Genomic DNA, 144,179 nt, shown 5'->3' with positions numbered 1-144,179 from the left:
CAATCCACCCCACTCCAATCTAACCCACTCCACACCAATCTATCTCATTCTACCTCAACCTTCTCACTCTAATCTACCCTACCCACTTCACCACACCCATCCAATCTACCCTACTTCAATCAACCCCATCCCAAACTACTCCACTCCACTCCAATCCACTCCACTCCAATCTACCCCAATCTACCCCCTCCGCTCTATTGCAATCTACCCCCATGTATCCCACTCCACTCCAATCCATTCCACTCCAGTCTACCCCACTCTCCTCCACTTCAATCTACGGCACCATACTCCACTCCAATCTAACCCACTCCACTCAGTCTAGTCCACTGTACCCACTCTTCTCCAATCAACTCTACCGGTATCTACCCCACTCCACTCCAATCTACCCACTCCACTCCAATCTACCCAGTCTACTCCAAACCACTTAAATCCACCCCAATCTACCCCACTCCATCTGAACCTAAACCATTCCACTCCACTGTATTCCACTCCACTCCACTTTACCCCAACCTACCTGACTTCACCTCAGTCTACCCCACCCCACTCTAATCTACCCCACTGCAATTCACCCAGATTACTCCACTTTATCCCTAAACTATCCCACTCCACTCTACCCCAATCTATACCATTCCATTTTGATCTATCCCACTCTAATAAACATAAACGTGCCAACTCCACTCCAATCTACCCCACTCTAATCTAACCAACTCCACTTTAATCTACCCCAAATCAAACCGAACATCCCACTCCACTCTATCCCAATCTACTTTACTTCACTCCAATCTAACCCACTCCAATCTCACTCCAATCCAATCCATTCCACTTTAATCTGCCCCATTCCAATCTGCCTTACTCCACTCCGATCTATCCCACTCTAATCCCACTCAACTCCAATCCATTCCACTTTAATCTGCCCCATTCCAATCTACCCCACTCCAATCTACCCCACTCCATTCCACACCAATCTACTCCACGCCACTCTGATCTATTCCAATACAGTCTACCTCACTCCATTCCAATTAACCCCACTTCACTCTACCACAATTCATCCCACTCCAGTCTACCTACTACACTCCAATCTACCCCAGTCTACTGCAATCCACTCACATCCACCCCAATCTACCCCACTCCAATATACCCCACTACACAGCAGCATAACCCACTTCAATCCAATGTACCCCACTCCACTCTACCCCAATCTACCCAACTCCATTACACTCTGTGAAACTCTGCTCCAGTCTACCCCACTCCACCTCAGTCTACCCCACTACACTGCAATCAACCTCACTGCAATCCACCCAATCTACTCCACTCTACCTCAATCTACACCACTCCACTCGCTCCCAAAGTACAGCACTCCATTCTCCCGAAACCTATAACACTCCAATCTGCCCCACTCCAATCTAACTCAAGCTACCCCACTACACTCTAATCTACCCCACTCCAATCTAACCCACTCCACCCAATATACCCAAATACACCACAACCTCCTCACTCCAATCTACCCTTTCCCAATCCACCCACCCAATCTACCGCACTCCAGTCAGCCCGAACCCCACTCCACTCATTCAACCTCAATCTACCCCACTCTACCCTAATCTACCCTACTCCAATCTACCCATTCCACTCCACTACACTCTAACCCCAATCTGCTCCACACCAATCTACACCACTCCAATGTACACCACTCCACTTCACACCATTCTACCCTGTTCAACTCCAATCTATCCCAGTGTACCCTACTCCAATATATTTCACTCCAGTCTACCCCCTCCACTCAAATCTACCCCACTCCAATCCTTTCCAATCTACCCCTCTTCACTCAATCAAACCCACTGTATGCACTCCACTCCAATCTATCCCACTCCAATCCAGTCTACCCACTCTGCTCCAGTCTGCCCCAATCTACTCCAATGCACTCCAATCTGCCCCACTCCACCATACTTCTCCCTAATCTACCCTACATTACTCCAATGTACTGCTCTCAACTTTAGTCCAATCTATCCGACTCCACTGGTCTGCCTGACTTTACTCCAATCTAGCTTACTCCACCACAGTCTATCCCATTCATGCCAATCTACCCCACTCCATTCTAGACCACCCTACTGTGTTCCAATCAAGTCCATTCCAATCTACCCCACTCCACTCCAAGCTACCCTACTCCAAGCTACTGCAATCTATCTCATCCCAGTCTGCCACAATCTACCCCACTTCACTCAATTCCACTCCAGTCTACCCCACCCCACTCTAATCTACCCACTCTGCTCCATTCTACCCCAGTCTACTCCAATCCACTCCAATGTACCCCAATCTACCCCACTCCAATCTACCCCTCTCCACCCCAATCTCACCCACTCCACTCCAATGTACCTCTCTTCACTCTACTCCAATCTATAATCTACCTGACTTCACTCCTATCTAGCCCACTCCACATAAGTCTATCCCACTCCATCCCAATCTACCCCACTCCAATCTACCCCACACCACTCAAATCTACCCCACTCTACTCCATTACGACATGCCTTAATCTTCCTCGCTCTACTCCACTCCACCCCATGCCACTAACTTTTAGCCATGCTAAAGAGCAGGCACAGTGGTGTAAAACAAGGCTAAAATACATTGCCAAAGCCAATAGCTCTCCCATAGGTGTGACCTATTGACTTTGCCAATGCTTGTTCAATATATCACTTAGGGGGTCATTCTGACCCTGGCGGTAAATACCGCCAGGGCCGGGGTCGGCGGTAGCACCGCCAACAGGCTGGCGGTGCACCGCCGGGCATTCTGACCGCGGCGGTACAGCCGTGGCCAGAAGCGGAAAGCCGGCGGTGTACCGCCGACTTTCCGCTGCCCATGGGAATCCGCCATGGGGATTCTGGCACCCCATACCGCCATCCAGTTCCTGGCGGTTCACCCCTCGCACCTTCCCACTCCGCCGGCTCCATTCTGAGCCGGCTTCCTCGTGGGAAACCCAGAATGACCGCCGCGGTCTTTTGACCGCGGTACGGTCTTCTGGCGGTTCCCGCTTGGCGGGCGGCTCCCGCCGCCCGCCAAGCTTAGAATCAGGGCATTAATGTTGTAATTTATTGTCTTTGCTAGTGCTTGTTCTATATAGCTCCCAATGCTGTAATTATTCTGTTCATAAGCACTCCACAATTCTCATTGGGAGATCGAGGAAGATTAAGGTAGTCATTACAACCCTGGCAGTCGGTGCTAAAGCGGCGGTAAAACCGCCAACAGGCCGGCGGGAAAAAAAATGGAATCACGACCGTGGCGGAAACCGCCAACAAAGATAGCCACTTTAACACTCCGACCGCCACGGCGGTACAAACAAACAGCATGGCGGTCACCGCCAACAGACAGGCGGGAGTCAAACTACCGCCCACAGTATCACAACAGTCCAATCCGCCACCTTTTCCAGGTCGGATTCACCGCTGATAAAAACACTGCGGAAACAGGCATTTCGAAGGGAAAACGCTCACCTCTACACACCCCACGAGGAACGAGGACACCATGGACCCGGAACTCCAAATCCTCCCAGCCATAGTCTTCCTGCTCCTCTACCAGGAGCACGTACTCCGGCGCAGAAGACAACGGTGAGTACTGCACCTACGACACAGGGAAGGGGGGAGAGGAAAAACAGTGACACACACACGCAAAACACCCCCACCCCCACCCTCACCCACTACAACACACACACTAATTCATATCTATACATCACAGTTACACCCCCCAGACCCCCTGGAAGAATGCAAAGACAAAAGGAAATGACTGTAACCATTGAAATATATTGAAATACAGCAATCAAAAATATATACACACTAAAAACTATTATATACACCAAATTTACAAGTCCAGGCATTGTACCAGGCATTGTCCGTGGACCACTGGGCCCAAAAAACATGGGCAAAGCCCACACCGGATACCTGACCTAAACGGAGAGAACACTGCAGGGGCATCAGATAGCAAAACTACAGGCACCTCAGGGTGAAGGGAAGGGGGGGCACCTCAGCCGGATGAGTGCACGACGCCAGATCCACGAGGGGGCTCCATGCCCACTGTTCCATCCTGGGGAGTGCAAAGCCACAGTCTCTCAAGTCTCTACAGTGGGTGGGTTTCCCACTGTTCCATCCTGGGGAGTGCAAAGCCACAGTCTCATAAGTCTCTACAGTGGGTGGGTTTCCCACTGTTCCATCCTGAGGAGTGCAAAGCCACAGTCTCTCAAGTCTCTACAGTGGGTGGGTTTCCCACTGTTCCATCCTGGGGAGTGCAAAGCCACAGTCTCTCAAGTCTCTACAGTGGGTGGGTTTCCCACTGTTCCATCCTGGGGAGTGCAAAGCCACAGTCTCTCAAGTGGATAACAGTCTCCACTGGTTCTGGAGGGTGCCTGTTGGCCAGAGTGCTTCTTCCTGTGCAGGAATGAGGTAGTGGATGCATGTCTCCACTGGTTCTGGAGGGGGCCTGGTGCCCAGAATGCATTGTGCAGCCCTGTCCGACACAGATGCGGCACTGCCCCTGCCAATCATGGGCCAGCGGTGCGTGAGATGGCGGTCCCCTGTTCAGCGGTGCTTGAGATGGCGGTCCCCTGTTCAGCGGTGCTTGAGATAGCCGTGCCCTGTTCAGCGGTGCTTGAGATGGCGGTCCCCTGTTCAGCGGTGCTTGGAATAGCCGTGCCCTGTTCAGCGGTGCTTCAGATGGCGGTCCCCTGTTCAGCGGTGCTTGAGATGGCGGTCCCCTGTTCAGCGGTGCTTGAGATGGCGGTCCCCGGTTCAGCGGTGCTTGAGATAGCCGTGCCCTGTTCAGCGGTGCTTGAGATGGCGGTCCCCTGTTCAGCGGTGCTTGGAATAGCCGTGCCCTGTTCAGCGGTGCTTCAGATGGCGGTCCCCTGTTCAGCGGTGCTTGAGATGGCGGTCCCCTGTTCAGCGGTGCTTGAGATGGCGGTCCCCTGTTCAGCGGTGCTTGAGATAGCCGTGCCCTGTTCAGCGGTGCTTGAGATGGCAGTCCCCTGTTCAGCGGTGCTTGGGATGGTGGTCCCCTGTTCAGCGGTGCTTGAGATGGTGGTCCTCTGTTCAGCGGTGCTTGGGATGGTGGTCCCCTGTTCAGCAGTGCTTGGGATGGCAGTCCCCTGTTCAGCGGTGCTTGAGATGGCGGTCCCCTGTTCAGCGGTGCTTGAGATGGCGGTCCCCTGTTCAGCGGTGCTTGAGATAGCCGTGCCCTGTTCAGCGGTGCTTGAGATGGCGTCCCCTGTTCAGCGGTGCTTGAGATGGCGGTCTCCTGTTCAGCGGTGCTTGGGATGGCAGTCCCCTGTTCAGCGGTGCTTGAGATGGCGGTCCCCTGTTCAGCGGTGCTTGGGATAGCCGTGCCCTGTTCAGCGGTGCTTCAGATGGCGGTCCCCTGTTCAGCAGTGCTTGAGATAGCTGTGCCCTGTTCAGCGGTGCTTGAGATGGCGCTCCCCTGTTCAGCGGTGCTTGGGATAGCCGTGCCCTGTTTAGCGGTGCTTGGGATGGCGGTCCCCTGTTCAGCGGTGCTTGGGATAGCTGTGACCTGTTCAGCGGTGCTTCAGATGGCGGTCCCCTGTTCAGCGGTGCTTGAGATAGCCGTGCCCTGTTCAGCGGTGCTTCAGATGGCGGTCCCCTGTTCAGCGGTGCTTGAGATAGCCGTGCCCTGTTCACCGGTGCTTGAGATGGCGGTCCCCTGTTCAGCGGTGCTTGGGATAGCCGTGCCCTGTTCAGCGGTGCTTCAGATGGCGGTCCCCTGTTCAGCGGTGCTGGCCATGCCGGGGTGCTCATGTGCAATCTGGTCTGGGCCTGGCGGGGCCCTCCTGCCCACCTGTCCTGTGGGTGCTGAGGCCCTCCTGGGCAGCTGTGCTGGGGCTTTTGGTGGCCTCCTGGCCAGCTGTGCTGGGGCTTTTGGTGGCCTCCTGGCCAGCTGGGATGGGGCTTGCGGGGCCCTCCTGGCCAGCTGGGCTGATGGCGGTGTTGTCGGGCGTGCTGCCCTTCCCTGCCTTTCCTGCTCTCCTGTGGCCCTTCCCCACCTTGGCCGGTGTCCCAGCTGCCTCGACACTCCCGACGGGAACCCTGGTAGGGGTTTTTGTCCCTTGTGTCTTGACCCTCTGCCGCCGTGCACTGGCAATTTTTGGATGTTTCTGAGGGGGGGGGGGGCTGGCTGTGCTGTGGCTCCGTACCAGACTGGCTGCCCTGGTGGGCGGTGCACTCCAGTGACCATGTACGACATGCACCACCGGGCCCGGTGATGTAGTGGCTGAGGTGCTAGCTCTGGGCCTATGACATGGACGGGGTGGGGGAGTTAAGGGAAAGAGCTTAAGTTTGGACAGGAAAAAAAAATTGGGAGCAGTGGGACGGGTAGGTGTAGTGGGTATGGGAGTGGAGGAAGAGGTTGTGGTTGTAGGAGGTGTAAGTGGGGTGGCTTTGGGTGCAGGTGCCTGGGCTGTAGGCTGTCGTGAGGTGGATGGCTGTTGGGTGGGTGGCTGCCTGCGTTTGTGTATCTTGGGAGGGGGCGGCACAGACACACTGGGAGAGGCAGTGGGGGTGGTGAGTGCACGTGTGCGGGGTGTTCTGGTGTGTGTGCTGCTGAGGGACGTAGTGGCTGAAGATGCTGTGCATGCAGGTGTGAGTGGAGACAAGACTGGCAGGGAGGAGGGAGACATGGAGGAGGGGGACACAGTGGAGGCAGTGGATGTTGGTATGTCTGTATGTGGATGTTGCTTGTGTGACTGCCTGTGGGATGTGTGGTGCTTATGTCTGTGTGAGCTGCCCTTGGGTGTTGAGGTGTGTGCAGGCTGGTCTGATGGTGTGCTTGGGATAGGCAGAGGAACAGGGGATTGGGTCTGGGTGTAGGAAGTTGGAGGGGGGAGGCTAGACACAGGGACAATGGCTGCCATCAGTGCTGAGGCCAGAGTCTGAAAGGCTCGCTGAAGGGCCGTCTGACCAGAATGAATGCCCTCCAGGTATGCATTACTTTGGTGCACTTCCCTTTCTACACCCTGGATGGCATTCAAAATGGTAGACTGCCCAACAGTGAGCGACCTGAGGAGGTCAATGACCTCCTCACTGAGGGCAGCAGGGGTGACTGGGGCAGGGCCTGAGGTGCCTGGGGCGAAGGAGATGCCCACCTTCCTGGGTGAGCGGGCACGCGGCAAATGCTGAGGGGCTGCTGGGAGGGCGGTGCTGGTGCGGGGGTTGGCGGCTGTACCTGTTGTTGCGGGGGGCAGAGATGTTGCCGCCACCACAAGGGAGCTTCCATCAGAGGACGAGTCCGATCCACTAATGTCCGCTCGTGTCCCCGCCGTGGAGCTCCCCTCGCCTTCCGTCCCACTGGCAATTTCAGAGTCAGTATTGTGGCCCTCCATGGCCTTGTGGGATGCAGCTCCCTCGTGCTCCGGTGCCACTGCTCCTCCGCCTGATGATGCTAATGCACACATGAACAGGAATACCACAAAAAGGGGAGGGGGGGACAGAAGAAAGACATGTTGAGTGCATGCATTCCCGCTACCGTTGGCGGACAGCACAGACACAGAAGCCCCCTGCACTACGCCGCGCACTTGGGGTCCACTTTGCAATCCCTGGGACATGGCCTACAAGGCTATGGACGACATCAGCACACATAGGTGACACAGGGCCATGAATAGCTGTACTTGGCACCCTACAGAGGTGGGGAGCGGGGGCACAGGGCCGTGCCTTACGGAGGGGCCTAGCCTAGGGATACCCACAGCCCTCCTCCCCCACCCAGACACCTCCACAGCGCGCAAAGTTAGCAGAATGTGAGTGTACTCACCCCCTTGTGTCTGCTGTGATGCCCTCACGTGCCCATCCAACTCAGGGTAGGCCACCGCCAGGATCCGGAACATCAGGGGGGTCAAGGTCCGACGGGCACCCCTCCCACGTTGGGAGGCCATCCCCAGCTGAGCCTCCGCCGTCTTCCTGCTCCAGCGGCGAATGTCCTCCCATCTCTTCCGGCAGTGGGTGCCACGTCTGTGGTGGACCCCCAGGGTCCGGACGTCCTTGGCGATGGCACGCCATATATCCATCTTCTGGTGGGCGCTGACCTATATGAAATGTACAGGGGGAGAAGAAAAGTAATTACCTTCTGCACCATCAATGTGAGTGGCCCCCCATCCCTACCCTTGCCATGTGGCACATGCACTCACCGTCGTTTCAAGCATGCCTCAATCTCTCCCCCCCCCATCTTTCATCCACCCCACTCAACACAGGCATAGCCCATACAGCATGCTCCCAGTGTATTTACCTGTTTGTCTGGAGGACCGTAGAGTAGCGCGTACTGGGGGAGGACCCCATCCACAAGCTTCTCCAACTCCTCCATTGTGAAGGCAGGGGCCCTTTCCCCAGTCGCATGAGCCATTGTCCCTTCCAGACCGAGGTCACAGCAGCACTTGCAGTGTAGGTCCTCTCCTGTCGAAGATCAGGTATCGAGTGAATTAACAGAGAGAAAATGGCGGTCACGTCCGCAGCGGTGCGTACCGCGACCGCCGGCGCACATCGTCATTGGCTCCTGAGACCCATAGGGTCCAATGTTAACCAATGCAGCATTGCTCCGCGGTCTTCGACCGCCTACCGACACGGTGTGCAACGCCAGCGCAGTTACCTCACATCCCATTGTCACACTTTACAGGTCAGGCAGCAGCCATTTCAGGGGCCCACATGCCTTACTTTTTGTACTGCGTCACACGTACCTAGGCCTTGCATCCACACTCATACAAGCCATTCGATGGGTTAAGATCCGTGTTTTTTTAAAGCTGGGGTTACGTACCTCTGGGATGTTTGACTCTGTGCTCGCTGTTGTCCTTCATAGGCACCGTCCGCTGGGACATGTGAGGAGATGGCGGCATCCTCCGGTGTACAGACCGCTGGTGGACCTGTCGACAATGGAGGAGAGACATCTCATCCTGACATACAGGCTTGACCGTGCCACTATTCTGGAACTGTGTGCCCAGCTGGAGCCAGACCTGATGTCACCTATCCGCCATCCCACAGGAATCCCCCCTCAAGTGCAGGTGCTGTCAGTACTCCATTTCCTAGCAAGTGGGTCATTTCAAACAACAGTGGCCATAGCATCAGGGATGTCCCAGCCTATGTTTTCCAACGTGTTGTCCAGAGTGTTGTCTGCCCTGCTGAAACACATGCGGAGCTACATCGTTTTCCCTGAGATGGAGGATTTGGCTACAGTGAAAGGTGACTTCTATGCCCTTGGACATATCCCCAACATCATAGGTGCCATTGATGGGACCCATGTGGCTTTGATCCCCCCCCCACAGGAGTGAACAGGTGTACAGAAACCGGAACAATTATCATTCCATGAATGTCCAGATGGTATGTTTGGCAGACCAGTACATCTGCCATGTGAATGCCACGTTCCCTGGCTCAGTGCATGACGCCTACATCCTGCGGAATAGCATTATCCCTTATGTGATGGGTCAGCTCCAGAGGCACCGTGTGTGGCTAATTGGTGACTCTGGTTACCCCAACCTGTCATGGCTACTGACCCCAGTGAGGAATCCCAGGACTAAGGCAGAGGAATGCTACAATGAGGCCCATGGGCGAACTAGGAGGGTGATCGAGCGGACCTTCGGCCTCCTGAAGGCCAGGTTCAGGTGCCTCCATATGACAGGTGGATCCCTATTCTACTCACCAAAGAAGGTGTGCCAGATCATCGTGGCCTGCTGTATGCTTCACAACCTGGCTTTGCATCGCCTGGTGCCTTTTCTGCAGGAGGATGGTCCAGATGGTGGTGTTATTGCAGCTGTGGAGCCTGTGGAGAGTGAAGAGGAGGAAGACGAAGAAGACGACATAGACAACAGGAACACGGTGATACTGCAATATTTCCAATGAACAGAGGTAAGAATACAAACCGGCCTACTACATGTACTTAAACACTACTACCTCTGTACTGTCTGTCCTTTTCACCCAGTGTATGGTAACTGAGTTGTCACTTTCCCTTACGATTTCAGAGATCTGGGTCCCACAGTGTGACATCTGCTTTGTTTCCCCATGGATTACAGCTGTGTGACATTGGTATGTTGGCATCACAATGTAAATAAGCATTTTGGCACTGTAATTACAGATAAATATATTCACATTCACAGACAGACTCCTGATTGTTTTGTGCAATAACGGTGTTTATTAAGGTGCTAATTATTGGAGGGGGGGTTGTAAATTGGTGAGGGGTGATGGTGGAGGAATGTCCATGGCAGAGTCCAGTCTATTAGTCTCACAGGTGCATTGTCCAAATGGGTCTGGGAAGTGGAGCTGGGGCAGTTTAAGGATGGACAGGGTGACAAAGTGGGACAGTGGGATGACTATCAGGGTGGTATCCTTTCTTGGCGGGGTCTAGGCATCTTACTCTGTACTCTTCCTGGATCTCTGGGACCGCTTGCGGGGTGGTTCTCCTTCTGCAGGGGGTGAGGTGCTGGTGGCCTGTTGGTCCTGTTGCGGTGCCTCCTGTCCACTAGCGCCGGCGGAGGTGGTGTGCAGTTCTTGGTCCATGCTAGTGTCAGGGGCCCTTTGTGGTGCCACAGTGTCCCTCAAAGTGGTCACTTCCAGATTCAGCACCCCTACGATGGTGCCCAGGGCGGAGCTGATGGTTCTGAGTTCCTCCCTGAAGCCCAAATACTGTTCCTCCTGCATGCGCTGGGTCTCCTGAAACTTGGCCAGTACCGTAGCCATCGTCTCCTGGGAGTGGTGGTATGCCTCCATGATAGAGGAGAGGGCCTCGTGGAGAGTGGGTTCCCTGGGCCTGTCCCCACCCTGTCGCACAGCAGCCCTCCCAGTTCCCCTGTTTCCCTGGGCCACTGTCCCCTGGACCGTGTGCCCACTGCCACTGCCACTGCCCCCAGGTCCCTGTTGTTGTTGGGGTGGTGGGTTAACCTGGGTGCCCTGTAGTGGTGAACACACTGCTGCTTGACGTGTCCTGGAGACAGAGGTGTGGGCCCGCTGGGTGGATGCTGTGCTGGTGTTTCCAGAGGGGGGTAGGTCTTCAGTGGCCTGTGGCTGTGTGAGGGGAACCGACTGTCCCGAGGTCCCTGATGGGCCGGGCTGGTCATCTAGATCCAGGTCGACAGAGCTGCAGTCATCACTGTGGGCCTCTTCTGGGGGGGGGGGTGTGGACATTTGTGGACCCTCCTGTGCGGTGACATTGCGTAGGGGTCCTGCAGGGGTATAAAAGCATGATTATTGCATCTGTGTGTGGGATGGTGTGCAATGGGTGGGTGCCCGTGCCCCCCAGTGCTTGCATTCCTGTGTGGGGGCTTTTGTGTTGGTGGTTTGGGGGGGGTATGGGTATGTGAAGTGGGCATGCTTTGGAGATGGGTGTCCATGCTTTGTGGTAGCATGCAGGGCTTGGTGTTGGGATGGGTGGGTTGTGATGGTGGGACATTTGCAAGGAGTAGGAGTGATGGGGGTGAGGCTGAGGGTGGGGGTGTGTGTTGGCAGGTGGGGTGGGGGGGATGAAGTAGTGAAGATGTGACTTACCAGAGTCCATTCCTCCAGATTCTCTGCCGAGGCCCTCAGGATGCAGGATTGCCAAGACCTGCTCCTCCCATGTCATAAATTCTGGGGGAGGAGGTGGGGGTCCGCCGCCAGTCTTCTGCACTGCAATCCGGTGTCTGGATACCACGGAACGCACCTTCCCCCGTTGGTCGTTCCACCTCTTCCTGATGTCATCCCGATTTCTTGGGTGCTGTCCCACTGCGTTGACCCTGTCGACTATTCTGCTCCATAGCTCCATCTTCCTTGCAATGGATGTCTGCTGCACCTGTGCTCCGAATAGCTGTGGCTCTACCCGGATGATTTCCTCCACCATGACCCTGAGTTCCTCCTCCGAAAACCTGGGGTGTCTTTGCGGTGCCATGGGGTGGTGTAGGTGATGTGTGGGGTGGAATGTGTGGTGATAAGTGTGGTGATGTGTATTGGTGTGTTGTGTGAAGTGCGTGGTATTTGTGTAGGTGATGGTAATATGTGCGTCTGGGTGCTCGATTCTTCTATGTGGTCTCTCTCTCTGTGCGTCGTCCCGATTTATTTGTGGTGGGGGTTTGTGGGTGATGTGGGTGTGTGTTTTATATTGTATTGGGTGTGTGGGAGTGGTGTTTGTATGTGTATCAGGTGTGTGTATTTGGATTTGTCCAATGTGGCTGTGTTTTGAAGGAGTGTGTGTATTTTGAGTGCGGTGGTGTGTACCGCCAATGGGATACCACGGTTGAAAGACCGCCGCGTGGATTCGTGTGTCGTGATAGTGTGGGCGTATTTCTGTTGGCGTGACGGTGTCGGTTTGGTTATCGCCAGTTTATCACTGGCCTTTGGTGTGGCGGACTTCTGTGGGTGTCTATATTTTGGTGGTTTCCACCACCCCAACAAAATCAGGGACCTGGGGGCAGTTGCAGTGGGCACACGGTTCAGGGGACAGAGGAACAGGAAAACAGGGGAACTGGGAGGACTGCTGTGCGACAGGGGGAGGACAGGCCCAGGGAACCCACTCTCCACGAGGCCCTCTCCAACATCATGGGATCGAACCATCATTCCCAGGAGACGATGGCAACGGTACTGGCCAACTTTCAGGAGACCCAGTGGCTGCAGGAGGAACACTATCTGGGGATCAGGGAGGAACTGAAGTCCTTTAACACCACCCTGGTCACTATTGTAGGGGTGCTACAGGACCTTGTCAACACCAGGAGGGACACTGTGGCACAACAAGGGGCCCCTGACACTAGCCTGGATGATGAACAGCCCACCACCTCCGCCGGCGCTAGTGGACAGGAGGCACCACCACAGGACCACGACACCAGCGCCCCACCCCTTGCAGATGGAGAGCACCCCGCAAGTGGTCCCTGACATCCAGGAACAAGACAGAGAACATTGCCAAGACCCCCGCCAGGAAATGAGACCCCCCCTGAATCTCACCCTTCTCTCCCACTTTGTCACCCTGTCCATCCTTCAACTGCCCTTGCTGCACTTCCTATGCCCCTTTGGACAATGCACCTGAGAAACAAATAGACTGGACTCTGCCATGGACATTCTTCCACCATCACCATTGCCCATTTTACAACCCCCTCCACTTATTTGCACAGATATAAACACACATCAATCACAAAACAATCTGGAGTCAGTCTGTGCTTTCAGAAATGTGTAATTGCAATAACTATGGAATATAACAATGTCAATTTAATTGTCCACATACCGATGAAACACAGCTGTAGCAGAGGTCACAAAGTGGGACCCACATCTGTTAAATGGAAAGGCAAAGTGACAAATCAGGATCCATACACTGAGTGAAAATGACAGACTTATGATAGCTCAAACAATAGTATGAGATGTGTGAGACAGTGACATCTTCTTACCTGCGTCTCACTAGAAGTATTGCTGGATAACGTTGTTTCTGTTGTCAATATCCTCTTCTTCTGCCTCCTCTTCTTCATTGTCCACAGGCTCCACAGCTGCCACACGGCCTCCAGCTGGACCATCCTCCTGCAGAAAAGGCACCTGTCGTTGCAAAGCCAGGTTGTGCAGCATACAGCAGGCCACGATGATCTGGCACACCTTCTTTGGTGAGTAGTAGAGAGAACCACCTGTCATATGGAGGCACCGGAACTTGGCCTTCAGGAGGCCGAATGTCCGTTCGTTCACCCTCCTAGTTTGCCCATGTGCCTCATTGTAGCCTTCCTCTGCCCTTGTCCTGGGATTTCTCACTGGGGTCAGTAGCCATGACAGGTTGGGGTACTCAGAGTCACCTGCAAATTTCGAGGGACAACTGTTAGACACACACTAACCCGTAGGGACAACCCCATACCCAGGCAACTATTCACACTGTATAGGGTCCTTGGCCTCACCTATTAACCACACATGGTGCCTCTGGAGTACCCCATCACATAAGGGATGCTGCTATTCCTCAGAATGTAAGCGTCATGCACTGAGCCAGGAAATTTGGCATTCACATGGGAGATGTACTGGTCGGCCAAACACACCATCTGCACATTCATCGAATGGTGGCTCTTCCGGTTTCTGTACACTTGTTCACTCCTGCGTGGTGGTACCAAGGCCACATGTGTCCCATCAATGGCACCTATGATGTTGGGGATATGTCCCAGGGCATAGAAGTCATCTTTCACTGTAGGCAAATCCTCCACCTGAGGGAAAACGATGTAGCTGCGCATGTGTTTCAGCAGGGCAGACAACACTCTGGACAGCACGTTAGAGAACATTGGCTGGGACATCCTTGATGCAATGGCCACTGTTGTTTGAAAAGACCCACTTGCCAGGAAATGGAGTACTGACAGGACCTGCACTAGGGGGGTATCCCTGTGGGATGGCGGATAGCTGACATCAGGTCTGGCTCCAACTGGTCACACAGTTCATGGATTGTTGCACGATCAAGTCTGTAGGTGACTATTACGTGTCTCTCTTCCATTGTCGACAGGTCCACCAGCGGTCTGTACACCGGAGGATGCTGCCATCTCATCACCTGCCCCAGCGGACGTGCCCTATGGAGGAGAACAGCGAGCAGACAGTCAGCCAACACTGAGGTATCACAAAATGTCATTTGCACACATTTATTAATCAGCAATGTGCCTGTTATTGTGTGTATGCAAGGCCTAGATAGGTGTGACGCAGTTATTATTAATGCCATGTGGCCCCCTGAAATGGCGGCTGCCTGACCTGTAAGGTGGGACAAGGGGATGTGAGGTAACTGTGCTGGCGTTCTACACCGTCACGGTAGGCGGTCGAAGACTGCACGCAATCCTGCATTGTTAACATTGAACGCTATAGGTCTAGGAGCCAATGACGAAGTACGCCGGTGGTGATAGTATGCACCGCCGCAGACGTGACCGCCATTTTCTGTCTGTTCACTCACTTGATACCTGACCTTCAGGAGAGAACCTACACTGCAAGTGCTGCTGTGACCTCAGTCTGGAAGCGACGATGGCTCATGTGTCTCGGGAAAGGGCCCCTGCCTTCACTTCGGAGGAGTTGGAGAAACTAGTGGATGGGGTCCTCCCCCAGTACACACAACTGTACGGTCCTCCAGACAAACAGGTGAGTACACTGTGAGCATGCTGCATAGGCAATGCCTGTTTGGTGTGGATGGAAGATACATGGGGGGGGACTGAGGCCTGCATGAGCGGACGGTGAGTGTATGTGCGTCAGGGCAAGGGTGGGAACGTCAGCCAATGAGAATGACGGTCCGGATGGATAAAGAATTTCCTTTTCCCCTGTACTATTCCCCTAAGTCAGTGCCCACCAGAAGAAGGATATTTGGCGTGCAATCGCCAAGGACGTCCGGACCCTCGGGGTCCACCACAGACGGAGCACCCACTGCCGGAAAGGATGGGAGGACCTTCGCCGCTGGAGCAAGAAGACGGCGGAGGCCCAGCTGGGGATGGCCTCCCAACGTGGGAGGGGTGCCCGTCGCACCATGACCCCCCTGATGTTACGGATCCTGGCGGTGGCGTATCTGGAGTTGGATGGGCGCTTGAGGGCATCACAGCAGGCACAAGGGGGTGAGTACAGTCACATTCATCTGACTCTGCGTGCATTACGAGGTGTCTGGGTGGGGGAGGTGGGCAGTGGGTTCCCCTAGGCCAGGGCGAGCTTGGTAGGCAAGGTCCCTTGGGAGGCAGGTTCAGTGGAACCCCAACCTCACTAGTGGTTAGTGCCATCTACACCTAGTCAGGCTCCTGTGACTTCCATGTGTGCAGCAATCAGGCTTTGGCCATGTACCCCATGGGCATGTGAATAATCTAGGAACTATAAGTGCATGGCATAGTGCAGAGAGCTGCTGTGTCTGTAGTGTCCGCCAACGGTATTGGTGTAGCATGAACATGTCTTTCTTCTGTCTCCCCCCCCCCTTTTTGTGGTCTCCCTGTTCTTGTGTGCAATAGCATCATCAGGCAGAGGAGCAGTGGCACCAGAGCAGGAGGGAGCTGCATCCCACTTGGCCCTGGAGGGCAAAACAACGGAGTCTGAAGCCACCAGTGGGACAGAGGGTGAGGGGAGCTCCTGTAGGAGGCTGGACTGGCTTGTAGTGAGTACCAAGGGGTACTTGCACCTTGCACCAGGCCCAGTTATCCCTTATTAGTGTATAGGGTGTCTAGCAGCTTAGGCTGATAGATAATGGTAGCTTAGCAGAGCAGCTTAGGCTGAACTAGGAGACGTGTGAAGCTACTACAGTACCACTTAGTGTCATATGCACAATATCATAAGAAAACACAATACACAGTTATACTAAAAATAAAGGTACTTTATTTTTATGACAATATGCCAAAGTATCTCAGAGTGTACCCTCAGTGAGAGGATAGGAAATATACACAAGATATATATACACAATAGCAAAAATATGCAGTATAGTCTTAGAAAACAGTGCAAACAATGTATAGTTACAATAGGATGCAATGGGGAAACATAGGGATAGGGGCAACACAAACCATATACTCCAAAAGTGGAATGCAAACCACGAATGGACCCCAAACCTATGTGACCTTGTAGAGGGTCGCTGGGACTATTAGAAAATAGTGAGAGTTAGAAAAATAACCCTCCCCAAGACCCTGAAAAGTGAGTGCAAAGTGCACTAAAGTTCCCCTAAGGACAAAGAAGTCGTGTTAGAGGAATAATGCCGGAAAGACACAAACCAGCAATGCAACAACTGTGGATTTCACATCTAGGGTACCTGTGGAACAAGGGGACCAAGTCCAAAAGTCACAAGCAAGTCGGAGATGGGCAGATGCCCAGGAAATGCCAGCTGCGGGTGCAAAGAAGCTTCTACTGGACAGAAGAAGCTGAGGTTTCTGCAGGAACGAAAAGGGCTAGAGACTTCCCCTTTGGTGGACGGATCCCTCTCGCCGTGTAGAGTCGTGCAGAAGTGATTTCCTGCCGAAAGAATGCCAACAAGCCTTGCTAGCTGCAAATCGTGCAGTTAACGTTTTTGGACGCTGCTGAGGCCCAAGAGGGACCAGGAGGTCGCAAATTGGACCAGCAGAGAGAGGGGACGTCGAGCAAGAAAAAAAGCCCTCTCTGAAGCCAGTAGAACCCAGAGAAGTGCCAGAAACAGGCATGACAAGGATGCGTGAAATGGTGCTCGCCGAAGTTGCGCAAAGGAGTCCCACGTCGCCGGAGACCAACTTAGAAAGTCGTGCAATGCAGGTTAGAGTGCCGTGGACCCAGGCTTGGCTGTGCACAAAGGATTTCCGCCGGAAGTGCACAGGGGCCGGAGTAGCTGCAAAAGTCGCGTTTCCCAGCAATGCAGCCCAGCGAGGTGAGGCAAGGACTTACCTCCACCAAACTTGGACTGAAGAGTCACTGGACTGTGGGGGTCACTTGGACAGAGTTGCTGGATTCGAGGGACCTCGCTCGTTGTGCTGAGAGGAGACCCAAGGGACCGGTAATGCAGCTTTTTGGTGCCTGCGGTTGCAGGGGGAAGATTCCGTCGACCCACGGGAGATTTCTTCGGAGCTTCTGGTGCAGAGAGGAGGCAGACTACCCCCACAGCATGCACAAGCAAGAAAACAGTCGAGAAGGCGGCAGGATCAGCGTTACGGAGTTGCAGTAGTCGTCTTTGCTACTATGTTGCAGGTTTGCAGGCTTCCAGCGCGGTCAGCAGTCGATTCCTTGGCAGAAGGTGAAGAGAGAGATGCAGAGGAACTCGGATGAGCTCTTGCATTCGTTATCTAAAGTTTCCCCAGAGACAGAGACCCTAAATAGCCAGAAAAGAGGGTTTGGCTACCTAGGAGAGAGGATAGGCTAGCAACACCTGAAGGAGCCTATCACAAGGAGTCTCTGACGTCACCTGGTGGCACTGGCCACTCAGAGCAGTCCAGTGTGCCAGCAGCACCTCTGTTTCCAAGATGGCAGAGGTCTGGAGCACACTGGAGGAGCTCTGGACACCTCCCAGGGGAGGTGCAGGTCAGGGGAGTGGTCACTCCCCTTTCTTTTGTCCAGTTTCGCGCCAGAGCAGGGCTAAGGGGTCCCCTGAACCGGTGTAGACTGGCTTATGCAGAATTGGGCACATCTGTGCCCAACAAAGCATTTCCAGAGGCTGGGGGAGGCTACTCCTCCCCTGCCTTCACACCATTTTCCAAAGGGAGAGTGTGTCACACCCTCTCTCAGAGGAAGTTCTTTGTTCTGCCATCCTGGGCCAGGCCTGGCTGGACCCCAGGAGGGCAGATGCCTGTCTGAGGGGTTGGCAGCAGCAGCAGCTGCAGTGAAACCCCAGGAAGGGCAGTTTGGCAGTACCAGGGTCTGTGCTACAGACCACTGGGATCATGGGATTGTGCCAACTATGCCAGGATGGCATAGAGGGGGCAATTCCATGATCATAGACATGTTACATGGCCATATTCGGAGTTACCATTGTGAAGCTACATATAGGTAGTGACCTATATGTAGTGCACGCGTGTAATGGTGTCCCCGCACTCACAAAGTTCAGGGAATTGGCTCTGAACAATGTGGGGGCACCTTGGCTAGTGCCAGGGTGCCCTCACACTAAGTAACTTTGCACCTAACCTTTACCAGGTAAAGGTTAGACATATAGGTGACTTATAAGTTACTTAAGTGCAGTGTAAAATGGCTGTGAAATAACGTGGACGTTATTTCACTCAGGCTGCAGTGGCAGGCCTGTGTAAGAATTGTCAGAGCTCCCTATGGGTGGCAAAAGAAATGCTGCAGCCCATAGGGATCTCCTGGAACCCCAATACCCTGGGTACCTCAGTACCATATACTAGGGAATTATAAGGGTGTTCCAGTAAGCCAATGTAAATTGGTAAAAATGGTCACTAGCCTGTTAGTGACAATTTGGAAAGAAATGAGAGAGCATAACCACTGAGGTTCTGATTAGCAGAGCCTCAGTGAGACAGTTAGTCACTACACAGGTAACACATTCAGGCACACTTATGAGCACTGGGGCCCTGGGTTACCAGGGTCCCAGTGATACATACAACTAAAACAACATATATACAGTGAAAAATGGGGGTAACATGCCAGGCAAGATGGTACTTTCCTACACAACCCCCCCCCAAACGAAGGACAATAAGACTAGCCATGACCTGATGAGTCTTCATTGTCTAAGTGGAAATATCTGGAGAGTCCATCTGCATTGGACTGGCTACTCCCAGGTCTATGTTCCACTGTATAGTCCATTCCCTGTAGGGATATGGACCACCTCAACAATTTAGGATTTTCACCTTTCATTTGTTTTAGCCAAAGTAGAGGTTTGTGGTCTGTCTGAACAATGAAGTGAGTGCCAAACAGGTATGGCCTCAACTTCTTCAGAGCCCAGACCACAGCAAAGGCCTCCCTCTCAATGGCAGACCAACGCTTTTCTCTAGGGGTCAACCTCCTACTAATAAAAGCAACAGGTTGATCCTGGCCCTCAGAATTAAGTTGTGATAGGACTGCCCCTACTCCTAATTCAGATGCATCAGTTTGGACATAGAATTTTTTAGAGTAACAAGGGCTTTTCAGGACAGGTGCAGAGCACATGGCCTGCTTCAGCTCCTCAAAAGCTTTCTGACAGTTTGCTGTCCATAATACCTTTTTAGGCATTTTCTTGGATGTGAGGTCATTAAGAGGGGCTGCAATGGAGCCATAGTTCTTAATGAACCTCCTGTAATACCCAGTGAGGCCTAGGAAGGCTCTCACCTGAGTCTGAGTGGTAGGGGGAACCCAATCAATAATAGTTTGGATTTTCCCCTGAAGTGGTGCAATCTGTTCCCCACCAACAAGGTGTCCCAGATAAACCACCTTACCCTGCCCTATCTGGCACTTTGAAGCCTTGATAGTGAGGCCTGCCTTTTGCAGGGCCTCCAAAACTTTCCATAGGTGGACCAGGTGATCATCCCAGCTGGAGCTAAAGACAGCTATATCGTCCAAATATGCTGCACTGAAAGCTTCCAGCCCTTGCAGGACTGTGTTCACCAACCTCTGAAAAGTGGCAGGTGCATTTTTCAAACCAAAAGGCATTACAGTAAACTGGTAATGTCCTCCAATGGTAGAAAATGCAGTCTTAGGTTTAGCATCTTCTGACAATTTGATCTGCCAATACCCTGCAGTCAAATCAAAAGTGCTTAGATACTTGGCAGATGCCAGTGTATCTATGAGCTCATCTGCCCTGGGTATAGGGAGAGCATCAGTTTTGGTTACCAAGTTGAGACCTCTATAGTCTACACAAAACCGCATTTCCTTCTTTCCATCTTTGGAATGGGGATTTGGTACCAGTACCACAGGAGAAGCCCATGGACTGTCAGAGTGCTCAACCACTCCTAGTTCTAACATTTTCTGGACCTCTTGCTTTATGCAGTCCCTGACATGGTCAGGCTGCCTATAGATCTTACTTTTGACAGGTAAACTGTCTCCAGTATCTATAGTGTGCTCACACCAAGAAGTGGTACCTGGCACAGTAGAGAAGAGTTCAGAGAATTGATCTAGGAGATTTATGCAATTATCTTTCTGCTCAGCAGTAAGACAATCAGCCAAAACTACACCTTCCACAAGAGCATCTTGTTCTGTGGAAGAGAAGAGATCAGGTAGAGGATCACTGTCTTCTTCCTGTCCCTCATCAGTTGCCATGAGCAGGGTGAGATCAGCCCTGTCATAGTAGGGTTTCAGGCGGTTGACATGGAGCACCCTAAGGGGACTCCTGGCAGTGCCTAAGTCAACTAAATAGGTGACTTCTCCCTTCTTTTCAACAATTGTGTGGGGACCACTCCATTTATCTTAGAGTGCTCTTGGGGCCACAGGCTCCAAGACCCACACTTTCTGCCCTGGTTGGTACTGAACCAAAACAGCCTTCTGATCATGCCATTGCTTCTGGAGCTCTTGGCTGGCCTGAAGGTTTTTACTGGCCTTTTTCATGTACTCAGCCATCCTTGATCTGAGGCCAAGTACATAATCCACAATATCCTGCTTAGGAGCTTTTAAAGGTTGTTCCCAACCCTCCTTTACAAGTGTGAGTGGACCCCTAACAGGGTGTCCAAAAAGAAGTTCAAAGGGGCTGAAGCCCACTCCTTTCTGGGGTACCTCCCTGTAGGCAAAAAGGAGGCATGGTAGAAGGATATCCCATCTCCTGCGGAGTTTTTCAGGGAGACCCATAATCATGCCTTTGCGAGTTTTATTAAATCTCTCCACCAGTCCATTTGTTTGTGGATGATAGGGTGTTGTGAACTTGTACGTAACACCACACTCCTTCCACATGGCTTTTAAGTATGCAGACATGAAATTGCTTCCTCTGTCTGATACCACTTCCTTTGGGAAGCCCACCCTGGAAAATATTCCCAGGAGGGCCTTTGCCACTGCAGGAGCTGTAGTGGTCCTTAAAGGAATAGCTTCAGGATATCTTGTGGCATGGTCCACTACCACTAAGATGAATCTATTGCCTGAAGCAGTTGGAGGGTCAAGGGGGCCAACTATGTCAACCCCTACCCTTTCAAAGGGAACCCCAACCACAGGCAGTGGAATAAGGGGTGCCTTTGGTGTGCCACCTGTCTTGCCACTGGCTTGACAGGTTTCACAGGACTTACAAAATTCCTTTGTGTCCTCAGACATTCTAGGCCAATGAAACAGGGAAAAAGCCTGTCCCAAGTTTTCATTTGTCCTAGATGCCCAGCTAAGGGAATGTCATGTGCCAGTGTTAGGAGGAACTTTCTGTACTCCTGAGGAATCACTAATCTCCTGGCAGCTCCAGGTTTAGGATCCCTATGCTCAGTGTACAAGAGGTTGTCCTCCCAGTAAACTCTGTGAGAGTCACTGACATCACCATTAGCCTGTTTGACAGCTTGCTGTCTGAGACCCTCTAATGTGGGACAGGTTTGCTGTGCCACACTCAGCTCCTCTCTGGCAGGCCCCCCTTCACCCAAAAGCTCAGCAGTGTCTGCTTCCAGCTCCTCTGGTGTAGGTTCTGCACAGGGAGGGAATTCTTCTTCCTCAGAAGTAGAATCCACTGTAGAGGGAGGGATAGTAGGAAGTGGTTTGCTTCTACTAGCCCTAGCTTTAGGGAGCACTTGGTCCATTGTTCCAGGATCCAAGCTTGCCTGTCCTTTTTGCTTTTTGGCCTGAGCCCTTGTCAAAGCAAAAATATGCCCTGGGATGCCCAGCATTGCTGCATGGGCCTCCAACTCCACATCTGACCAAGCTGATGTCTCCAAATCATTCCCTAATAGACAGTCTACAGGTAAATCTGAAGCTACCACAACTTTCTTTGGACCAGTAACCCCCCCCCCCCAGTTGAGATTTACAACAGCCATGGGGTGGCTAAGTGTGTTGTTGTGAGCATCGGTTACTTGGTACTGGTGACCAAGTAGATGTTGTTCAGGGTGGACCAGTTTCTCTATGACCATAGTCACACTGGCACCAGTGTCCCTGTAGGCCTGAACCTCAACACCATTTATTAGGGGTAGCTGCTTGTACTTATCCATATTAAGGGGACAAGCAACTAAGGTGGCTAAATCAATAGCCCCCTCAGAGACTAACACAGCCTCTGTGGCCTCCCTAACAAGGCCAACCCCAACTAAGTTACCAATAGTGAGCCCAGCTACTCCCTTGGATTGGCTATTAGTAGGTTTGCTCCCACCACCACTGCTATTAGTAGGGACACTAGGTGTAGCAGTAGGGGTTGTAGTGGTAGGAGGCTTGGTGCCTTTCTTTGGACAACTGGGATCTGTTGTCCAATGGCCTTTTATTTTACATAAATAGCACCATGGTTTATTTTCCTTGTTCTGATTAAAAGAGGATTTGGGCCCACCACCCCCACCAGAGTGTTTTTGTGGGCCCGATGAAGACTCATTTTTAGATTTGTCCCCACCCTTGTCAGAAGACTTACCATCCTTCTTTTTGTTGCCATCTTTGTCACCCCCTGTATGAACTTTTCTGTTCACCCTTGTTCTGACCCATTTGTCTGCCTTCTTTCCCAATTCTTGGGGAGAGGTCAGATCAGAGTCCACCAAGTACTGGTGCAACAAATCAGACACACAATTATTAAGAATATGCTCTCTCAGGATCAAGTTATACAGGCTGTCATAATCAGTAACTTTACTGCCATGTAACCACCCCTCCAAGGCCTTCACTGAATGGTCAATGAAATCAACCCAGTCTTGTGAAGACTCCTTTTTGGTCTCTCTGAACTTTATTCTGTATTGTTCAGTGGTTAAGCCATAACCATCCAGGAGTGCATTCTTAAGAACTTGGAAATTATTAGCATCATTTTCTTTCACAGTAAGGAGCCTATCCCTACCTTTTCCACTAAATGATAGCCATAGGATAGCAGCCCACTGCCTTTGAGGGACATCCTGTACAACACAGGCCCTCTCAAGTGCAGCAAACCACTTGTTAATGTCATCCCCCTCCTTGTAAGGGGGAACTATCTTGTGCAGATTCCTGGAATCATGCTCTTTTGCAGGATGACTATGGGGAATACTGCTGCTGCCACCATGGGTTTCTAAACCCAGTTTCTGTCTCTCCTTCTCTACTTCTAAAGTCTGTCTATCCAAATCCAGCTGTTGCTTCTTGAGCTTCAGTCTGGTTTGTTCCACTCTCAATCTATTGAGCTCCCTTTCTAACAATCTGTCATCAGGGTGGGTGGGAGGGACATGCCTTGAAACAGAAGTATGGTGAGAATGGACAGAAGGAGACCTGTCCCTTACAGAAGCCACCCTAACAGGTTGGCTAACAGAAACATCACTACCAGTATGGTGAGAATAAATGCTTTTGCTATGATGTGAGACAACACTATTTATATGGTGTGGCTCATCATCATTACCAACTATGCTAGACTGTCTAGTAATGGGCAGGCTAGGAAGTTTCTTTCCTGAATCTTTTCCTGGGGGAGTCCCTGGATCTGATTGAGAACCATTAGCTACTTTTTCAACAGATTGGGTACTTATGGCCTTATCCTGTACTCTGAGCATGTTAATTAACAGTTCTAAGGAAGGATTCTTCCCTACACTCAAACCTCTCTCTATGCAGAGATTCCTTGCTCCTTTCCAGCTAAGGTGATCATATGCAAGTTTGGACAGATCAACATTTTGGCCTGTGCCAGACATTTTTAGAGAGAGTTAAAGTGATAGTAAAAGATAAAAAGTTTGTCAGAGCTTTTAGAAAGACAGAGAAAAAAACTTTTAAAACTTTTTAGAACTTTTTAGAAAGTTAGAAGTACTTTTCAGCACTTAGAAAAGAGTGAAAAGAGGAAATGCAAAACTTTTTGGCTATGTGTATATACACTGACCTTGTTTTGTATATTTTTCTCTTATGAAAAGTACAATGACAAGAGTGGTAAGTAGTCTCAAAGCACTTATCCCACCGCTGCACAACCAATGTAGGAGGCTGGACTGGCTTGTAGTTAGTACCAAGGGGTACTTGCACCTTGCACCAGGCCCAGTTATCCCTTATTAGTGTGTAGGGTGTCTAGCAGCTTAGGCTGATAGATAATGGTAGCTTAGCAGAGCAGCTTAGGCTGAACTAGGAGACGTGTGAAGCTACTACAGTACCACTTAGTGTCATATGCACAATATCATAAGAAAACACAATACACAGTTATACTAAAAATAAAGGTACTTTATTTTTATGACAATATGCCAACGTATCTCAGAGTGTACCCTCAGTGAGAGGATAGGAAATATACACAAGATATATATACACAATAGCAAAAATATGCAGTATAGTCTTAGAAAACAGTGCAAACAATGTATAGTTACAATAGGATGCAATGGGGAAACATAGGGATAGGGGCAACACAAACCATATACTCCAAAAGTGGAATGCGAACCACAAATGGACCCCAAACCTATGTGACCTTGTAGAGGGTCGCTGGGACTATTAGAAAATAGTGAGAGTTAGAAAAATAACCCTCCCCAAGACCCTGAAAAGTGAGTGCAAAGTGCACTAAAGTTCCCCTAAGGACAAAGAAGTCGTGTTAGAGGAATAATGCCGGAAAGACACAAACCAGCAATGCAACAACTGTGGATTTCCAATCTAGGGTACCTGTGGAACAAGGGGACCAAGTCCAAAAGTCACAAGCAAGTCGGAGATGGGCAGATGCCCAGGAAATGCCAGCTGCGGGTGCAAAGAAGCTTCTACTGGACAGAAGAAGCTGAGGTTTCTGCAGGAACGAAAAGGGCTAGAGACTTCCCCTTTGGTGGACGGATCCCACTCGCCATGGAGAGTCGTGCAGAAGTGTTTTCCCGCCAAAAGAACGCCAACAAGCCTTGCTAGCTGCAAATCGTGCGGTTAGCGTTTTTGGACGCTGCTGAGGCCCAGGAGGGACCAGGAGGTCGCAAATTGGACCATCAGAGAGAAGGGACGTTCAGCAAGACAAGAAGCCCTCTCTGAAGCCAGTAGCACCCGGAAAAGTGCCAGAAACAGGCACGACAAGGATGCGTGAAACGGTGCTCGCCGAAGTTGCGCAAAGGAGTCCCACGTCGCCGGAGACCAACTTAGAAAGTTGTGCAATTCAGGTTAGAGTGCCGTGGACCCAGGCTTGGCTGTGCACAAAGGATTTCCACCGGAAGTGCACAGGGGCCGGAGTAGCTGCAAAAGTCGCGTTTCCCAGCAATGCAGCCCAGCGAGGTGAGGCAAGGACTTACCTCCACCAAACTTGGACGGAAGAGTCACTGGACTGTGGGGGTCACTTGGACAGAGTCGCTGGATTCGAGGGACCTCACTCGTCATGCTGAGAGGAGACCCAAGGGACCGGTAATGCAGCTTTTTGGTGCCTGCGGTTGCAGGGGGAAGATTCCGTCGACCCACAGGAGATTTCTTCGGAGCTTCTGGTGCAGAGAGGAGGCAGACTACCCCCACAGCATGCACAAGCAGGAAAACAGTCGAGAAGGCGGCAGGATCAGCGTTACGGAGTTGCAGTAGTCGTCTTTGCTACTATGTTGCAGGTTTGCAGGCTTCCAGCGCGGTCAGCAGTCGATTCCTTGGCAGAAGGTGAAGAGAGAGATGCAGAGGAACTCGGATGAGCTCTTGCATTCGTTATCTAAAGTTTCCCCAGAGACAGAGACCCTAAATAGCCAGAAAAGAGGGTTTGGCTACCTAGGAGAGAGGATAGGCTAGCAACACCTGAAGGAGCCTATCACAAGGAGTCTCTGACGTCACCTGGTGGCACTGGCCACTCAGAGCAGTCCAGTGTGCCAGCAGCACCTCTGTTTCCAAGATTACAGAGGTCTGGAGCACACTGGAGGAGCTCTGGACACCTCCCAGGGGAGGTGCAGGTCAGGGGAGTGGTCACTCCCCTTTCCTTTGTCCAGTTTCACGCCAGAGCAGGGCTAAGGGGTCCCCTGAACCGGTGTAGACTGGCTTATGCAGAATTGGGCACATCTGTGCCCAACAAAGCATTTCCAGAGGCTGGGGGAGGCTACTCCTCCCCTGCCTTCACACCATTTTCCAAAGGGAGAGGGTGTCACACCCTCTCTCAGAGGAAGTTCTTTGTTCTGCCATCCTGGGCCAGGCCTGGCTGGACCCCAGGAGGGCAGATGCCTGTCTGAGGGGTTGGCAGCAGCAGCAGCAGCAGCTGCAGTGAAACCCCAGGAAGGGCAGTTTGGCAGTACCAGGGTCTGTGCTACAGACCACTGGGATCATGGGATTGTGCCAACTATGCCAGGATGGCATAGAGGGGGCAATTCCATGATCATAGACATGTTACATGGCCATATTCGGAGTTACCATTGTGAAGCTACATATAGGTAGTGACCTATATGTAGTGCACGCGTGTAATGGTGTCCCCGCACTCACAAAGTTCAGGGAATTGGCTCTGAACAATGTGGGGGCACCTTGGCTAGTGCCAGGGTGCCCTCACACTAAGTAACTTTGCACCTAACATTTACCAGGTAAAGGTTAGACATATAGGTGACTTATAAGTTACTTAAGTGAAGTGTAAAATGGCTGTGAAATAACGTGGACGTTATTTCACTCAGGCTGCAGTGGCAGGCCTGTGTAAGAATTTTCAGAGCTCCCTATGGGTGGCAAAAGAAATGCTGCAGCCCATAGGGATCTCCTGGAACCCCAATACCCTGGGTACCTCAGTACCATATACTAGGGAATTATAAGGGTGTTCCAGTAAGCCAATGTAAATTGGTAAAAATGGTCACTAGCCTGTTAGTGACAATTTGGAAAGAAATGAGAGAGCATAACCACTGAGGTTCTGATTAGCAGAGCCTCAGTGAGACAGTTAGTCACTACACAGGTAACACATTCAGGCACACTTATGAGCACTGGGACCCTGGGTTACCAGGGTCCCAGTGACACATACAACTAAAACAACATATATACAGTGAAAAATGGGGGTAACATGCCAGGCAAGATGGTACTTTCCTACAGCTCCACGGCGGGGACAGGAGGTGACAGCAGTGACAGCGACTCCTCCTCTGATGGGTGCTCCCTTGCGGTGGCGGGCCCCTCTGTTCCCCCCGCATCAACAGGTACAGCCGCCACCCCCCCTACCAACACCACCCTTCCAGCAGCCCCTCACCGTGTGTCCTGTGCCCGCTCACCCAGGAGGGTGGGCATCTCCGTCGCCCCAGGCACCTCAGACCCTGCCCCAGTCAGCCCTGCTGCCCTCAGTGAGGAGGCTATTGACCTCCTGAGATCCCTCACTGTTGGGCAGTCTACCATTCTGAATGCCATCCAGGGTCTTGAGAGGCATTTGCAACAAACAAATGCATACCTGGAGGGTATTCATTCTGGCCAGGCAGCCCAACAGAGAGCATTTCAGGCTCTGGCCTCAGCACTGATGGCAGCCATTGTCCCTGTGTCCAGCCTCTCCCCTCCAACTTCCTCCACCCAGACCCAATCCCCTGTACCTCAGCCTATCCCAAGCACATCATCAGACCAGCATGCACACACCTCAACACACAAAAGTGTCTCAGGCAAACATAAGCACCTCACATCCCACAGGCACTCACACAAGCATCATACCCATGAAGACATACCAACATCCACTGCCTCCACTGTGTCCCCCTCCTCCACATCTCCCTCCTCCCTCCCAGTCTCGTCTCCACTCACACCTGCATGCACTACATCTTCAGCCCCTACCTCCATCACCAGCACGCCCATCACCACACACCGCTCTCGTGCACTCACCACCCCCACTACCATTCACACATCCCCTGTGTCCTCTCCCAGTGTGTCAGTGAGCCCTCCTCCCAAAGTACACAAACGTAGGCACACACCCACCCAACAGCCATCCACCTCACAACAGCCTCCGGCCCATGCACCTTCACCCAAATTCAGCAGACGTACACCTCCTACAACCACTACCTCTTCCTCCACTCCCAAACCCCCTCCATCTACCCGTCCCAGTGTGTCTAAAAAACTTTTCCTGGCTAATATTGACCTCTTCCCTACACCTCCCCTCCCCCTGTCCATTCCCTAGGGCCAGGCTTTCCAGGTCCCAACCCGGCACCTCAGCCACCACATCCCCAGCCACTGTGGTGCCAGCAACTGCGGGCTATTGGAGTGTGCCAACCACCAGGGCTGCCAGTGTGCCACAGAGCGAGGGCAAGGACATTCCACCACCTACCAAGCTAAAAAAGTTGCTGAAAACTGGTTGGAAACCTAGCAAGGATAGGAGAAGTGACCATCCTCAACCTGCACCACCCTTGAGGTGTGACAAGGGAGGTGCCACTCCATGTGATTTTCCTCTATCTTCGATGGCAAGAAAATAGCCAGTCAGGGTTAAGGATGTGACCCCTTGCCACAGACAGTGGTCACTTAGTGAGTGTAGCCACCCTAAGGAAGGTCCACTACCAGTACCCCCTAACACCCCCTAAATGCAATATTTAGAGGGCATCCCTAGACTAAGGAATCGGATACAATGGACACAAGAAGACTAGGAACAAAGAAGACCCAAGGCACGAGAACTGAAGCCCAGCATCAAAAAGAAAAAGGCGCCAAACCCTGCCTGCTGCTCCAAGGACTCTACAATCACTGCTATGGTTTCGGCTGGAAACCTGAAGGACTCTCCAAAACCCTGGAGCACCTCCAGCCTTCTAAAAGTTGCCAAAATCCTCCCTCTAAATCAACATCACTCCGTGCACCCTGCAGGCAAGGAGCCCACAAAGTCCAGTAAAGTGACCAGTTGCTAACCAATGACCCAGACCATGCAACCCAGCCAAATTCCATAAAACAGCCCTTAAGGACAAGACCTGCCACTGTGCCAAGTTTGGTGGAACTGTGATTCTCCAGAGCTGTAGCATACTACTACCCAGCATACCGGACCCCCAACTTGGAACACCCAGAAACAATGTTGACTCTCAAAATCCCAAAAGCCCAGAAGCTAACCAGTTGAGGGACTTCAGGATACCCAGGAACCACTCACAAGGTGGGCCTGCTGACCTGCAATCTATTCTCAAAGTTGCCTGCCCCTGACTCCAAAGACTCTAAGACGCATGACTCCTGGCTGACCTTTCTGTGCTGCACCTGGCTTCCTTGGCTCCTGCATTGACAAACCAGCTGTGTTCTAGGTGACCCTAATCCCCTGCAACCTCCACCCTAGAAGGAGACCCACCGGACTTACCTTTAAGTCCAACTTTGCAGTGTGTTTCAAAGTGGATCCCTTCTCCTTTTGGCACCAGCTCCAAGACGACTTCCTCCTGCTGCAGTTACATTCCAAAGCTTGGTTGGGGGGCATCAGACTTCCATTGCTGTAGTTCCTTTGAGATGACTTGTGGGGGGTCATCTGGCTATTGCAGACATATGCGCATTTTTAATCTGCAATTCCTATGCTCCCCTGACAATAAGATAGTTTACCTTGTAAATATACCTTATAGGAGACAATATACTCTGCTGCTCCCATGTTGCTTTTTCAGCCAAGGAGTCCCGAGAGGTTTTTAGGCAAGTGCACAATTGCCCAGGGCTCCCACCCTCCAAGGGGACCCCTGGGAAAGTGAACTTTCTATATGACCTTTGTCTATTTTATTTCATTACCTGAACATACTTGCCTACTTTTAATTCTGACTCTGTCTCTCTACCTCGTGCCACTGTAAGGATTTTTGGCATCCCACGCAAGACATAGGGGGTCATTCCGACCCTGGCGGTCCATGACCGCCAGGGCCGGGGACCACGGAAGCAACGCCAACAGGCTGGCGGTGCTTCCAGGGCCATTCTGACCGCGGCAGTAAAGCTGCGGTCAGAAAAGGGGAACTGGCGGTTTCCCGCCGGTTTTCCCCTGGCCCAGGGTATCCTCCATGGCGGCGCTGCTTGCAGCGCCGCCATGGGGATTCCGACCCCCTTCCCGCCAGCCTGTTTCTGGCGGTTTACACCGCCAGAAACAGGATGGCGGGAACGGGTGTCGTGGGGCCCCTGGGGGCCCCTGCACTGCCCATGCCACTGGCATGGGCAGTGCAGGGGCCCCCTAACAGGGCCCCATGAAGATTTTCACTGTCTGCTTTGCAGACAGTGAAAATCGCGACGGGTGCTACTGCACCCGTCGCACCCCTGCAACAGCGCCGGCTCCATTCGGAGCCGGCTTCTATGTTGCAGGGGCTTTTCCGCTGGGCCGGCGGGCGCCCTTTTGGCAGTCGCCCGCCGGCCCAGCGGGAAAGCCAGAATGGCATCCGCGGTCTTCTGTCCGCGGAGCGGCCATTTGGCGGTTTCCGTTTGGCTGGCGGCGCCCGCCGCCAGCCAACGTTGGAATGAGGCCCATAGTTCAGTAAAGTTTACCACATAATTTAATATTGTTGGCATTGTGGGCTTCAATTAGCAAGAAATTGGTAATAAAATTCAAAGTTATTTCTGAAGAGCGTGCCCACAGTATGTCATGCCCGAGGCCCCCACAATCCTTAAGATGATATTGAAATGGTAACCGGGAATTCATGTTCCTGAGCCATAAAACTGCTTGAAGTCTGCAGGACTCAGGTTCCTATGTAAGCTACATCAGTGAGTTAGCTTGAGGCAAACTTGTAGATCACAACCTCATCACTGCAGGTCCAGCTAGGACGCTGCATCATTCTTTGATGGATAAAATAAATTAATATATATCTAATACAGTAATTATTACCAATGTTTATCAAACTGGGCGGTAAAGGATTCCGTGGACCTTTGGTTACTTTGACAAACCACCAGTTCTCCCTCCTCTTCAAATTTCAAAAAGCAGACAATGGAGGGGCCTGCGGAGAGAGAGACTCGCTCTAGTCTCTCCGCGGGCTCGTTCGGGGGACAAAGTGGCGCAGGGCAGCCTGATTGGCCAAAGGTAAGTGGGGGTGGGTTCAAGCTTAGGGGTTACAATGGGGGAGGGAGGGGTGATCAGCCTCTTTCCGTGCCTACCGTTAGGAGGAGCGGAATTTGGCTGATCAAGGGAGTAGAGAGCAGGCGAGTCGGGGTGTGGGAACTGTGTGTAATTAGGGCCGCGAGTCTTTGCGGCCGTTGCTCGGGCGGTGGTGGGTCTTTAGCGTATTTAGAAGGGCTGTTAGGTCTTGAGGGGGGTGTCGGAATTTGTGTTTATTTCTGGGCCGCAAGGCCTTGTGTTTTTGTTCTGGGGCGGTGGGTGGTCTTCGGTGTAGTTAGCAGGCCAGTCAGGTTGTGTGGCCTTTCTTGGTCATTTTTGCCATACACGCGGCCTCGCCGCTGGCACCGATCAGCGCCATGGCAACCAGCCATGACGCTGAAGCGGTAAAGGCCGCGCTTCGCGTACTGGGCGAAGCCGGCCGTTCTGACTTGCTCGGGCCTAGCATTTTGGATAAGGCCTGGGTCGGAATGACACGGCCGACGCGGGCCGCGTCGAGCCGGGTAGCGGCTGCTATTGCCGCGTGTGATTCTTTAGAGTCTGATGGAGAGAGGGAGGGCAGGGGGCCCCAGGTACCCTGAAAATATTATGGGGGAGGGAGCGTGAAGCGCTCCAAGCCCCCAGCATGCAAGTGAGGGGGATCCTGGCCTACGCCTGGAGGCAGAAGGGGCCAAAGGGGAGGCAGACACAGGCCTTCTACAGGTGGGGCCCCCAGGGGACCAGCAGGTTTCAGTGGGGGGGCGAGGGCCCTGTATTGCATATGGAGACAGGGGGGCAGCCCATGCCCGGGCCTAGTGGTGGGTGGGCCCCTTTGGATTTGTCCTGCCACAGGGGGGTCCCCCCATGGGGGGCCCTGGGGCCCCAGGGCCCCAGCCAAGAAACGCAGTAAGTATACCGGAAAGACCAGAGGGGGGGCGTCAAAAGCTAAGGCAGCACCCAGACAGGGCAGAATGTCCAAGACCAGGGCAGGTAAGGTGTCTGGGGGCTCGGCGTTCCCCAGCCCCCTGATACAGGGAGGCTGGGACCAGGCGGAGGCTTGGGACCTGGAAGCCAGGATCAGGGAGCAACGCAGGGTCGTTGCGGAGACTGAGGTCAGATGGGCACAGTTGTGCAAGGACTGGGAGGAGTTAGGCGCCCGGGACGAGTCGACTAAGAAAGCACCAGAGGTGCCTGCCATTAGGGGGCCGCAGCCTTCCAATTCGGGTGCGGGGAGTTGGGTCTGGGTGCCACAGACTGAGGGGGGGAGGGGCCAGGAGGCTTGTGCGGCAGGAGAGCCTGTCGGCGCGGGAAGCTCCAGTGGCACACACGGCCACGTGGGGAGAAGCAGGTCAATGCCAGCAGCTGAGGTTGGGAGTAGAAAGGCGATGCCAACGGGGCGCAATACGGCCCTGACACATTGGTCTGAAGCAATAGAGGGGTCTGCGGCGGCCTTCTCTACACCGCAGTATCGTGGGCACTACACAGATGGTTTGCGCCATGTGGGACAGGAAACACCAGCTGAGATGTCAGTGAAGCCAAAGGGCTATGGAGCGAACAGGTGCGAGTGGGAAGGCAATGATGAAGTGGAGCTTGATTATGACAATGAAGGGGATGATTGGGAAGAAGGAGAGATTCGGGATAAGGAGGTGAGCGAGGTCATGGGGGGGCGAGGGTGCAAGTGCGGCACAACCTCTTCCTCTGTTTTTGCTTTACAGGACACAGGGTCAGCGGAAGGGCCATCTGGAGTGCGTCAAATGACGATTGCGGGGTCGATCGTTGAGGAAAGCGTCGCGGACTTCAGGAGCGATGGACAGAGGTAAGGGGGATGGTGGTCAGTTTGGGGTGATGGGGGGGTCTCCAAGGGTTCATGCACACGCAAGTCTATTGGTGTGGGGGACGGGTCAGTGTTGGAGACAACCGTGGTTGGATCAGGACAAGAGGGTGACGCGAATAAGGTTAAGGAGGGCCCTTCAACATCAGTTGCAGCAACGGTCAGTCAGACGACAGGGGAAGTGGGGATGGAAGATAAGGAAGGGGGAAGTCATAGGAAACAGCTCCCTTACATGGGTCTGGCCATGCCACTGGGATCGCATGTGGCAAACAAAACAAAAGCGAGAATTTGGAGGCATGAATATGTAGACGTTTTTAAGCTCTTGCATAGGGATATACAGACCAAGGAGGGATCCAAGGAAGAAGAGTGGGAATTAGCACGCAGGCCCAGAGTTCCTATCACGATGGACAATTGGACGTCTGCCTTTTTGATTTTTGCCAGTATTTATTGTGAAAAGTATCCAGACGGAGCCATAGCGCTCTTTAAATACATGGACATCATACGAAAGGCGCAGATGCATTTTGGGAGCTTTGCATGACTCAGCTATGATGAAGAGTTCAGGGATAGGGTGAGCGTCAATCCGGAGAAACCATGGGGGGATGTAGACCCAGAATTATGGATGCAATGGATGGCCTCGGCTCAATCATCGGCGTCCACACATACGGCAAGTGGGTTGCCGGTAATCTAGAAGCCTTTTCAGTCACGTCCCGCCCTAGGAGGGGCGGGCGCAGCTAACAAGACCCCGGTGCCCACCACGGGTGCTTGTTGGAATTTCAACAAAGGTTTCTGCTCACGGCAGAAGTGTCAGTTCAAACATGACTGCTCCAAGTGCGGGGCCGTCATCCGGTTACCCAATGTTTTTCCCTCTCCAGTCCAGCGGAGCAATGGAGGGCGTCCAGAGGACGAGGCACGCAGGGCACTACTGCGCCAAAGGGGTCCTACGCCAGTTAGGCTGGAGACTCTGCTGCCTTGGTTACGCATTTAACCAGATTCTGATAAGGCTCGGAAGTTGGAGTGAGGTTTTCGTGAAGGTTTCCGGGTGGGCTACCAGGGTCCCCGAGGTAGGAGGTGGGCAGACAATTTGCGGTCTGCCAAAGAACAGCCACAGGTGGTGCGGGACAAATTGGCAAAGGAGGTAGCGTTGGGGAGAATTGCAGGGCCATTTTGTGACTGGCCAAGCGAACAATTGATGATATCCCCCTTGGGAGTCGTGCCCAAAAAGGCACCGGGTGAGTTCCGACTGATTCACCATTCGTCATGGCCTAAGGGAACGTCTGTCAATGATTTTATTGCACAAGAGGTCACTAAAGTGGTCTACGCCTCGGTGGATGATGCAGTCAGGTTGGTCTTAAGGTGTGGGAGAAGAGCGGAGATGGCCAAATGTGACATACAGTCGGCTTTCAGGTTATTACCCATACATCCAGCGGATTTTGACCTCCTGGGTATGCACCTGGATGGCGCCATTTATGTTGACAGTGTATTACCCATGGGCTGTGCGATTTCCTGCACACTCTTTGAAACTTTCAGTACCTTCTTACAGTGGATTTCTGTCAGGCTAAGTGGCCACCGGACGGTGACTCACTATCTGGCCGATTTTCTATTTGTAGGGACAGCCACATCGGGGGCCTGTGGGCGGGCGTTGACAGCGTTTCAAGGACTGGCTCAACGGACAGGGGTGCCTTGAGCTCCAGAAAAGACGGAAGGGCCATTATCAGTTTTAACCTTTTTAGGCATTGAATTGGACGCAAACGCGCTGGTGGCCAGATTGCCAGCGTCAAAAGTAACAGAGATACTGGAGTTTCTGGCCATGGCACGTGTGCTCCGCAAGATGGATCTGTGAACGGCTCAAAAGCTGTTGGGATACCTTAATTTTGCGTTCAAGGACATGAGGGGAGGAAGGACTTTCTGTAGGCGATTGGGGTTATCCATATCAGGGGCAGTGCTACCTCACCACAGGATACAATTCTCGTTGGCTCTGAGAGAGGACATTAAGGTGTTGGAAACCTTCCTGACAGACTTCAACGGGGTATCCATGTCTTTCTGTGATACTGACACGGTGTGGCAAGTGCAAATTTTTTCCGATGCAGCAGGAGCCTCTGGCTTCGGGCTTTATTGGGACGGGAGGTGGTGTGCGGAAACATGGCCCCCGCAATGGCTACAGCAGGGGAGGAGTATTGCTTTCCTCAAGTTCTTTCCACTCCTAGTGGCTCTGGCAGTTTGGGGGCAGGAATTAGCTAACAGGACTGTGGGTTTTCAAGTGGACAACATGACAGTCATTGAGTTAGTCAACAGACAGCGAGCGAGGGACCTCAGAGTGTTGCGCTTATTGCGCCAGTTTATGCTTCGTTGTTTATCCTTAAATGTCATTTTCAAAGCTGCACACATAACCGGGGTTTACAACAAGATTCCAGATTCCCTGTCTCGTTCACAGTGGCAACGTTTTTGCGAATTGGCACCAGGAGCGGAATGGAGCAAGACTGCGGTCCCAGCAGACATTTGGGAGTGGGGGGCGTGATGATCACAGGGCTGGTGGAGATGTCTTTAGCTGTATCCACCCGGCGGAGTTACAGGCTTGCATGGTTGGAGTTTCAATCTTTTGAGCTGTTTGTGGGCAACTTTTGGTCTTGAGGACCGCAGGATCTTGAGGCACGCGCTTTATGTTTCGTGCTTTTTCTGATCAAGAAGGGATTATCACCGGCGACAATTGGAGGGAAATTGGCTGGGGTTTCCTTTTATGGGAAGCTTTTCTTTGGTTTGGATCCAGCGAGTAATGACTTGTTGGGTAAGATGTTGAAAGGTTGGGGTAGGGTCAGGGCCAGTTCGGGTAAATCTGCCAGAGAGCCCATCACGTTTGAACTACTCCTTGAGCTATTACAAGTGTTGCCAGTATGCTGCACGGATGAGTACGAAGTGGGTTTATTTCGCCTGTGCATGGTTTGGATGTTTTTTGGTGCATTCCGAGTGTCTGAATTGCTGGGGGTAGGGAAAGCGTTTGGGGTAAAGGTCAAGGAGGTTTGTATGCATGGGGACCTTTTGGGTATTTGGCTCAAGCGTTCAAAGACGGACCAGTTGGGGAAAGGGAAATGGGTATGGCTTGACAGGGGATGGGATGTGTTGGCGTGCCCGGTGGGGGAATGGTTGGCATTTAGGCAAAGGCTAAACATAACAGGTGAAAATGGAGTGTTTGTGCATGAGACAGGGGCTAGGCTTACTAGCTACCAGCTGCTGCAAGTTTTGAGGATGGCCCTGAGAAGGGCAGGTCGGCGGCCGATGTATTTTGGCACGCATTCATTTAGGATTGGCGCAGCTACAGCGGTGGCACATCTGGGTTGGGACTGGACAAAAATTAAGGCCATAGGCAGATGGAAATCTAGATGCTGCAAGCGTTATGTGAGGCCGTGAGGCGGTGCTAGGGACGAGGGTGGTTTTGTAGTTGATGCATGGGGGTGGGGGGTTTAGGTTGCGTGGTGACAGCCTTTACAGTGTTTTTTCCTTACAGGATGTGTGGCTGGCCCACCGAAAGACAAGATGGTGACATGGCTGGTCGGCCATTCCTTCATTCACTGGGCGGCGAAGTTTGCTGAGAAACAAATTTACGGCAGGGCGATGGGACTCCCTAGCAGACATCATGAAGTTTTCTGGTGGGGCAAAAGTGGCATGAGGTGGGGAAGTGTGCTTCCGTTTATTAGTGCTAGCTTGCCGGAACGGGGATGTCCTGACTTACTGCTGATTCACCTAGGGGGAAATGACCTTGTGAAACTATCGGGGTTAACATTGATACAGCACATGCAGAGAGATCTGGAACTCCTGAAACAGAAATTACATGGTACATGTTTGGTTTGGACAGAATTTGTGCCCAGACGAGTTTGGAGAGGGGCAGTTAAACACGGAGCCATGGAGCTGGCTCGCAAGAAACTGAACAGGGCCCTGAGGGTATTTTGTTGGGCACAAGGGATTAAGGTTTTGAGGCATGCAGACATCAAAGAGCAGGATGAGGCACTGTTCAGAGCAGACGAGGTGCACTTGTCACAGTTGGGGAATGCTTACTATTTGACAGAATTGAGGTTATTGGTAGGAGAGTTGTGGGGTGAGAAGTTGTGGTTCAGGGAACAAGCATAAATGTTTGAGATATAGGTTTTCCCAAAAAAAAAAAAAAAAAATGGGTGTTTTTCCTGGGGTGGGGCAGCAAAACGCCAAGATGGTTTTGCTGGTTGGCAGAAGATGGGGGAGGGTGGAGAGCCAGATGCGGGCTTGACCACTCTTCCAAGCTTAAAAACAAGAAGGTCAATGATCAGAGTGGGTAGGGGAGGCACAAAGCAAGTAGGGCATGAAAGGAATAGGGGAGTGTCTAGGGGAGGAGAAGCGAAGAGAGGGTTTGGAAGAGAGAAAAATTATCAAGGAAATCTTGAAGAGTTGGGGTTCCATAATGTTGGGGGATACATTGAAAGTTTAAATGATGTTTTCTGTTTAAATCCTGTCCTAAATAAATTACCTTTTACACTAATGACTGGTGTTACTGTAAGTGTGTCCCGATGGAGGGGCCCGCGGAGAGAGAGTCTCGCTCTAGTCTCTCCGCGGGCGCGTTCGGGGGACAGGAAGTGGCACAGGGCAGCCTGATTGGCCAAAGGTAAGTGGGGGTGGGTTCAAGTTTAGGGGTTAAAAGGGGGGAGGGAGGGGTAATCCTCCTCTTTCTGTGCTGATTGTTAGGAGGAGCGGAATTTGACCACCCTCCCACCCGGCATTTTGGAGGATTTAGGAGAAGGGATGGCGACACTGGGGGACTTCGAAAGGGGGCTAGATGAGGGGGGTTGAGCGTCAGTTAGGGCAGGTGACATCATAGGATAAGGCAGAAGATGGGGGAGGGTGGAGAGCCAGATGCGGGCTTGACCACCCTTCCAAGGGGAAAAACAAGGAGGTGAATGATCAGAGTGGGGGTAGGCATGAAGCAAATAGGGCATGAAAGGAATAGGGGAGTGTCTAGGGGAGGAGAAGCGAAGAGAGGGTTTGGAAGAGAGAAAAATTATCAAGGAAATCTTGAAGAGTTGGGGTTCCTTAATGTTGGGGGATACATTGAAAGTTCAAATGATGTTTTCTGTTTAAATCCTGTCCTAAATAAATGACCTTTTACACTAATGACTGGTGTCACTGTAAGTGTGTCCCGATTGCGTCTTCCAAAATTAGCCTAAAACGGTTTAGAACAAGTAAAATAACTACAGATTTGCTAAATAGAGGACTAAAAGTCATGGTTGTCTTTGCAATAGAGGCAGTGGGAAAGTATGAGCACAGATTGTTAATTTAGTTGAGCACCTTCCCTATTTTCTTCTGCAGGTCGGGAAAAATGCAAATTGTTTATCATAATGAGCAGATTCCTTGTCAGCATTATTTTGATTTTTTCATTTCAATAACTGATTAACTCTATTTAGTCAAAGGGTTCACCTCATTAGTACCAGTTCAGTACTAAAATACAGAAAATCATTAACAGAAATGTGTCCAGTTAACCTTTCCAAAGAGTCTGCCACTGAGAGGCACAGCAACTTTTGATCTCTTTGATCTAGACGTCATTTTTGTTGAAATCTGCATATTATGGAGCAGATTGCAGATTATGCAGAACATCTGGTAATTCTATAATTATGCAGAAAACACTGCGGGTCTAGTTTTGCATAAGCATCGCAGCCCTGCTATAAATACGTGGAAATACACAGACGGCTGTCGTTTGTATTTTTTCTTTACTTACTCCCTAAATCACCGACAGAAAACAATGGCAAAGCCAATACGTCTTGCCTTTCAAAATGTTAGCCAAACTTTTGCCTTTGCCTATTGCCAATGCCGATACCGAAGAGCGTCAGGAAAATAAAACTAAATGCAGCCACAATTTAATGACGTGTGTGCGCATACATCACCACACATTAATGTATATATTATGTTGCAGCAAACATGCAACTTTTAGCCACAGTTTGATGCCGAATAAGGTCACATACATCGGCCATGCTGGCTTTCTTTCTTAAGTTTACCATTGTAAGATGACAGGTACCTATCTTGAAGGGTAAATGAATGAAGAATTTAAGGTCCTGGAAAGCACACTGAGAGAAAGGAGAAGCCTGGTATCAAACCGCGGATGCTGAGCTAATCTAAAAAGAATAATAAAACATACTTAAAAAACAGGATTGGGGTGTGTGGAGTGCAATAACCAGTGCGGTGTGTGCGAGAGAAGCAGACGGCTCAGGTGCGTGCTGAAAGCAAAAGCAACTGAAAAAGTGGTTCCCTTAATGTAGGCAGTAGAAGTGTACATGTCACCAAGTCAAACGATGAGAAATAAGTTACATTCAACAAGAAAGACCAAAACAAGACGAGGAAAGGAACGCCATCAAATAAGGATGAAAGAAATGACATTGACAAGAAAGCCAACCAAAGATATACAACGGCTGACCTAAAGCCTGATCGAAGCATTTGTATTGAACACAACAGATATTTTAGGGTACGCCCCCCTTAAAACAGTCTCAGCAGAGTTGGAGGAACCCTGGTATCATCGTCTTTTTTCTACCTATCACAACAAAGATATTTCGACATCAATTTAAATGTTTCTGTGCAGTTGTGTTTTACTTAACCATCGGCAAGGGGCCAAAGGTGTGAAATGGAACACTTCAAGGGCGCTTGGAGTGCCGCTGACCCAAAGTGACCCCTCCTAAATCTTCCAACACAGAGCCCCTTATCGGAAAACGCACGTCAGGATGAGAGGAGGAGGGCAAGGAATCACATCACCCCCTCCCATAAAGATAATCCCCTGGCCCAGAACTATAACCGTCTACGTCGGCCCCCTGGCTGCTCAGACCTTAAGTTAAGGACCCACCTTTCGGCGGTAATTACACGAGGTACCTTTTCCCCACTTGCAGATTACCCATTGCAAGGCACCAGAAGGAATGCGGAAAGGGAAACTTGGGTCATGGAGGGTTAATGGAACACAGCCTTGTGAAAAAAGACAGAACAAAATAAACGTGCAAAATGAGAGAGAGAGAGAAATGCTTTCTTGTCGGCTTTTAATGAACACCAGATGGGGAGGTTACTTTCATTGACTGGGCCAGAAAGCATCCATTCCACTCCGCAATTTTGATCTTAGGCTTCTACATCACTCACACCCACAGCGCTCCCACCCAGTCTCCCATCCAGCAGCAGACCTAGCTCATGTTTCTTCGGCTCTCACTACGGGTGGTTTTTCCCCAAATCCTCAGCCATATCCGATACCATTCGATCCCTCGCACTCACCGCCTTAGCACCTAGAACCCCCCACCAAGGAGCATAACCACATAGAGGTTTGACAACATCAATCTTCTACTTTCACATCGAAGGTATCACAAGAATACGGTTCAGTTTGTTAAACGCTCATCACTGATTTCGGTTGTGGCCCAGAGGTGACAAAACAACAGTAGCACACACTATTGTAGGTATACTGCCTTTGGTTTTCTCATCGTCCTTTAGGACCGCCCCAAGGCACATTCAATTTAGAAAGGAGTTGAAGACGCACTTCTTTAAATAACAATACACTACAATGCACTAATAGTCCAATAACCAGGTAACTCTCCTATAATCAGTGCCACTGGAATTATGTGATTGTGCGGCTGTGACGAATTTCACATAATTATAGATTTGCCACATTTGCCACACAATCCATCATCTGCTGCATAATATGCAGATTTTAATCAATCAGTCAGGAATTTGTATGGCACCCATCACTCGTGAGGGTATCTCGGTGCAGTATCTACTGTGTAGGACTCAGATGGATCTCAGTTGAAGAGCCAGGTCTTGGGCTGCTTTCTGAAGTCCTGAATTGAGGTCCTTAGGAGGATGGGGAGACTGCTCCAGGAGCTTGCTGCCAGGTAGGAGAAGGCACGTCCTCCATAGTTGTTCCTGGGAATGTGGGGTGTGAGTGCGAGGTAGAGGGAGGCAGAAAGCAGGTGTCTGGAGGAGTGGTCGAAGTTCTGTGGTAGCTGAGGCATGGTTGCCTTGGTTATATGGGGCTTTGTAGGTGAGCAACTTGAATTGGCAACATTTGTGTACAAGGGGCCAGTGAAGATTCCTGTGGTGTGAAGGTATGGGGGTCTGCCTTGGAAGGTCGAGGATGAACCTGGCTGCTGTGTTCTGGATGATTTGAAGTCTCTTTATGAGGTGTGTGGTGAGTATGGCATAAAAAGATTTTCCGTAGTCAAAGTGGCTGATAATGAGGGCCTGTGTGACGGTGTGCCTGGTGTCGGTAGGGAGCCAATTGAAGATCTTATGTAGCAATCGGAGGGTGTGATAGCAGGAGGAGGATACTGCGTTAACTTGGTTCTTCATGTTTCATTTATTGTTGACAATGACTCCAAGGTTACTCCCATGTTCTGTTGGTGAGGAGGTGGGCTAGGTTCAAGGGTCACCAAGAGTTGTCCCACCATGATGTGGTGTTTCCAAACAGCAGGATTTTGATTTTATTGGTGTTCAGTTTAAGTCAGTTCTCCCTCGTCCAGTCTATGATGTTGTTCATGCAGAGATGGAAGTTTGCCTTTGCTTTGGCACAGTCTTTGGATAGCGAGACGATCAGCTGTGTGTTGTCTGTGTAGCAGATGATGTTTAGTTTGTGGTCTCATTCAATGTTGGCCAGGGGGTCATGTAGGTGTTGAAGAGGGTGGGTCTGATGGAGGATCCTTCAGGGACTCCAAGTATGATGGGATTGGGTTACAAGGTGAATAGCGAGAGAAGTGCTCTCTGGGTTCGTCTGGGAAGAAACAATGCTATCCATTTCAGGGCGCACCCATGGATGCCGATATGATGGAGTCTCTTGAGCAGAGTGTGGTGGAAGACTGTGTTGAAGGCCACTGAAAGATGGAGGAGGACGAGGGCAACCAAATCTCCTTGGTCTAGGTGGGTTCTGATGTCATTCGTTGCTGCGATCAGGGCGGTCTCAGTGCTGAGTTTGGAGTGGAATCCAGCATGAGATGGGTCCAGGAGGTTGTGTCTTCTAGGTGCGTTGTGAGTTTCTGGTTGATGGCTTTCTCAATTAGTTTTGCTGGGAAGGGGCGCACAGAGATTGGATAGTAGTTTTTGAGGTTGTTGCGGTTGGTGGAGGGTTTCTTCAGGGAGGGTTCGACTCTCACATGTTTCCATTCATCTGGGTAGGTGGCTGTCTTGATGGATGTGTTGAGAATGTCTGTGAGTCTGCTGCCGATGATGTTGATTCCAAGGTTGAACATGTGATGCGGGCAGGGGTCTGTGGGTGATCTTGAGTGGATGGTCTTCATGATGTCTGTGGTGTTTTGGGTAGTGAGCTGATTCAATTTGTACAGTCTGTTCTTGGAGGCAGAATCAGAGAAGTTGATGAGGTTAATTGTGTCTGCTGCAGTAGGCTCGGGAGCGAAGTTTCTATAGATAGTAGTGATTTTGCCATGGATGTAAGTGTCAAGGGAGTCGCACAGTTCCTGGGTGTAGGGTATGTTGTTTGCTTGTGCTGCTGGGTTGGCTAACTCCTTGATGATGTTGAAGAGTTCTTTGCTGCATTGCCTCTGCCTTGGGTATGAGTGGCTAGGGCCTGTTTCCTGGTGCTTTTTCTGAATTTGTGGTCCTGATTGAGTGAGCTCTTGAAGGCAGTTCAGTTGTTGAGGAGTTTGGAGCTGCGCCATTTCCTCTCAAGTTGTTTGCAATTGCATTTTGCGGTGCGCAGATCCTGCATGTACCAGCTGGCTTACTTGAAGGTTCTGTTCGGTTTGGAAGTTTTGATGGGGGCAACAAGGTCAGCGCAGTTGGCTATCCAGGTGGTGCAGTTTTTGACATTTCTGTTGATGTGCAGGGTGAGGCTATGTGTCTGGTTTGTGGAGTCCAGGTAGTGGGTGTTGAGAGCATTGAATCATTGGTCCTCGGATAACTTGCTCCAACTACGGTGTGCGGTGGGGGGTGGTCTTGGTGCTCTGTCTGATGTGAAGAGGTAGTTGAAATGGACTATGAAGAGGTCAGTCCTGGTGAGCTCGGTGGTGTGGCTGTATTTGATTCTGCTGCTCAAGGTGAAAATGAGGTCTAGTATGTGTCAGCAATGTGGATGGTGTCTGTAACTAGCACTCTGAGGCCAATGATTTCCATGCTAAGTGGTTAGCTGTGTTGGCTTCCTTTGGGTCATCTATGTGAAAATTCAGGTGTCCGAGGGAGATGTAGTGTTCGGTGTTGATGACTTGGGGGAGGGGGATGATTCTGGAATGGCATGGCAGAAGCTGGGGTGGAGTCCAGGGGGGTCTGTAAGCAAGAGTTTCTTTGATGGTGGTGTTGCTGTCGATGCTGAGTTGAAAGTTGAGGTGCTGTCTGCAGAGGTTGTGCAGTGTATCAACTTCTTATGAATTATGCAATGCCTCCTCAGGGTTTGTTGGTACGGTCACAGTGGGTGATCTTGTTTCCAGCTGGAGTGGCCACGGCGATGTCATGTGCGGAGGTGTCATTTACCCAGGTCTATGTGAGGAAGACGAGGTCGGGTGTGAGGGTGGTGATGGTGTCCCATATCTTGATGCATGTTTGCCTAAAGAACAGAAGTTGAGCAGTATACAGTTAAGTTGGTGAGTGGTCTTGGTGTCGGGGTGGCAGTTTGGTTGGGTGCAATGGAGAGTCGGTGAGGCAGGTCAGCCAGTATTTCCAGTAGAGGAAAGCGCCTGCTGTGGCCTGCAGAGCAACGAAGAAGCAGTTCTTACTGGGAGGAAGGCTGTGAGTTTTGCTCTGGTGTAGGGGGTGGGTGGTGGGAGAGACAGGTTTCCTGGCACTGTACTTGGTGCAGGTGCAGACTGGTGCAGACAGGCTTACCTCTGGCATGTCATTGCCACAGCCGCGCAGTGACATTCATAAGTAGGATGAAGAGGAACTTCTGCCAAGGAGAGAGCTTGATGCTTGAGGAGGATCTGCCACTCTGCCTGTTGATTTGCTTTGCTGACCTGCTGCTTCTGCCTTAAGAGGGAAATGACTGGACTTTGCTTTCTGAACTCCTGCTTGTGAAGTTTCTCCAAGGCTTGGACTGAGCTTGCCCCTTGTTGTGAAGTCTCAGGGACATCAAAGACTTTATCTGCCAGTGCCTGGGCTCCTCTGCTGGGAGTCCTGACTTGCTAAGTGGTGCCAAATTCTGTCCCTGGGCCCTTAGAAGTGGAAGCTGGAAACATGTGGGGTAAAATCCATGCACCTCTGTTTGAGTGGCAGAGAAATTGATGCAGCGCCGTCACCTCGGCTTAAAAATAAATTTATAACCGGTAAAATCGATGCATTGCCAGCTTATCGCACATTCCTCGCTGATGTGCCTCTGGATTTTCCATGATACGTCCCTGGGCGTCAAAATCTTCAACATCACCGCACAGACCAGAGGCTGCTTGTCCAGAAATCGACGTATCCTTCCCTGCAAGGAAAGAATTGATGCATCGCTTGCCCGGCGGAGAAAGCATTGATGCACCGCCTCACTTGCAAGTAAGGAATGGAAGCATCGCTTGCTTTTCCAACACATTCTCACCCGTACCGCTTTAATTTTGAAGCATACCAGGTACTTTGTGCTAAAACAACCCATCCATTTCTTTGTATGGTTAAGACTCTTTACTTTAAAAATTCATATCTTTCCTTGAGTATGTTGGATTTTTGTCCTTTTGGTCTTGTTTACTTTTGATAAATAATGGCAATTTTTCTAAACTGGTGTGGAGTCCTTTTGCAGTGTCTTCACTGTGTTACTCTGTGTGTTTGTACATATACTTTGCATATTGTCTCTGAGATAAGCCTGACTGCTAGTTCCAAGCTACCAAGGGGGTGAGCAGGGGTTGTCTGAGCTGTGTATCTCCTTTATCCTGACTAGAGTGAGGGTGCCTGCTTGAACAGAGTGCAAACTGACTGCCAACTAGTGACCCCATTTCTAACACAGAGTAGAGTGCAATGATGTAGAGTGCAGTGAAATAAAGTGCTGTTGTATAGAGTGCATTGGCATAGAGTGCAGGGGTTAAGAGTATAGTGGCATAGAGTAGATTGTTTCAGAGTAGAGTGAAGTGGTGTAGTGGTGCAGAATAGAGTGCAGATGTGTAGAGTGACATAAAGTATAATGCCGTAGAGTAAAGTGGTGTAGAGTGCAGTGGCATAGAATGCAGTGGTGCTTAATAGATGAGAGGGGCATACAGTAGATTGGCATATAGTGCAGAGGCACAGAGTTGAGTGTTACCAAATAAAGTGCATTGGCAGAGAGTGCAGTGGCATAAAATGCAGTGTTGCAGAGTGGCATAGAGTACAGTGGCGTAGAGTGGAGGTGTGGCCTAGACTGGAGTGGTATAGAGTGCAGTGGCGAAGAGTGCAGTGGTGTATGGAGTGGAGCAGAGTAGAGTGATTTGGTGTAGAGTGGACTATTCATGGTGTGGTAACACACTGCCATTACAGACAACACATTTTCAATTGAAATGACCATACCACTTGTGCAGACATACAGTTTTACTAATAAAACTATACAGTGTACAGACAAAAATTGTGTGGAATTGCATCACCCATTATAATTGTTTGTTTTAATCACATTAAAGTTTTTGTTTCCAACACAACTTAAGAATTAACAAAAAATTTGCTTGATTTGTGCGTTCATAAATCTAATACATTCTGAAATACTTACACAGTTCATTTAAAAATTGCTGTGTGCTAGAAGCAAACTATTTCCTACCCCCAATATCCAGCAAGATTGTCACATAAATCCTGTTACTTCGAAGCCAGAGAAAGAAAAAGAAAGAAGCACCATTTGAAGACAGGGCCTGACATTTGACCTTGGCCCTAAAATGCAAATGTGATGAGAGAAGAACAAGACTTAAAGGTCTGTTAACAGAAAGTGAGTTTGTGGAAGGATACAGAAAACATGGTTTAGGCAAGGGGAGCGATGATCTTAAACTGGAGATGTAAAAGCAAATAAAGCCAGCAAAAGGAAAGCCAGAAAGTGTGAGCTACAAACCATAAAGCCAGTGGCAATCAACAAGCGGAATTCATTCCTAGGTCAACTTTCTGAAAGTCCGAAAGATGTCTTTAGCAAACCAGATAGCTGCACTGTCTGGTAGGCTGCAAACTAAAAGTGACAAAATAATTACATAAGATTAGCACAGAATGTGCTACATAATGCTGAATAAGTTGTCTTTTCTTGTGGCACAATTTACTCAACCCTGCCACATAATTTGATCCTCCCCCTGCTTCATAATTCCTATGGCCCTGCCTAGAATTTGTTGTCTTTATGCTTGTCTGTGACCTTGTACAGAACTTCTCTGCCTTTTGACTAGGTTTGTGCTGTAGAAATAGTACATACATACATACATATGATGGCACTGCAACAGTTAATGGAAAGTAAGATGTTTTAAGTGAGAGCAAAAAAATGTTTACTGCCAGTTTCTGTCAAGGTTTGTGTAGGAAGCTGGATCTTTATATGATATACGACTAAGTTGTTATATCGTGCAAAGAGTTCAGAGAATCCCCGGAAGTGTACAAGGCTCAATGTAAACTCAAAGTGCCCTATTTGTGGTAGTGTGGTCGAGCAGCCTTAGGCCTAACACAGAGGAGTGTAAGATAGTTGTTATTCACACAGTGACTAATAATTGACACACGACTCAAAAAGGACATCCACACCAATTTTATAAAAATAAGCTTCTCTCAAGATTTAAGACACAGAAATTGGCAAAAAGGTAAGTACTGTTTTTTCAGGAAAATGCTCTTCAGTTTCAGAAATCAATAGAGTGCAATTTTCAGTTCAGCAATGTTAACCTATGGGAGAAAAACAAGAATGCAGTTTTGCAAGTGAGCACTGGACTAACAGTCTTGGGGCCATATTTATACTTTTTGACGCAAAACTGCGCTAACGCAGTTTTGCGTCAAAAAAATTAGCGCCGGCTAACGCCATTCTGAAGCGCCATGCGGGCGCCGGAATTAATCAATGACTTTAGCCGGCGTTAGCCGCCGGCGCTGCCTGGTGTGCGTGAAAAAAAACGACGTACACCAGGCAGCGCCGGCGTAGGGGGATATGGAGCTTGGACGCCAAAAAATGGGGCAAGTCGGGCTGAGGCAAATTTTTCGCCTCAACCCGATTTGCGCCATTTTTTCCGACTCCCAACCCCCATAGAAATGACTCCTGTCTTAGCAAAGACAGGAGTCATGCCCCCTTGCCCTTATGGGGGCATGGCCCCTGGGCATGGTCATTGGGCATAGTGGCATGTAGGGGGGCACAAATCAGGCCCCCCTATTGCCACAAAAAAAATAAAAAAAAATACTTACCGGAACTTACCTTAATGTGCCTGGGATGGGTCCCTCCAGCCTTGGGTGTCCTCCTGGGGTGGGCAAGGGTGACAGGGGGGGTCCCTGGGGGCATGGGAGGGCACCTCTGGGCTCCTTCCGAGCCCACAGGTCCGTTAACGCCTGCCTTGTCCAGGCGCTAAAAAACAGCGCAAAAGCGGCCGTATGTCATTTTTTTTGACCCGCCCACTCCCGGGCGTGAATTTTGCCCGGGAGTGTAAATACGGCGCACATGCCTCGGAGTCAATTTTTTAGACGGGAACGCCTACCTTGCATATCATTAACGCAAAGTAGGTGTCCACACTAAAAAATGACTCAAACTCCATGGACTTTGGCGCTAGACGCGTCTAACGCCAAAGTATAAATATGGAGTTAGTTTTGCGTAGGAATTGCGTCAAAAAAAACGACGCAATTCCGGCGCAAACAGAGTATAAATATGCCCCTTGGTTTTCTGGATGAAGAATCAGCATCAGGCAAAGTTCAGGTAAGTAGTAATTCTGCATTTACAGTGGCACAGGGGTGGCCTGGTGCATGGTTCATATTCAGAAATTGGTGCCAATGTTATCCAATTGAGATGTTGCTCACAGCTGAGTAAAGTGGTTTGGTGTCCCAGTCTCAGGGGGTTAAGGTAAGCACAGGGGTGGTGGGGGAGGCACAAGGCAGCACCAATCTTACACCCTGATTGGCACAGGGGCGGCCAGGTGCAGAGTGCCAGCACAGTGTTGGGCACCTAATGAAATCCAATGGGAGAAGATCAGTTTCAGAAACAGGCTGCAGACTCTGGTCAGGAGAACGGGCAACAACAATACACAGCTGCCCAGGTAAGTAGAGATGCTGGGGGATGTAGGGGTACCATTGGTCATGCTCCCCAAGGCCCAGGGGCTTTGGGTGCATGGGTGTCCTTAGGTGTCGGAAAAGTCTTAACGTGCAGGTCGCAGCCGGGTGAGTCTTCAGGTTGAGATTGCATGTGTCGTGGAGTCCGGTAGGGATCATCTCATGGTGGGCTCTTGGTCAGAAGCACTGGGGAACCTTCACAGGACCCGTGGGCCACTTGGTCTTGGGCCAAGGGTGTCGGGTGTAGAGGTGGGTCCGCCTGTGGCTTTGCAGTTCCTCAGAGCAGAGTTCTTTGTTCTTTAAAGTAGTTTTTTGTGAACAAGTCCGCATTCCACAGGAGATCTTAGTCTTTGTCAAAGGCAGGCAGTCCTCCCAGAGCTTTAGAGGTTGCTGGGCTGCAGGACGGGTTGTCTTTTAATGCAGAATCATTGAGGGCTGAAGACAGGCTGATAGGGCCAAATCAATTGGTATCTGCAGTCTTCTCTGCTGGTGCGATGCTGTAGTGTACGGCTCTTCTTAGGTCATCAGGAATCTAGTTCCAGGGTCTGAGGAGCTTCCTAAATACTAGATTTAGGGGTGTTACAGGTGATCATTGGGTACCTTACCTGAGGTGTCTACACCCACTAGAAGGCCACCCTCCTGTGGGATAAGGACATAGTCCTAGCCCTGATTGGTTAAGACCTACCATCTTCAAGAAGATGGGCACTGAAAAATGTGCTTCACTTTGCCTCCAGCACCTGAGGGATGGAGTTGGTGAAGGTGGGTACACCTCCTATTCTCACTTAGTTTTCCTGGCAGTTCTTCCACCAGAAGTGGGGGTTTGAACTAGGGGTGGCCATCTGCTGCTAGCAGGAGAGGCTGAGCTTGCATTATAAAGGTGGCAGGCCTTTGAAGCTTCCACTTCGATCACTGTGCCTTTCTGGGGGAGGGGAGAGGGGGTGTTTGAAGTTGGAAAGCTTTGTTTCTGGCTACAGAGAGAAAGGGCTGTCCTCCCATGGGTCCAGAAACATGCATGGCTGTGGCAGACTGGCTACAACTAGTCAGGCTCCACACCAGGATTGGTAGGTTTACAGGGGGGACCTCTACGGTGCTATCTGAGGGCACTGCCATCAGTTTGGGTTTATTGAGAGGAGTTGGTTGGTACCAAACACTCCTTGTTTCAGTGAAGCACTCATGGTGCTGGGGAACTCGATTTGTCGACTCTCCAGCCAATGTACTCTTTATGGTTTTCGCTGGCAGTTGCAATATTAGGAATAGACTTAGATGTTGTAGCGGCATATCTGCTTATGCGGATATGCTCACACTTTAAGTATATTGCAACCTTCCTTAGGGCTTGTAAGGCATGCTTAAGGGGTGCTTTACCTATACCTTAGGCAGTGCTGCTGGACATGTCGACTTGGTTGTTTGCCCCTGCACCAAAGCTTTGCCAGCTGCAGTGGCATGGCCCTGGGGAGGGGTCCTAAGGGGACCTTCTTCAGTTTCCATGCCCTAGGTACGAAAGATGCCTTATACTAGGGACTTATAGGAGGGTCTAAAGTTGTACTAATAGTTGTACAGTTTTAGGAAAGAAAACCTGGCACACAAGACCTGGCTGGCAGTGAATCTGTGCACTACAATCAAAGCCACATCATTTTTCAGACAAAAAGTGGGGGGCTAACCAATGTCAAAAGATGCACTTTCTCAGTTTGGATCAACTGAACCTCACAAAACATAAGCACAAAAGCCTCTGGTTGGGTTGAGCAAACTAAAAACCATAGAGTACACTGTTCCAGGATAGAGAAGCAGGGTAACCTAACTCTTTAGGAGCAGAGCCCTCACACATCCCAATGGGTGTCATGCTTCATCATTGGGAATGCTCCTCATCAGACTGGCTCTGCAATGTCTGACGGGCTCCCCAGAAAGGGGCTCTTTGCCAGAGTTCTTTAATAGTGACTGCCGTAATCGACTATGTTGTGGACAATGCCTAACTGCAGACACTAAATAATCAGGAGAGGAAATAATTAAAATTGACTCTAAACCTCAAGTAACATCACCAGTTTATTCAGCTAGTATGAGGAGTAGGCCAAGATTAAAAACAAATTGAAAGTGAAGTATGAGTGGTCATGCTCAGTTACTTTCAGAAAAAATGAATGAGAGGCCTGAAAATATCATAGAACCTCTAATCAAGTGTCAACATGTCTTGCGTCTGGTGGTCCAACCGGATCCATTGACGCTTCATCAGGACCAAAATGCAACTTCTCCTAGAACCAAAAATGTAGATAATAATACAACACCCTAATCTATGAACTAAGGAACAGTCACTTACGTTAAGCCAACTGTATGTCCGGTCAAGATAAAAAGTGCAGGTCGCCCTGTAAAACAAGAAATTATTTAATATAGGTAAATCCGAATACTGTTAATTACCCAATATGTGACAAACAGTGTGAACATGTGGAGTAGGTGCTCAGTGGTAGTGGGACATGTAATAAAGGCTTACCATCCCCAATTGTGAAATGTGGCTCCTTGGGAAAGCACACGCCTATGACTGATGCTGTTGCCATCTAGAACAGTGATAATAATCCAAATAACACATCAACACAATATTCACAAAACAATTTATAAGCGGGAACCAAAGTCCTCTGCAACTGTATAACGTTTGTGCATGAGTCAAGCGAATGCAGAAGTTGCACGGTAATTGCCACCTTCAATGAAACAGGTTTAAAAATTAGTAAAGAGGAATGTATCATCGTGTATACGATTGTGTGGTTAGCTAATGCAAGATCGTCGAAATAGCCATACTGATGGCAAAGATCCTTATCGGCTAAAACATAATATCAGGTGTCATCTAGTCCAAACCCACTGCTGTAGCATGCAAGGAGGAGGGCTATAAATACCGTCTAGTTAAAGAGGAAGGAAAAGGTCTATGTAAAATAGCCGGTCACGGGGGAAATAATGCGGCCGGGGTACATGTCAACAGGAATACTCACAGTACAGCGAACGGTCCGTGCTGTCGGACCTACCCTCCGGCAGTGCTCCCGAATCTTGAAAGTGGAGCGCTGTCGGAGCAACTTAAACGCGGCGAGAGGTGGAAGTGGAAGTGTCTTCCGGCTCGCGCGCGTAAAAGTGTCAGGAAAATAGAAGACGGAGGGGAACCCTCTCAGTCGGGGTATAAACACAAAAAGAGGACTAAAGGTGCCAATATGCACAGGAAGGCGCAGGAATAGCCCGCGCCTTGTTAGAGTATGGCATATTCAAGTAAAGTGTATTGTTAAAACAGGGAGGCAACAATACACACATAATAGAAATTATTGAAAGCGGTCAAAAACAAATTACATCAACAATACTCAACAAGAGGATATCAGTCAAATTACTGTGAATAATGATGTTAGACCAAATGAAAATAAAATGGTTCACACAAAATTGTGTACGACGTTCAAACATGAATTACTTATTTCAAAACTCCCTCACTATGGCAGTGGAGGAGTGGTTGATGGAATTTAAGTAAAAAGGGCACATATGATGGATGAGTGTCCAAACCTAAAGGACTGTGATGAGAGACGCATCCATGGTATCTCATTGTTCAACCCATGCATACTAGTCCCCAATTAAAAGACCCACCGCTGTTCAATCCTGAATAGTGAACGTGATTCGTCAGATCGGATTCCAAGTGCTTCCAAAACCACCCACCATAACTCATCAGGGTTGTGTGGGGTTTCTAAAAAATGTGCACAAAGTTTGGTAGTGACGCACCCACACCTAATGTTACTCCGATGTTCACTGATTCGTACTTTGACTGGTCTAGTGGTCATACCAATATAACGTAGACCACAGGGGCAAGTGATCATATAAATACAGTTGTGAGTGTTAAGATTAATATGTTTCTTGAGATGCCATCTTCCAATAGGATCTAAATCAAGTGTCTCCAGACGTTTGGTCAGTGGTCAAACGTCACACTGGCCACATGGATGATGTCCCACTACTGGAGGGAGGTTCTCCAGGGTCATTTGTATGTAATTATCACGATTAACTAATGGACGTGTATAAACTACCATATCTTTGATGTGGGCGGTTCGCTTGAATGCAAATAATAGTTTGGGGATGCAGGTGCCACCGCTCGCTAGGATAGACTATCTTTTATTGATAAATTTTTTGATGTTATTTGATAATGGGGTAAATGTTGACACACAAGTCAAGTGGGTGTGTGGATCCCTTTTAGTCATTGTCAGAAGAGCATCCCAATTGTTATTTCTAGCCCTTTTGCGGGCTAAATTGACAATTTTAGGTGGATAATGTCCCTTATGAGGTTTGCATTGGAGGTCACTAGCTTGCGTCTCAAAGACCCATGGTGAACTGCAGCTGCGTCTCAAATGTAGAAATTGGCCAAAGGGTAAATTGTCACGCAAAGATTTAGGGTGGTGACTGTCATAAAGGAGCAAACTGTTACCATCTCTTGGTTTGTGATAAGGGCGTGTAGACAGTTTACCATTGTTAATGCTGATCATGAGATCTAGAGAAGGTAATTGTGTAGACAAAATTGCAGAAGTAAATTTCATATAAGGGTCGAGAGTGTTGATCCATTCAGTAAATGGATTTACATCAGTTAAAGGTCCTTGCCACACAATCAAGATATCGTCAATATATCACCGCCGCAACTTAATGTAATTCTGAAAAGGGTTTGTGGATGGCAGAATGTGCTGTTTTTCAAAATTGTACATGTAGAGACAAGCTAGACTAGGCACGAATGTACTGCCCATGGAAGTACCACGGATCTGGTGGAAAAATTGATCCTCAAACTGATTTTTTTTTTCAGTCAGAGCTAATGTTGCGCATTGCATGATAAAAGAAATTGGAGTAGCTAAAGGGGTAGGACCTTCAAAAAGAGCAGTTTCCACTACTTGCAGAGTGGCCACCTGGGGTATATTGGTATATAATGCCTCAACATCAAGGGTAATTATACCCTCTACGCCCCCAGTGCAATTGATAGACTCTATCAGATTTAAGACATCCTTAGTGTCCTGTAAGTATGTTGAGGATCCCCTCACTAATGGCTGGAGGAAATGGTCGCAGAATATAGATAAGGGCTCTAGAATGGAACCAATCCCCAATACTATTGGGCGTCCAGGTGGGGGCAGTCTACCCTTATGGATCTTCACTAAACAGTAAAAGTAAGGGGTCCGTGGGTGGGCAGTGTCAAGGAATTCTGCCTCCTTATGGGAAATCCACGTGTTGTTCCGGGCTTCCTCAATGAAGCTTCTTATCTGGGATTGGAGTCTAGGTGTAGGATCTCTGGCTATTTTGACATAATAAGTTGAGTCACTCAGGAGGCGCATGCATTAATATCTGTAGTTATCTGAATTCATAATAGCTATGGCCCCACCCTTATCAGCCTGTTTTTTCACTATGTTAGAGTCAGTAGCTAAAGTCTGCAAAGCCCTCTTCTCTTTGGTGGGAATATTAATGTAAGAATGCTTGGGTCGTAGTTTATTCAAATCAGACAGCACTGCCTTCTCGAAGGTAAGGATTTCACAGGGCATGGCTATAGAAGGTGGAACAAAGGACGATGGCCTTTTTAAAACAGAGTCTTCAGGCTGATTCCTAACCGGTTAGTCCTTGAAAAAGAAATGCAATCAGATCTTTCGTAAGAACTGGGAAAGTTCACAGTGAAGTCAGAAAAAATCTTTCTCGGGAGTGGGCACAAAGCCAAGGCCTCTATTGAGGACGTTACTTTCATCCTCCGTGAGATGTCTAGTGTATAAATTAACCACTAGGTTCTCTGTGGGGGATTTTTGCCCTGGCTTCTGGTTACCATCTGTAGTTCCTCTCTGGACCATTGTACGTGTCTGCCTCTTCCTCTCCTTCTGCCTCTTCCTCTGCCCCGGCTGCGGCCTAAAAAAGGCACATTAAGCATCATAGGGTGAGGTTGAAAGAATGGGTATGGTGATTGCCAAGTCATCGGATGATTGACAGGATAAGGGGGATAATTAATGTAAGGTTGCAGTGGATTTTCATCAGTACTCCATCCATCAGAGGAGGAGCTATTGCTATAGTTAAGCGGCTTCTTAAAGGACGAAGTTGACTCATCAGATGAACGTGACTGAGTATCCACTTCGTAGTCCTCTTTGATGTCAGGGTAGACTTTCTCTTTACTAAACTTAGTGATATCCTTCTGAAGTTGTAATCTTTGGTTGAGTTAGAAACTCCTTAGTTTCATTAAGTTCTGAATTGATTTCAGCAAGGCGGCTCTTAAATGTCTGTCAACGAACGAACTACACATAGGCAACGAGTCCCATGACTGATCTGTGAGGCATCATTTGTCATCTGTGCAGCATGTCTTTTGCCTTGGGATCTCATCTCTTTTTATAATTGTAAAATGAGTGGCTTAGCTGGCGTTCCCAGGTCATGCGCAGTACACTGCCCTAGAATTTGTAGTGTATTAGAGGTTACCTCTGGCTAGAAGCAGTACAGCATTTCTTGTTGTTCTAATTTGTCTGTCTTCTTGCTCCCACCTAGGCTGCCTTGCTTGAGGCTGACATGTGACCCGGTGGTTGGGTTGAACACAACAGTCTACTGTTTTCTAGGGCTTATGCCAGTGTAGAGAGTGTCAGTGAGGGGCTGTAAAGCCTGGGGGTGGATATGTTGCCGAACAACAGGCCACTGGGCCACACAGACGAAACACAGAGAATGTAAGAAAGTTAACTGACTGCTTTTCTTGGAAAACGATAGTCACCACCGACCATATGTTATTGTCACCTGAATCTGCAACATGCCAGTGGTCTAGTCAGAGTGTTAGTGGATATGTGATGCTGTCACTTTAAGAGGCTTACTTTGCCTACTCATTACAATTACAACATCAACAAGAAGATATTTTTTACATATGGCTCTCAGAGAGAGCCTATAATTGATTATTTCAGTTTCTAAATCTGATAACCTACAGCCATGACATAGCAACAGTTGATAACAAAACTCTTTACCCACTGTTATGATGTAACGAAGACCTTCCAGGCCAGGCTGACAGAGCTCTCAGAGAACCTGCCATAAGAGTGCTGCTTATCTGCTTTGAATGAAAGCAGAAAGCACAACTGCAGAAGGGGGAAGAAAGACAGGGAAGTTGCTAGGGGTTGGACAAGGATGGCAGGTAAGATGTTTTTTATTTTTACGTCAATCTCGCAAGCCCTTTGACCTGGTGTAACTATTGTGGGCTTTTAACCATGCCCGTGCCACACCCATCACTTTCATGCACTCGTTTGTGGGCTTGCCTTTCAAAAATCACTTGACGTAATTAGTAAATGCTTAACGTTTGTCCCGCCTTGAGGCTGTTTTTGTTACACCATACACACTGTCTGTTACATGGATTATTGCATGATTGCAGCTATACTTTAGCGTGGGCGAACTATTTATTTTGTCTCTCCACTTCATGCTGCATGGCAGCCATGTCACTCACAGCGTCCACAGGCACAACAGCGTGAACTCGATCAATGGTTTTGGAGCACTGGTCACAGGATCTAACTATATTGTTTCATGACTATTGGCCCTCATTACGATCCTGGCGGTCGGTGATAAAGTGGTGGTAATACCGCCAACAGGCTGGCGGTAACTACCGCCAAATTATGACCATGGCAGAAAGATCTGAGAAAGACAGCCAATGTACCACACCAACTGCCAGGGCGGAAACAACAGCCACCACGGCGGTAGCCGCCTACAGTCAGGCGAAAGTCAATGTTCCACCCACCATATTAAGACCTTGCAAACCGCCACCTTTTCCGGGGTACCAACGACATCAAAAGCTTGGTGTAAACTGAGCTCAGAAGTCAAGGGACTCACCATTGGAGACACAGGGAAGAACCACAGCACCATAGAACCAGAACAGCATGTTTTCCCGATGATATTCTATGTTCTGCTCCACTACGAACACCAACACTGGTGAAGGCGACGACGGTGAGTACAGCCGCCTAGCACACAAAGGAGGGGGGAGGAAAAAGAGAGTGACACACACATGCACACAACCCCCTTCCCCCCCACACACACACACTATACACACAACCATAAGCATTACAAAATCAATTTTATCCCGTAACTCAGCTGACTAATGCAAGGAAAAAATTATTTAGCCAAAGTGTTTGTAATAAGATCCTCACAGTAGAAATAATCATTTAGGCAAGATAATAGATATATACATATTTACAGAAAAAGGGGCACAGCCCAGTCCTCAATTTGCGTGGGCCACATGGCACAGGCCAAAGTCTAAGGCATATACAACATATGTAATCCGACAATACTTCCAATGACACACAGGAAGGACAGTGTTACTTCACATTGCAATGACATTTGTTTTAATTTGTGTGGCAATGGCATGCTGATATTTTCCACTTCTATGCCCACTTACTGTTCCCTCTGGCCATTCATTTTGCAGATGTTGGTGACCTGACATATACTCCTGGTGTGATTGTTTTTTTTCAAAGGGTGTTTATTGAAGTGCTAATATATAGAGGGGAAAGTGCAATGGGATGGGAGGATGATGGAGGAAAGTCCAGGGTATTGTTCCAGTTTGTTTGTAGCACAGGTGCATTGTCCATGGGGACATAGGAATGGGAGCAATGGCAGTTTAAGGTATACAGGGTGACAGAGTGGGACACAAGGGTGACAATCAGGAGAGTCTAATTTCCTGGCGGGGGTCTTGGCACGTGTCTCTGGCTTCTGTCTGGATCGCAGGGAACACTTGTGGGGTGGTTCACCTTCTGCAGGGGTAGGGGCGCTGGTGGCCTGTGAGTCCTGTTGCGGGGCCTCCTGGCCACTAGCGGCAGCAGAAGGGGAAGGCTGTTCAGATGTCTGGCTAGTGGCAGGGGCTCGCTGGTGTGACACTGCCTCCCTCATAATGTTGGCCATGTCTGCCAGCACCCCTACAATGGAGATCAGGGTGTTGTTGATGGCCTGCAAGTCCTCCCTGATCCCCTGGTACTGTCCCTCCTGCAGCCGCCTGTTCTCCTGCACATTGGTCAGTACCTGGCCCATTGTGTCCTAGGAATGTTGATAAGCTCCCAGGATCTCTGCAAGAGCCTCGTACAGAGTCGGTTCCCGCGGCCAGTCCTCCCCCTGTCATCCCTAGTTCTTGGGTGCTGTCCTACGGTGTTGACCCTGTCCATGATTCTCTGCCATAGCTCCATCTTCCTAGCTAAAGATATCAGATGCACCTGTGCTCCAAACAGCTGTGGCTCTACCCTGACAATTTCCTCCACCATGACCCTTAGCTCCTCCTCTTAGTAGTGTGGGTGTGTGGGTGTGGTGTGTATATGGGTGTCAGATATGTGTTGTTTGAATTGTCCAATGTGGTGTTGTTATGTATGTGGGTGTCCATTGTGAGCGCAGCGGTATGTACCGCCAATGGTTTACTGCCGTTAAATGTCCGCTGTTGTGATTCGTGGGTCATAATGTGGTGGGCGTAGTTCTGTTGGCGTAACGGTGTGGGTTTGGATACCGCCAGTTTATCACTGACCTTTGGTGTGGCAGATTTGTGTATGTGGCTGAATAGTAATGGATTGGTGTGTGTGTGTCATAATATGGTAAATAGATAGCCAACGCGTCGGCGATAAATTGGCAGCCATCAGCGTGGCGGTAAGTGGAATTTACCGCCAATGTCATAATGAGGGCCTATGTTTCTTACAAATGCTTTTGTAATTGAGGTGTTCTCTAGGGGCTGTTCTGAGCATTATAGTCATATCAACATATTTAATTATTTGTGGCAGCAGCAGCAGTAGCAGCAACTAGGGGGACTTTCGTCCTCTAATCGAAGATAATCTCCCAGGGAAACTTGTAATTTAGAAACTGCAAGTTCAGCCACCCGGACTATAGTGGGCGGCCTATTTGATTTCAAACTTTGAGAATCCTGCCCGGACTCTGGAAATGTGCCATTATAAGTGTCACTATGACAAGCGCTACATTCAAAGCACGAACTGAGTACGTACTAAGTGTGAATTAAACACTAACTAGTGCAGGATACGAAGGAGACGCTAGACCTGGGAGACTTGGGGAGCGCTAAAGTAGAGTGAAAGTCGAATCAGGGGAGGTAAGCTTAGAGCTGCAGTTCCCAGAAGTGGTGCGGAGTCATTGTTTACCCTCCCCCCCCCAGAACTCATCCCTGTCTACATCAATCTTTCCCTACAATTAGTTGATTACTATATTCATCGAAAGATATTGTCCTACTGGGTCCTCCTCTGGTCTACGGAGGTACTGGGCCCGTACAGGGATGCATTGATTGGAGTTTCAATGTTAAGAAATTGATATGTCAGAGAGATGGAAATCAACTGGTGATATAAAGAAAAGTATACTTCCTAAATTAAAACAGACACTTTGGAATTTTAAGATGCAACAAAACTGGAAAGAATAAAAAGGGGGCAGCCTTAGTGAGAAATATACAACACTCAAATGGTACTATACCTTGGAATCTTATTTGGATAGGATTAGTCCATCTAATAAGAACATTATATATGAAGTTTGGATTTGGCATCCTGCCCTCGGCCTCTTTTGCAAGCAAGTGGGGTAAGCAAGGTTGTGCATCGCCAAATCTCCCCTTTTGTCTGTCTACTGTAGAATCGGCAGACCACTTTTAGTTTTTGTGTCCATCTTATGTTACCCCCAGGAGGAAGTGAGTTGTCCCTGTGTGCAAGTTATTAGGCATAAGGCACCAGGGTCTTCAAATATGATACTACAGAACATATTGTTTTTGCCGTTTCCAGATAATTTGTCTGTGCCTGGAAAATCCGTACAGAAATGGGAACAGGTGGAGAGGTAAGAGTGATAATTTTATCATTTGTTTTAATATTGTTTTAAAATATTGCTATTGCTTGAAGGAGGTTGCTAATTCTAGTCATACCAATTGTGTCTTTTATGGAATTGTGTTTTAACGTATTAATATTATTGTCTGTAAATTCCATGCACTATTTTCCCTATTGAAATGTTTTATGTGATCATTTATGTATCGCTGTTATGGCTTTGAAAAACGAAATAAAGTATTTCTACTAATATTTATTTGTTTGTGTGTTTTTTTGTTTATTTGTTTTACAAACTAAGCACTGCCCAGCACCTTTTAACAAGGAGTCCGGATTCAGAAACCACTTTGGTACCATGCTAATGGTAGTAAGTGCTGTAATAATAGAGAAAACAATAAAAAAACAATAGGTTTCACCCTTGTTTCCTGTGCTCACACTTTGCATAAAATACAGAAAACAAAACAAATATGTAAGGATCAGTCAGAGCTCCTTGGTCGATGGTGTAAGACGATATTCTTCTCAAGCCACTCATTGTTTATACAATTTCCTCGCAGGTCCTGGTTTTCCTTCTATGAATGAAGCTAACGCTAAAATATATCAAAATGTCCAAGGAATAGCTCCCTAGAACCAATTCTATGCCCCAGTACCCAGATCACCTACGAAGGAAGCTCTGTTCTTTCCCTAGATTAACGAGAAAAGAGAGAGGTGCAGTCCAGAGATGAAGTGTGGCACTGGTCATTGGGGATGTTGTCATATAGGAATCCTCCCCACCTTATGAGGCAACTGTCCTGTTTCCTAGAGAAATGCGTGGTGTGGTCACTCTCCTCTCTGTTCCTTGGCTTCCATATTGACTCCTTGATCTGTGAACCGTCTGTACCATAGGACCCATTTTGTCCTCTTTAGGCCTGCAGGCTAGGCTTACTCTATTTCTCCAGTCCTATAAGCAACCCTTCACTTCTACTTCTTTTAAGATACTTAGGCAAATATTTATACTCCCTTTGCGCCAGATTTGCGTCATTTTTTTAACACAAATTCAGCGCAAAGCTAACACCATATTTATACTTTGACGCTAGACCCATCTAACGTCAAAATATCCCAGTGTGCGTCATTTTCTGGATGCGTGAAACCGCCTTGCGTCACTAAGATGCAAGGTAGGCGTTCCCGTCTAAAAAATGACTTAAACACACGTGCGCCATATTTATCCAACCACGCAAAAATGTTGCACGGCTGTGAGGCGGAGCCGGAAAATGGTGCAAATCCCAATTTGCGTCAACATTTAACGCCTGGGTCAGGGCAGGCATTACAATGGGGCAAACACACCATTACTTAAGAAAAACTCACAGAAGCAACATCAGAGCTCAAAAAGGAAGACATGGAGGTGGTATTCATCCAGCATGCACGAAGACGTAGAGCACAGGAGCAACAGCAGCAGCTTCCACCACACCAACATGGACCCCAAAGGCAACACAGAAGGCAGGAGAGGATATTCAGGACAACCATTTAGGACCGCAGGGAACATGACATCATCCAGTGGTACAGACTAAACTGGCAAGCCATACAGCAGCTGCTGCGCCACATTGAGCCACAGTTGGCTCCCAGCTTGCAGACACCCCACATCATTCCACCAGAGACCAAGATGCTAGCTGTCCGGCACATGTTGGCAAGTGGCTCTTTTCAAACCACTTGTGCCCTGATTGCCGGGATCTCACAGCCCTCATTCTCCGCCTTCCTTCCCAAGGTACTAGATGCCATCATCTCCCTCACACCCCGCCACATCAGCTTCCCCAACACACAGAAGAAGCAGTAGGAGACCAAACAGGGGTTCTATCAAATCAATAGTTGCCCGCACATGCTTGGTGCCATTGACTGCACACATGTATGGATTGTGCCACCTGCTGCAACGGAGCATCTATACCGCAACAGGAAGCACACACACTTCATCAATGTGCAGGCCATTGTGGATCACCGTGGACTGATCACCAACATCGTGGCAAAGTTTCCTGGGAGTGTACATGATTGATTTATCTCCCGCCACTGCACCATCAATCAGCACTTCCAGGATGGACAATATGGCAATGGCCTACTTGTTGGTAAGTACAGAAACCTAGTTATATACACAAAGCACAGCAACCCTGTAGGACACACAACACATACACCACTACATTGACACATGGCATGGAAGACCCTGAGGTTGTGACACTGGTAGTCATGTTTGATATCCTGACCCAATGGGATACACATCTATGGACAACTGACAGATGCCAATGACAACAGATGCCACTCCAGAGCCACAAGGGACCAATTTAAAACCACACAGTGACAATGACAAGGCCTTAACTGGCAGTACAACTTGGAAGATGAATCTTTCAATATCACATCACTAACACTCAATCACACACCCTTCCAAGCAATACGTACTGTGTAAGGGGTGTGTAATGGGTTTTGCTGCAGGTCAAACACATGAGACACATAGCAGGTTGACGCTGACTCTAATGAAGGTGACAACGAATCATGGAGGTAGTACCAACATCTCACATCGCTCCTGGAGTGACATTGCCCGCAAGCAATAAGGAAGTGGACTGTGCTTTGAAAACATGTGGATGTGACACAAATGCAAAGTGAACACTGCTACACATACGGATTGAGACAATTTCCCAATTACATAACAGATGTACAGGCACATGGACCTTCTGACACTAACACCTCCACCCCCACAACCAAGTTAGCCAGCTTACCTGGAGCTAATTCAGTAGTGTAGGTGCATGTTTGCACATGAGGCACATCGGTGAGGGCATAAAAATAGGTTTGCATAGAACTTGTCACACATGGGATGATTGTACATTGTCAATTGTGAACACTTCAGTGCTGCTAACGTATGGGGATGTGTAGTACATTGTCACCTAGCCAAATCATAGGGCCTCACTGTTGCATTGACCATGCAATTACATATGTCGAATTTGATGGGATGTTCAGCCCATAACGTGCAACCGTTTAACCACCACAGTGGAATGGATTGTGTGTGTGGAAGTATCATGTCACCTCCAGTGAAGGCACATGGACACTTCTTTCACATGATATAATGCATGGGAGATACACACTGAACTGCAGGTTTAGAAATATACCGCTGATATCAGGTCAATCAGCCAAACACCAGTGTTAATAGTTAAACAACCCAATGCAGAAAGAACATCTTAGGAGCCTAGGATCCCACACAATATGACAAACACAGAGGAGTCACAGACGACACAAGATAATAACTGCCATGCAAAGTGATAATGAAGGTGCAACCAACAACCAAATATGGTTACGGGATCCAGCCATGGATCATGACTCCATTTGCCAATATGCACAGCAGCAGAGCGTGCCTATAATGAGGCACATCGTAGGACACGCACCATAGTTGAGAGGACTTTTGGCATCCTGAAGTCCAGATTCAGGTGCCTGGACATCACCGGAGGCAGCCTCCTATATTCGCCTGAAATGGTCTGCAAGATCATTTTGACCTGTGCCATCCCGCACAACATTTGTGTAAGGAGGAACATTCCCCTCTATGAACCAGACCCACAAATGCCTGAAGAGGAGGAAGAAGAGGATGCTGTCTGTGAAAATGAGGGGGAACATCCAAACACTGCTGCAGGATTGCGTCGCAGAGAACAAATTGTACAAAACGTCTTCTAACTATAGTCACCATCACCACTTTGTTATCACATGTCATTAAACACCTACCTTCATCACTCAATTATGCTCTGGGTAATTTTTTATGCATCACATGATCCCTAGGAATCATAATCCGAGATTAGCCTAATGGAGCATTGCAGAAATACAGATTAGGATACTGAAAAAGCCACATCACGTTTAATGGGTATGAATGTACAGCCAACATCACACACAGTGTAAATGACATATGTCCTGTCTATTCCACATGTAAAAGGCAATATCAGAGGACCACAGCTAATAGGCACATCCATGTTGCCAACATGGACCATTGCAGCACATGACACACAACTAAGACACCATCAATCATAAGGAAAAAAAGAGTCTCATACATGAGGCAGTGTATGTGCTATTGCATTGTTAACAGGAATGTATGACCAGACCCTTGACAGCAGTAAGTGTGACATCAGCTATCTCTGAAAGCAGTATGTGGGACAAGAAGTCCATCAAAGCTGAAAATGGATAGCACGAGTGCCCCAGATATGCCAAGCATTGGTCCATCCCAGGTAATACTTCCTGCCACTACCATGTTTTCAGTCTCTCCCCACCCTTCTCTTGGGGGCCCTGTTAATTGACTATCTGTACCCATGAGATTCTTCAGCTACACACACCCAGACTCCCATTCTGACTCATGTGTGCTTCCCGCTTCAGGATGGCATGCCATAGTCATAGTTCATCATGCTGCATGGACTTCAGGTCAAATAATGCACTGCCTGGTAGTCGGTAAGAACTTTAATCAGCTTTCCATTGCTTCCCATGTGAAAGGACCACTTGGCCATTTGAACTTGATTCTCAACTCCAGGACTTGTGAGACACTGAAGCTGCACACATCTGTGAGCACTACCATGCAGACCAGCCATTTGTACCTGCCCTTCCCTTGCTGCTGCCTGGAACTGCTTAGAAGCTGCCATTTTCTGAATCTCCTTGTTGTGCATTGGCGTACAAATCACTTCTGTACCAGAGCCCTTGGGGGATTTTGAAATGTTGCAGACCACAGCACAAACTGTTTTTAGTTCCCACAGTGTTGTTCCTGCTTGTCCCAGTCAGAGTCTGCTCACTGTGTATTTGCCTTGTTCATGTTTGTTCCTGACAGAGCCTGCATCCTGTTAGCCACACTGGTTCCAGTCTTTGCGTTAAACATAGAGGTTCCCTGAGGCTACATGTGTCTCATAGTTGCTTTCCATGTCCTCTCTTGCCTCATGGTGGTAGGTCTACAATGAATCATCAAATAGATAGTATATTTTAATGATGTTACTCATCGTAATCAGTTTAGGGACATGTATTCAAATGTCCTAATCCAGCCCCCATCTCTTGTCTGGTATTGCCTGTAATTATTTTTTGCCAAACAGTGACAGTGTGCTATGGCTGTATGCATGTATTCGGTACGGTGCCTCCAGCATGACAAACAAGGCTTGCCAATGTGTATGTGAGGACAAACATGTTTGTGCCCTGAAGGTCCACACACAGAATCACATCTGCCGCCACCTTTTGATGGGGCTTGCACAGTGACTAGCTGTGAGACTAATTAGCACAGAGGCACTGATGTTCCCTGTTGCAGTGGGAATTTTCAAGACCACCCTGTGTACACATGTTGTGATGAAAGCTGCCTGTTACTTATTACTCATCCATTAATTATTTGAGCACACCAAGGTTGCCCTGTCGTCAGCCTTATGAAAGTTCTGCAGTGCCATGGCTGGACTATCACCATGTGTGTAGTTAGTTGATCTTTGGCTTTAGGCCAAATCTGCTTTGAAGGATACTCTGTTAATTGAGGGAATGGCTCCATAGACTCATGACTAGACTTGCACGTAACTATGACAACATGGAGGCCAATACTGACATAGGGTACACATGGCCACACAGTTGAACTGGACACCTTTGTGCAATGAACCACTGGAAAATATGTGAACACATGCAGCATGGTCTGCTGGTCCTCCACAGCCACAGGAGAAACATGGGTCATTTACATTAGTCAAACTGTGGTGTACCAAAACATTTTTGGATAGTATTTGAGACTCTGTGTCACAAACACTGTACCTACCTGGCATGTTCAAATGGCTGACTCATGGGTAGTATACACAAAGTGGTATCCAACATTTCATTACATGTGATGTCTTACATTTCTGACATTGCCATTATCAATCATCCTCTATCTATCCTGTGTATAGTTTGTCATGGGAGATGTTTTGGCCCCAAAGTCAGGGAAGTTCAAACAGCATAAGATGCAACAGATATAACAAATACATATCATGAGTGATGTACCTCAATGAACGGCAGCTGATGGTTATCCACAATTACAACACATTCATACAAGCACATTATGCAAAACACTTCTTGTGACGTTCACACAGAGGCCCAACAGCAATTGGAATAGCCAATTCCCAGACATAAACACACAGGCCATGAGTGCTTTTTTTAAGTTGCGTAGCCTTGCTATCCTCTATTGATGCAACACCTGCTCAAACTAGGAAATACCAATTTCATTCCAAAAGTTTGTGTTTCTGTTGCGTCAGTTAAGAGAGCTAATCCAGCACAACAACATGAGCATTATGGTCCGCAGTTGTGTGGTCTGCCACGTCTGCCCAAACACTAGAACACACACAGCAGGTCATAACATCCTTTCTTTGTATAGTTATAGCCTACATGTATGTTAAAAAATAGAAAAATGATACAAACACATTTATAGATAGTTTTTTGATGCAAATGCGTCAAAATTGATGCATAAGCATTAAAAAATTACGGTCACACAGATAATACATCGATTGGTCCCTAGCGTTAATTCCAACACTGCACCCCATGAAATCGGTTATCCAGGAAAAATATTATTGATCCTTGAATGCGGGGGAATTTTTAAGCATATGCGTAAAAAAATATTGACGCAAAGGCCGTAAGCATCATAAGATTTCACACATTATAATAAAAACGCACCGCATTTGAGACAGAAAGTGATGTAATAGGATATCCTGTTTACAGAAATGGTATAGTGGGTGTACTTTCACTTTCATGTTGCAGTCTGTGATTCTTCTAGACTGTGTGGCTTTGTATAGACTTGTGTCTGTCAATATTGTGCTTTTGTCTCCTGTGTGCTATTTACATTGTCATCTGTTGTTTTTGTAAGTGTCTGATTAAATCAGTGTTAGTGTGTTTTAGTCATTTTGTGAGATTAGATTTGTCTTTGTACTGTTGGGAGTGTGTTAGTGAGTATTGTTAGTTGGGGTATTGTTGGGTTGTTTGCTGGGTTCTTTTACTTTCCTTTTCATACCTCATTTTCCTGTATTTCCCTCTTCACCCTTTCCTATCCTTATTATTTTTGATATCTTGGGAAGGCCACGTCTAGGGAGAATGGGTGAGGAGGAGCAGGAGGCTTTTATATGGCTGGTGTGTCACTTCCTCCCCCTGATGTTGGAGGCTGGTGGCAGGGTGATACAGGGGTATCACACCGAGGCTAGGAGGATCAGGTGGGCAAAGGTGCTGTCCACCAAAAAAAGCTGTTCAACAGCCAGCGCAACGACCACCAACTGAAACATTGCTGGGCTGACCTAGTGGCCTGAGAGCAGGACCTGCTGGACTACCTGGGTGTGGTGATTGGTGGCCCTGTTGGTGAGTACAATTTAGACTAATGTGTACAGTTAAATGCTCTGTAGTGACATTAGCAGATTTTGTGACATGCTGCATGCCATGTTTGTGGATATGTGGAATGCAAGTTGAACAAACTGTGGCCCTGATGTATATTATTTTTGCTACGCATTACCGTCATTTGTTGACGCAAAAGCTGCACAAACTCACAAAAGACAACTTTATCTTGTTAATTAGTGCTGCTTTGACGTCAGTAGATATATAAGTAATGCAGCACAAACAAAGGTATTATTCCGGGCCTGTGAGTGTACCAGGAATGCAATGTATTTCACATGCTAATGCAAGTAACCAAAGTAGTCCCCAAATTGTTTGATACATTTCTGCACAGTATTCATTGCCATATGTACAAAGAACTTCCTAACCTCTGGTAATATCTTAGGGTGATATTTCAACTTGGTTTGTGCAGAATTTAAATTAATTATGGATGCCAATGTAATGCACATTTGATAATATCTAAATTTTTGGTGCTTCTTTCCATAGCTGTAGCGTAAACAAATGAAGCAAATGTTACACATATAAAAAAATAACATCTGGCCCTAAGTTAATTGTTTCTGTGTGTTTACGTCTGGACAGATGATCTTTCACATGGCCAAGCTTAATTGTGCCCTGATTCTACCAGACTGCAGTAGCAGTACACAGGTTCTTCTTGTTGCTTTTCGGAGTAGGCGTAGAAATCCTATCATTGAGTAGCATGGCTCAACAACATTTTAGCCTTTGGCACAATTGCTGGTACAGAGCTGGTACATTTGCAATCTGTGTCACTTTATAGCCAAACAATTTTCTAAAGTTAATGGGTCATCATGGGATCCCTGAGCTTTGTGAATGCATGGTCCGAGATTAATCATTTGCATGATGTTGTGCAAGGAACGACTGACTGCTTCCATCATCCATTTAAAGTGATGAAATAGTTTGCTAGTTTACGTTTGGTAAGCCCCTGCTGATCTAGTGCAGCATATGTACAATTGTTAACTTCTCAGTATGAAAGCTATCACAGAGATGGTGGTATGCTAAGATCAGCAGGCCAGCATTCCTGTGAGTGCCACCATTCCCAAGGTGGTTACAAATAGAGACCTACCTCATGAAGATTGCAGAAGTAGGACATTTGCTAAACCATGTTTCAATTAGCGGAGAGTGTCAGTTCGGTTGTATAATCACAGGTCACCCAACTTGGCAAATGTAAGCTAATGAATGTGGCAAACTGTGGTCTACAATACCTGATATAGGCACACAGGGCCCAGAGGAACACATTTCAGGTGCAATGACTATACCTGTGCCCATGCATTCTGTCACGGATGATCAAATTAGACACTGTCAGCATATATTTTTTGGTTATTTTGATTTAGATAAATGGCCAATCCATGTTTAGCGTAACATTGTCATAACACACAGGATCCCTGCCAACATGGCATGGGGGAATATACATCTCTGGGTACACTGCCAATGTGGCATATGTAACCTACATAGAACACAGGCACACATATAATAGACCATTGAAAGCACATTATTTCCTGAACAAAACTCAACCCACATGAGCATCACACAGTAACTCATTGTCCCTTGATGCACAGGCCACAATACCTGAGTCACTGGTATTGCAGTGCACCAGGAATGTGGCTTTGCATGTCACTCATATTAACAAATGGTGAAATGGAGTACCCTCTAGGAATCATTCAGCACAAAATTGAGTAATCATGTTTGGCACTACATGATTGTTAGGGCCAGTGCATGTGTGCATATGTGTGTCTATCATTCAATGGAGTGACAGTGTCAATGCATGTTTGCAGTAGTATGTTTGGTGGGGTGTCTACATGCCTGTTGTGCTGCTCTGTCATATAAAATGTCACACACAGTAATTTGTTGATCAAAATTTTGTACAGGGAGCAGGCATTGAGCACATTTCACCCTTCCATGTTTTACAGGTGGACCCGCCCCATATACAATTGGTGAAGTGGCTCGATTTTCAGACCCAAAATTATCCAGTAAGTGTTGATATGTTTGTCCTGTGTTGTGTTTACAGCTGTTGTGTGACTGACTCCTGTGTGTTGGACTCATTGCAAGGTATGATGTGCAGGCACATGATCTGATATGTGACTTGACTGGAGGTTCACATTTTGTTCCATGTTTGAGTTGGACATTCTGTGGCAGAGAGTCATATATTGGGAGTTGAGTGCTGCACTATAGGCATGGGCAGGTGAACAGGGTGCTTTCTTGCTACATGTATGCCAATGATTAATTTGCAGGTGGCCAGTTTCATGATTTAGTCAGCAAGTCATACCCTGACTCACACAGACCAGTGATGCCGAAGTCTAACCCACAGACTTGAGCATCCCTGTTAACTAATGAACATGTAGGACTGTATGTTTGATTTCCTAGCACCATCTAGCTCCACATGTTGTGCTCCGTTTATGTTGCACTTGAGTGAAATGTCATAGGTGTGCATGCAGGTCAAGGCCAGATGGGTGTTTGCATCAATGTGCTTGTTTTTGGAAAGGTATCAATGATATCTAATGATGTTGACAATTGTCCACAATTAGAAACAGAAATGTGGATGTGATTGTCCAATGTTTGAGTCAATCCTAGTTGGCAGCCCTCCTTGCCTGTGGTGGACTGACTAAACCCATGGACAGCTGTCCAAAGCTTCCTGGCTGTCCTTGATGTTTGAAAGTATGTGTTGCATGTCCATCCCCCCCTGAGGCCAGGGTTAGGATTAGGAAATATGTGTACCTAGGTGTGAGGAGCCCAGTGTAGACCACAGACATGTAATTCAAACATTCATTTGTTCCAACCTACGATGCCCCCTCATGATTAGCAACTACATACTGTCCAGGCAATTTCATTCACAAATCACAGGTCTTGTGGGCCTTGATTGTCACCCAGAAGATAGTCATCAGTTGGCCTGACACATGTGGAGTACTTGCAGCATTTGTTATGTGACTAATAGCAGTACAATGATGCACAGATCATTTAATTAGGTACACACCTTGTTGTGCATTGCTGTGCTGTTAGATAGTAGATGTGTAGGCTGCGATGGAATCTCATTCCTCAGGGACATTCTACGATCTGCACTGTGATTTGAACTGTATGTGCTATATTTGAGGAAGTGTTAGAATATCATCTGTAGATGTATCACACAATGATGTCACTAATGTTTGGCTTTCTCTATTTTTACAGCTGCTAATTTGAATGCCCATGAGATCAGGGAATACCAAAGGTGGGCAATGCATTACTGCCACACACTAGATGTGGAGTCTGGGTTCCGCAATATGGCACGCCGTTATCCCCATGAGAGAGCCCCAGGGGTCTGGAGGGCATTTGCCCCAGGGGGGCCAGCCTTGCAAACAACAGCTGCCACCACCACTACAGTCCAGACCACAGTCACCCAAGGGATGACAATCACTGTTGGAGGTCCCTCAACCTCATCTGCTCCAGGCCCACAAGCAGCAGCTCCTGCATCTCCCCCTCCAACCACGGCATCGGCACCAGCAGTGGCATCAACAAGTGGCATTGTCTATCACAGCTGCTGTGATAGACAATGTTGAATTTCAGACAATGAGACATGACATGCAACGGATGTTGCGCAGGATGGACAGGCTGCAGCAGGAGGTGTCCCGCAATAGCAGGAGACTGCAGGGTATTAGGAAGATCCTGCGGAGGGGCAATTTGTGACTTTTGAGTATGTGTTTCTACATGGAGGTATCATAGAAGGGGCAAAAGGTGGCAGAGAGAAACCTGTGATTGAATTATTTTCATTTCAAAGTTGGAATCAAAATGAAACAAATTGTGGTCTTTTTCCCAGGCTGATAAATCGATTTGTGCACACGTATGTTAGAAGAAATCCTTCCTAAACAAACTTCCTCCCCCATGCTGTAATGAGCCCTAGGAGGCAGCTTGGCCTTGACTGATGTCATGGATGTTAATTCACCAAAATGCCAGGGGTAGTAGAAGTTACACCAAGATCCCCTTCACCCTCAGATGACATCACAGACAGTGAAATCAAAAGATCATTGATCACAGTGACATCCGAGGAAATTATGTTGCTTGACTTTTGACTTTTTGTTGCAATTACTTAAAGTAGTTCAACTAAGAATAACAATAAGTCATAATGAAAAAAGGATACCATAATAGATAAAAGCATTCATAGGTCAGCTACAGTCATCATATTCCTAATACAAATTCAAAAGCCGACTTACAACCTTAAATGACAAGGCATACCAATACTTTGATAAATATAACCATTATTTGCCTCGGCACAACCACAATATGCCTAGATATAGCCTTCAATTCACACAGCTTCTAAAGCCCAGAGACAATCGCCACACGCAAAGACAAAACCAACACGTGTGAAGGCCCCATATGATCAATGCTATTTCAGAAGAGAGTAATCAATAAACAAAGGCTGACCTTGGGTAGTACGAATGTGTAGGTTTTCCTTGTTATACCTGGTTCTGCATGTAAACTCCACAGACCAATTTTGGGTGCAAATATGCCCACCAAAAACACAAATAGTCATTTCAAACTCAATTTCTAGCCCTTTACCCTTCTTTTGTCACTACTGCCTGCATGCACAGGGAACGTGTGTGTCTATTCTGTGAATAGCAAGTTTAGTTTATTGACTAATTTGTGTGACCTATCCAATCTACGAATGCTAATAATTATGGCCCTCATTACAACCCTATCGGTTGGTGATAAAGCGCCGGTAATACTGCCAACAGGCAATAAATATGAAATTATGACCACAGCGGAAACTGCTCAGGCAGAAAGCCACTTTAACACACCGACCACCAGGGTGAAACCAACAGGCACCACGGCGGTAACCGCCAACAGCCAAGCGGAAAACAATGTACCGCCCACAGTAATATGACACACTTATCCACCACCTTTTCCGGGGTGGAACCAACGACATCAAAAGCCTGGCGGAAACACTGCACAGAAGGGAAACGACTCACCTCTGGACACTCAAGGAAGAACCACGTCACCATGGATTCCGAGTTGCATGTCTTCCCCAAGCTCTTTTTTTCACATTCTACTCCATTACGAACACCAATGCCGGCGAAGATAACCACGGTGAGCACAGCCGCCTAGCACACAGGGTAGGGTGACACACACACACTACACACAGCACCCCCAACACCACACACACAACCAGATGCGGTAACATAACATATAAACCCCGTACCCCTCAGGATTAATGCAAGGATAACTACTATAGTGTAAAAAGCCCGTAATAAGATAAATATAGGTGAAATTCATGCATCCAAATAAAAAAGTATATACATATTTACAATGCAAGGGACACTGGCCATTCCTCAATGTCTGTGGGCCACCAGGCCACATCACAAAGTCCAAGGCCCAACCTCACTCCTGCAACAACATGGAGAGAACACTGCAGGGGCATCAGGTCAAAAATAGACAGGCACCTCAGAGGGATGGGTAATGGGGGGCCACCTCAGCCAGAAGATGGTACAACACCACTGGTTCTGGAGGGGGCAACATGCCCATCACTCTGTCCTGGGGAGTGCAAGGCCACAGTCTCTCAAGTGGGTGTCTTACCCACATGCTCTGGAGGGGGCAACATGCCCAGTGCTTGGTCCTGGGGAGTGCACAGCCACAGTCTCTCAAGTGGGTGATTTGCCCACTGACTTGTCTGCGGGAGTGCAAGGCCACAGTCTCTCAAGTGGGTGATTTGCCCACTGACTTGTCCGGGGGAGTGCAAGGCCACAGTCTCTGAAGTGAGTGATTTGCCCAACACCTGGTCCTGGGGTGTGCAAGGCCACAGTCTCTCTAGTGGGTGACTACTTCCACTGGTTTTGGAGGGGGCATTGTGCCCAGTGTGCTTCATCCTGGGACGGATGGGGTGAGTGGATGGCTTCTCCACTGGTTCTGGAGGGGGCATTGTGCCCTGTGATGCAGATCTTGGGGAGTGCAAGGTCACAGTCTCTCACCTGGGTGTCAGACTCACAGGATTTGCATGGGCCAGTCTGCACAACAGCCCATGGACGCAGGACTACACACTGTCCGCCGGCAGTGACAGCTGCTCAGTGGTGGCATTGGCGGTGCAGGTGTCGCTGCTGGCAGTGGTGGAGGGAGGCTACTGTATAGCCCTTCCCCTGCAGCCTTGGATGGCTGCCCACTGGGGCTACTGGCAGTGGTGCTGGTGTAGGTGCTAGCAGTGGTGAGGGATGCTCCAGCTCTTCCCCTGCACCCTCGGACGGATGCCCACTGGGGCTGCTGCTGCTGGCAGTGGTGCTGGTGGCGGTGCTGGCAGTGGTGGGGGAGGCTCCAGCCCTTCCACTGCAGCCTCAGACAGCTGCCCACTGGGGCTGCTGCTGCTGGCAGTGGTGCTGGTGGCGATGCTGGTGGCAGTGCTAGCAGTGGTGGAGGGGAGGCTCCAGCCCATCCCCTGCAGCCTCGGATGGCTGAACCACCATGGTTGGTGTTGGGGGCTCCAACTGAGTACCAGCACCAGGTCTCTTCTCCTTCTTGCCTGCTGGTGTAGGCCCCTTACCGCTCCTGCCAGCAGCTCGGGGTGGCTCCTTGCTCCTTTTGGCAGCAGCTGGGGACTGCTCCTTGCCCTTCCTCTCCGCAGCTGGGGATTGCTCCTTGCCCTTCCTTTTACCAGCTGGGGTGACTCCTTGCCATTCTTTGCAGCAGCTGGGAGTGCCTCCTTGCCCTTCCTTGCAGCAGCTGGGAGTGCCTCCTTGCCCTTCCTTGCAGCACTTGGTGCAGGCACCCTATCAGTGTGGCTGCCTGGTGCCCGGGATCCTCTCCCACCTGGTGTAGCTGTGGACACTACTGTGCCCCTGGACTGGGTGGCTAAGGTGCTTGGCTGGGTTCTGACAACCCTGGCCTGACATGAGGGACGGGGGGAGAGCTAGGGAAGTGGTCAAAGGTGGAGCGGATAAGCTTCTTAGGGACATTGGGGTGGGAAGAGGGAGATGGTTTGGGAGTGGAGGTACAGCAGTGGTTGTAGGAGGTGTCTGTCTGCTGTGTTTGGGTGCATGGAAGTGTGGATGGTGACTGCCAGTGAGGGGCATGTGCTGATAGGTGTGCTGGTGATGGGGGTAGTGGATGAGGATGTAGTGCGTGCAGGTGTGAGTGTAGACGCAACTGGGAGAGAGGTGGAGGATGAGGGGCCATAGTGGAGGCAGTGGATGTTGGTATGTCTGCATCAGGATGATGTTTGTGTGAGTCCCCGTGGGATGAAGTGTGGTGCTTGTGTTTGCAATGTCCACTCTTGTGTGCTGTTCTGGGTGCCTGCTCGTCTGACTGTGTGCTTGGGATAGGTGGGGCTGAGGGGAATGGGACTGGGTAGAGGAAGGTCGAGGGGGAGGCTAGAAACAGGGACAATGGCTGCCATCAGAGAGGAGGCCAGAGCATGGATTGATCTCTGTTGGGCCACAATGCCAGTGTGAATGCTCTCCAGGGATGCATTTGTCTGTTGCATTTGGGCTGCCAGCCCCTGGATGGCATTCACAATGGTTGACTGCCCAACAGAAATGGATCGCAGGAGGTCAATAGCCTCCTCACTCATGGCAGCAGGGCTGACTGGGGCAGGGCCTGAGGTGCCTGGGGCGAAGGAGATGCCCACCCTCCTGGGTGATCGTGCACAGGAAACACGCTGAGCGGCTGCTGGGAGGGTGGTGCTGGTATGGGGGGTGGTGGATGTACCTGTAGCTGGGGTGGGCACAGAGGTGTCTGCCACCACCAGGGAGCTTCCATCAGAGGAGGAATCCGTGTCCGAACTGTCCCCTCCTGTCTCCGCCGTGGTGCTCCCCTCGCCCTCCGTCCCACTGGTGCCCTCACCGTCGGTGGATTCAGCCTCCTGGGCCCTGTGGGATGCCGCTCCCTCCGTCGCCGGTGCTTCTGCTCCTCCGCCAGATGATGCTAATGCACATAAGGACAGGGTGCCAAAACAAAAAGGGAAGGGAAGAGACAAAGGATACACTTGGTCAATGACAGCAAGAACACCACCGTTGGTGTACACGGCACACACAAACACAGGTAACAGCCCTATGCATTAGGCAATGTACTACCTGTCACAATGCTAGTCACCAGCCCATGGATAGGGACACCTAACGCCAATTGCAGCATACTTGAGACCCACAGACCCTGCTCAATAGTGGATGCCTACTATCTTAGTTGGAGGTATTTTACATCAGAACCCTGCCCAACATGGGACCTACACTGCAATGTCAGGCCTGGCCTGGGGGCACCCAGAGGCCCACATACCCCACCCGGATACTACCAGGCGCAGGTTGTATATTGGGGCACTGTACTCACCCCCTTGTGGCTGCTACGATGCCCCCAAGCGCCCATCCAGCTCCGGATAGAACACCGCAGTATGTGGGCCACCAGGGTGGTCAGGGTTTGACGGGCACCCCTTCCTTGTTGGGAGGCTAACCCCAGTGGGGCCTCTGCTGTCTTCCGTGCCCAGCGTCTCAGGTCCTCCCACCGTTTGCGACAGTGGGTGCTCCGCCTGCCGTAGACCCCCAGGATCCGCACGTCCTTGGCGCTGGCATGCCATATTCCCTTTTTCTGATGGGTGCTGACCTGCAGGGAAATGGACACAGGGAAAGATATAAGTCCGACTGTCCTGCCTGTTACACTCATGGCCCACCATGCCCCTTCCCATCCCAATTAGCACAGACATGGCCCACCATACATGCAGGGCCCATCCACCAATCCCCTCCCTTATGAGGCCTTCACACACAGCACTCCATGCATTCATGCCCCATACATCGTACTCACAGTGTACTCACCTATTGGTCTGGAGGCCCATACAGCATTCGGTACTGGGGTAGGACCCCATCCACCAGTCGCCCCAACTCCACCGAGGTGAAGGCAATGGCCATTTCCCCAGTGACACAAGCCATGGTCAGTTCCAGGCACAGGTCACAGCAGCACTTGCAGTGTAGGTCCTCTCCTGTTGAAGGTCAGGTAGCAAGTGAGTGAACAGATAGAAAATGGCGGTGACGTCCGCGGCAGTGTATACCGTCACTGCCGGCGTACATCACTATTGCCCACTGTACCCCATAGGGCCCAATGTTAACCAATGAGAAGTTGCACAGTGGTTTTTTTACATCATCCCGCAAAGGCGCACAACATCGGTTGAATTACCTAATTTCCAACTGTCCCTCCAAACAGGACAGTCGGACGCCATTTCAGGGGGGGGGGGTTGCAGGCCATGGCTCCTAACTGCGTCACAGTACACATATGCACCATTTGGACCTCTCCAACAAAATACTGTAACAATCACGACATGCATTAAAGTGTAGTGGTTGGAAATAAGAGATACTGACCAGATGCTCTGCATTTTGCCCCATAGACTGCAACTGCTGTGGATGAATAGGAGATGGAGACATTCCCCTGTGTACAGACCCCTTGTGGACTTGGCAACAATGAAGGACAGGCACATTATCCTCACCTATAGACTGGACAGGGCCCAATTGGAGCCTGACCTAATCTCTGCTATCCGTCACCCCACCAGGATCCCCCCTCTTGGGCAAGTGCTATCAGTGCGCCATTTCCTGGCAACTGGCTCCATCCAAGTGACAGTGGGCTTGGCAGCAGGAATGTCCCAGCCAATGTTCTCATTAGTGCTGACCAGAGTGTTGTCTGCCCTGATTAAATACATGCGCAGCTACATCGTTTTCTCCCAGTTGGAGGATTTGGCCTCAATGAAAGCAGATTTCTATGCAATGGGACATATCCCCAACATTATTGGGGCAATTGATGGTACACATATAGCATTTGCCCCCCCCCGGTGAAATAAACAGGTGTTCAGAAATTGAAAGAGCTTTTACTCCATGAATGTGCAGATGGTGGTGCCTGGCAGACCAGTACCTCTCCCAAGTCAATGCAAAGTATCCTGGATCTGTGCATGATGCCTTTATCCTGAGGAATAGCAGCATCCCATATGTGATGGCTCAAATCCAGAGGCACTGGGTGTGGATAATGGGTGAGCTCTAGTTTCCACCCAGTGGATGTTGGTGTATGGGTATTGTGTGGGCCCTAAGGGTTGGTGTGTGGCTAACAGTTGTCCCTCGATATTTGCAGGTGGCTCTGGTTACCCAACCTCTCATGGCTACTGACCTCTGTGAGGAATCCCAGGACAAAGGCAGAGGACGTTACAATGAGACACATGGGCGAACAAGAAGAATTACAGAGAGGACCTTTGGCCTCCTGAAGGCCAGGTTTTGTTGCCTCCATCTAACCGGTGGATCCCTGTACTACTCACCCAAGAAGGTCTGCCAGATCATCGTGGCATGTGATATGTTGTACAACCTTGCCTTACGTCGCCAGGTGCCTTTTCTGCAGGAGGATGAGGAGATGGCCGTGTGACAGCAGTGGACCCTGCGGACAGTGAAGATGAGGAGGCAGTGGATGAGGGTGAGGACAACAGAAGTGGAATAATTTGTCAATACTTCCAACACACAGGTAAGACAGTGTAACTTCACATTTAATTGACAGTTTGTGTTTGACATTATCACTAGCAGGCTGATTTTCCCACTTCTATGGCCACTCACTGTAGCCTTTGGCATCTCTGTTTGCAGATATCTGTGCCTCACTATCGCTCCTGGTGTGTTGACTGCAGCCAACTACAGGTCATTCCTATGTATTAATTTCTGTACAGTTGATTTTCAATGTTTAAACCTTGTTAAACGAATACATACTTAAATCATTTGACATACTCCATACTTGTATTTTTTCAAAGGGTGTTTATTTAAGTGCTAAGAGGTAGAGTGGATATGCAATGGGCTGGGAAGATGATGGAGGAAAGTCCAGGTTTGAGTCCAGTCTATTTGTAGCACAGGTGGATTGTCCAAGGGGGCAAAGGGATGGGAGCAATGGCAGTTCAAGGTGGACATGGTGACAGAGTGGGACACAAGGGTGACAATCAGGAGAGTCTTATTTCCTGGTAGGGGTCTTGGCAATAGTCTCTAGCTTCTGCATGGATTGCAGGGAAAGTTTGCGGGGTGGTTCACTTTCTGCAGGGGGAGGGGTGATGGTGGCCTGTTGTTCCTGTGGTGGGGCCTCCTGTCCACTAGCGGCAGTGGAGGTGGAGGGCTGTTCATCGGTTTGGCTAGTGGCAGAGGCCCGGTGGGTGGCCACTGCCTCCCTCATAGTGTTGGCCATGTCTGCCAGCACCCCTGCAATGGAGACCAGGGTGGTGTTGATGTCCTTCAAGTCCACCCTGATGTCCAGGTACTGTCCCTCCTGCAGCCGCATGTTCTCCTACAACTTGTCCAGTATCTGGCCTATCGTCTCCTGGGAATGGTGGTATGCTCCCAGGATCACGGTGAGTACCTCCTGGAGAGTCGGTTCCCTGGGCCTGTCCTCCCCCTGTCACAAAGCAGTCCTCCCAGCTTCGCTGTTGTCCTGTGCCTCTGTCCCCTGAACCGTGTGCCCACTGCCACTGACCCCAGGTCCCTGATCGTCCTGTGTTTGTGGGGTGGCCTGGGGTCCCTGTAGTGGTGGACACACTGCTGACTGACGTGCCCTGGGGACAAAGGTATGGGCCTGGTGGGTGGGTGCTGTGGTGGTTTTTCCTGAGGGGCAGGCTCTGTGGTGGTGTGAGAGTGTGCCTTAGTAACTGGCTGTCTGGAGATCCCTGATGGGCCATGTTGGTCATCCAGATCCAAGCGAGCAGAGCTGCTGTCATCCCTGTGGGCCACTTCTGGGGGGGAGTGGATGTTGCTGGCATCTCTTCTCCGATGACATTGGCTGGGCGGGCCTGTGGGGATGTAAATGCATTGTTATTGTTTCTGCATGTGACATCATGTGCATGGGTGTGTTGCCCTCTATGGTTGTTGTTGCCCTGGCAGATTTGCCTTTGAGTGAGTAGCTATTTGGTGGGCTAGGTGAGTCTCTTCAGTGTGCATGCAGTGGTGATAGGCGTCCATGCAGGTCTGTGAGTGGTGTTCATGCATTGGTGTTACATGCAGGGCTTGGTATTGGGATGAGTGGATTGTGATGGTGGGTTTGTGGGAGGTGATGAAGTGATGGGAGTGAGGGTACGGGTGGGGGTTGTGATGGCATGCAGGTAGGGGGGGTGATAGTAATAGAGATTTGACTTGCCAGAGTCCAGTCCTCCTCCTACTCCTGCCAGGCCCTCAGGAAGCATGATTGCCAAGACTTGCTCCTCCCATGTTGTTAATTGTGGGGGAGGAGGTGGAGGGCCACCGCCAGTCCTCTGTACAGCTAGTTGGTGTCTTGCTGCTGTGGAATGTACCTTCCCCCGTAGGTCGTTCCACCTCTTCCTGATGTCTTCCCTTGTTCTGGGGTGCTGTCCCATAGCATTGACCCTGATCACGATTCTCCACCATAGCTCCATCGTCCTAGCACCTGTGCTCCAAATAGCTGTGGCTATACCCGGATGATTTCCTCCACCATGACCCTCATCTCCTCCTCAATCTGGGGTGTCGATGTGGTGCCATGGGTGTAGTGTCAGTGGTGTAGGTGAGGGTGTGTGGGGTGATGTGTTGAGGTGTGTGATGTAAGGTGTGTGGATGGTGTATAGGTGATGATGTTGTGTGGCTCTGGTTGCGTGTGTGCTCTTGCTGTCTCTCTCTGGTGTGGTGGCAATTCTTTCTAGTTGTAAAGGTTGTGGGTAGTGTGGGTCTGTGTTTTGTAGTTGTGTGGGTGTGGTGTGTGTATGTGTGTAAGGTTTGTGCAGTTTGAATTGTCCAATGTGGTGTAGTTTTGTTTGAGTGTGTGTATTTTGAGTGCTGCCGTATGTACCGCCAATGGTTTACTGCCATTGAATGTCCGCCACTGTGATTCGTGGGTCATAATGGTGTGGGCTTAGTTCTGTTGGCTTAACAGTGTGGGTTTTGCTACTGTCAGTTTATCACTGACCTTTGGGCTGGCGGACTTGTGTGTGTGGCTGTATAGTGACGTATTGGTATGTGTGCATCATAATATGCTTGACGGTTATCCGCTGTGGCAGTGTTATGCGATAAGCGAGATTTACCGCCAATGTCATAAGAGGGCCTATGTGTTTTGTATATACACTAGACTTATCCAACGCAGGTACTGAAGGATCCAATGTATTTCAAATGTTAAGGATAACCATTGAGTCTGTAAAATTATGTATTTAAATTAGTGCCTTGCAAATTTGTTTTATTTGTGGTTGTCATAAAAATCTGGTATGAGTTCCGCCTGCCTGGACCTATGCTGTACACCCATGTTATACACTAATTTTGTTAACCATTTATGGGAACCAAGTCACAAAGTGAATTGAGACTTGCTATTTCATTAACAGGTGTCATCCAATAGCATACTTATTTTATTTATTTTAAATCTGTGTGCACTTAGCCATGTCTGATGCCGGTGCACCCATACACTTTTCGCTTTTGCACACCAAGGTCTCTGGAAGTTTCATTCACTAAGCTACATACCATTGTGGCATAGTGCATTTGTACTGACACCTTCTCATGCTTGTGCCTGTTGGCAATATTATCACCTGTGTGCAGCTAGCCTTACCTCACATGTGTGTGCCGAGCTCTATTTCACTTGTGTGTATCTACTGTGTCACCGGCATCCATGTAAAACTACTCCTATGCATACATTGCCTAGCCATTCCCTACAGTACCATGCTCACTCTTGTCTTTGTATATTGCCTCATCTCACCTGCGTGTGCCTAGCTCTCTCACACTTGGGTGTACCCACATATTCTGCATCCACCTAGCCCACTACCTCACTTAAAGATGCCTAGCCCTTACAGGTGTATCCTCCTTGCTCTGACCTATGTGTACCAAGCCTTTATCACTTGTTTGTCAAAGAGCCCTGCCCCCAACCATCTCAGACTTTACTTAGACATACTGAGTTTTTTGGGGTCACCTACCCACTCTCGCCTAGTCCCATCTATCCTGTGTGGCCTCAACCCCTTCTTGCCTGCATATTTCTCCTGATAACCTGTAGGTACCACTGACAGTGGCCCATTTTCAGGTAACCTCCATCAACGATGTGCAGCTCATTGTGTACGTGCAGCAAGCCCAATCTTTAAATATGTATAAGCACTTAGGGCCTGATTTATACTTTTTTAACGCCGCATTTGCGTCAAAAAATCACGCAAATGCGGCTCTAAAAAAGTATAAATCAGGCACCTAGTGCCCTTTCATCTATGTGTCCAAAGTCTACTATAACATGTTTACATTGATCCCCCCTATAGACCCTGTATGGACTGGTTGCTCTGTCGCCCATATCCCAGACCCCTTACATGTTTATCTCTAGACTCTTCTAGCCGAATCGGTGCTACTGTAGATTATGGGAAATGATTCATTTTGTGAATGTGTAATTAGGCAAAAGGGATTTACACGTGTGTAAAATACAATGTGTGTGCACACAAACTTTGCTTCAGTGTATACAAATGTTTCCCAGCTAAGAATGCAGTCATAGGATGTGCCATTGATGTAGCAGTTGCAGAATCTAATGCATTCCTGATTCACAGACAAATGCATTAGAATGCACATCTGATGCACCTCTACTACTCCCTATGGCAGTTATGGCCTGGTTGCTGCAAAGCAGCAAGCAAGGAGCACAAAGCATTCCGACCCTTAACTTAGAGGTTGAATGTGAACTGTCAATTCCCCACCTAGGTTGACACGGTTTTATCAGTAGCAGGACTGCTCATATCCACCGGATTCGTCGCCATACCCCCTGTGGGTCATCTCTTTTAATATATTCATGGTCGGTCAGGCCTCTTATTCCACTGGACATTTCCCCTGTGGGCTGGAGACCTCAGAGGCCAGGGCTGCTCCTCTTGCCTCTGTCACTTTCCCAGCTCCCCCAGGTTATTAGTAACAGGCACAGGACGCTTCGACAGAGAGAAAGAGAGACGGGAGAAGGTAGAGTGGATGCGATCAAAGATGCAGAAGAGAGAAGGATAGAGAGAGAATGCATGGATGGGAAGAGAGTTTGACTGAGGAGAGGAAGGGAGCACGACTTGTTTGAGCATTTTTACCAGGATTGCTTTTTGGTTCCACAGTCTGCCTCTGAATATATAGAAGGGCTGTCAAATTGTTTTTGTAATTTTATCTTCCAAACGGCATTGAAAAAATACAGAAATGTTGGACTTCATGGTGCTCAAACATTCATCTAATTCGTCCTAAATATGTAACATGTAACATGTAACATAAACATGGACAGACCCAGTTCCTGGAAAAGTTAGAGCTGTAGAAGTTAGAATTATGGCGATGTCCTTGCGAGGGAGTAGTCATGGCATTAAAATACCCCCTATTTTTTGCCAAAGCTGCGAAGGCTAAGCTAGTGAAGCAAGTGAACCTCCCTTGAAGATTTCCCTTGTCTCTTCCATCCAAGCATCCATCCATTCGTCCACTCACTCTTCTATCCACCTGCTACTAAGGACTATTTCACCTTTACATTCTGTCGTCCCTTCATTCTTCCATCCATCATCCAAACTTTCCCAAGTCCTACCATCAGCTCTTCTATAATTCCAGTAAGTCACACATCCATCATCAATGCTTGCATTAATCTATACATCCACCCACGCATACATTCATCCTTTGACTTATCCATCTATCCATCCACTCACCCATCCACCCTCAGATTTGTCCTTTCTCTGACATCCTCTCACCTGTCCATACATCAATCCATTCTCTCATCCTTTCACCCACCCATCCATCCACCCTTCCTACCTTTCACTCTTCCTTGCTCTCACCCATCCTTTCAATATGCCTTCTTTTTCTTTTCTATTTACTCATCCTTGGTTTTTTAGGGTCGAGCGCACTAGCGCTCAGTCCCTGGTGTAATCTCTCAATGGGCTTGTAACCACGCCTATGTCATGCCTGTCACTTTCATTGGTTCGTGGGCCTGCCTATTAAAATCTGCTTGCTTTTATTATTGAAAGGCATGCATTCATCGTGCCTTTTCCGGTGTTTAGCCCTCCTCGAGCGCACCGACCAGCTACTGAAAACTTACGAGGCTCTATCTTTACAGCCTGGTTTTCCCACGCAGTGCGATCATGCTGGGTTTTACATTGCAGGATCACATTCATTTTTTTTCTTCTTTTGTGTGTCAAGAAAAGTCCTGTTAGGAATTTACAACGCTAATAGCTCGAACTCGTTGAATTGCAAATGCTTGTTCCTTCTGGCTCCTACTACTATTGACGCATGTATTCCTTTACATGGTTAAATGAGAGCTTTTATCTGCTAATTTGTGGACAGAAAAGGCTCATGGAGACCCCAACTCCCTCTGTAGCTGCTAAAGCGGGTGTTCACAAAGCCACTGTTTCCTTTGTTTGAGGGGTGAAGCTCAACAAATCGTGTTTGTATCTTAGTACTCTGGTACTTGTGTCTTTACTTTCCACGTTTTAAATACAGAAGCAGAGGCATTACAAAGCAAACACAACATCAGGGCAAGATGAACAATCAAGTGTTGGGACAACCTTGTAGCACATTCACATCTTCTTTATGCCTTGATGTAGGTCTTAGCTGCCAAGACAGTGCATTTATGGTAAGTTACATCGGCCGCCCCTAGTCTTCACTCCACAACACACCACTGACAAACTGATAATTATTCACTCTATATATTTAATAGAATTGCTCCATGGCTTTTCATTTTGAAATCCAAAAGATCAAAACTACCACAGGTATCAGCAAGCAAATAAATAAAAAAAAAGCACAGCAGATTTTCCAGCATTTAAGCAAGTCAGTTGTATAGGGGATAAGTAGGGGCCTTTGAGAAAAGTTATGGTGCACTAGCACTCCTCAGACTCAGGGGAGCAGCCTCTACCTGCCTGACACTCAGGCTGATGCGGGTTCCTAAGTAAACAAATCAATTTAAGTCATCTCCAGGCAAAGTGGCACAAACATGTTGCTTTTAATGACAAAATGAAATCATTTACATTCTTAAGTTTGTGGGATTCGTGCTCTGACTTCCATAAATAACCTTGCAGTCAGATGTCAGTCAGCTCGGGGACAGAATGCATGCGCTCTGCATACTGTAAGATGCTGCATCCCTCGAATCTAGGCTTTTTATTAGCTCAAAGACTAATGTCACCTGATGAAAAAGCACAGTTTGCTTCCTGCTGCCTCACTTGTGAAGTTGAAGTCAGCACTGGAAAGGCAGCTGATTCGAAAACGAAACACGGGCAGCATCAAACTTTCCTAACGGTGCTGTTCCGTTTCAATAGTACGGAGCAGTGATGCAGCCCTGCGGGATACTGAAACTGACGACCGGGCCCTGCTGGCTCCCTGGGATTTGCCTCAGCATATTTTGATGATGCTAGGGGTCGCACTCACAAGCAACAAGACAGGGGCTCCACGCTGGCCACCAGAGGTCACAGACGTGACCCCTGGCGACCCTTAAATAACATCCATGGCTGAAGGGCTCCCATGACACCGATTCACCCCTTGTTAAAACCCGCTGTGCCGAGTGAACGAGGAAGGGAGTCAGCACAGCAGGCGACTATGTAAAGACGTTGGCTGTTCCTGCTCAACAACTCTACAGCATTTGACTAACGGTGTGAAACTTTTTTTTTGTTTTGTGAAGTTTATCGGTTTATTTTTGCCCGTGCAAAGTCTTTCTCTTCATTGTAAGATCACTTTCAGTGTGTTGCGAGATAAGTTTCATTCCAATCAAATGCAACCAAGCTGGAAACTGTATGAAGTCGTTTTCTCTGCAACAGTGCCCTTTAGAGAAGTTTTCTATAATTTACAACTTTTAGTTTGCTATGGCGAAGCAAAAAAAATGATAAAAATCACAACATTGCAGGGTTTTCCACAGATCCATATGCGGGTTTAAAAAAATGCTCTTCTTCTTGGATTACTCAAAGTATTCACATCTCGCATCCCCTAAGAAACAGTACATAAAGATAACAATGAGACATGAAAACTAAGCTGAGACACAAAGATGCTTCCCCTAACAGCAGGGCCACTGGAATTATGTAATTTTATGGCCACAGTGTTTTCTGCATAATTATGTTTTTGCGTTATTTCCCATATTGTCAATCATCTGCTGCATTATCTGCAGATATTAACAAAACAATTTTGTTTCTAGCTCAAAAGATCCAAAGTTACTAAAAAGACAGCAACATGTGTTGTCGCGCAGTGGAAGGCTTAATGGAAAGGTTGACTGGCCACCTTTCTGGTGCTTATTGCTATATGTTAGTGTTAAACTAGTACTAATGACAGACAGTGTTAAAGAAGTGTAAACATGACAAAATAATGCCAAAATAATGAAGCAATACTGTCAATTGCCGAATTACTATACATAATTTGCCTTTTCTTGCCACATAATTTAGTCAACCCTGCTGCATAAATGGTCCTTCTCTGTCACATAATTCCAGGGGCCCAGCCTAAGATCAAAAAGTTACATAGAATGGGCGTGAGTCTGTTTCTAAGTAACAACTACTCAGAAAGAAACGTGGCTTTTCCATCAGAACAGGTTCAAACTAGAACAGGCTGCCTCTAGTGAACTAACTTGACTGGAAAATCACTTAAAATGTAAAAATTGCACTACCTAGGAAAAACTACAAACGCATTCAGGAAGTAGCTAGGTCAGAATGGGAGAATGAAAATCACTTAAAATGTAGTTACTTTTGCACTGCTAGATCACCTTGAAATATGCATTGTAAAACACATAATTCACACAAAAATGTTGAAAATATTTAACCTCTCATCACGATACTCCATATCAACACTTTCACCACTCCCGACAGCAGCAGGCCTCACTCCCAAAACTGCACTCTCCTGACAGAAATTATATGGAGAGTCCTCATTCTCATGACCTTTCCAGAACACATTGTGTCCCCCATGGGTAAGGCAGCAACCAAAATTGGAGAGGTGAGGAGTTTAACCCGCTTTTAATTTTACAGACCTAAACAGGGCTCTAACTGTCCCTCTTTTATTATAAGCTTAACCAGTCCAAGTTGGCCTCACTACATTATTTTCAATATTTATTTTCACTGCAGCAGTGCCATGTTTGGGCTTCCCAATTCATTTTTAGGTCACAGCATAAGACATCTTGGGGACTTACAGAAAGTTGACCAAGGAATACCTTCTGCTTATTGATTACCATTGGCTTTCTGGTTTGTAGCTCACATTGGCTGGCTTTATTTGTTTTAGGCTCTCCAGGTTCATTTCATCCCTTCCGTTGCCTAAACCGTGCTTACTGTATTCTTCACTGAATTCCATTTCTGTAAACAGGCCTCTAGTATTTCTGAAGTGTGCTGGAAACACATACTTTAATATGAGCAAAACAAATCATTACATTAGTTGATACAATTTCCACACATTTTTGTTTGTGCACCGTATAGTTTTATTAGTAAACCTGTATGCAAATGTAATTGTAATTTCAATTGAAAATATGTTGTCTGTAATGGCAGTAAGCTACCACACCATGCATACTTTGCTCTATTCCACTCCACTCCAGTCTGCCCCAGTCCACACCACTGCACTCTACTCTGCATCACTCCACTTTACACCTCTCCACACCACTGCACTCTGCATAACACCACTCCGTCACAATGCTATGCCTCTCTACTGTACCCTGTACCACTCTACTCAATTCCAATGCACTCTTTGCCACTCTACTCTACACCACTGCACTCTTTGCCACTACACTCTACATCACGCCAGGCTAGGCCACACCATTCTACTCTGCACATCTCCACTCTACGCTGTTGTGCTCTACGCCACTCTGCAACTCTACAGTCTATGCCAATGCACTTTACTCTGTAACACCCAACTCTTTGCCCCTGCATTCTAAGCCAATCCACTGTACGCCAGTCTAATCTACTCTGCACCACGCCACTCTATGCCACTTCACTCTACTCTGAAACTAGCTACTTTATGCCACTGCATTCTATGACATCTCCACCACTCTACGCCACTATGCCATCTATGCCACTGCACTCTACGCCACTCTAATCTTAACCCCTGCGCTCTATGCCAATGAATGCTAAGGAACCTCACTCTATATAACTTCACTCTACTTTGCATCACTGTACTCTACACCACTGCTTTCTACTCCACTCTACCATACTCTACACCACTGTACTCTGGCACTCTACTCCACAACACTGCACTGTCTGCCACTGAACTCTATGCCACTTTACTCTGCACTACTCCACTCTACGTTACTCTACTGCACTATAATCTACACCACTCTATGATACTCTACTCTGCACCACTCTACGCCACTGCACTCTATGCCACTCAACTATATTCTACACCTCTGCACTCTACGTCACTCGTCTACTCTGCGCCAAGCCCTCTGCATCACTCCACTCTACGCCACTCCACTTTGCACCACTCTACGTCTCTGCACTCTATGCCACTCTGCTCTGTGGCACTCTACTCTGTTCCACTCTACTCTTCGACACTCTACTCTGCATCACTCTAGTCTGTGCCACTCTTCTCTGTTATGCACCATTCTAATCTATGCCACTGCATTCTATGACACTGAGCTGTGTGCTGCTGAATTCAATGCCACTGCACTCTACATCTCCATACTCTGCAACACTCTAAGCCACTGCACTCTACACCAGTCCACTCTACTCTAGCCACTCCAGTGTATGCCCCTCTAAACGACTCCACACTATGTCACTTCAGTAGACGACAATCTCTGCCACACCACTCTATAACACTCTACTTCGCTCTTCGCCATTCCACTCTAATACACTCCATGCAGCTCTCCTCTATGCCCCTAACTTTTGGCCATGCTTAGCAGGAGCCAGGCTGGTGTACAGCATGGGTAAAACACATTGGCAAAGCCAACAGCTCTTGGAATCTCCATTTTGGGCCAGCAAGGGAAAACATATTTTGTTTTCTAATGGCTTTTCGTGGAACTGGTGGGGCTTGGTTTCATGAGAGACAGGGAGAGAGGGGAGGGAGAGGTGGAAAGATAGAGCGAGGGAGAAAGCGTGAGAAAGAGGATGAGAAGGCTGTTTCTTACTCTTTTCCCAATTAGAACTGCTACCTTGCAGAAATTTTCATCTGATGACAGGCAATCGTGAATTCAGGGTTGAGGTTGGGCTGAATAGTACAGACATTGAGAAGCCTATCCTGGTAATAGGCAGAAAAATGGGAGAAGCCTAACTTGCAGCAGAATATCATTAAGAAACAAGCACAGGCAAAGCTAATGACTGGCCTTCGAAAGCCAGTGGGATGGTTTAATTTTTTTTTTAATGCAAGCGTGTGCTACAAAAATGAAAAGAACACATGTGGTGGACATATACTTGCAATATTAATTTAAAATAATTATTAATTGTATATAATTTTAATAGAGCAGCAGAGGTGCTTTCTAGCTGGCAGGTGTACTTACAACTGGCCAAAAAATGGGAAATAGTGTTGGTCCAAGGGACAGGTGCCCCATGCGATAGTGATCTCCCATGTAGAAGAAGCAATTACTTACTTAAAGAGTTACACTGAGTTACACTGATCCCCAAGTACTCGATGCACTCCCAAATAAGAGTGTTGATGCCGGATCCTAGGGGCCTGGAGCCCCTCCTTATGGTATGACTGTCACCAGTGTCAGCAGTGCAGGAAGGGTGCCCGTCACTCTCTTTTACAGAGGAGTCCTCTGAATAAGTAGTTGTTTCTTCCACACAAAAATCACGATAACGTGTCACCCACTTCTTGGTCCAACACCATTTCCACTTTTGGAACAGTATAAATGCCCCATCAGTCCCCTTGCCCTGATGAGACCCGTGTATCCAGGTGAGGGTCAAAACGTCGGTGAAACACTTAGCAAACTAACTGAATTGTGACATCGGTTTATCAAGTTGAAAATTAGTTTGTTGTTTGTTATAAACACTCACAGAAGATCATCACTTCACAGGCACTTTCTATCGATACTTTTGATTGTGGTTTTCTAGCTCACTGGGGCACAATGCACCAATGTAATTCCATGAACACTATTCACCATGCATTATTGCTGTATATACAATTTGTGTGAATAAGAACTTCTAGTCAGGGACTTTATTAAATTGGTTGGTGTTCATTGCAGGCAGCCATCTTGGATAATCATTGTAACAGGATTTGACTGAGACCAATGAGAACAATTGCATATGAAGTATTATTATTAGAAATGCTTTGGCGGGAACCAAACACTATTTCCTAGCAGGGCACCAAACCATCTTTTATCAATAAATCATGTAGAAAAGCTAAGTATGCTGTCATATTGTCAAATAAAATCAAAGAACATGGGAAAATTGCACTACCTAGGAAAAACTACAAACGCATTCAGGAGGTAGCTAGGTCAGAATGGGACAATGAAATGTGGCAGGATTTGACTGCAGCAGGAGCAAAGGAGGATAATAAATTATTTTGCCAAGTGGTAGCTCCCAACATGTCAAAGGTTGACTTCCATATTCAGCCTCAGACATGGGTTGAACACTTTAAAGTATTATATTTAGAAACTAATAAGGGGGATAGTGGATTAGTGGACACTGATTTACAAGTGCTAATAGAAACATCAAGGGCATATTTACTACGAACTGGCACAGTGCGCCTCTGTGTCAAAATGGGCCCTGCCACACGGTGTCAGTGGGGATGCGCCACACTTGCAAAAATACCGTACATTCCTGTGTTTTCCCTAGCGCTGAATTTAGCTGCCAGTGCCAACGCAGGTATCCTTGCACCATAGTGCAAGGGTGTCTGATTTGAAGGGAATGATTTTTAATGTGCAAGAAGGGACACCTTCCTGCACATAAACAATCATTAATGGCATTTTGCTCTTTCTATGTGTGGTGCAGGACACATAGAAAGAGCACACATAGAAAAAGCAAAAACAAGGAGGAATAAAAGTATGGGGCATATTTACAAGGAAGTGGCACATCAATCCTGATGTGCCACTATTCTGGCGTCACCCTGCGTCCCCTAACGGCACTATGTGTGCGCCATATTTACAACATGGTGCATCATGGCGCACATTAGGACAATAGCGTCAAAAAAATTTGACACTATTGTTGCGCTATGGAGGATTAACGCCAAAAATTGCTAATCCAGCAAAGTCAAGGGAGGCCCATTGAAAACAATGGCAGCGTCACATTAACACCTTCCTAAGGAAGGCGTTAAAAATGATGCTAAAAATGGTGCAGTGAAAGCTTGTAAAGTTCACTGTGGCATTGTTATGGGCCTCCCTGCGTGGGAACGTCCCCTTGCATACATTATGCCTGTTGCAGCAAATAAAGACACAATAGTGGAAATAATCTCAGCGTGCAGGAATAACATAAAGACAGCCAGCATCTCATCTTTCACTTCAAAACTGCCACAAGTTGACATCAAAGTCATTTTTTTCAGATTTAAATTAATAGACTGTGCTGCCATAAGTGTGTCAGTCATCCCTATTGTTCAGACTTTTCCAACTCTACCCTTGCAGTCTACTAAATTAAAGGGACATGTGCGTGGGGAATTGCCTCAGCGAGAGAGAGATCAACATTAAAGAGGACTTGTTAGGATGATCCTAGTTTATGAGCACCATGCAAGCTCCATCTGTCCCCTTCACTCCTCCTAAATGCGCACAAGGTACAAAATTCCTGCTTCCTCCTCCAGGCCAGCAGACCATAAGACAGTTCCACAAAAGCCATACAACCAGTCCACAGACTGACCTGTCAGTCCAGGACATCGGGCACAGCCTGATTGTTTTACAGGCCAGTCCAACCCTGCACAAGAGGCAGAACAAGTCTGCATTGAGGGCATAGGCTTGTACTAAAAGAGATCCATGGGACCATTGTATTAATTATTTGGTGGAGCCATGGTTCTGTTCTTGGTCCTTGTGTCATATACATCACTATTTCAAGATGGTGGTGTATTTATTTTAATCAATGGATCATTGCACCACCATTAACCTCAACAGAACATCAGTTGACATTGGACAAGGAAGTACCCCTGTGGCAAAGAAAGGATGTATGATAGTACCAGTTACTTCCTGCCAATTACTCAATTTCTTGAAAAAAGACAGTTCATGCTTAGTGGCACTGGTCTGCAATAGTGGTGCTACGCAAACGCCAAACAAGTAAATGTAAACAAGGGAGAAGTAGTCACTGTGGTCTCATGAGGAGGTAATAAAGCTTGGGGGAAACAGGTGCATTACCTCAAAATCAGTTTAGTCTTCCTGAACATACTGCCCTCCTCACCAAAGAAAAGTTTAAAAAAATCATCATTCCCACTTGAAATGTCCTGCCGACCAATCACAAATAACTCGCCGAAAGGGTTACTCACTTACCAAAGGGTTTGGCGGGCTCATGCTAAAGTCAGATATCAAGGTGAACACGTGTTTCATTGCTTTCACCCCTTTGCTCATAGTCTTGGAGTGAGCCCCTTTAAGCTGCGGGTTAGCCAGAATTGATGAGGCAGCATTTGCACTGGTTCTCGCTAATGTGCTTGAAACGAAAGAAACCCCTGCCCATTTCTCCTGCCATATTAACTTGATGTTTCATTGATAAAAAATGTATTTATTCTTCTCAAAATGGAAAATCCATTGCTGCTAGTGATCCTTGTGTTTTTAAGGAAGATGAGGTGTCAGCGAGATTGTAGAGTCTTGTGCAGAAGCCAACAGCCGACACACTGAAGGTGACGGAAGAAATGCTTGCATAAGTCTAACCACTGGCAATTATTTGTGATAGCATTCCTCTTTTGCCCAAAATGCCACCTCAGTTTTGACCCAGCCATAAGCAAATCAACCTTGACCCTTCTCCTGTAGCAACAGTCCAGCCCAAACTTCCAGGCCATGTTCTCCTTGAACCCGAACACACCCAAACCAAGGCCAGTTTTAACATGATTGAGGCTTGTCAGTCAGGTGTAGCTTGGTTCCAGTGGCACAGTGAGCAAAGGACACATGTCTGGCCATACCTTTACCACTTAGGGTGACCATTAAGCACACAAAAGCTGATGAGAGGAATATTTGAAATAAATCTACCCACTGGCAGTCACTCGGGTTAGCATTACAACCCATTGTTCGTTTGCCCAACAGGCCACCTCATTTTGCCTCTTTTGCTATGCAAATAAGTCTTGACTGTAGTCCAATAGTAACAGTCCAGCTGAACTGTCTTGTCAAGACCTCCCTGAACCAGAGACCAAATGACCCAAGACCGGTTTCACCCTGATTGGGGCTCATCAGTCAGGTGTAGCTTTGTACCACTGTCACAATGAGCACAGGACCCAATCTGGACATTTCCTTGCCACTTAGGGTATTACATCAAACACCCAAAAAAGAAAGGGAGGAGTGCTTGCAATGAAGCTAACCACTGGCCCTCACCAATCAGGGACGACCTGGTCTGGCAGTTCGAGCCGGACTGCTCCCATCCAAATAGAGTCAAGTTTGTTTTGCATAGGGCTGAGTCCAAACTGAGGTGGCATTGTTGCAAAATAATGATAGACTGGAATGTGGCCCAGAGTAATTACCAGTGGCTAATATTAATTCAAGCATTCCATCTATGACATTGTTGTATACTTCAGTGTGATGTGCTAAGTGGGACCAGTATGCCCAGATGTTCAAAGACTGTGAAAGCATTGGTAAAGTGTCTGTTGCCAAAAGGGGCGACAATCATTTAGGATGGCAACACCAGAAAGATTTTGGTGTCACCATTTAACTAAACAAGTTATGTTGGTGAACCATAAATGAATGATGATGAAGATTTTGTCAAAGTTTATGCTGAAGTGTTCAGAGATGGTCTAGAATTGTTAAAAACTTTGAGCACAGAATAAATTTGAAAGACAAGGCAAAACCAGTGGTGCACATGGTCCCCAAAGTTCCAAACATGATGATGAAGCCCTTGCATGAAGAATTAGAAGAGTTAGGGAATTTGGACATAATTCAAGAGTTTGAGGTGTCTGAGGGTTGGGGCTCGTGGTGGTAGAAGCCAAAGATGGTGGATCCAAGATCAGAATGTGTGTGGATCTCCTTAATCTCCTTAGAAACATCTGGGTGGATTGGCAGCCCCATCCAAATACTTCTGAGGCATTGTCTTTGTTGTCTGGACCAAATGTGTTTAGTGTAATGGATAATTTGAAGCATACCTCTAGATCTTACTTCATGAAGATTCATGTGCCCCTACATCTTTTGTTACACGTAGTGCGCATTTAGATTTAAACACATGCCATTTGGTCTAGATAAAGGAATGTTTTTTCCAGGTCTACATTCTTTTTTATGGATTAACTAGGCCTGATCATGTTGAAGAATTGAGGAAAGTGTTGTCCAGATCATAAAATGCAAGACTTACTCTTAAAATAGAAAGTGCAGTGTTAGAGTATGTGTGGTGTCTTATTTGAGTAACATGATTTCAGGAGAAGGTATCAGCCCTTAGTAGGAATTGGTGGATTCTATTACAAAAGTGCCAATACTATGTGACAAAGAATGGCTCAGGTCTTTCTTAGGTCATGCAGAATATTATTCAAAGTTCAATGTGCAAGTGTAGTTCAAACCCTGAGGGTGTTCCACAAGGAAGGAGTCAGGTACCATTGAAGTGAAGACTTTGGCAAAGTGTTTTGCCTTGTTAAGGAAGCAGTAGATACATTTGCAACGTTAGGGCCTTTTAATGTTAATTGTAAAACGTTTCTAACTACTAGCTTGAGAAGACTGGGTGCAGGTTTAGTCCAACAAGGAAATGGGAAAAAAAAGATTATCCCTTGGTTGCTTCAGGGTGAAGAAGAGCAGCATTCAGTTATTAAACATGAACCCTTTGCTTGTGAAATGGCAATACAGCATTTCAGCAGTTTTATGTGGGACTTCCTTTTGTTTTAAGGAGTGACCATGAACCTTTGGTAGAGATGTTTTCTTGTAAAGGATCCGAGAGGGCTACCAGTAAAACTAAAAGATAGTTACAAGGGCTTAAAGAGTAAAACTATTATGTAGAGTATAGACCGGATGTTCACAATGCTTCTGGAGAGTATTTCTCACTGATACCCTTGGTGTTGTCAGATGCCATTTTGGTGTACCAACAGACTGTCAGTTGATTGGTGGAATCAGCATTAAGTGAACAGGTATGGAGTATGGAAAAAGAGAAGGGCACTGTTTGTGCTCAGTTGAGGGAATTAATAACGGCAGATTGGTCTAACCACAGGTGTGGCAAGTTTATATCAACAGGCTAGAGATTACTGTAATGTTCATGATGAGATGTGTATTGAAGGTGGTGAACTGTGTACGGGTTCCAGATTGATTTCCCTAATGGTTTGAGGAGCAAGATAGTGAACTTAGCCCATGATGAGCATTTGGGCAGGAACCTCAACCAAGCCAGAGTTAGAGAGACATATTGGTGGCACAAGATGGACAGGCAAGTGAAGGAGGTAGTTAGAGATTGTGTACAATGTGCTTGCAGTGACAAACCTAAAACTGTAAGGAGAGCACCACTTTCTCCTGTGGATATTCCTGACAAACCAAGGACAAAGTTGGGTTGGCTATTATTGGACTTTTTAAATTACTGTCTACCTCTTAGAGATATTTGTTATTTCTGATTGACAATACAAGTGGATTTGTGCTAGTTGTGTCAGTGTGGCTACCATTTTGATGGTCATTTAATTCTTGAAGAGTGTATTTGCTTTAGAGGGTATTCCAGAAACCATCATCACAGACAATGGTGTTTAATTCATCATCTCTCACATCAGGGAATTTTTGAAGGATCAATCTATTACTTCTTTTCAGATGGCATTCTATGCATCCCAGGCCAACGTTTGTTGTAATGTACGGACAGATTAGTGAAGGAATGTGCTCCTGAGGCAGTAGATTGCAATGTCACCCTGAAAGGAATTTTGAGAGAAAGGTTATTGGCACATCAATGTACTCCCAACCAGGTGATAGGGAAGACTCCCTTTTCGATGTTTGAAAGGTAGGAATGTGTGTTTCAAACTTAATCCTAAGTGGTTGGGAAACCATACTAAGGAGAACATGCAGAAGAGGGGTGATGTGAGTGGTAGAAGATTGGAGTACTAGAAGAAATATAGGATTTGATATGATTCTAAGCATGGTATGCTTGCGAGTAATTGGAAGCCATGAGATTATGTTTTGTTAAAAGATCTGGCACTGTCAAGAAGAGCAGATCTGAATATTTTGCCCTGTTAAATTATCAAGGTTAAGACAAATGTTGTAGAATTGAAGTCTGTTGAAACCTGGAGCATGTTGAGACTGTCACACAAGGACTGTGAGTTGGATAACAATTTACTAGATAGTTCTTATGATGGTGGAGATAGTTCTATTACCAGAAGAGGAAGTAGAGAATGAAAAAACACCAGGACGTTTTAAGGATTTTATATTTGATTACTTTTCATCTCATATATGTATTGAATTGTGTTATTGGAGCCTTCCTGTACCAGGATTTTGTATTATGCTCATTTAGATTGTATCCATCATGTAAGTTTTTTCTATATTTATATTATGTTAATTTGATCTCACATGATATTTGGTGGTTTCTATTTTTGTTGCGAAGGCAGATGTGTTGCGGCTTGCTTCTTAAAGCAGCCTGGAATCACTTGTTAACATTCCAGGATAGAGTGTTATGGTTTGAGGTAGATCTGTTGCTGCTGACCACTGCTGCTGTAACTGCTTGATAGTGTTTTCCTTGCTACTAAACAACTTTGGAGTTGGCGTGTGACTGTTTCTTGAAAGAAACACAACATATATTTAGAGTCCATTATCCGTCGGCACAATCATACCGGTCAATTCTCTACACCTGTGCTGGAGGAAAAGAGTACAAATAGGCAGACCCTGACCACAACCCCCATCCACCTCACTCAAATAGTATATACTGCTACTACAAACCCCGACAGTCTATCTAGCACTGGTGGAGGAATAACTACATAACTATTCGACCTGGCATCTTTTGGTGTGGTTTCACCTGACATATTGCTTTCTGTCCTCCTGTTTTGACTTTGTGGTGAGCTCTGTTTTTTCTGGCTTTAGGACTCTGGGGGTCATTCTGACCCTGGCGGTCATGGACCGCCAGGGCCAACGACCGCGGGAGCACCACCAACAGGCTGGCGGTGCTCCCATGGCATTCTGACCGCAGCGGTAAAGCCGCGGTCAGATACAGGAAACCGGCGGTGTACCGCCGGTTTCCCGCTGCCCAAGGGAATCCTCCATGGCGGCGCTGCAAGCAGCGCCGCCATGGGGATTCCGACCCCCTTACCGCCAGCCTTGTTCTGGCGGTTTTGACCGCCAGAACCTGGCTGGCGGTAACGGGTGTCGTGGGGCCCCCTAACAGGGCCCCACCAAGATTTTCAGTGTCTGCCACGCAGACACTGAAAATCGCGATGGGTGCAACTGCACCCGTCGCACCCCTTCCACTCCGCCGGCTCCATTCGGAGCCGGCATCCCCATGGAAGGGGGTTTCCCGCTGGGCTGGCGGGCGGCCTTCTGGCGGTCGCCCGCCAGCCCAGCGGGAAACTCAGAATTACCGCGGCGGTCTTTTGACCGCGCAGCGGTATTCTGTCGGCGGGACTTTGGCAGGCGGCCTCCGCCGCCCACCAAAGTCAGAAAGACCCCCTCTGTGTACTTTTTCACTGCTGACCAGTGCTAAAGTGCATGTGCTCTGTGTCCAAAACATGAAAATGTTGGCTTCTACACGATTGGCATATTTGATTTACCAGTCTGTCCCTAGTAAAGTGTACTATGTGTGCCCAGGGCCTGTAGTTCAAATGCTACTAGTGTGCCTGCAGCACTGATTGTGAAACCCACCATCATAGCCTTTCAAACACGTCTCAGGCCTGCCATTGCGTAGACCATGTGTGCAGACTAAGGCCCATATTTATAGTTTTTTAGCGCCGCATTTGCGTCATTTTTTTACGCAAAAGCAGCACAAACTTGTTTGTGCTGATTTTGTGTAAAAAAAATTATGCAAATGCGGCGCCAAAAAAGTATAAATAAATATGGGCCTAAAACTGCCTTTCGACCTGGCAAGTGAACTCACTTGCCAGTCCCAAACCTTACTTTTTATTACATGTAAGTCACCCCTAATGTAGGTCTTGGTTAGCCCCAAGGGCAGGATGCAGTGTATTTAAAAGGTTAGAGATGTACTTTTAAGTTTACCTTGTCCAGGTAGTGAAAACCCCTTACATTTGTTTTTCAGTCGTGCAAGGATTATCTCTCCCATAGGCTAGCATTGGGGTTACCTTGGAACATCCTCTAAGTGTAATTTCCATTTGGGAAAAGATAGACAATTTGGGTTTTGTGCCTCTGTACTCACAATTTAAAAATCATATTTTGGTAAAGTTGGTTTTTCATTTGTAGGTCTAAAAAAAAATGCCACCTTTAGAAAGTTGGTGTTTTCTTACTTTAACCATTCTGTGCCTTAAGGGAAACAACACACAGAGGAAAGGAATGTAAACGAGATCGTGGGACAGAAAGAACCAGTGACAGTAACTGGACAGCAGATTAATGTGATAAATTTATCCAAAAAAACATCTATCTGCTGATATGAAATCTTTGCTTATTAAGGGTTTAGGTTTTTGCCCTACTAACAGAGGAGATTTATGTAGACAATTAATTGATTTTTACAAATTTTTGAGACGGTGAAACTTAAGAGATTCTTTGAATCCAATACTCAACCAATCTGTCATGGTAGTTCTACGGAGGAAGAGTTTAAATTTAGCGATGTCACCATATGGGACACACATGATACGGCTATGCTAATGTCAATTACTGAATACGAAGATATACCTATGATCACACAGAAACTTCTACATGACTTAAATATTCTTTCTGACCTACATCAAACAAGTGGTCTTAAAAACAAATCCAAGTGGACACCCAGGTTAGGCAATGATAGTAACATTGAAGTTTTTTATAGATCTGTAAGTAGGGACTTCAGACATCACTGGTTTAAGAATAGGAAGAGATATTTGAAGAGTAATCTTACTAGTAAGGAATGGCAGGCTTTGAGAGAACTACAGGAAGATGATGATATTATCATCACACAAGCCGACAAATGTGGGAATATAGGGGGTTATTACAACTTTGGAGGAGGTGTTAATCCGTCCCAAAAGTGACGGTAAAGTGACGGATATACCACCAGCCGTATTACGAGTCCATTATATCCTATGGAACTCGTAATACGGCTGGTGGTAAATCCGTCACTTTACCGTCACTTTTGGGACGGATTAACACCTCCTCCAAAGTTGTAATAACCCCCATAGTGTTATGAATAAGAAGGACAATGATGAGGAGATCTACAGTCAGCTAAATGATGAGAACTGCTATGAAATTCTCCCCTCCAACCCTATACGTAACTTGGTGAACCTAATTAACAATTCATTGGGAGCTTGGCATCAACAAGGGCTACTGGATGAGGAAGATTTTTTGTATATGAGAGTAGACAGACCAAGGTATCTGTGGTTTTTATACCCTATCGAAAATTCATAAAAACCTCTCCTCGGAAGGCCAATTATTTCAGGAATAGGTGGACCGACAGAGAAAATCTCTGAGTTTGTAGACGTGTTCTTACAACCATTGGTCGTGAACTTACCATCATACATTAAAGATACGAAACATATATTAAGTATCATAGGAGACATACAGTGGGAAGCGGACATGATGTTGGTGACTCTAGATGTAGTAGCATTGTATACAAGCATTCAACATGAGACAGGTCTTAAAGCTTTGAGACATATGCTTAGTAGGAGATCAGCTAGTCTCTTGAAACACACAGAAATGATATTGATGTTGGTTGATCGGATTTTACAACACAATGTTTTTCTTTTTAACAATCAGTGGTATAGACAAAAACAAGGAGTGGCGATGGAAGCCAAATTTTCCCCTTCTTATGCCATTCTCTTCATGGGATGGTTCGAGGAGAGGTGGGTTTGGGGACCAGGGACCAGTGAATGGCAAGACTACATTTTGTACTGGGGGAGGTACATTGACAATTGTTTTATGATTTGGACGGGTAACTCAACACAACTGACAGAGTTTTGTCAATATCTGAATAGTAATGATGTAAATATCAGATTTACTTATCAGTTTAGCAAACAGAGTATTGAATTCCTAGATGTCGAATTTTTGGTACATGAGAATCATATTCACAGTAGGCTGTGTAGAAAACCGACATCATGTAATGCTATTTTACATGCGTCCAGTTCATATCTTATGCATCAGATACGTGCCATACCATTTGGAGAGTTAGTAAGGGCAAGACGCAATTGTAGCAGAATTGAGGACTTTGAAGAATGTGCACAGGACATGATCACTCGCTTTGCACAGAGGGGATACAACTCGGCCATGATCAAGACTGCACAAAAAAGGATTGGTAAAGTTAACGAGAAGAGACTTTGGCGGTCATTCTGACCGCGGCGGTCGGCGGTCACCGCCCGCCAGGCGGTTCCCGCCAAAAGACCGCGGCGGCCATTCCGGCTTTCCCGCTGGGCCGGCGGGCGACCGCCAGAAGACCGCCGGCCGGCCCAGCGGGACAGCCCCTTCAACAATGAAGCCGGCTCGGAATGGAGCCGGCGGAGTTGAAGGGGTGCGACGGGTGCAGTGGCACCCGTCGCGATTTTCACTGTCTGCACAGCAGACAGTGAAACTCTTTGTGGGGCCCTGTTAGGGGGCCCCTGCACTGCCCATGCCAGTGGCAGTGCCAGTGCCCATGCCAGTGGCAGTGCCAGTGGCATGGGCAGTGCAGGGGCCCCCAGGGGCCCCACGGCACCCGTTCCCGCCATCCTGGTTCTGGCGGTGGACACCGCCAGAAACAGGCTGGCTGGAAGGGGGTCGGAATCCCCATGGTGGTGCTGCAAGCAGCGCCGCCATGGCGGGTTCCCTGGGCCAGCGGGAAACCGGCGGGAAACCGCCGGCTCCCCTTTTCCGACCGCGGCTTTACCGCCGCGGTCAGAATCGCCCAGGAAGCACCGCCAGCCTGTTGGCGGTGCTTCCGCCGCACTCCGCCATGGCGGTCATGGACCGCCAAGGTCAGAATGACCCCCTTTATTGCCTCGTCGCAAACCATTGGATAAAGCTACCAATGAAATAAGACTGGTTACAGACTTTAACGACAGTGCATCTATTTTGCAGAGAGTCATGCAACGTCATTGGAGTATTTTACAACAGGATGTTCTATTAAAGAAATTTATATTGTCACAACCGTTAATTACATACAGGAGAGTGAGATCCTTGAAGAATTGACTGTGTCGGACTTACCCCAGATCTATTAACAAAGAGAATTGGCTCTCACGGAAATCAGTGGGCTTTTACAAATGTGGTTGATGTAGGGTCTGTAAATCGGCATGTCACGGTTTGACAGAATTTATTGACAATGATGGTAATGTACACAGATTGAATTCTCACATGACTTGTGACACTAAGTATGTTGTTTACATCATGAAATGCAAATGTGGTTGTATATATGTAGGGAGCACTATACGCTCACTCAAAATAAGAATTGGAGAACACTTAAGGGTGGTGAAACAAGGGGATGAGCGATACTCTTTAGCACAACACGTTCAGGTTTGTAAGAATCAGAATACTCAGGTCACATTCCAATTCTTTGGTTTGGAACATGTCTCAGTGGACCCCAGGGGAGGGAACTTCAGCTTAGACGGAGGGAATCTCTCTGAATATTGAGACTACAGGCGGTGGAACTGGGTCTCAATACAGATCACGAGTTAGAGTACTTCTTAGGATCTTAATATTAAATTTTACGTTTTTAGAATGATCATGGTGCTTAAAGATCACTTTACATGAGGCTCTGCCACTTTGTGTGTTTATCACAATTTGATTTCTTCCATGCTAGGTCTGTCAATATTGTTATGAAGAAGGTTCTTAGCAGAAACACTGTAACCAGTCAAACTAGGGTTAGGATCAATAGGGTACATTCCCATGTCGCAACAAATCGGTAATAATGATAGCACTTTGATCCATAAGATATACATAGTAGAAGCTGATGTTAAAATTAATGTTTGTAACTAACGGTATTACTTCGATAGTTTCATTCAGACAGAAACAAGCGGATCCAAGTCCTCTGTCTGTTTCTATAGACGGATAATGGAAAGAGAGAAAGGAAATTGCGGACTCGCGTTGAAACACGAGTACGCGACTATTTATTCTTCATTGCAGGTTACGCTCGAGTGATGAGCGTACTCGCATTCACAGAACGGGATACTTAATAGAACAATTGAAGGTAATAAGGTAAGAGTATATCCTGAGTTTGTTATAATTGGAACTCAAGAAATTGGAATAGAGTGAGCACTCTCACATTTAAAGTTGAGCTCTATAGCTAATGGAATGACGATAAACCAATATTTTTTACATTTGGGGCATAGGCTTAACGAAGTTTGCTTAAGCCTATGGAGTAGTTTTTGTGGTTTGGTTTATGGGTTTGTCTACTTAAATCCATAGCGGGGGAGGTGTGCTACAAGAGAATGGAGGCACATTATCGGCGGTCATTACTCAGGACTGCAATGATTGAGCATACACCTTTTGGATCCATATCTTATGAAGTAGTCAATGGAAAGAGCGAACTAATGTTTTGTGGAGTATATAGGCATGAACTGACAATTTCATAAATACACTTTATATTGCTGCATTGCCATCTGGACGGGTTAATCATAGCTCAGCACAATTGACTGAGGATACGCTGTACTAAAATCAAGTTCATCAACATCAAGTACTGTGACTGCATTTGAAGGGACAATTTTATTTACTAAGGTTAGTGTGTTGGCACTATTGGTGGTATACACAAAGGTTTGGTGTACACTTATGGGTTATAGTGTTGGCTAATGGGGTAAGCACTTAGTTGGGACAAAAAGGTTTTGCATGCTTCTTTGTAATCTTTATAGTTGCTGCACAAGGTACTTTAAGCACACTAAGAGGAATTATTATGTTTTATTTGTTTAACGAAGTTTGGAGTGACGATTGGGATAAACAATCACACGCGTTTAGTTAATCATAATTATTTTATAAGGATATTGACTGAATTTGACCAATTTGAGTGATATGTATTATTACAGCCCTGATGAAGTCATAGGGGTATTATCCCTGACGAAACACGTGTTGGCTGACTGGATCTGAGAGTTATCCTAACATGACATTGAATTGGGAATTAAAATACATGTCATTGGACTTTGTACAAAACATTTGAGGATGGATCAATTGCCATTTGGAAATACGAACTAATAAAGCTGGATCACAGTTATGAACTGTATTGATGGACTACATTGTCGAACTTTATGTGTTACTGGCAGAGTGAGTGCCTGATAATTTATATATTGTATATGGACCAGTTTTTCCTGGCAGTTAGGGTCTTTGGAAGTATTCACCCGGATCAGTGCATACTCTATGCCAGTGAGGTACCAAGATAAGGTAGCGCCTTTTACTCATTGAATACTTTCCTGTTTACCGAGTCCATTCTGTGCCTTACCCTGCTTCTGAATACACATCTGAGTTTGGGTGACAGCTAAATTTGTGCATTCTCTCCAGACAGGCACAAACAGTAAGGGCTGGCAGTGACAGGAGACATATCAGTATTTATTTGCATATTAATAGTGGTCCTGGGCAGGGAGACAGGGAGGCAGCTAAGACTCACATCTGAATGGGCTGGGTCCTGCCCTCACCCAAAGGACTGATTGCCTCATACTAGTAGTCTGGAGACAGGGCTGGGTTGAAAGGAATTCTTGTGCCCTTCAGAGAATTCTTTTGAAGTTACCCCTACATCAAAAGCCATTTTGTGTATCAGTACTTGGCCTCTGACACCATATACTCAAAACACTTCTGGACTGAGGACTTTCTACCAGGAAGAAGGACTGAGGTGTTGTCAGGAGGGAATGCCACTTTGCTGTTTGCTCTCCTGTGTTGGCCTGCTGCGTTCTACATCTTGCCTGGGAGTGAGAGGACTAGATCTAACTCTCTACATCCTGCAATCCAAAGTTTCTCTAAGGGCCTGGCCAAGCTTGCCTCCTGTTTCTGAATTCTCAGGGCTGTCAAAGACTTCACCTGCATCTTGCCACCATCACCTGATCTCCTCTTCTATGAGTCCTGCTCTGCCAAGTGGTGTCAAACCTAGTCCTGGGCTCTTGGAGGTGAGTGTGGTACTGCAACACAGGAACTGATGTAACAACACCAGCATGTCACTTAGAACAGACGTATCCAGCTGTAGAAATGCCGATTTGCCACTGCCACTACGGAAGTTGAGGACACAGCTCACCGACTGCGTGACATAATGACCCCGACTTACAATGCAGCCACAGCTTGGCCAACGCAGCACTGATGCACCGGAACCAATACTCATCACTTCTGGACATCGACGCATCAATGACATAACCCAATCAGGAAACGATGCATCACCCGCAACCATGACGCATCCCTTCCTATGGATCAATGGATCGTCACTGAGCATCGATGCACATGGGTACTGTCAGCAGGTCTGCGAGCCTCCTGTACCTAGCTTGCACTCCATCACAGTGAGACTGCACTTTTGGATTTTCCCCAGCCCAGGGTGACCAGATAGTTCAGACTGGAGCTAATGCCTGCTAAGCACTGCATTTTGATCCATAAAAAATCATAACTTGACTTGTGAATGTGGGATTTTTGTCATTTTGCTCTTGTTTGCTTTAGATAAATATTGGATAGTTTTCCAAACTGGTGTAGAGTTCTTTTCTAGTGCTGTCACAGTGTTACTATGCATGTGCACAAATACTTTACACTTTGCCTGACTTCTCAGTGCCAAGCTACCAGAGGGTGAGCACAGGTAAATTTCTAGTGTGTATCTTACTTCCCCTGACTAGGACTGTTGTCCCTACTTGGACAGAGCGCAAACCTCTGCCAACTAGAGACCCAAATTCTAACAATAATGCACTATTAAAATGGAATGTAAGCACAACATTAAAAAAATGAAAAGCCCAATGCAGCCCTTCAATGTAAATAAACGTAAGAATATGTACACCAAAGCATACCAAGCAGCAGCCTCCTGTGTCACCCTGACTGATGGCCCTTCCTTCGCCATGGTGGATGGCCATCTATCCTTCAAAACCCTAAATACAGTACATGGTTAAACACCAGCCTGAAAAATGGGCACGTCCTTTCACAACAGAGGGGCGAAGGACTGTTCACTGAACTCTAAACGATGCTTGTGAGAAAGTGGGTTGTTGGTTGACTGGTGTGTGAGCCCTGGTCAAGCCGCAACCACATTCTATGTCAGGGTGAGTGTAGGAAGCTGCAGGGAAGCTCCACGGGAGTGCCTGGGTCTTTGTTGAAGACACGCAGGCCTCCCAGGCATGCAGGACAAGTTGACTTTGGTGCAAATCTGCAGGAACAGCAGACAGGTCGGCAGGGCCAGAATCAAGTTGGTGCTTCTTCCTCAGTCTTTGAGGCTCTTGGGTGTCCTTCTTCTTCATAGGTGAGCGGGAAACTGCTTTCCTGGCTCTAGGGCTTCCCCTAAATTCTGGTTCTGAATTTAGGAGCATTTTGGGGAATGTAGGGTAGTAGCCAAAGGGCTACCTACCCCTGGGGTCACCACACCCCCTATATGACCACTTCCTGTGGGAGATGGGCATAACCCTGTCCCAGAGTTCCTAAATCTGGCAACACCAAGATGGCAGATTTCTAAAAGTTGTGTCTATATCAGGAAGCTCACCTTAGGGGTAGGACTGAACTGAGGGGTGGACACACCTCCCTGAATACTAAATGTCCCTCCTGTCCAGGTACTAGATGGGCCCTGGATCGGGAGTATAGGCATCTCTCCTGTGAGTGAAGCTAGATCTGTATACCATGGGTGGTGGGCTTCTTTGAAGCCCCTTGCCAGGGAATGCAGGTTCACAGGTTGTTGCGTTGGCTCTCATTGTACCAATGAGGCTGCTGGATATGGGTGGCAGCATCACCTGAATTGTGGGGAACTGGGTCCACTCCCACATCATGTGACAACTGTCGGCCTAATATGTTTCCGGCCAGCTAGCAGCATGTCATCCCTGCCCAAGAGCAGGGATGATTTGTGACAACCAGGGGCATGACATTATGACTTCTGTGGGAAATCGTTGTAGATCAGATCTCATCCTTTACTCTCAGTTACATTAGTTTCACACATGCAAAGACAAACAGAGGCAGGAAATGGATAAATAAGATTTATTGAATCAGCTGCGTCTTAGATAAAATGGCATGAAATGCAATAATTAGAATGAGTCCCCCCTAGGAAGACATCATCCCCCATACCTGAATATGACAGTAGTGGAGAAGCCTGTCATCTATAGAGGCATAAACCCTATATAGGCCAGAGGGTCGGTAGTCTCAGCAAGCAGCTGTAACTAAGTCAGACAGCATGCTGTTGTGGTCATCTGGCTGGAACCTACCTCTAACATGCATGGGACATGGAAATGTTTTTATAATAACACAACTGATATTCTGAGAAAATGTCCCCACGTACAAATATGTGTGTTTCTGTCAATGTTTGAGGTGCAATGTACCACTTGTGTGACAATCCTATCTCATTGTGACCTTGAGGAAAGCACATAGTGAAAGAATGTTGTGCTAAGAAATGTATTGCTTTCCTAGGCAAAAGGGCAATAACATAAAGAAAATAAAACACCACCACAAAAGTAGCCGATTCTAAAAGAATAAAATGAAATAAAATAAAACGTTACTAGGCTAAAGGGTAGAAGCAGCAGGCCTAGTTGCTAAAATAACATGCCTGGAAACATCACTAAAATGGCTCTACAACTAGGTCATCCCATTGAGTGGGGTGTGTAATCACCTCTGCCAGAGCAGGCTTTGTGATTGACTGCCCAAGAGCACAGGCTCTCACCCTAGGAGGTCAAACTTGTGTCTGATGGTGGCCGGCCAGCTAAAACTAGTCAGGCCCCACATGGGTAGTTGGTAGGTTTTCAGGGGGCACTTCTAAGGTGCCCTATGGGTACATGTATAAATAAATCCATCACTTGCATCAGTGAAGGTTTATTAATAGGAGATGTTTGATATCAAATATCCCTATTTTCAGTGAAGCCATCATGTAGCCGGGGAACTCTTATTGATCAGTGTACAGCACACACACACACATACTTGAAATGGCTTCCCTGCTCACTCACTATGTCTAAGAATCAACGAAGACATAGCAGTGGCATATTGGTTCATTCAGGTATGTCCTCACATGTAATATAATGCACCCTGTCTTAGGGCTGGAAAGCCTGCAATAGGGGTGACTTACATATATCACGCAGTTTTGGAGGAACGTGGCACACACGTGGTGTGCCATGTGATGTTTTCACTTTTAGGTGCACCAAGATACACAGCCTGCAATGGCAGCCTGTGTGTGCTAGGTGAGGGGCCCCCGTGGGTAACACACTACATACTGTAGCCCTTGGGGACCCTCTTTGGTACTGAGGCCCTAGGTACCGGGGTACTATTTACTAGGGACTTACAGGGGGGACAACGGTTATTGATAAATCGGGGAACAATTGTACAGTTTTAGGGAAAGATATCTGGCACTGGGGACCTGGTTAGCAGGAACCCAATGAACTTTCAGTCAAAATTGAATTGAATACCAGGCAAAAAGTGAGGGTGAGCATGTCAAAAAGCAGCACTTTCCTACAGTGAGGTACAAGCAAACCTCAAATTAAACCTGTGCTTCACCCTCTGGTAGCTTGGCACCGGGTGGTTAGGCTTAACTTAGAGGCAATGTGTAAAGTATTTGTGCAACAATTAAAACAGAAATCAAGTGAAAAACACCACACAAAAAGGGTCCTACACCAAGTTAGAAAAACAGAGCAAAATGCATTAAATAAAACAAGATGAAAATGACAAAAATCCAATCAGTAGAACAGGTGCAATGGATGTTTTAGTGAAAATAGCACCAAAAAGCACAAAGCTTGGCCGCGATGGTGCACTGTTCAGATATAGTCACCAGGTTAGGCTCACTTCAGTTTACCTTCTCAAATCTGTGCCAAGAGTCCTGTTCATGGTGGAGGGATCTGTGAGAAGCAAGCTGGGCATCACGGGAGGCTGCCAGCGTAGCATAAAGATCCTGAAGTTGTCATGGCTGGGTGTGGCCAGAGCTTCTCACTGGCGGTCCCCTCGATCTGTCAGTGTTGTAATATGAAGAGGTGGCTGCTGGAGCTTTTTGCTGAATCGCGATGTGAGCAGCGAGGTCTTATTGTGAACTGGCCTGTTTGTGATCATGAAGAGCCCAAAAACCTAAATATACAGCTTTCCAGCCACATCAAGGGTCCAAGACCTAAGGGGCATCACTTAGGGGTCAGAAATAAGCTGCAGCTAGGCCCCGCGGCTGATGCAAGGTGTCAGGGAGCCTTTTATGTCCCTGCAGCTCAGATCAGGAGGCCATCAGACTACCTCTTGGAGTTACTCTGGTGTCCTGGGATCAAAGGTGAAGTTGCAGGTCCAGTTTAATTCTCACTCAAGCAAGAGGGCAACAGGCAGCTGGTCAGCACAGCAAGTCAGCAGTTCCTTCAGAACAGAGTGGCAGTCCTTTCAGTAGCACAGCAGTTCTTCTTCATGGCAGAGCATCCACAGGTCCAGAAATGTACTGAAAATTGGAATCTGAGGTCCAGTATGTATACCAATTTGTGCCTTTAAAGTGGAAAGAAGCTTCTAGAGGCATGCCTTTAAAGTCCACAGGTGCCCTGCTTCCTGGCCCTGGCTTTTGACTAGTTATAAGGGGTATATAGCCTTTTGTGAGGAAACAAGATATAGCCTGTTCAAGTGTAAGTGGGGCTGGACCCATCTCCCCCCTCCTATCCTGCCAGGTATGGCCCATCCAGTTATACCTAAGCCCTCCATTGTGTGTGGCTGTGTATGAGGAATACATCACGGCCTGCCCACTGGGCTGGCCAGACCTACTCTAGGGGTGGCTTATATTTAATCAGAAGGAAGCTTTGGCCCTAGCAGGAGGTTTATTTTCTCAGGACGAAATGAAATGGCAGTTTAAACTGGAACACACACAGGATCAATGGAAGGCTTGAGACACGCTTAAAGTGTTACTTCGTTTTGAACCATTTTTATTATTTTTTCAGAGCATACGTACAGAACATTCAAAATATTGCTGTATACATCTTTTAATGAATATATCAGTGTTCAGGGGCAGCATTATATATATGCTTCTATGGTGAGACAGGAGTTACTGGTTCAATCCTTTAACTGCCAAGCAATATTAACTTAAGCCAAACAAACAAAGTGGAAGATATGCATCTGTAAATGGCAAGAGAGTTACAAACAAACGCATTGCATTTCTTAAAGGAGGGTGAGGTGCAACGCCCTGCAGCAATTACTGTGTGTCATTAAAGTGACATGGCAACATATCCATGTCGTCCCGGTATCCCCAATGCTCCACCTCCTACAATCTGTAACAGTGAGGCATCCACTTTCCATAGTTTGCAATATGAGGGGTTGATACACAATACTGAAATGTGAATGCCAGGGGGGGGGGGGAGTGCCAGTACCTTTATTAAGCAGGGTTATATAACCATTCACTGGACCGCTATCACACATCCCTTAAGGCCAGTGCTTAATTTGTGCTTGTTGTTTCCGGTGCTGAGCACCAGCATTTACTTTTGACGACCGGGGCTTATTCTTCTGCCTCAAGCATTTGCTGCAAGCAAAAGACACATATGGGGAAGACGGAGGAAGGGAAAAACGAAAAAGCGTCACAAAGGGAGAAAGTAGACAGGTGCTAGAGTGAGCTGAAGGGGCAGGAATTTGCTTTATATGGATTTAGTTGCAGCAGCCACATGTTTAAGACATCATTCGTTCTCGATAATCATGCAGCTCCTGCATATACATGGCCCAGCCACTTGCAACTGGGACCTTACGCAAACCCCTGGCTTCTCTTGTCTAAGTGCAACCCATCCAGCTCTACCCCATTTCAACAAAGCAGTGCCCCAGTGGGAAAGTGGTGGTAGTGTCGGTGACTTCCAACTCATAACAATAGCTCATCTGCCTATAATGAGCGCTAGGCCAATAAAATGCCCAGTTACAACTAGCAGAAAAGACCCAACAGGACGCTTTCTGCCATATGTAGGTCTGTATGCTGGGTCAAATGTGCGATGGTCCCCATTATTTGTTGCCAAAAACGATCCAATTCCGGACAAGACCAGAACATGTGGAACATATTGGCAACTGGATCATGACAACAGGGGCATGCTGATGAAGTCCCAGACATGTTATTCAGCGTGTCTGATGTAAGGTATGTCCTGTGTAATATATTGTACTGCATATCTTGGAACGTAGCATTTCTAGACACTTTTTTGTGGTATATCAGTACCCTGTCCCATTCTTTATCCCGAAATTCTCTACCCACATCCTCTTCTCATTTCTCACGCAGCACCTGTAGATGGTCCCTGGTTGTGTGCCAGCACCCTGTTGAACTAGAGATTAAGCTCTTCCTACTGCCCATGATGTTGAGAGCATGCACTAACAGGTGAGGATCCAGTTCCGAGTCCGTTATGCGCCACTGCTCAGCTAGTATGGCAGTTAATCTAGCGTGTGCTATGAAATGACCTCCCAGGAGTCCCTCCTCACTGTGCAATTGATCAAAGGACTTGAGGACTTTATCACGGAATAATGCTCCCACTGTGTTGTTTAAAGTGTTACTTAAGTGAGTGGCTCAACCAATGCTGCAGTCCCATTCACAGCATTTAATTTACAGGCCCTGGGCACAGATAGTGCCACTTTACAAGGGATGTACAAGTATGTTATAGATGCCAAGTGGGGTTAAACCAATTCCAACATGTCTTAAGGAGGGAGCACAAGCATTTTAGCACTGATTCGCAGTGGTAAAGTCTGCACAGTCCTAAGGCCAGCAAAAAAAGAAATCAGCAAAAACAGGAGGTCTGAAGGCAAGAAGATAGGGGAAAACCACACCAAGTGTGCCAGGTCTAACAATGCTCAACATATGATTATGAATTCTCAAATTTGAAATAGGTGCTGTTTTCTTCATCTGTGAAAATATTGCACCTTGCCATGAAGCAAATATTTCACTTATTCCTGGTTTACTTGTAATCAAGTAATTTATATACCACCAGAATCTTGGAGGCCTTGAGATCCATTTTACTCAGTACAGTGTTCTTAGTTTGTGTTGTATTTTGTCTTTCCTTGTATATATCTTGATATGTTTCTTCTAGTTCAGGTGCATTTTGTGATTTGTAATTATCTGGTAATGTATCTTTTTGAACATGTACCTTCTTTGTGAAAGGTGACAATTCAGACAGCATTAAAGTTATTAGCAAAACAAACAAGAATTTGCAATACAATAGGTCTCGCATTTGCTCGAGTTAGAGCTATTAGCGTTGTAAATTTCTAACTGTAACTTTCTTGCCACACAAACTGAAAATAAAAAGTAAAACAGTTGACATAAGCAAACCAATCCAAATCCCCGCCATGAGCGTGAAGGATAGTGACAAAAGGAAAAAGAAGTTCTCTTGCAGTCAAAGCTATTGTCAATAGTGCAATTATCCATGTAACATGGTCGATGGCCAAGGCGGTAACAATACTGCCCTAAGGAGAGATGAACATAAAGCAGTTAGCAACTAAAACAAAGGATTTTTGAAAGGCAAGTCCATGAACGATTGATAGTGATGGGCATGAGGTGGGTGTGGTTAAAAGACCATATACATATAACACGTCAGAAAAGCAGCACTTGTGCGCTGCTCTGCTCGACCTAAAAATGCTCTTCTAATGGAAAGTCTAACCTAACTATAACTGCCACCGTTTATGTATATTTATACACACACACACACCCACTTAAAATGCTTGCCGTGGTGGTGATGGCATGGGTGGTAAAGACATCAGGGTGGTAAAGGCTGCATGGAAAAGGCATGTTTTGTAAAGGAGCATGCGTTGTATTAACATACTACCCTTAGGGAACCACCACTGTGCTTAGCCACATAACAGGACCTCACAACACAACAAAGAACAGCACATAAATATCAAATTATACTTGATACACTAGCACTCAGTTTCACCGTCCCATACTGCTTCTTCAACAATCATCAACAGGATTGTGGTGTTTGAGGTTGTTTAACTATTTCAAAGCACATTTCAAACATAATTTATGAGATTTGTTGATTATGTGTACACTGGATCTCAGCAAAATGTTTCACATATAACCTCTCCAAAGGTTCTATTTCTGACTATGATAATATAATATGTTATAGTGTTTCAATAAACGTGCCACGCTAGAAAATAATAATTTCCCTATGGTTTAGACTCTGGACCTTACTTTGTTTTATTCAAATTCTCATAAACGCAGCTCAAGAAATTATTATGGCTGTTTTAATCATACAAGAGTTAATCTATAAGCATTACAATGTAAGGCGAGTTCAATTAATAGGAAATCTCATCAGTCTATCTGTTAATATTTTCCTAGCCAACATCTTGAAAAGTGGCTGATAAGTGCATTACAAGCACAGAACACAGTGGATAAGCAAGTTTGCCAATGTATTTGTTAGTTGTTATTTAAAACAATTCATATCCAGATAAGATACACTCAAATATAATGTATACATATAAAATGTGTTTTTCAAAACATATATAAACATGGTGAATATTTTTATACCTTATAGGAGTGATTGTTTATGGGAAAACTAAAGCGGATCACAGCCTGGGCGCCTAGTGATTGGTAAAGACAATGAGTACCTAAAGTTATAAGCTGATTATATTCAAGCAGGTGGGACCCTTCACTAAGAGCCTAGCTTTAGCATACAATAAGATTGAAATGCATTTTGCTTCTTAGGCATGTGATGCTACATAGAAGCCTAAATAATAACCATCAAGGGGTAAATGTTCCAATAATCATCAAGGGGGACATTTACTAACAGGTTGGCCCTCATTATGACATTGGCTGTGACTGTTAAAGTGGCGGTAATACCGCCAACAGGCTGGCGGTAATTACCACCAAATTATGACCATGGCCATGATAACGCCCATAGACAGCCAATGTACCACACCATCCGCCAGGGCGTTAACACCATGCACCACGGTGGTAGCCATCAACAGCCAGGCGCAAGACAAAGTACCGCCCACCATATTATGACACTGCAAACCGCCACGATTTCCGGGGCGGTACCAACGCCATCAAAAGCCTGGCGGAAACAAATCACAGAAGATGAAAGACTCACCAACAGAGACACAGAGAAGACAAACGCCGCCATTGAACCAGAACTGCAAGTCTTCCTGATACTCTTCTACGTCATGCTCCACCTGGAACACCAATGACGATGACGACGGTGAGTACAGCCGCCTAGCACACAAGGGAGGGAGAGAGGAAAAGGAGAGTGACACACACACACACGCATGACACACAACATGCACACAACCAGCTGCAGACGTAAACCAATGGCACACGACTCAGGACTACAGTTCGACAGTACTGATATTGTAATAGCAAGGCAACACCCACCATATGAACTAATTTTAGAACAAAGATACATGATCAATTGTCCAGAAAGAGCCAATGCCCAGTCCAAAGTACATAAGGCCCACATGGCCACAGGGCACAGTCCAAGCCCCAACATGATCCTGACTAACTCCGCACAACACTGTATAGGGTCAACATCGCTGAAGTTGATAGGCACCTCAGGGGGAACGGGGATGGGGGGCACCTCAGCTGAAGTCGGGAACTTGCCCACTGCTCCTGGAGGGGGCGTGATGCCCATAGCCCAATGCTGGGGAGTGCAAGGTCACAGTCTCTGAGGTGGGGAACTTGCCCTCTGCTTCTGAAGGGGGCTCCATGTACAACAGTCCCTGGAGGGTGGCCTACATGCCCTCTGCTGTAGGTGAGGGCTGCATTGCCTCTGCTGGTGGAGGTGTCTCCTGGGCAGCCTCTACTGGATGTGATGGCTGCATTGTCTCTGCTGGTGGAGGTGTCTCCTGGGCAGCCTCTGCTGGAGGTAAGGGCTTTATAGTCTCAGCTGGGGGAGGTGAATCCGGGGCACCCTCAGCTGGAGGTGAGGGCTGCTGTGTCCTAGCTGGAGGTGAGGGCTTCTTGCCTGTCATTGGTGGTTGAGTGGGAACCTTTTCTGACATTGAGGGTTGAGCGGAAACCTCTTCTGTCATTGGTGGTTGAGTGAGAACTGTTCAAAGATGCTGGACATACGAAATGTAGATTTTCATCTTCTTTATTGAGTATTCATGCACTACCCCTGCCAGAGCACAGAGAGGGCATCCAACCTGTCTGTGATCTGCCAAGACACTTCTAAAGTATACACTCTAACTAAGAACACTGTAAAAGATGCTAGGATACAACACATTCCCCCCTTTACCTAATCACACACCATAGAAGAGTTTTAAAGAAATGAAGAAATAAAGATATATATACAAAACTAATCACGACTTAAAATATATGCAAGACTCGTATTAACACTGTGATATAATATGCATAAGGTCGTGAATAAATGCAATTAATCGCACGTATTAACACTGTGATATAATATGCATAAGGTTGTGAATAAATGCAATTAATTGCACTCGTAATCTTTCATCCATAACGGTTTAGACAACACTCAACCGCTACCCCTCACAGTGCAATCCCTGTTAGAGTAATTTTCCTTGGTATTGTTCCCATTGTTTATTTTGCACTCCATCTCATTACATGGTGTCAATCTTCGCATGTTCCACTTGCTGCCATCACTTGACTACACACTACTACCTTTTACATGGTCAACTTATTTAGGTTTAGACCACTTGGATAAACTCCTTCTTTGACTGTATGGTACAAACAACCTTACCCAGTCCCCTTTTTTGTACTTATAACAAACTCTCCGCATACAGTCATTGTGTTTTTAACATACTTGTTTCTTTTTCTTCCATATCATTTCTGTGTGTAATCTTGACTCTTGCTCTGTTCATCCATGCTGGTGTTAATTTTGTGCCAGCCACTCTTCCCTTTAACAAACAAAAATGAGTCTCACCTGTAACCGAGTGGGGAGTATTACGATAACTCCACATCATTTCCTTAACAGCCCCTTTACAATCCATTCCTTGCTCGTCACCCAACTGCACACATTCTTTCAGCATTCTATTGACTCTTTCTACAAGACCATTCTCTCTAGGATTGTATACAGCAGTGGTGTAGTGTTCCACCCCATAACTCTTCAAATAATTCTGAAATTGTTCTGCCACAAATTGAGGGCCATTGTCAGTTACAACACATTCCAGATAACCTTCTCTGCAAAATACTTCTTCACAAAAATCGATCACTTTGATAGTTTTCACGTCCATCACAAAGGCGACTTCTGGCCATTTGGAATAATAGTCTACTAAAACTATTGCATACTTTCCGACAATCCCCTTGGAAGCAAATGGACCGCAAATATCCATAGCTACTTTTTGCCAGGGTTTTTCTGGTAAATTGGTACACGATATGGGCGAATCACTCTGCAAGTGATTTGTCACTACACATGCATGCAACACAATTGCGCACACACCTCTCTATATCTTTGTCCATTCCCGGCCACCAATAATCTACACGTGCCCTTCTTTTCATCCCCGATATTCCACCATGACCGTCATGCAATAAATTTACTAATTTTTGTTCTTAAATTCACGGGTACTACTAATCTTTCACCCCTTCACAACACCCCATTAATGAGGGATAGTTCTGGCCACACTTTCTTATAATCTGCAAGCTTGCTGTCAATTTTATGTATCTTAGACACGTCAGAAATATACTCGCACAACATGCTCAAAGCATCATCTTCCTTAAGAGCTTATGTCCATTCTTCTATGTTAATGCTGCCGCCACTTGGCTCATCAACACTGGCAAACAACCACTCTTCACCTTCCAGAGCATCATCGTTGTCCTCTTTGTTTGGCACAGGCATGCGTGACAAACAATCGGCATACCTGTTGACCACACCTGGCACATACACCAAATTAAAATCATACTCTTGTAAGCAATATAGCCACTTGGCTATTCTTGGGGTTGCTTTCCCAGCACCCTTGGTAGAAAATATGTCAACCAATGGTTTGTGATCGGTCCTCACTTCAAATCGATTGCCCCATACATATATCTTGAAGTATTCAACTCCCCACCAACACGCCAGTGCCTCTTTTTCAATCACGGAGTAGGTAGATTCCGCTCCCTTGAGTGTATGTGATGCAAAAGTCCCTACTCTCTCCTGTCCCATCTTTCTCTGCATCAATACCGCACCTAGACCATGGGCACTAGCATCTACAGCTATAATTGTACGATCGTTGGGATCAAATGGTTTTTAGAGCAACAGCATTTATAATTTCCTTTTTTATAAAGTCAAAAGCTTCTTGACATTCTCTTGACCATAGAAATTACATCTTAGATTTCATGAGTAATCTCAAATCATGTACTTTCTCTGCAAACTGGGGTACAAATTTAGAATAATATTCTGCCAAACCCAGGAAAGATCTTAATTGATCTTTATCCACGGGGGCTGGCGCATTCTCGATGGTTTCTAATAATTTTTTCTTAGGCCTTCCCCAGATAAAGTGTGTCCAAGATAGTCTATTTGTTTCACCTCAAATTTGCATTTTTCTACGCTTATTGTGAGAACAGAATTTTGCAACCTTTGTAGAATATCCACCAGGATGTCATTATGATCTTTAAGATCAGTGCCCCAGTCTAAAATATCATCCTGGAATACTACTGCTTTTTGAACGCCTGATAAAATGTTGTTCATCACTCTTTGAAACACAGAAGAAGCCGAAGCTAACCCGAACGGCATGCGTACACACTGAAACATTCCCTCAGGAGTTATGAATGATGTGAGATGTTTGGATGACGAATGGAATCGGATCTGATGGTATGCATTAGATAAATCAATAGATGAAAAATATTTCTCATTTCTAACAGAGGATAACAATTCATTGATACGAGGTAGGGGATGGCGATCTACCCAAATACATTTGTTAAGGTCTCTCAAATCAATGCACATGCGTATTTTTCCGTTAGGTTTACGCGCCAAAACAATGGGACTAAGCCATTCTGATGATTCAATTGGCTTGATGACTTTAGCATCACACAATCTTTTTAACTCATCTTTCAATTGCAATCTTAACGTAAATGGTACATTCCTTACTTTATGTTCTTTAGGTATGCACCCAGTTTTCACAATTATTCGATGCTCAAACTTTTTCAAGCATCCCAATGTATCAGAGAATAAGTCAGGGAATTTTGCACGCCATTTGTTTTTCTCCACGTCATCTACTAAAAGTACTTGCTCAGGATGATTGGGGTTCAATACAATATTAGCGTTTTTTGTTCCTTCCACCCCAGCAAATTCTTTCCTTGGTCCACCACATACACAGCAACCTTAGTAAACCTCACTTTGAACGTGATTTTACACTCTACATAACCAATTAGAGATAATCTGCCACCACAATATCCCACAGGTTCAATGTCTGAAAGTAAAATTTCACCACAATCCACTTGTTGTTTGTTTATGATTGCGCATGGTGAACATGAGTCCGTCCACATTTCTACATCTTTATCGTTCACCTTTATCACACACTTAGTGGGGGTATATTTGTCACCACTTTATGTCCGGTTCATCCGCATTTATTAGCCGTCGAGGCCTCTTTCTGGCCTCTTTCTTGTTTTCACGCCTTGATCGTTAAAAACACCTTCTGGCAGGGGTTGTAAATGTCAAAAAGTAGACAGCTGTGTTCACGCCTATTCGTATCCCCTCCTCGTCGCCATGTTTAAAGATGCTGGACACACGAAATGTAGATTTTCATCTTCTTTATTGAGTATTCATGTACAACCCCTGCCACAGCACAGAGAGGGCATCCAACCCCTTCTAAAGTAAACACTCTAACTAAGAACACTGTAAAAGTTGCTAGGATACAACAAGAACCTTTTATGAAATTGGTGGTGGAGTGGGATACTTCCCTTTCCTGGCTGGTGGAGTGGGATACTTCCCTTTCCTGGCTGGTGGAGTGGGATCCTTCACTGTCTTCCCTCCACGACTAGGAGGTTCCTTCACTGTCCCCGATGACTATTTGGTTGAGGTGCTGGTCTGGGTCGTTGGGATCCTGCTCTTACGGGCAGGACGGGGGGAAGGAGGAGGGAAGAGGTCAAGTTGGGCAAGGAAAAGCTTCTAGAGGACGGTGGGGTGGGATGAGGGAGGATGGATGGGAGTGGAGGGAGTGGTTGTTGGAGGACTACGTCTGCTGGACTTGGGTGCAGGTGCGTGGGCAGTGTGCTGATGTGAGGTGGTTGGCTGTTGGGTGTCTGAGTGCCTCCGTTTCTGTCCTTAAAGAAGGGGGACAGATAGGGTGGGAGAGGACACAGGGGACGTGTGGATGACTGTTGTGGGGATGTCTGCTAGTGAGATGTGTGTGCTGCCTGGTGTGGTGATGCTGGTGGTGGTTATTGAAGCAGTGCACGCAGGTGTGAGTGTGGACATGACTGTGAGGGAGGGGGAGACAGTGGAGGCATTGGATGTGGATTATTTGTGCAACTGTCTGTTGTTTGTGTCAGTGCTTGTGGACTGAAGTGGACTGTGCCACTCTTGAGTGATGTCTTGTGTGCACGCTAGTCTGCATGTGTGCATGGGATGGGTTGGGGTTGAAGAGACTGGGACTGGAAAGTGGTAGTTGGAGTGAGGACTGTAGGAACAGGGACAATGGCTGCCATCAGAGAGGAGGCCAGAGCCTGAATCGATCTCTGTTGGGCCGCCAATCCACTGTGGATGCCCTCCAGGAATGCATTGCATTGCTGCATCTGGGATGACAGCCCCTGGATGGCATTCACAATGGTTGACTGCCCTACAGAGATGGCTCTCAGGAGGTCAATAGTTTCCTCACTCAGGTAAGCAGGGCTTATTGGGGGCAGGGCCTGAGGTGCCTGGGGCGAAGGAGATGCCCACCCTCCTGGGTGAGTGGGCACAGGCAACTCACTGAGGGGCTACTGGAAGGGTGGTGCTTGTACAGGGGTGGTGGCTGTACCTCCAGCTGGGGTTGTCACAGAGGTGTCCACCATCACCAGGGAGCTTCCATCGGAGGAGGTATCTGAGTCAGTGTTGTCACCTCCTGTCTCCGCCGTGGTGCTCCCCTCGCCCTCCGTCCCACTGGTCACCTCAGCGTCAGTGGACTCGGCCTCCTGGGTCCTGTGGGATGCAGCTCCCTCTGTCACCGGTGCACCTGCTCCTCTGCCAGATGATGCTAATGCACTCATGGACAGGATGACAGAAGGAGAAAGTGGGGGAGGGAGAGAAAGGGAACACTGGGTCAATTACAGCACCAACACCATAGTTGGCATACACAGCACCGTCACACACAGGGATCAGGATTGAGCACTGTGCATTGCACTGGCATTGAATTAGCTAAATGCTACAGCAAGATGAGTGCCAAACACCACCAACTGCACACCTTCTAGGACCCATAAAGCCCTGAATGGCATGGAATGCAAACGAGCTAGGATACCTGCATTTTCCATCCACCCATTACCCTTGAGCTAGATCACGCTGCAATGTCTGTCCTGGCATTAAGGGGCACCCACTAACTCACAACCACCACCCAGATCTCATGCCACCTACCAATTATTGTAGTAATGCCCACTGTACTCACCCCCTTGTGGCTGTTGTGATGCCCTCAAGCGCTCATCCAGCTTTGGGAAGGCCACTGCCAGTAAGCGGGCCATGATGGGGGTCAGGTTCCCCTTCATCGTTGGGAGGCCATCCACAGCTGGGCCTCCGCGGTCTTCTGTGCCCAGCGTCTTAGGTCCTCCCACCGTTTCCTGCAGTGGGTGCTCTGCCTGCTGTAGACCCCCAGGGTCCGCACGTCCTTGGCGATGGCACGCCACTTCTTTTCGATGGGCGCTGACCTGCAGAGGTAACACAGACAGGAGGACAGCATTGCACATACAATCCAGCCTGTCACACATATGGCCCACATACCCTGTTTCCAAATCCATTTACACACACATTGCCTGCCGCACACCATGTACACTACCAGCAGACATACCACCCCACATATGACACGATACCTGCAAACACATCTCCATGCAACCCTCCCACATGCATCGTGCCCAAGGTGTACTCACTTGTTGGTCTGGAGGCCCATACAGCTGTCCATACTGGGGCAGGACCCCATCCACCAAGCACTCCAACTCCATCGAAGTGAAGGCAGGGGCCCTTACCCCGGTCACACGGTCCATGGTTGGTTCCAGACACAGCTCACTGCAGCACACGTAGTGTAGGTGTTGTCCTGTGGAAAGTCACCAATCAAGTGAGGTTATAGACAGAAAATGGCGGTCACGTCCGCGGCGGTGTACACCGTCACCGCCGACGCTGATCCCCATTGGCTACTGTACTCTGTTTAGCCCCATATTAAATAATGAGGAATTGCAAGACCGCCTTCCGCCACGACGCCCAGCGTCGGCAGAGTTACCTCACTTCCACCTGTTCCTAGATGCAGAACAAGCGGTCCCCATTTCATAGTGTTGGACTACATACAGATCTTCTATAACTACTTCATTTATGAAAATTGCACATACATTGCCATTCCCACTGTCCCATCACAAAAAATGCTGTATGCACACTGAGGTGGGGGTTCCATTGTTCAAATTGTGACAGCATATTCACTCGTGTCCTTTAGATACCTACCACTGCGGATGACTAGGAGAAGGAGACAAACCCCCGTGTATAGATCCTTTGTGGACTTGGCTACACTGGTGGACAGGCACATTATACTCACCTATAGACTGGACAAGGCCACAATCACAGAGCTGAGTGCCTAATTGGAGCCTGACCTGACATCAGCTATCCGTCATCCCACTGGGATCCCCCCTCTTGTGCAGGTTCTATCAGTGCTCCATTTCCTGGCAACTGGTTCTTTCCAAGTGACAGTGGGCTTAGCAGCAGGAATGTCACAGCCAATGTTCTCAATCATGCTGGCAAGGGTATTGTCTACCTTGGTGAAACACATGTGCAGCCAGTGGCGGTTTCTGCACGAGGGCGTCGGGGCTCCGCCCTCGTAACTGTAACAAAAAAAAAAAGTTAAAGAAACTCCCCTAACTCCCTCCCTTAAATAAACGCACACACCTCTTTCTTGCTTGGGGCTGGGGCCAGGCTCGGGGCTACTGTGTCACGTGACATGAGACTGGCAGCATCAGGCCAGGCCCTCCCCTGACTGAGTCTATGTTTGCCGGGCGGACAAGCTCACAGCCTGAGGCCTGTGAGGTCATCAGCTCGGCAAAGACATAGCTCAGAGGACCAGTCTCCACCCCCTAATGACGTGTGGATAAAGTTAGCCCCGGGCGCTTCAGGTTGAAGCCCTGTAGCGCTAGGGGCTTCACGTCAGTCAGGATAGTGGAGAATGGTCACCCCACCCTTTCCCAATTCGTCACAGAGGTTGGGTCTAGCCCTGTGAGAAGTTGGGAAATGGTGGGCAGGGCTGCAGGCAGCAAGCTCAAAATTGTGTCTGCGTAGTTTGCTAACACTGCACAAACACGAGGTGTTTGCTTCCCGCGCTGTGGATGGGAGTTGGATTCGGTTGGACGGTAGACTCCACTGAAATCTAAGGCAGAAGGTAATACCAGCTTGCTCATTTTTCTGTCCCAATGAAAAACGTTGCTTAAAACAAGTTGTGACGAGTTCTGAAAGGGTGGGTGAATACAAAAGGCTGCGTTTGTACGGGGAGCTGAGATGTGCACGAGTTATGTCACCCTATCCATCAACACTTGCTCATGTACTGCGCAGGCCTCAAGAGTTTACCTTCTACTTTAAGTGGAACTCATTTCCATATCTCCACAGAACTCTGTCGGCCACTGCGGGCACATTCAGCAAAAAGACCGAGCCGAGTAAAGCAGTGGTAGTGAAATTAGTGTTACTGTGCAACAGTGGGCTTGGATGTCGAGTGCCAGTTAATAATCCACACAGTCCATGTATAAATGTGTGCGTACATCTGTGAGTGCAGTTTTCAGCTGTACTTATTTCACTATGTTGTGCCATACCCCGGCTTCACCTTCCCTTGCTCGCCAAAGTAAATCGTGCTCGAGGTTTCGAGACCAACACTGGCATGGAGCTGCCGTTCCTGACTCAGCGTGCTGCCTTATATAAATTAATTGAAATAATCTTTAATTCTTTAAAGTGTAAACGATAAGGCTAGACTTGAGCCAATGCTAGTGGTGGTTATAGCAGACTACAAGTGATCAGGCAAGGCAGCGCAACTGCATGCATTAAGCATACGAAATTAAGAAAACTCTTAGGGACTACATATTCTCGCCTCAAAAGAACGCAGCTGATGAAGTACCCGGATGACTACGAGGCCGAGGAGGGTTTCACTCCATTTCAACTGACTCAGACTGACAGCTGTCGCCGCGCACAGTGAGTAGTGCCTCTCCCTGCGTTGCTGCTGGGCCCCGATCATCTCACCCTCATTGATGAAGGCCGTCGGAGCTGAGGTATGTGGTGATTTAAGTAACACCACATCAGTAGCTGTATTTGCACGATGAGCTACATAATACAATTCCAATCCCGTTCTCAGTTTATTCACTCCAGTTCCAAATAGCTCCTCATAAATGTCAGGGAAAGGATATTGCGCTTTAAAGAATGCCTGCCCAAGCACCCATCTTTGAAGACCCGCGCATGCATGGTTCACGGACACAGTAACGCGCACACTACCATTTTAATTGACAACAATTTGTTTCCCCTCATAAGTGCTTTAATGTGTATTCATTGCTGCGCTGGTCCCCATAGCCATGGGAATATTATGTTGAGGCATGTGCTGTGTCGCCATCGATCCCTCGACAAGGCAACTGTCATGTCAGCTCGAGATCATGACATTAACACACAAAGAGATGGCAAATACCCGTTCCTGAATAGCTCCATTACCCTGAAATAAAAAAGAAGGCTGGCTCCCTCTGGCGGGGCCGTGCATTAGTGCGATGTTGGCTCTTAGTTCCAATTAAGGAAGAAAACAGAGAGAGAACATGAGTTTCAGAAATAAAAAAATGACATGCAAGCTGCCCTAATTCGGTTTGAACAACCAAAGGTAAGCCCTCACCTATAAGCTCCAGTTAAAGCCCTTGCCTCCCACACACAGCATCACTTGGCAGGAGCCTGGCACCTGCACAGGGAGCCCTGTCTGTTTGCACCCGGCCTGCGATAAGTACACGAATATGGGGGATGTCATTAGATAAACACACGTGTATTTTGTGTGTGAGTGTGACCGTATATTTCACACTATGAAATTGCATGGCATGACCACAAGACCATTTTTTTTACATTATGATTCGGGTTCAATAGCGGGTATTTTTTTTTATCACCAGTTTATTGGGAAAAATGATTATGTCCTTTGTTCACAAAGAGTGACACAAATGTTCCTATGTGTAGATAAATGTTGCATATGTAGAAAGTAAAGAAACGTTGCATGGAACACAGGCAGGTCGTTTTTGCAAGTGTAGTTGTATAAACACATATTATTGCCTCACATGGTGTAGTGCGTGGCAGAATTTATGACATAACTACAAAGTATTTAGGATTAGTGAAAACTGTGCAACATCAGCACATTTTTTTCATTTGCAAGTGCTACCCCGAGAAAATTTTTTGATGTACCGTGGTAAGTGTGCTGGCAGGAGTCAGGAACTAGAAATGATCCAACCAAGTTTCAGGCGATCCCTCTGAGGCCACTGGTAAGAAATGCTAATTCGGCGGCTTTGGTTTTATTGGATATGCAGTGCGTCTAGTGTTCGCTCGCCCACGGAAACGTGACAATGTATTGGGAAGACCGTGTTCTCACTCGGTAGCTAAGGCTCATGATAGTTCATTAATATATTAAGAACTGGAGCTTCGCCCCCTTAGCATCAGTGATTGCTACAGACCGTAAGCTCTGCACCAAAGTCTATTAATCACATTTGGGGTGAGTTCAAGGAACATAACAGGACGCCAAAAAGGTAGTGGAAAAATTAATTTTCAGAGTTTATAACACATTATGATGTAAGGTGCACTGTGTGCACTTTAAGTCAAACCATGACAGCGTTTTGTAGATCTCATTTTTTTGTGTAAAAGCCAGCAGATCACACAAATACATCTTTGCTTCATTAGAATTTTAATCTTTTTTTAGGTCTGGTCTCCAGTCTCCTGTTACAAAGAAAAAAAAGATAAGCATAGGGTAAATAACTCACATAGAAAGGCTTTGAGCCAGTGTGGTGATTGAAATGATGGCTCAGTGAGCTGATGGTTGGACGTCATGAAGAAGTATTGAACAGTTCTAAAGTCATTGCTGTCCTGGTGTGTTTCTGTAATAGTTACAGTTACATGGGCTTTGTAGGGCCATGGACGCTTTTGGATTACAGAGAAGTTTTTATTAAAAGACCACAAGAGGCTCCATAATATATAAAGTAGTATGGGCCTGTGTCATGCGTTACAGGTTTACATTCTTTTGTGCCTTAATGGTGTCCTAACTACAGTTGGTTTATTAACCTTCTTGCTTTCTCAAATTTGCTTGAAAATGCACCATTTGCCCACTCTTTATCAAAATTTTCCCCGGGGGCAGACCCCCGCGAACCTGCCTCATGATGTCCGGGCTCATTCGCTATGCTCGCTCACCATAGGGCACTCGTCCCAAACTTTTACGCCCCACCACTTTAAAATGTCACCAGCCGCCACTGTGTGCAGCTACATTTTTTTACCCCAGGTGGAAGATTTGGCCACTGTGAAAGCGGGATTCTATGGAATGGGACATATTCCCAATATCATTGGGGCGATTGACTATATGCATATTGCGTTTGTCCCCTCCGCCAGAATGAACGGGTGTTCAGGAATTGGAAGAGTTTACACTCACTCAATGTGCAAATGGTGTGCCTGGCGGACCAGTACTTCTCCCACATCACTGCCAAGTATCCTGGGTCGGTGCATGACGCCTTCGTTCTGAGGTACAGCAGCATCCCAAATGTGATGGCCCAAATACAGAGGCACAGGGTGTGGCTAAAGGGTGAGCCAGAGTCCCCATCCGCTGTATGTCAGTGTACGCCTTAAAGTGTTATCCCCATAGCATTGTGTAAGGCTTAATTTTGTCCCTCAATACTTGCAGGTGACTCTGGCTACCCAAACCTATCATGGATCCTGACCCCTGTGAGGAATGCCAGAACAGGGGCTGAGAATTGTTAAAATGATGCACATGGGCGAACCAGGAGAATAATTGAGAGGACCTTCGGCCTCCTGAGGCCAGGTTCAGATGCGTGCATCTGACAGGTGGATCAATGTGCTACTCACCTGAGAAGGTCTGCCAGATAGTAGTGGCATGCTGCATGCTGCACAACCTGGCCCTCAGATGACATGTGCCTTTTCTGCGGGAGGAGGAGACTGGAGATGACCCTGTGGCAGCAGTGGACCCTGAGGACAGTGAGGATTAGGAGACAGAGGATGAGGACAACAGAACATCAGTTATACTACAATACTTCAAATGACACACAGGTGAGACAGTGGAACTGACCATTACTCTGACTATTGATGTTTTCTGTGTGGCTGTATCATGAAGGCATTCACTTCCTTTGCATCTGAACTTACTGTCACCTATGGTTTGTCATTTTACAGATGTTGGTAATATGACAACAGTGTCCTGATGTGTTTAATGCAGACAGCTACAGGTCATTATTTGTATGCTATCGCAGTGTTCAGATCATTTGCACTAGATGTGACTGTTCCCATAAATGCACATTTTCAACACATAAAATGGTGTCACTCAAGTTGTGTTCAAGGGTGTTTATTGTAGTGCAAATAATTGACTAAAAAGTTCAATGGAATCGGGGTGATGTAGAGTAAAGACTAGGGTATTGTTCCAGTCTGTTTATAGCACAGGTCCAGTGTCCAAGGGGCCATAGGAAGGGGAGCAAAGGCAGTTCAAAGTGAACAAGGTGACAGGGTGGGACACAAGGGATCCAATCAGGAGAGTCTAATTTCCTGGCGGTGGTCTTGGTCTCAGCAAGTGTCTCTGGCTTCTGTCTGGGTCCCAGGGAATGTTTTGTGGGGTGGTTCACCTTCTGCAGGGGGATGGGTGCTGGTGGCCAGTGGGTTCTGTGTGGCACCTCCTGCCCACTAGCTGCAGCGGAAGTGGAGGTCTGGTCAATTGACTGGCTAGTGGTAGGGGCCCGCTGGTGTGCTGTTGATTCCCTCATGATGTTGGCCATGTCTGCCAGCACCCCTGCTATGGAGATCATGGTGATGTTGAGAGCCTGCAAGTCCTCCCTGATCTCCTGATGGTGTTCCTCCTGCAGCCGCTTGTTCTCCCAAATGTTGTTAAGGATCTGGCCCATCGTGTCCTGGGATTGTAAGAAGGCCCCCAGGATCTTGGTGAGTGCCTCCTGGAGAGTCGGTTCCCTGGGCCTGTCCTCCCCCTGGAGCACAGAGGTCCTCCCATTGTCCCTGTTCCCCTGTGCCTCTGTCCCCTGAACGGTGTGCCCACTGCCACTGATCCCAGGTCCCTGATTGTCTTGGGGCAAGGTGTGGACTCGGGTCCCTGTACAGGTTGGCACACTGCTGATTGGCGTGTCCTGGGGACAGAGGTTTGGGGATGCTGGGTGGTTGCTATGGTGTTGGATACTGATGGGGGAGGCTCTGTGTTTGACTGGGAGTGGGCTGGGGTGACCGACTGAGCAGTGGTCTCTGATGGGCCAGGTATTTTATCCAGATCCAGAAGTCCAGAGTTACTGTCATCACTGGGGGCATCTTCTGATGGGGAACTGGTTTGTCGTGGCACCTCCTCTCCGCTGACATTGGCTGGGGCACCTGTGGGGATGTAAGTGATGTATTTTGCTTCATGTCTCTGACATATTTTACATACCTATCTTCCCCTCTATCGTTACTGTTGCCCTGCCACCTTTGTTTGTGTATGGTGATGTATTGTGTGATTGTTAGTTCTCCATGCTGTGCATGCTTTTGTGATGAGTCTCCATGCAGGGCTGGGAGGGCTGTCCATGCATTGGTATGGCATGCAGGGCTTGGCATTGGGATAAGTCATCTGTGTAGGTGCAGTGTGTGGGATGGAGTGGAGAGATGGGAGAGAGGTGGGGGGTAAGATGACATGCAGGTATGGGGGTTGTTAAGTAGTAAATGTTGACTCGCCAGTGTCCAGTCCTCCGGCAACTCCAGTGAGTCCCTCAGAATGCAGTAATGCCAAGACTTGCTCCTCCCATGCTGTGAGTTGTGCATGAGGAGGTAGGGGTCCACCGCCAGTCCTCTGTATGGCGAGCTGGTGCCTTGCTGCCACGGAACAAACCTTCCACCGTTGGTCGTTCCACCTCTGCCTGATGTCATCCCTTGTTCTTGGATGCTGTCCCAAAGCGTTCACCATGTCCACGATTCTCTGCCATAGCTCCATAGTCCTGGAAATGGTTATTTGATGTACCTGTGCTCCAAACAGCTGTGGCCCTATCCTGACTATTTCCTCCACCATGACCCGCAACTCCTCATCTGTGAAACGGGGGTGCCTTTGTGGGGACATGGGTGTTGTGTGGTGTGTGTAAGGGTGTGGGAATTGGGTACTGTGGTTGGGTGTGCAAAGTGGGGTGCGTGAGGGATGCTAAAATTTCTAGAGCAAGGCATAATGCACACACCCTTTCACTGTGGTGCAAGGATGGCTCATGGCAGCTTAAAGCGTACCAGTGCAGGGTAAAACAAAACAGTGCCATGTGCTAGTAGATATGGCACAGTTTTATTCACTGCCTTTAATGAAACATGCGTAGAAACTGTGGTTTCTGCGCTGCCGTACATCAAAGTTAGTAAATTTCCTCCTTCATGTTTTTCAAATCCTGAGATATGTGCAATGTTCTAGTGGTCATGACCTTTTGGCATACTTTCCAATTCAAAATGGGAGTGACCCAGACTCTAAGATATTAACAACTTTTACAGTACTCAGAGGGCATACGCAAGATGACATCTACACCAATACTATAGCTTTAGTGTTCTTTAGACAAATATAAACGGCTATGTGTGCTCAAAGCCAGCAAATCGCCCGATTAAATTAATACATTTATTGGATACATATTTATACATATTTAACTGACTCTACAAAAAAGCAATGAATTGGCTTCTTTAGATATAGTTTGAAAAAATGTTGGTGCAATGACACAGTGATATTTCAATTCCTCTTCTTATTACTTCTTCCAGCAGTCAGACCCAAATTATCTTTATGCTCTCATTTACATATTTGATTTGTTGTGTTATCTTTCTTGCTACTGTTTAACTAACATAACCACACTTCATGAGCTCAAATTGCACACTATAGTTTATGTAATTAGAAAATGTGGTCGTAGTCTGAAATGTCGAGTAGGCAATATGAAGATACCATACTATTATAGCCAAAAGGCACAGGTTGACTATTCTTAACTCTAAATGTACGTACCATGAAGATCTACATATTATGAAGGCACCTATATCTAAGTTAGATATAGTCCTTACATTCTTTCCTGCAAATATTTTGGTCCTCAATACTTTGACTATGATATTAAAGTATCCCGCTATTGGCCACTCAATAATCTGTCTCCACACCAAAGATATACATTTAACATTTTAAATTAAATTATGTGTCCTGTGGTCATACTCGATCTAACAAGCATCAATGGTCCCTTACCCGTCAGACTGTTATTTTGAAAAAGATTGAAGTGTTAGGCTTTAAGGCATGATTTTTCATTCTACCATGAATCCTCGACTGCAGACTGCTCCCACCAGATCACCATCCAGAGACCTCGTGTTGGCATGATTAGATCTTTTGACGCTTTGACATTGCTAATCCGATTCCGAGGACACCATGAGCACTGAGTGCCACTTCAGTGCTGTTTGTCTCTTCCAGATTTTTGAACTTCCCTGTTCCTAAGCAATATTTGGCAATAATCCCTCTGATGTCACTGCTGACTTGCTGCTTTCTCCATTGCAGGAGGAGAAGCCGCACTGAGCTTGCTCTGAACTTGCTTACTGCTAGTTACCCCTACCGTTCATGGGGCCTGTGGGGCCCATCAGGCCTTGTGATGGAGCAGGCCGGTGTTTCTTGACACCTTGAGAATGCAGGCCTCAATGGCCTTTCTGTTGCAGCCACCATTACTGTGGTCACCACTCTTCTCACGACCCGAAACAGGGGCTGGTTGAGCATGCTTCAGGCCTGTTGGTGGGCCAGTGATAAAGGTGGCAGGCTATCTACACACCTCTCTTCTTGATAAACTGCATCTATCGGTAGCCATCTGCAGCTGAGCCTTCGTAGCGCTCCCTGTGTCAATCTACTGCAACTAGTAATCATCTGCAGCCATTTGCAGCCTCCATTACATCAGGAGAAAACTTCAGGGAATATCTGGCAAAACATTTCTTCCAGAAAACTGAAACGAAAGCCAAGCACAACCATTTTAACTGTCTCATTTAAGAGTACCATGGCTGGAGGTGGCCTCTGGACTATCCTTTAGGGCCAGATGACGGGTTGAACGCTTCTCTTTTTTCTCTATTTTCCTTCTATTGCTTAGGGGAGGAGTAGATCTCCTTAAGGTCCTTTCAAAACTCTTTCTCAACATGTTTTCATAAATTCAGCAGACTTTGAATTTTTAGCCGAAGGAATTTTATACCACTCTTTTACTCTTGATTAAATTCTGACAGGCTTCAGCAACAAAAATAGAAAGTAGTCTAGAGTGCATACTAACTTCACCGGTGTTTTTCGGTTCTCAGGTTTTCACATTTCATACTTACAACCATTTCCCCATAATGTCCTGTGCAAGAGCTTTGGCACCAGATTGTGTAAAGGTCCTAACAAGGTGTAGGTTGAAAGTTAAGGGCCAGATGGCGAATATAGGGCCAGATTTATGAAAAGTGGTGCTGCACCTAGTGCACTGCCACTTTTCTTGCACCCCTTAGCACCCCCCAATGCCACCATATGTGTGCCATATTTAAATGTAAACGTTGCACTTGTATAGCGCACTACTCACCCATTAGGGTCTAAAGGTGCTGTACGCATACCGCTGTGGAACCCCTCCTGGCTTTTTCCCTGTGAAGGGCCCACTCCTGGGAAACCCCCAGGGTGAAGCCAGGCATCCAAGCGCTGTCAGGGTCATTGTGGAGATTAAGCAAGCTATTGCCCAGAGTGGGACCCATTTATTAGATTAGGCACCGAGGTGAGAATTATCTGGTAGAAGAGAATTGAGCCCAAGCCCCGCTGAGGTGAGAATTGAACCCTGGTCCCAGGCCAGATCTCTGCATCAGGGTCTGCCACTCTAACCATTGTGCCACACTTATCCACATTTAAAATATGGTGCACCATGGCAATAGTCAGGGTGACTAGCGTCAAAATTCTTGACGCTAGTCTGGCGCTTTGAAGGACTAGCGTCATAAATTTTGATGCTAATCCTGCAAACCACCCAAGGGCCTATTGAACACAATGGGAGTCTCTTTTTAACACCTGCACTTAGCAGGCATTAAAAATGCTGATAAAAATAGAGCAAAGGAGTCTCATAGATGTACATAAATAAATGACACTAATGTGGCATTGGAATGGCGCAAGACCACCATAAATCTGGGCCATCCATAGCCAGTGAAGATACCCATTGTGCTTGTTTCAAGGCAGACCCTCCAATAACAATTTTTCTAAAATCTGATTTAAATACCCATCAGTCACCATCTTACAATTTTACTAATCAGCTCCACGCAATAACCAAATAGCTATTGCCTCTGGAAACTAGTCAGCTGAGCAAAAGAAAGATACAACCAGTTCCTTAGTTAGTGACACTGGTTTTTGGAGCGTTTTGGTAATAAAATAATGACTGTTTTGGCTGAAATGCATTTTTCACCTGATGAGCCAGATACAAAGCTGAAATCCCAAAAGGCTGACACATGAGTTTTGCTCAACCATTCTCTTTTTTCCAATCATCATTTAATATCCTATAGACTGCCAACACTCTCAGCTGATGACCTGTCAGAACCGCTCATTTTACTATCAAAAGAGCAAAAAGTTAACCTAAGTGGCCTTAGCCTTTTTGGCCCTGAGCCAAGTTGTCCTATTCTGCACCAACTCACCTGTATTACATCAGCCTCTGAATCTAAGGCTGGCTCCAAACACAGTCAAACTAACTCAATAGAACTTTGTCTTCCCTGTGTTGCTCTTTAAAAGCCACTCTATTATCAGTATTAAACTGTTAATCTGGTAAATTGGATGTACATGTTGAATTGTTTAAGATCTTAGCAAATTTAGTTTCGTCTATTAATACCAGATGTTAAAATTTAACAACTAATTTTACCTCCATAAAAAAGAGTCTAGAATGATAAAACCGTCTTGTAATATTTGTCCCATAATTATCAAACTGACAAAACTTGCTAACTATACTTATTTTTCTGGTAGAAACTTTTAAGTATCCAAAACACACTACTCTTTCAATCAAATGCTTTGAGAGTCCCAAATTATAAACTGCACTTGTAATCCCCCTGAAATAATAGCTGACACAGACTTGGTGGGGCCCAGTTGAACCACGCACGATCCTCCACTCCTCATATAGCTAATTTTTATCAGTCGTCGTTATTAGAGCCGCTTGGGAAATCTAAAATTCAATTCAAGTCATCTTTATTCCATGATTTATAATATTCATAAAAATACATCAATTAAATCACCATTGATTAGTAAAGATATCAAACATTAGCAACATCGAGCTAAAGCGCACTATAACAATTGACCACTTACAGTTATTGCATTAAAAGAATAAAAAATCTTAAAATACAAGTCCATGTGATGCCTTTTTGGTTCAATATTATAGATATGAGCATGTCGTAAATGCACTTAACTAAGAATGACTGCAGAGGCATACATGATACATGATCCAACAAAGAGTTAACTGTTATGATGTCTAGTAGCTTATTTCAAGACGCCACCAACACAAAAACACATTAATGCAGCTTTTGTAAGAACATTAATCCAGGCCTGCAGCTCCTAAAACCTCATCTCCGGAGAATAGGGAACAGATATTTACGTGAAAATAACCCATAAATTCCCCAAAAAGTGTAGTATGTGGTGAGGATTCGTCACAGGGCATGTACAGAAACATATAGAGGCCGTCCCAAAGGAAAACCCAGATGCAATCATATAAAACAAAGTCGAAACCTCGTAAGGAGCATATGCTCCCAAGAATTTATAACCGGGTCAAGATGGGATTCGAATCCAGTAGTTGTTAGGATCGCTAATGGAAGGCTTGATGGAAGGCTTGAATAATTCCTCCTAACTTCTCTTATTATGCCTTTCCTCCATAAACAACTGCTTAATCCAGATTTTACCATTCCAAGTTACTCAGATGGCACTGTAAATATAGTAGGTCTACTTAACTTAATATATCAAATTCAGCGGATCTTAGGGGCCATTATCACAGGATAAGCATTTATCAATAATAATAAAGGTGTTAATTTAAAGCTGTCTTTCACATAATCTAGCCCTAATTCTTGGTGCATAGTGAAGTGAGGATTATACACATGAAGCCTCAGGACACACCCACACAATTATCTAAATGTATTTCACTCGATCAAAAACTGTTGACTAGGAAACAAATGGAAAACCTTTTGCAAATGAAATATGGCTGGCAGAGTAAAAACCTTTTTGAGCAACACCGAGAATGCCCAACAGAAATTAAACATGCACCCAATTTTCTCATTCTATCAAAGGTCAAATACAACACAACCTAATTGTGATGCTGGTGAAATGAGCCAAAACATCCCGATACACCTGTGCTTAACAAATCACTTATCTTCATGAGTGAGGGCCTGTTAGACCCAGTTACCTGAGCACCAGGGCACTCATGGGCTTATTTATACTTTTTGGTGCAAAACTGCACTAACGCAGTTTTGCACCAAAAGTTTTTGCACCGGCTTGCACCATTTTTTTGCACCAGCTGGGCACCATATTTATGGAATGGTGCAAGCCGGTGCAAAGGGTAGGCTGGCGTAAAAAAAAATGACGTTAGGCAGGTTAGAGTCAAAATAAATGACTCTAACCAGATCAGTGTAATTTTTTTGACGCTAAGGGGCATATTTATACTCTGTTTGCACTGAATTAGCGGCATTTGTTTTTACTCTAATTCGGTGCAAAACTAATTCCATATTTATACTTTGGTGCTATACCCGTCTAGCTCCAAATTTATGGAGTTAAAGTCATTTTTTGGAAGTGGAAACCTACCTTGCCTTAATGAGATGCAAGATAGGCGTTCCCGTGCAAAAAATGACTCTATGGCCTTAACGCCATATTTATACTCCCATGCAAAAATGGTGCAAGGGAGGGAGGAGGGGTCAAAAATGGGGCAAAGCTTGCTTTGCCCCATTTTTTAAAGCCTGGGTCAGGGCAGGTGTTAGGAGACCTGTGGGCCTATTTCTATGGTGGAACACCATGGAATAAGCCCACAGGTGCCCTCCCCAGGCCCCAGGGGCACCCCCACCCACACCAGAGGGACTGCGGAGGATGGGGGACCCCATCCCAGGTAAGTACAGGTAAGTATTTATTTTTTTAGAATGCCATAGGGGGCCCTGAAATGGGCCCCCTGGCATGGCACAGGGTGCAATGGCCATGCCCAGGGGACCCTTGTCCTCTGTGCTGGCCATTGGGGTGGTGGGCATGACTCCACCTTTTCTAAGGCAGGAGTCATGTGGTATGGTAGGTTTAGCACCATAAAATGACGCTAATCTGGTTAGAGTCATTTTTTTTTTTACTCTAACCTGCCTAAAGTCATTTTTTGGTGCTAAATCCTCTTCTTCTATACTGCCAGCCCCACCTGACTAAAGTCATTTTTTTTTACTCTGGCCTACCCTTTGCACCGGCTTGCACCATTCCATAAATAAGGTGCCTGGCTGTGCACAGAAATGGTGCAAGCCGGTGCTAAACTTTTTGGTGCAAAACTGAGTTAGTGCAGTTTTGCAGCACAAGGTATAAATAAGGGCCAATATTTTGTAAGTTTGTGCCATTTTTTCGTCAAACAATGACGTTAATGCGGTGCAAAAAAAGTATAAATCAGGGCCTTGGTGCTAGACGGGTCTAGCACCAAAGTATAAATATGGAGTTAGTTTTGCACCGAATTAGAGTTTAAAAAAATGACGCTAATTTGGTGCAAACAGAGTATAAATATGCCGCAGAGTATAAATTTGCCCCTAAATGTGGCGTTAAGGCCATAGTCTTTTTTTGCATGGGAACGCCTACCTTGCATCTCATTAAGGCAAGGTAGGTCTCCACTTCCAAAAATGACTTTAACTCCATAAATTTGGCGCTAGACGGGTCTAGCACCAAAGTATAAATATGGAGTTAGTTTTGCACCGAAATAGAGTAAAAAAAATGACGCTAATTCGGTGCAAACAGAGTATAAATATGCCCCTCAGGGTCTACCCACTGGTGTCCTGGGATCTCAGTCCTAGAGGACTCAAAACTGGATAACCAAGTTCTCCACTCCAGCACTTGACTCTTCTCAGGATAGCAAGACAAAGCAGTCCAAGGCTTACTCAAGAAGATGAGGTGAGGTGGGTTTAGACATTCAGAATAAAGACTACTGTTAGAAATGGGGTCTCTAGTTGGCAGTCGGTTTGCACCCTTTCCAATACTGGACCCTCACTCTAGTCAGGATAAGGGAGATACCCGTTCAGATAACCCCTGCTCACCCCCTTGGTAGCTTGGCACGAGCACTCAGGCTTTCTCAGAAGCAATGTGTAAAGCATTTGCACATAACACACAGTAACACACTGAAAACACTACAAAAGGACACCACACCAGTTTTAGAAAAATAGCCAATATTTATCTATTTTAAACAAGACCAGACATGATAAAAATCCAACATACAGTAATACAAAAATGAATTCTGCAAGATTTACTAAAAAATACAGTTCCTTGAAGTCAATAGCTCCACCTGGGGCTATCACAGCGTTGTGATCAACAAAACCAACAGTTCAGGCCGGCCGTGGCGTTGCGGTCCAGCTACGGTGTCGGGAAGACCCGCAAACAGTAGCTTGGATTTGTAGGGCATCGTGATCCTCGTGGTGAGCTCCAGAGAGCAGCGTCGCTGACGTCACGGACTTCGCAGTGTTGGTTCCAGAGTCGGTGCAGGAGTCGTTGGGCCCTTGAAGTTACACGCATTGCAGATCGAACTCCGGGCTGATGACGTCAGGTGCGCCGGCTTTGATTGCGTCGGGGCTGCGGTGCGAAGCGGGACGATGCAACGTGCTTGCCAACAGGTCACGGTGCAGGCAGCAGCTCGGTGACGGCATCCATCGGTGTGGTTAGACCAGGGCTCCAACGTGAAGTGGGGGGGTGCAACATGCGGTGTCCACAGGTCAGGGTGCAGGCAGTGGCATCGTCATTGCGGAAGCGCTGTCGTTGGTAGCCCCAGCCAGCGCTGCGGGACAGGACGGTGCTTCATTACTCTCACGAGCAGTGTCCACCGGCCACGGTGCAGGCAGGGACGCCTGGTGAAGACACTGGAGTTAATGGTGCTGGCGTTGATGGACTGGGGCTGCGGTGCGGGACGGGACAGTGCTTTGTGCTCTTCACAAGTGGTGACCACAGGCCACGGTACAGGCAGTGGCACCGGAGTCAGTAGGAGCTTAGTCGTCAGGAAGGCCCAGGCTGTGGGGTGAGCGGGCGATGCCGGATTGCAGGGCCCACAGGTCGCGGTGCGAGCAGGAGCTCAGTGAAGTCGCGGCGTCAGTGAGACCAGGATCACGGTGCAAAGCGGGGCAATGTGATTCCGTGTGGCATTGGCAGGTCACAGTGCAGGCCAACGGCGTCGTTGGCAGCGGCGCAGTGGTTTCTCCTCTTGAGCAGCACAAAACACACAGTTCCCAGTGCTGTAGGCTGAGGAAACTGAAGTCTGACAGGGGCAAGCTCTACTCCAAGCCCTTGGAGAAATTTCTCAAGCAGTACATACAGCAAAGTTCACCCTTTGCTCTCTTTTAAGGCAGAAGCAACAACTGCAGGCCAGTCCAGCAAAGCAACACAGCAAAGAGACAGTTATACTCCTCCAGCTCTTCAGCTCTTCTTCTTGGCAGAGGTTCCTCTTGAATCCAGAAAGATTCTAAAAGTCTGGGGGTTGGGTCTTTTTCTTATACCCCTTTCTGCCTTTGAAGTTGGCAAACGTCAAAGCAAAGTCTCAAGTGTTTGCCAGATTCTTCCTTGTCCAGGCCAGGCCCCAGACACACACCAGGGGGTCGGAGACTGCATTGTGTGAGGGCAGGCAGACCACTCCTCCCTCCCCTCTAGCTCAGATGGCTCATCAGGATATGCGGGCTGCACCCCACCCCCTTTTGTGTCACTGTCTAGAGAGGTGCAAAACAGCCCAACTGTCAAATTGATCCAGACAGATAATCCACAAACCGTCAGAGTCACAGAATTGTTTAAGCAAGAAAATGCCCACTTTCTAAAAGTGGCATTTTCTCTTAAAAAACAACTTCACTAAAAGATGTATTTTCAAATTGTGAGTTCAGAGACCCTAAACTCCACATTTTTATTGCTCTCAAAGGAAATCTGTGCTTTAAGGATATTTAAAGGCAGCCCCCATGTTAACCTATGAGAGAGATAGGCCTTGCACAGTGAAAAACAAATTTGGCAGTATGTCACTGTTAGGACATATAAAACACACTAATATATGTCCTGCCTTAAACATACACAGAACCTTGCCCCTGGGGCTACCAAGGGCCTACCCTAGGGGTGCCTGACGTAGTAAAAGGGAAGGTTTAGGCCTGGCAAGTGTATACACTTGTCAAGTCAAATTGGCAGTTTAAAACTGCACACACAGACACTGCAGTGGCAGGTCTGAGCCAAGTTTACAGGGCTACTTCTGTGGGTTGCACAATCAGTGCTGGAGGCCCTTTAGTAACATTTGATTTGCAGGCCCTGGGCACCTCTGGTGCACTTTACTAGGGACTTACCAGTAAATCAAATATGGCAATCATAGATAAACCAATCAACAGTACAATTTACATAGGGAGCACTTGCACTTTAGCACTGATTAGCAGTGGTAAAGTGCGCAGAGACACCAAACCAGCAAAAACAGACGTGAAAAAACAGGAGGAAGAAGGCAAAATGTTTGGGGATAGTGCTGCAAAAAGGGCTATTTCCAACAGGTGCACTGTACTACCAGCTAATAAGATCAATGTCCAGTCAGTGCTTTACTTTAAAAAAAGAAAAGTATTTTAATACACGTAAGAGAAATATACTACACATAAAACTAGGATAAACAGTGAAAACTAGACATCTCTACAACCCTTTGGGTCAGAAATCTGACTCAAAATAGTATTATAGCACCTAGACACTGAGCACTATACAAACACAGTGAGCATGTAGACATACAATTAGCACTGCTTATTACAGACCGTGTTGCACAGGGTTGCTCTCATTCGCTAGAGCCATGATATCAATCCTTGTATGGGAATAGTGTAGTTACAGCATATGATGTGCAGTGAAACATTCCAGATCAGCCCCAGATCCCACCACCCAAACAACAGAAGTGCCCTCCCGTCCTTATGAAGAACACCGCTCTGGTGGCGTCAGGGATCTGATCACAGGTGCCTGGTGTCTTGGCACAATTTACTGGAGACCTACTAGACTAGTAGCCATTGGATAGCTGTAGGTGGGTATTAGCTGGCAAGAGTGCTAGAATGCCCTGGTACCTCTGTGTTTCACTAAGAGAAAGGTAGGGGGCCTGTACCACAGGACATGCTTCCCCATCTACAGATTGTGGCTGTAAGTATCTTAGGCTCCAACGGAACAGGGGAGGGGTCTGGGCAGAAGTGACTTCTCCTTCAAAGGCTTGGTGGAATCAAGCTTTCCTGTCTCCCTCTGTCTATGTTGATATGCTGCAAGCTTCCTTATCTTGAGCAACTGTTTGCATATTTCCTTGTCTTCCAGGCTGATGCTACTCTGCTCGACAAGCTCCACAAACAGCTGGTCCTCTGTATCTGCATTCAAGTTGCCGATTGATCCGTTTGCTCTGTCACAGCTGGCAAATTCCGACACAGAAGAGCCCATCCATCACAGAGACAACTCTCAAGTTCAGATGCGGTGAGCAATCTTCCTTGCCTTTACACAGTGGACCCACAGCTGGCTTTTGCAGATGCTTGTTAGAAATGAAGACCAGTCTTGAACAGCCACTGACCACTCAGGCCACACTTTTATCACCTCTGATTGATAGGCTGATCCAATAAGAGGGTCTGCTTCTTTTGAATCCTGGGTGCCCCTCCAATCTTGAGGCCTACCTGTGTCATGCTCACTCCGTGTATAAGACATGTATAGGATGAGTTACTGGGCTTCAGGACAGGCTCTTGGTATCAGACAGGGCTATTCTCCATAGAGGAATTTTAATTAACTCCAGACCAGGAGACACTGCCCATCATCCCTCCTAGCAGAATTGGGGAAGCTAAATACAGATAAGAGAAAGTGTCTTCCCCAGCCAACCAAGCTTTTCCAAGGAATAGGGAGCGACACAGGGGAACTGGAATGTCAAGCAGAACAGCTCAGCTCACATTAAACATAATGGCTCACCTCACCATTCTCCCCTAGGGAACCTACTGGCTCTCAAACGCACATCCCAGGTTGACAAAGGCAACAGGACCACAGGCAAAGAAGACAGCATAGACTTGATCAGGAGGGTGGCTAGTTCCCCTCCCCACCAAGGGTACAAGGATACAAGTATCCGTGACTAAAGATTTATTGCTGCCACCACTGTCAGTCTACCATTGCCTTGATAGAGAGGGCGGTAGTCAATCTCCATGAAATAGGGGTGCACTATACATCGCCCCTCGACCTCAGAGCTACGCTATAGGGTCTCAGTCCAGGTAAACAGGGGGATCCTCAGTGGACCTACATGTTTGTTATGTTTACTGAGGTAGGAGGCTGGCCCTCTATGTAGTGTTCAAAACTAGGCAAACTGTGCAGGGGGTCCAGGCAACCACACATTGGTTTCCAGAGGCAAAAACTAGATCACCTAATGCTCTAATTTCTGAGGCAGCTTGGTCAAGCAGCTAGGCTAATCTGGGAGATGTGCAAAGCATTTGCTGTATGCATAGTATCAATCATTCATCTCACACATTTGGAGGAACAACTCAAGACCAATTGAAAAAAATCTTCAGATTTTTATACAAAGTTTAAGACCAAGATCATCAAAATTGGTTACATACTTTTTAAGATATGGAGTTTTGAAGTTTTAATAAATGCAGTCTTTCTGTGTGTAATTATGCACCATAGGAATCAATAGGCAGTCACTTTTAAAAATGCATATAAAATCGCACAGTTATGTTACCAGGTTCCGCTTTTGCAGGTTGGTCGAGGTCATTGGTCGGCACACTGTGCCAGCTGGAGAGGTTCGGGTGGCTCCCGGTCTGTAGCAGCATTGAAAAGCCTTTTGGAGCAGTTGCAGGGCCACTGAGAGGGACTACTTGGAAAAGGGTGGTTCTTGCAGATTTAAAGGTGGAGCCTCGCGGTGCATTTGTGGGGTTGAGGTTGCAAGGGGTGTGGGACCCTGGGAGCACAGCTGGTTCCTCATTGCAGGGCACTGGGTGGCAGGGTGCAGAGTGAGTTGGTGATCTAGGATGTGTGTGAAATGGAACCCTTGGGAGCTGGAAGTAAGTCTCTTTGAGGGCTGCTTACAGGACAACGGGGGCACTCTGGTGGGAGGTCCAGGGTGTTCATGAAGTCCCTTGACTGGGGCATCCTCTTGATCCCTTTTCAGCTCTGGAGGAGCTGGTTTTCTTATTGTCTAAAATCAGCTGACCAGTACCCAGGGTATTAGTATGGTTGAGCCACGAGAGGGTGCAGTGCCACCAAACTTGCACACTTGTAGGGAATGTCCTGGAGGTCATCGGCATGTCATTGGGTCCAGCTGTGATTTCCGGTTAGGCTTGAGGTCTCTGGCCTCAGTTTACAAGAGCCCCTCCTCCCAATAGACCCTGTGGGTACCACTGACATTTCCTAGTTCCTCCTGGGTAGCTTCCTGCCTCAGGCCTTCAAGAGTGGGACTGTTTCTATGCCCCTGGCACAGATTTTCCCTGGAGGGTCCCCTGGGGCCAAGAGCTTTGGGTGGTAAGGTACAAGCTTTTCAGGCTCAGTTCCCTCTAAGGTGGGTGACTCCGCCTCCTGAGAAGAGGGGTCCTGTCTTGTGATTTGTTCTGAAGAAGGTCCCCCAATCTTCTTGCCTTTTCTCTTGGGAGGATGGTCCACTATTTTAGGATCCAGCTCTCAGTTTTCTCTCTGAAGTTTGCTCTGTGCCCTTGTCTTGACACATGCCCACTCAAGAATCCCTAGCATTGCTGCATGGGTCTTCAGTTCTACTTCAGGCAAGGGGCGATGCTCCAGGTCATTACCAAGCAGGCAATCTACAGGGATGGATGAGGGCACAACTACTTCTTTCTGCCCTACTACTCCCCCCCATTCAAAGGTTATCATAGCCATGGGTTGGAACTTTGTCTCATTGTCAGCACTGGTGAATGGATAGGACTTCCCTACCAGGAACTGATTTGAGTGGATCAGGTGCTGAGTTACCATGGTAATACTAGATCCTGTGTCCCTCGGTGCTTCTATTTTCTCCACATTAATCAAAGGGTACCGACTTTATGCTTTCATATTACTTGGCCAGGCAGCACAGGATATTTCTACCCCACCCTCAGTGACTATTGTTACCTCTATGGGTACACTGACATGGTCAGGCTACACCGCTGACCCCATCAGGATATTGGCAACTGCATTTACCGCAGGTTCTCTAAAGACATTTTTATTGTTTTTACAGCCGGAGCCTCCAGTTTGGTGCCCTTTGGTTTTGCAATCTTGGCACCAAGCTTTGCTGGGATCAAAGTGTCTCCCTTTGTATCCATCCCTGGACTGTGAAAAGTCTCTGGGCCAATCCCTCCTGTGCAGGTTTTTGGGGACTTGAGAAAACTCTTTGTTATTTTTACCCTGGCTTCCATCTTTTCCTTTGAGGGACTTTTTGGCCTCTTTCTTTTGGTCTCCCCCACCAGTGGTAGTTTTGGTCACTCTTGTCTTGACCCAGTGGTCTGCCTTCCTCCCCAATTCTTGAGGGGAAAGAGGACCCAGGTCTACCAGATGTTTATGTAGCCTATCATTGAAAAGAATACTAAGCAGATGCTCTTTCATGAACAGTTTATACAGCCCTTCATAATCTTGTACTTTTTTTCCAGCTAACCAACCACCAGCATCTTTACTGAACAGTCCACAAAGTCTACACAAGTCTGGCTCTGGGTTTTTCGAGCCTCCATGAACTTTATTCTATACTCTTTAGTTGTAAATCCAAAGCCCTCAATTAGGGTACCATTCATGAGGTCATAGGCTTTAGAATCTCGCTCATTCAGTGTCAGGAGCCTATCCCTGCACTTCTTTGAGCATAACTCCTACTTCAGTGGGCCCCAATGCTGCTTTTTTAATTTCCCACACAATGCAGCCTCTTTCAAAGGCAGAAAATCATACTATATCATCCCCTTCAGTGAAGGAAAGGGCAAGTCCTTTAGAGAGTTTAATGATGAAAGCTTTTTCCCTCAACACTTGTACGCTGCAACCAGAAATGAGTCCTAAGCCCAACTTTTGTCTGTGTTTCTCTATCTTAAAGAGCTGACTCTTTAAGGCCAGTCTCTTGGTCAGGCTGGCAATGTTGAGGTCTGTCTCTGTGGGTGCTTCAGAGCTTCTGGAGGCAGAGGAGCTACTGTCATCCCCATTTTCCACAGGATCTTCACCCACCACAGATACATCATCTTCTTCTTCGGGGGATATAATTGTCATTCCTGGCCACCAGAAACATACGTTTCTCTGCACTAGGGCTCTTTCTAGTACAAATTTAGAAGGGCCTGCAGAGTCTCCTTAATTGATCATAACTCTAGGCCTCATAAGGTTCTAGGTCTAACTCCTGGGTCTTGGACACTACTTTTGACATATTTTCTCTACGAAAGTTGCGACCTTTTTAGAAATTTAGAATCCCCTTTTTGGAAATGCAACTAAAGTAAACACTTTTTGCTAGAGTTCTAGGGACCTAACCAGGGCCCTTACACTTATTTAAAAAATTTGCAAAAAATATTTAGTCAATTCAAGTCAAAAATAATTAAATGAAGACAATTTGGAGAGTTATCTGTGTGCTCACAAAATTGACAAAGTGGTATCAGCAAATGCCAAGTCTTTATCCCACCACTGATCCACCAATTGTTCAGGAGGGTGGCTAGTTCCCCTCCCCCCACCAAGGGTACAAGGATACAGGTATCCGTGACTAAAGATTTATTGCTGCCACCACTGTCAGTCTACCATTGCCTTGATAGAGAGGGCGGTAGTCAATCTCCGTGAAATAGGGGTGCACTATACATCGCCCCTCGACCTCAGAGCTACGCTATAGGGTCTCAGTCCAGGTAAACAGGGGGCTCCTCAGTGGACCTACATGTTTGTTATGTTTACTGAGGTAGGAGGCTGGCCCTCTATGTAGTGTGAAAAACTAGGCACACTGTGTAGGGGGTCCAGGCAACCATGCATTGGTTTCCAGAGGCAAAAACTAGATCACCTAATGCTCTAATTTCTGAGGTAGCTTGGTCGAGCATTTAGGCTAATCTTGGAGAAGTGCAAAGCAATTTATAAACATACTTTAGATTTTTATATAAATTTTAAGACCAAGATCACCAAAATTGGTTAATTACTTTTTAAGGTATGGAGTTTGTGCAGTTTTAATAAATGCAGTCTTTCTGTGTGTAATTACACAACATAGGAATCAATAGGCACTCACTTTTAAAAATGCATATAAAATCGCACAGTTATGTTAGAAGGTTCCGCTTTTATAGGTTGGTCGAGGTTGTCGGTGGGCACACTGTGCCAGATGGAGAGGTTCAGGAGGCTCCTGGTCCCGGCAGGAACAGCGTTGAAAAACCTCTTGGAGCAGGGGCAGGGCCACTGAGGGGGTCCACTTAGAAAAGAGTGGTTCTTGCAGATTTAAAGGTGGTGCCTTGGGGTCCCCTTCTGGTGTTGAGGTCGCAAGGGGTGTGGGACCCTGGGGGCACAGCTGGTTTCTTGTTGCAGGGCACTGGGCGGATGGGTGCAGAGGGAGTTGGTGATCCAGGAGTTGGTAATCCAGGAGCTGTGCACAACAGAGCCCTTGGGAGCTGGAGGTAAGTCTCTTTTGAGGCGTGCTTACAGGACAACAGGGGCACTCTGGAAGGAGGTCCAGGGGGTTCCTGAGGTGTCTCAACTGGTGCTTCCTCTTGATCTTTTTTCAGCTCTGAAGAAACTGATTTTCTTATTGTCATATGTCAGCTGACCAGTACCCAGGGTATAGGTACAGTTTGGCCATCAGAGTGTGTAGTACTACTAAACTTGGCACACTTACAGGGTTTTTCGTGGCAGTCTTTGGTGTATTGTCAAGTCCAGCTCCAACCTCTAGAGGATATCGGCCGGTCAGCAAAGTAACCCTCACTGGGTTACCTGTCCTTTATTGGTTGCAGAGTCGTACCTCCACTCTGGAGGGAGATCTTTGTGTTTGGTGAATCTTGGAGGTCTTCTGGGTTTCTTGAGGTCAGTCCAGTGCCCAGCTCTTCCACAGCGGCAATTGTCAGGTCCTTGGTGTTGCAGGCAGGATTTGGTGTCTTTTTCTTGTGCAGCAAGTCCACAGTTCTCGTGCCTTAGTTCTTCTTTGGGCTGGTCTTCTTTGTCCTTTCAAATCTGATTATATGGTCTAGGGATGCCCACTAAATAATGAATTTGGTGGGTGTTTTAGGGGGAACCTGTTAATGTCCAACGGAACATTTACCTTTGGGTCAGGACACCTTCTATAGTGATCGAGGAAGGGTCACAGCCCTAAACATAATTGGCTAGTTTCCTTTTATCCAAGATGGCAGAAAATGAAATGGAGTGTCCACCTCGCAGGCAACACCTTAGGGGTGGTGCATGTCAGGTGAGGTCACTTCTCCTACCCTTTGTTAGGTTTCCCACCTTTGCTCATGCCAAAAGTGGGGGTTTGCAAAGGGGGATGCCATCTGCTGCTTGCAGCAGGCTTGGTGGCGAATTTCAAGGGAGGCAAGTCCTTTGAGGCTCACTGCCAGGCCAGGACAGTGCACATTCCTGAGGAAGGGGTGTTAGCTCCTCCACCCACGAAGGGCATTGTCTTACAAACCGAAGAGGCAGGGCTCTCCCCCAAGGTTTGTATATTGGCTGTCTGGATGTGGCAGCTGTATGGAACCAGTGAGAAACCATGCCAGGATAGTTTGCTTTTGCAAGGGGGACCTCTAAGGTGACCCCTGGGTACATTTAGTGATAAATCCAATGTTGGCACCAGATTGGATTTATCATTCTGAGTCGTTTGATACCAAACAAACCAGGGTTCATAGTGGCCATCATGTAGCTGGGAGACTCATGTTGACCAGTGTCCAGCACATGTATTAAAATGGCTGCTCTGTTCACTCACTATGTCCCAGGTTTGGCAACAACACAGTGGGGGCATATTGCTCATGCAATTATGACCTCACATATCACATGGAGCACCCTGCCTTAGGGCTGTAAGGCCGCCAGGGGGGTTGTCTTAAAGATAATAAATGCAGTTTATGGTGGACAGGCACACAGGCAGTGTGATATGTCGGGTTTGTGTTTTAGGTTTGCACCAGGACACTCAGTCTGCAATGGCAGTGCTGAGTGCCTCTGGATGCAGGGCCCTAGAGGGTGGCACAATCAGTGCTGCTGCCTTAGTATCCCATGTCCTGGGCATATAGGTTCCCACTTACTAGTGATTTATAGTGGTAGTTAAGAGTGTATCCAATTGTGCCAATGCATCACAACAGATTTAGGGAAAGAGCTCTGGCCCAGGGAACCTGGTTAGCAGGGGCTCTGGGCACTACAATTTCAAGGACACATCAACGTCAGGCAAAAAGTAGGGGGCTAACTATGTTAAAAAGAGGCATTTTCTCACATAAAGATCTTGAAAACATACAGTAACTTTTAAGTGACTTGCCTGTAGATCACCGTAAGGCAGAGGAAGCACACTCTCCTGAGACATTCAGAAGACTTACTGTCCCAACAGGGCCCTCTAGTTCCCTGATTCCATCCTCCTTCCCTCTTTCCAAAGTCATCAACAAGTTACCTGTAATAAATCCATTGCATACAATTGTAATACCCCCATTACAATGTAAAGAGAAACTAAGTCCTACCTTGAGACAAAGCACTGGAACAATGACAACTATCTGAGTCCCAGGCTTCAATAACAATATCGAGAGCAACTGTCTGTCAGACAATATACAATACATTATTGTAACCCTGCCCACTAAGACATAGGTTTAGTCTATAATCAGTAACAGGTTTTAAAACAACAGATCGGGTCTGTTGGTTAATCAGTTCAGCAATAAAAATTCATTTGACCCCAATAATGGGCCAGGTGTCACTACAGGTCAAACTGAGTATGCCTTACAGGATGCACAGACCATCACCCACCGAAGTGGCATAGTTCATCATCAGATCGTGCTTTTCATTGGGTGGGAGCTGCAATGTCCAAGGTCCCTCAGACAGGGGGCACTCTGCTGGAGATCTTTTCTCAACCTGTAGCTTAGAGAAATATCCCACCACATGTGACGGCCCTAACATTGCATAGGAGCTGTTGAGACTAATAGATTGGACAGGGAATGTGTTCACATTTACCAGGGGCACCATGAAGTGGCCTTTATTTTTATTGTCTGTCTTTGTTAAGATTAAAAACAGAACAGACTCCTCGGGTTGTAATAATCCTAGAGTTCGTTATATGTGGTCAGCATGTTACTTGCCCCTATAGCCCTAGAAATGGACGGCTGAAGATTTCTTTCACCTACAGGTTAAATCAAGTTCTCCAGCAAAGTACCGCTCTGTGGTGCCTGTTGCTCATTTCAGCACCTGCTCAACAAGGAGCATGACCATATGAAGAAGCATGCATTTCGGTGGGTGAAGGTCCATGCATGCTGTAAGGGATACTCCCATTGACCAGCAGTTAATCAGGATTTTAGGATCAGCTGAATCTTCACTGTGGAACCATTTTTTGATAACTGTTAATTTGGGAAGATGTGTGCCGGACCGTCATCGCTCTGTACCCCCTTTTTCTTTTTCTTTTTCTTCTTTTAGTTTTTCAACCACACCCATGCATTGAGGTAACAGAACTCTCTACAGGCAATGTGGGGGGAGTA

Source organism: Pleurodeles waltl, chromosome 9 (genome assembly GCF_031143425.1).
Source record: "Pleurodeles waltl isolate 20211129_DDA chromosome 9, aPleWal1.hap1.20221129, whole genome shotgun sequence".
Classification (NCBI taxonomy): domain Eukaryota; kingdom Metazoa; phylum Chordata; class Amphibia; order Caudata; family Salamandridae; genus Pleurodeles; species Pleurodeles waltl.
This window is presented reverse-complemented; position numbering follows the sequence as displayed.